At 44.1% G+C, this 140513-nt stretch overlaps 10 protein-coding genes across 13 annotated transcripts in view; all 10 read right to left on the reverse strand.

Annotated features, from left to right (window-relative positions):
- Positions 1 to 2223: 2223 nt before the first annotated feature.
- Positions 2224 to 6673, reverse strand: LOC138238312 (zona pellucida sperm-binding protein 4-like). Of its 2 annotated transcripts, XM_069188553.1 has the most exons (15): positions 6277 to 6673; positions 5759 to 5878; positions 5393 to 5511; positions 5106 to 5307; positions 4837 to 4955; positions 4308 to 4407; positions 4111 to 4233; positions 3856 to 4028; positions 3621 to 3718; positions 3400 to 3527; positions 3092 to 3272; positions 2865 to 3006; positions 2690 to 2765; positions 2492 to 2580; positions 2224 to 2307 (listed from the first exon to the last, which is right to left on the reverse strand). In XM_069188553.1, the coding sequence occupies exons 1-14, from the start codon at positions 6638 to 6640 to the stop codon at positions 2495 to 2497; spliced, it is 2031 nt and encodes a 676-aa protein (XP_069044654.1). In that variant the 5' UTR covers positions 6641 to 6673; the 3' UTR covers positions 2224 to 2307; positions 2492 to 2494. The 2 variants fall into 2 exon arrangements, with proteins under 2 accessions (XP_069044654.1, XP_069044653.1); XM_069188552.1 differs by having other exon boundaries at positions 2224 to 2580.
- Positions 6674 to 10454: 3781 nt separating this feature from the next.
- LOC138238310 (zona pellucida sperm-binding protein 4-like) lies at positions 10455 to 28703 on the reverse strand. 3 transcript variants are annotated; one of them, XM_069188549.1, is made up of 15 exons: positions 28307 to 28703; positions 27756 to 27875; positions 26923 to 27041; positions 26613 to 26814; positions 26213 to 26331; positions 25506 to 25605; positions 25310 to 25432; positions 25055 to 25227; positions 24855 to 24952; positions 24655 to 24782; positions 24307 to 24487; positions 24080 to 24221; positions 23895 to 23970; positions 10747 to 10835; positions 10455 to 10553 (listed from the first exon to the last, which is right to left on the reverse strand). In XM_069188549.1, the coding sequence occupies exons 1-14, from the start codon at positions 28668 to 28670 to the stop codon at positions 10750 to 10752; spliced, it is 2031 nt and encodes a 676-aa protein (XP_069044650.1). In that variant the 5' UTR covers positions 28671 to 28703; the 3' UTR covers positions 10455 to 10553; positions 10747 to 10749. The 3 variants fall into 3 exon arrangements, with proteins under 3 accessions (XP_069044650.1, XP_069044648.1, XP_069044649.1); XM_069188547.1 differs by lacking the exons at positions 23895 to 23970; positions 24080 to 24221; positions 24307 to 24487; ... (8 more) ...; positions 27756 to 27875; positions 28307 to 28703 and adding exons at positions 10959 to 11034; positions 11133 to 11274; positions 11362 to 11542; ... (8 more) ...; positions 14102 to 14221; positions 14357 to 14790; XM_069188548.1 differs by lacking the exons at positions 23895 to 23970; positions 24080 to 24221; positions 24307 to 24487; ... (8 more) ...; positions 27756 to 27875; positions 28307 to 28703 and adding exons at positions 10959 to 11034; positions 11133 to 11274; positions 11362 to 11542; ... (8 more) ...; positions 14102 to 14221; positions 14357 to 14790 and having other exon boundaries at positions 10706 to 10835.
- LOC107077252 (zona pellucida sperm-binding protein 1-like) lies at positions 18406 to 21933 on the reverse strand. The gene is made up of 5 exons (XM_015346094.2): positions 21929 to 21933; positions 20649 to 20813; positions 18823 to 18964; positions 18618 to 18693; positions 18406 to 18491 (listed from the first exon to the last, which is right to left on the reverse strand). The coding sequence occupies exons 1-5, from the start codon at positions 21931 to 21933 to the stop codon at positions 18406 to 18408; spliced, it is 474 nt and encodes a 157-aa protein (XP_015201580.2).
- Positions 28704 to 33448: 4745 nt separating the features above from the next.
- LOC107077250 (zona pellucida sperm-binding protein 4-like) lies at positions 33449 to 37705 on the reverse strand. Its single transcript, XM_069188550.1, has 15 exons — positions 37263 to 37705; positions 37008 to 37127; positions 36640 to 36758; positions 36353 to 36554; positions 36085 to 36203; positions 35524 to 35623; positions 35327 to 35449; positions 35066 to 35238; positions 34834 to 34931; positions 34613 to 34740; positions 34266 to 34446; positions 34037 to 34178; positions 33884 to 33959; positions 33685 to 33773; positions 33449 to 33537 (listed from the first exon to the last, which is right to left on the reverse strand). Exons 1-14 carry the CDS (start codon positions 37663 to 37665, stop codon positions 33688 to 33690), a joined length of 2070 nt encoding a protein of 689 aa, XP_069044651.1. The 5' UTR covers positions 37666 to 37705; the 3' UTR covers positions 33449 to 33537; positions 33685 to 33687.
- A 6852-nt stretch (positions 37706 to 44557) lies between these two features.
- Positions 44558 to 48282, reverse strand: LOC138238208 (deleted in malignant brain tumors 1 protein-like). Its single transcript, XM_069188258.1, has 8 exons — positions 48075 to 48282; positions 47839 to 47910; positions 47208 to 47522; positions 46359 to 46673; positions 45619 to 45762; positions 45134 to 45238; positions 44918 to 44980; positions 44558 to 44661 (listed from the first exon to the last, which is right to left on the reverse strand). Exons 1-8 carry the CDS (start codon positions 48280 to 48282, stop codon positions 44558 to 44560), a joined length of 1326 nt encoding a protein of 441 aa, XP_069044359.1.
- A 10-nt stretch (positions 48283 to 48292) lies between these two features.
- On the reverse strand, positions 48293 to 51824 carry LOC138238316 (scavenger receptor cysteine-rich type 1 protein M130-like). The gene is made up of 5 exons (XM_069188576.1): positions 51525 to 51824; positions 50576 to 50890; positions 49752 to 50063; positions 49189 to 49503; positions 48293 to 48380 (listed from the first exon to the last, which is right to left on the reverse strand). The coding sequence occupies exons 2-5, from the start codon at positions 50832 to 50834 to the stop codon at positions 48304 to 48306; spliced, it is 963 nt and encodes a 320-aa protein (XP_069044677.1). The 5' UTR covers positions 50835 to 50890; positions 51525 to 51824; the 3' UTR covers positions 48293 to 48303.
- An 8010-nt stretch (positions 51825 to 59834) lies between these two features.
- LOC107077254 (deleted in malignant brain tumors 1 protein-like) lies at positions 59835 to 77848 on the reverse strand. The gene is made up of 19 exons (XM_069188259.1): positions 77812 to 77848; positions 77172 to 77477; positions 76235 to 76540; positions 74159 to 74464; positions 73118 to 73190; positions 71529 to 71734; positions 66684 to 66998; positions 65867 to 66178; positions 65303 to 65617; positions 64548 to 64853; positions 64312 to 64383; positions 63681 to 63995; positions 62832 to 63146; positions 62092 to 62235; positions 61607 to 61711; positions 61391 to 61453; positions 61071 to 61136; positions 60748 to 60813; positions 59835 to 60606 (listed from the first exon to the last, which is right to left on the reverse strand). Exons 1-19 carry the CDS (start codon positions 77846 to 77848, stop codon positions 60521 to 60523), a joined length of 3714 nt encoding a protein of 1237 aa, XP_069044360.1. The 3' UTR covers positions 59835 to 60520.
- Positions 77849 to 87321: 9473 nt separating this feature from the next.
- LOC107077251 (butyrophilin-like protein 2) lies at positions 87322 to 101067 on the reverse strand. Its single transcript, XM_069188561.1, has 8 exons — positions 100931 to 101067; positions 99549 to 99628; positions 97311 to 97649; positions 95331 to 95663; positions 93748 to 94086; positions 91211 to 91495; positions 89493 to 89612; positions 87322 to 88172 (listed from the first exon to the last, which is right to left on the reverse strand). The coding sequence occupies exons 1-8, from the start codon at positions 100981 to 100983 to the stop codon at positions 88132 to 88134; spliced, it is 1590 nt and encodes a 529-aa protein (XP_069044662.1). The 5' UTR covers positions 100984 to 101067; the 3' UTR covers positions 87322 to 88131.
- Positions 101068 to 101828: 761 nt separating this feature from the next.
- Positions 101829 to 131643, reverse strand: LOC102695848 (uncharacterized). Its single transcript, XM_015346114.2, has 19 exons — positions 131619 to 131643; positions 129034 to 129611; positions 128255 to 128350; positions 126795 to 127028; positions 126245 to 126392; positions 124631 to 125070; positions 120499 to 120577; positions 119044 to 119627; positions 118314 to 118409; positions 117364 to 117597; positions 116958 to 117193; positions 116450 to 116525; positions 110573 to 110783; positions 109142 to 109752; positions 105896 to 105991; positions 105561 to 105794; positions 105298 to 105445; positions 103908 to 103934; positions 101829 to 103821 (listed from the first exon to the last, which is right to left on the reverse strand). Exons 2-19 carry the CDS (start codon positions 129607 to 129609, stop codon positions 103274 to 103276), a joined length of 4674 nt encoding a protein of 1557 aa, XP_015201600.2. The 5' UTR covers positions 129610 to 129611; positions 131619 to 131643; the 3' UTR covers positions 101829 to 103273.
- An 836-nt stretch (positions 131644 to 132479) lies between these two features.
- Positions 132480 to 140513, reverse strand: part of LOC102696250 (E3 ubiquitin-protein ligase TRIM39-like) — an 8132-nt gene continuing 98 nt past the window's right edge. The window contains exons 1-7 of the mRNA XM_015346118.2: positions 140316 to 140513; positions 138071 to 138648; positions 136985 to 137080; positions 135066 to 135299; positions 134659 to 134806; positions 134417 to 134443; positions 132480 to 133720 (exon numbers count right to left, since the gene is read on the reverse strand). The exon at positions 140316 to 140513 is cut by the window's right edge and continues 98 nt beyond it. Of these exons, the coding sequence (XP_015201604.2) occupies positions 133185 to 133720; positions 134417 to 134443; positions 134659 to 134806; positions 135066 to 135299; positions 136985 to 137080; positions 138071 to 138648; positions 140316 to 140322 (1626 nt within the window). The 5' untranslated portion in view covers positions 140323 to 140513 and the 3' untranslated portion in view covers positions 132480 to 133184. The remainder of the gene's footprint in view (positions 133721 to 134416; positions 134444 to 134658; positions 134807 to 135065; positions 135300 to 136984; positions 137081 to 138070; positions 138649 to 140315) is intronic.

Consider the following 140513-nt stretch of genomic DNA (forward strand, 5'->3'; position numbering starts at 1 on the left):
CTGGAGCCCATTATATCCACAGGGCACCCAACTGATCTTTAATGGCACAAGCCAGCTGCTTAATGAATTAACATTTAGATCACCGGATCTTTAAAAGTAAGTTTTCCCGATGACATAAACAGAAAATAAAAATATTTGATAAACATAAGAATCGTGATCCTCAGTCACAGTTCAAGCACCTGTGTCTTTATGTTTTCATACCAACACGATCTCCTATTGACATAATGGATCCTTAACTGGCTTCATTCACCTCAATTGTCACTGTATCCAAGTTTTTAGTCATCAATGAGATCACTGCAGGACTCGCAGGCTCTGATTGTAGCTCGGGGACGAACAGGCAGAAGTTTTTCCCTTCGAGGTGTTGGTTGTATCTGAGGCACATGCCACGTGTGTCAGTGATTTTGTTTTTATAAAGGCAGCAGCAACATTAGCAGAAAATCTGTTTAATGTAGGTCTGGAGCTCATAGACCATCATGGTTAAAAACACCTGTCAGATCGCAAAGATACTGGCAGAATCATTCTGTCTCCTGCAGCTCTCTCTCTCTAGTGCGGCTTCTACAGGAAACAGGCTCCTGAAGACAGGGGAAGCTGTTTCTGTGTGTCTGCTTGTGTGAAGAGAGTGTTTTCAAAGTGAATCCTACAAACAGTGATATTGTTGGACACTTACATCACAATGGCTCACAGTTGATAGTTCTCTAACAATTTCCAGTTATTGCACAACACAATGTGGCACAATGCAGTAAGAAATAGGGGATGATACTGTGTTGTTTAGTGTGATGTACAGGTGTCACAGAGTGACAAACGTGTGAGGAGGGCAGCAGGTTTTGGAGGCTATATTGATGTTAAGAATGTTTATAGTGGCCAGTGTCATTGTTAGTTTTGGTATGTTTTTGTTTCTCCTTGTGTCCACTTCCTCCCTCTAATCAAGGACTCTGAGCCTTCCTAGTGACGATGTCACAGAGTAAGGAGAATGGATGTGGGGGCACCAGGTGTCAGGAGCTGTGAGACTTAAGTTGCATTGAAGAGCCAGTGAAAGTCGAGTGTTGATGCAGTTTAATGCCTTGTCCCCTGTGTTCCCTGCCCTGATCAAAGACCATTTTAGCACAGACACTGAGCAAAAATCAGAGAAAAACTGGGTAGTGGGGAGAAAAACCAATACATTTTTCAGCAGTTCCTGTAGTTAGAAGTCACCCACTCCATGACAGCCCTCTTCTTTTGGGGGGGGAAGATTCTCCCACAAACACCAGATGCAGTCATGGGACAGCCAGGGGGTTTAGAAGAGGGACAGGAGAGTTAGAGGAGGTTCCATGGCCCCTGTGGCTATGCTTTCCATGGTCACATGGGACTTAATGTTAGAAGGGAGCAATATGGAATGAATGATGAACCCAAAGATAAGACGTTGAATTGTGGGACAGTTTCAGTAGATTAGCTGATGGGAAGATTTTTAGTGTTATTTTGTAAAACACATTTTAGAGAAAAACTGATGGCCCTGAAGAGTTTTGAGGTTGGTGAGTGGACTAGTTACCAAGATATACAATGAAAACCAGCTCAAGGAATTACTCAGAGCTCAGGCTTTTGTTTTAGTTTCATTGGGTCCACCATACTGTAAAAACAAATTTCTCAGGAAAGTCACAGATGCTGCAAGGGAGGGGTGGTGGCAAAACAGTTTGTAGGCCCTTTGATACTGCCTGGAGAAGCCCTGTATGCTGCAGGATAGAGTGATTGGGGATTATGGGATCCATGAGCATATGCCTTCATGACAGTGAAGGTTTACCACTCATGTGCTGTCAAGAACGTGTAGTGTTGAAAATGGTTTGTAGGTTCTGTGTTACCTCCTGGCATGCAGCATGGGAAACTTCCTACATTACAAGGGATGCTTATGGCAATCAGAGATTATGAATCCACATTACTGTAGAGAAAGACAGACCTGGGAAACAGAGGCAGATGGGTTATTTGGAGAACCATAGTAACTAAACAGATGGATCGTGGAGGTCTGAGTTCTGTTCCTTCATTCTACTGTTCCAGTAAATGGAGGGTGATGGGGACAGTGAACCTACATTGACCAAGGAATGACAGGGTAACACTATAGCAACTAATATAACAGAAGGTACTATTAGAACCTTACAATTAGTAAGCCCATGACATATCATGGATAATTGCATCCATTTTATTTACTCAGAAACCCAGCTACCCCACCATCTCCAAACACACATCACACAGTCATCACTTGCAATATCTTTATTAGGATTGACTTCCACCAACAAAACCATCTCACAGAGGCTGGCCCCTGGAACACAAGGCAAGAACCTGAAAGAGGATAAAACCCTCTTTGAGTGCAGGAATAGAGATTTCCTTAAGAAGCAAGACTATAGATGGGAATTACAGTAGGCCTTCGATACGAGAAGTAGACCCATGCCCGAAGGGGAACTTCAATTGTAGTTTTACATTACACAGCATTAAAAAGTGCACTCCTTGATCAGCTATTATGTACCCTTCAGTCCCTGGGACCCTCATCCTTTCCTGGACAGGGGGTCCTGACACAGCGCCTGTCAGCATCAGGGTTCTCCAGCACTGGGATTTCTGCAGAAGAAACAGGAAGATACTGTTGAGCAGCTCAAAGCAAGGCATCAGATGAGCACAGGCAGAAGGAACCCATGCTGGGGAAGAATACGAAACTGCAGACACTCACTGCGGCCATCAAAGCAGCCCTCCACACACTGCCGCTCGGATGGTAGACACAGCTCTGTGGAGCACATGAAGTAGATCTGGAGGAGAGGGGAATGGCAAGAGGGATTTTAAAGTGAGGGCAACCATGACAACTCAGCACACGGCTCTAAAGAGCCTGCATCCTCAAAAAGCCTCACCTCCTCATTGATGTAGGAGTAGGAGGTGCTGTCCAGGAACTGGAAGGTCTGGATGTGGAAGCGGCGGTGGTGCTTGGGCAGAGGCAGCTTGGAGTGGATGTGGAGGGTGGAAGTGTGGCCGTAGTCCAGAGGATTGGGGCAGCTGCAGAGAAGCACCAAGATCAGGACCCTGCCTGAAACCCACTGACCAGCCCAGGGAGAGAGCCGCACAAGCGGTAGCCCCTCACCCATCATAGAGCAGCACCCAGACAGCCTGGCCAGACCGGGGATAGGCAACACAGTAATGCACCAGCAGCACCAGGCTGGGGTCTGGAGCGTTCAGCAGTCGCACCTCCAGGTAGACCGGCTTCCCCAGCAGGAGCCGGAGGGGCCGGTGGTACTGAGGGTAGAACCTGGAGTAGCTCTCATCTAGAAGATAGTACAGCAGTATGAAATGCTAGAGAACCCTTCTCCATGTTAGGAATTTTACAGAAAGCAGGTTGTTCAACCCAAACCAGAGATTTTTAGCAATTGTCCCTCTGCTAAGTTGCATCACCTGTAGCAATCCGGAGCTGCACCCCAAACACTCCTTGGGACAGGACAGCAGAGGGCAGGTAGGGGCTCTTCACCAGGTAGCCTGTGCTGGCCAGGTTCCCCTTAGCATAGCGACACTCCACCAGCAGTCTGGAGAGCAGTGGAGGATTACACAAGTGCTACCATCTAAACAGACCCGAGATCATGAAATGGAGCTCAGAACTACATGGTATCCCTGCTCACCTGAAGGGGCTGTCCCTGGTAATGACTCCATAGCTCTGGATGTTCCGTCTGGCCAGAGTCTCCACCTCAGCCAGGTAGATGGTGGTCTCTCCCACCACCTGAGCAGAGAAGGTAGAAGCAGGGTCAGTCCAGGCTTAATGACCACCCACAGGAGGGTAGTCCACCTGTTCAGAGGAACCCTAATTCAGTTGATATTTAAGGGCTTCTTAACTGGTCCCTTTCCCACTGTACTCACAAAAGCATGGGTCCCACAGCCAGTGACAGGGAATTTGAAGATGGCAAATTCCGAGGTACAGATGACAGGGGTGCAGGACGTGTTACCAGCAATCACCAGGCTGGCAGGATCCACAGGGGGTACAGAGATGGTCCGAGGGACAGCAAAGACAAAGTGCCTGTCGGCAGTGCATTCTGGGGAGAGAAGGGCAAGTCAGGATTTGTCCATTTCCATTTAGGGTGGGAAGTTGCCTGGGACAGTACAGAAGAGGCCTACCCTCCAGGGGATAATAGCAAGAGGACGTTTCTGGGTCCACACAGCATCCCTTGGCCAAGCAATGGGCTGTGGAGAGCCTCCCTGGACCACAGGAAACCTGATGGCTCCTGGGTATCTTGCAGCCTACTTTGAACGGATTAGACACGTCAGCACAACCAGGGAAGGAATGGCTAAGCCAAAGAGACCTATTCACTCACCCTCCGTTGGTTTGTAGGGGCGATAGGGACAGGACACCACAATCTCTCCTCTTGGTCCATCTTTCGATACATACACTACCTTGACAGTGTAGCGGTGATCCTACAACAATAAAGGCTATTAATCCACTGCTGGGAAGAAGTTGAAGATGCCAGCTAATGCAATTCCTTTTGCTAAGGGACCAGCTGTGGTCTTATTTGGAGTGCCTGCAGGAAGTCTTAGCAAGTAGCTAGCTACACGAGTATGCATAAGCTGCTAAGGAGCAAGTAAAGGGTTATTCCATGCCGGCAAGAGATGGATAAAACTTCAGTTGTGAAACTCTTTGGGTGTGAGAACGCTTTACTGGTTTAAAGACTCCAAATACATGCCAAATGTACAGCCAAAAGGTATTGGTCTTTAAGAGGTAAGTGAAGATGCTAGAAGCTCAGTCACCTTACTGAAACACCCACAATTGTCTGCTAGGATGACAAAGTTATTAGTTGATGATCCAACCAAGTTCTGTTCATGAAACCATGAAGTAAAGCTCCTCACCACAAGCCGGACATGGCAGCCAGTGTACAGGATAGAGAGGGTGTTCAGGTGCTGCCCTGCAGTCACTGAGTATCCACAGGATGGAGTGTCCAGGACAGACACCAGACTGCCAGAGGAACCTGCACAGGGACCACAAGATTTATGGTCAGATTTCATGGCCTATGACAAGTTGCTAAATGTATTCACATCTCTCCAGCGATGCAGTGCATGTTACCAGGGAAATGCACCAACACCCTGCTGAAGTGGCGCTCTCACTGCCAATCACTCACTCTGAACCTTGATCTCCTCCAGGGGGCCAGCAGGCAGGGTCACAGTCATGCACACCTCACTGCATGAGATGGTCAGGCCTCTAGGGGGTGGGGGAGGAGGGGCAACTGGAACATGGCAGGACACAGTGCCAGTCACCCATCTCCTCCGCTCTTTGTCATAATATCTCACTGTCAGGGCATAGTGTTGCCTTTGGTTCCTCCTCTGCAGTGGAGAAGAGCATCACAGGATCAATTCCTCACTGACAAACCTCACCCAGGCATGTTTGAGCACCAGACTGGCTCCTTACCCAGGTCCTGACGTAACACCCTTTGTAGGAAGCCACCAGCACCAGCCAGCTCCTGGTGGTCCACACCTTGTGCCCACATCTCTTGGGGAGGCTACTGACCAAGAGAGGAGCCATTTTACCTGGGAGAAGTAGGAAAGAGGGGGGTTAAATTCATACAGCTAAGCTCTCCCTTTAGCTCTAAGGGACACATCAATGACATCTCTTGCATTAACAGGACACGAGAGGAACCATCTGCATTTGTTCTCTGCCTCCTCCTTTGGGAACTTACAGCAAGTCCCCCTATCCAGCCTGTCACAGCTGCTTGCTCGTGTTGTACCACTACAGTCAGCTTATGCTGCAGGTACAGTGGACAGGGCAGAACCTCACCCTTCAGCAGGTAGACTCGGCTGAACCTCCTCACAGAGAACTTGAGCATCATGCTGCTCTTGCCACAGGACAGCAGGGGGCGGCTGTGGGATTGCTGCTGCTCAGGGTCTCCCTGAGAGTCTGGGAGGGAAGAGAGGACAGCATGAAGAAGTGTTACTGGGCGCAAGACATTCACATTGGTAGCTGCATCACCAAAGGTTTATTCCATGCTGAAAAGAAACAGTTCCAGCTGTGGAATCCTCTCCGGGTAAAGGCTCCACAGCCAGATTGGTTCCCTTTTCAGCATGTAATAAACATCTACAAGAACGCACTTCACTCTGGATGAAGATTCCTTCAGAAGGAATTCCTGCTGTAACCTACTTGAAGGAAAGGAGCAGCCATATGCCAAGGAGTCATGCAGATATTCCATTGGTCATTACCATTCCTATGCATCCAGACTTCCTCTTGGAGGAAAGACAGCAGAATACTTTACTACCATGCAGTTGTATTCACTCCACAGATTTGAAGAAACTCCCTACCAGGATCAGATGAGGGAGGATCTGCTTCAGAGGGACCAGTTGTCACTGCTGCCACATCTCCCTGCACATCAGCAGCAGAGTCCTTATCCAGTTCTTCCCCCTTAGCATCAGAGCTCGTTTCCATCAAGTCCTGCTCTTCCCCATTTACCACCCCTCTCATCTCTCCAGCAGAATAACTATCATATCCATCTTGTGGGGTCTCCCGGAATACAGGACTACCCACATGGGGCTCAAAACCATCGTAATCTTCCTCTTCACCAAAAACAGCATCTGGACCCTTGAGCTGGGCTTGGGCCACTGCAACACAGAGCCATGCTAACAATCCAGGTAAAAGGAAATCCATCACACCCACTCCTCTCCCCATTTTTCACACAAAAAACACTTCAAGAGAAAGAATAACTATCGGCCCTGCTGCTGGGGCTTATATACACGCACTGAGCCGCACGGTGTCCTGTGGGCAAATCAGGAGCAGGTAAGGAAGTCCAGAACATTCTCACACGCTGAGGTTTCGGACGCGGTGGTGCGAGTGAAATCACGTGACACGGCTTGCCTGCTCAGATACGCTCCGTGATCAACTTGTTCTTGTATCATCAGTCTAAACTGAAACAATATAAAATATAACCTTGACAACTTGTAAACAACCTAATTAAATCGTGATGAAATGCCGTTGATCGAATTGAACTGTTATGTGTTTGCATTTCACAATGATTGTTCATAATATTAACATCATAGCTGTAATGCAGATCGCGGTAACTTTCACTGTGTTCGAAGATCTCGCTGTGTTGACGACCTGAGCAAATTGAAACGCCAGCAAACACCTCCGTATGACAATACATCTCACGAGCTGATATTAGGCTTGAAGGTTGAAAGCGAAGGCAGATGACAACAAGTTGATTACAGGAGAGTCTTCTTCAAGGTGAGAAGTGTGTTCATAACGGGAATATTTAACTAGTTAATTTCCGTTCAGTTGTATTACTAATACGGACAGAGTGAGTCGGCATAACTTTTTAAAAACGCATCTTCTTGAGGTTGACCCTCCCTACAGACAGCACAAACGATGAAACCCATCTCATTCGTTAGTGCTACGTTGTGCCGGTTTGTGCTGTTGAAAGTAGCGATTTGCTGCCGTCGGTTCCGAGATATAGCGCCTTGTTTTTTCTGGTAATCACGTGACTGTACAAGCCAGTTTAAAGGTACCTACACACTCGGTACTTTTAACTACTCGATGTGATGAAAACAACGGGTGCAATTTGTTTCGGTGAAAACTTCTTCTCGCGAATTGCAATTGTAATCTATAGTCACAACTGTAACAATATTTTTCAAGTTTAACTAGCGTGTGTAACGATCATTATAACGTTCTCGACAAATGAAGCTTTCAAAGAGGTCTTCTCTGGAGATGCAGACAATCAATCAGAAATCATTTCAGCTCTCTGCCACTGGGGTCAGCTTATCAAAGATCACAATTGAAAGATCTGATGGTCGTGATCTTTCTGTATTTGCGTCATACTTCGAAAAGGGAGGCGCTATTTTCAAATGCAAAACTTCCACCCCACCGAACTCAAATTGCACAAAATGCAAACCCGTTGATTTAATCACATCGAGTAATTAAAAGTACCGAGTGTGTTGGTTCGGTTGTTTTATCTGAAAATAAAAATCCTTTCCAAGATTCCCCTGGTCTGCATGTGAGACGGTAGAGTTTCCAATGTTGTTTTGCAGTCGAATTATGAACTACCTGGGTTATCTTGGTGCATCGTGCCCCCTTTAAAAGATCCTGATCATTTTTCACATTTAAGATTTTTTCTTTTTCCTTAATCATCAATCAGTCAAAGTTAATTTATCAAATCCACAACAATACAGCGTGCAGCAGTAGTAGCTGGCAATGAAATGTCTTTTCTGCGAGCTCACCGGGGCTAAAAATCACAAAATTCAAGTTACAAAATAAGGTTACATGATAGATAATAGTGCAAATGAAATGGAATAAAATAAACTCAGACAGAGCTCAATATAAATAGAGCTGCGATGTGTCCAGGGTGTATGCACTACATTACAGTATGTCCAAGTAGTGCCGTATGCCGAATACAATGAAATGTATGAAAACAATGGTCTTGTGATACAGAAAGTTACAGTACTAATCCTAACTTTTTTAAAAATACGTGGCTCGAAACACAAATCTTTAAACGGCCCTTGATTTGCGTACCGATTTAGAAAGGACCCGATGTGAAGCCGATGACTTCGGTGTTTTCAGTGGAGATCGGGTTCATGGGTATTGCATAGGTGACGAGGCTCATAAGGGGGAAAATACAAATAGCCGAGCAAGACCTGAGACCAGAAAGTGGCACAACATGGTTACCGAACATCTGTATACAGTATAGTATGAATATTAGGACAAGACACTGATAAAACCATATTGATTTATTGATTGTTTAACTGGTGTCTATGGATATTTTAGCATTGTATGATAGCATAATAATCTAGACATTTGTAGAATAATAGCACCAGAGAGCTGACAATACATAATTACACTTTTCTACTTGAAAGCAAGTGTTAAGTACAACAATGTCCTTTTAACTGCAACAGGACTTTAGTCTTGCTTCTGGGCTCCTCCCATTAACTCTGTAAAGCCAGTGCAGTATCCCTGTCTGTGGAGGACACTGCACCTGCTGCTCATATTAGATCCAGGCACCTAGATGTGCAAATATTGTAAAATCCTTCTTCCTCCTCAAATATCAGACTACCTCCTATGTTTACCTCTAACAGTAGCTAAAAAAAAAAAGTGAGTCACCCTTTTCATCCTCTTTGAAATTGTTTACTACAACTCCTCGCTCACCAGGGTGCCTACATGCACAGTGAACAAAACTGGGTACGTGCAGACCTCAGCAGCCAGTATCAGGACCAGGGCTTGTAGAAGCGATCCAAACATTCTTTTGAAGGTTTTTAGGGGACTGGTTCTGTGCCTGCTATTTTATTGTCCTACTGTATTGCAAACCCCTTTTTTCCCCCATTTCTGTAATTCTGCTGCCTCCTAGGTTTGGTTTTTACTGCTGTAAAGTGGTTTGAGAAGCCACTTTTAAAGGTTCCAGCTGAAGTTCATTAGAACATAGTCCTGCACTGAAGTGAAACTGCCATCAGGAGGAGTACAGTTAATGCTGGTCTAAATCTCCAGAAAGTCCTACACCCCTCCCCCTGGAGGGTTTCAAAAATGAAAATACCAACAAGAGTGCTGCTGTCATTATTGCATGGTAGCAAAGCCCTTTAATATCTTAAACATTAGGACTTGGAGTATCTGTCAGTCATCAGAGAGTGAGTCTTTAGACCAGAAATATTTCATTGCCATTTGGAATTGAACATGTACTATTAGTACACATGAAAAGCTTCCAACTGCACCCATGTACAGTATACAGCAGCATATTTTATATGCCCTAGATAGAACTGCTCCAGTCCCCATGAGTACTTCTGGCCAAACCATTGCATTTAGGTACAGGAATGAGAGCCAGATGGAGAGATGCAGTACTATTTGGAATGGTTACACTGCCTAAAACCCACTCACTCAATGGAGAAGACCTTCACAAACATTCTCTAATGCAATTTGTCTGAAGCCTCAGGCGATGTCAAGCTTGAGAAAGTAACACTATTGCAGAGATGAGACACCTGGGAAGTGAGATTATATCTTATCCTGTTCCAATATTCCTGCAAACTATGCAGTCTAGTGGCTTGAAGTTGGCTTTGTGCCCACTACATAGGATTTAACTTGCAGAGGGTGGAGCACAGAAACACACAAGATGACACCCACTGGTTTATACCATAGCATGCCCTGCTCATTTTTAACAGCTGTATTTGTACTCAGTATCCCTGGTCACCTAAAGGGACTGCCCCTGGTAATGACACCATAGCTCTGGATGTTTCATCTCGGCAGAGTCTCCACCTCAGCCAGGTGGATGGTGGTCTCTTGCACCACCTTAACAAAGACAAGGTAGAAGCAGGGTCAGTCCAGACACTGGAAGTAACCTACATTGACCAAGAAATGACAGGCTCTCAGTGTAATAACCAACAAATACCAGAAGGCACTATTAGGCCCTTATAGTTGGTAAGCCCATGACACACCCTGGATAATTGCATCCATTTTACTTGCTCAAGAGCCCCCCCCCCCCCCCCATCTCCAATTACACAGCACACAGTCACCACTTGGAACATCTTTATTATGATTGACTTCCTCCAACAAAACCATCCTGCCACACAGAGGCTGCTGGTCCCTGGAACACAAGGCAGTAGGCAGGAACCTGAAAAAGAGGATAAAACCCTCTTTGAGCATAGGAAGAGACATTTCCTTAAGAAGCTTGCAAGAGGAACAGCATTACAGTACACCTTCGATACAAGACATACACCCATGCCCTAGAGGGCAATCTTCAATTGTATTTTGTTGACATTATACTCAGCATTAAAAGGCTGATCAAGGAGTGCACTATTCTGTACCCTTCAGTCCCTGGGGCCCTCATCCTTTCCTGGACAGGGGGTCCTGACACAGCGCCTGTCAGCATCAGGGTTCTCCAGCACCGGGATTACTGCAGGAGAAACAGGAAGTCCCCAAGGGGAAGATACTGTTGAGCAGCTCAAAGCAAGGCATCAGATGAGCACAGGCAGAAGGAACCCACGCTGGGGAAGAATATGAAACTGCAGACACTCACCGCGGCCATCAAAGCAGCCCTCCACACACTGCCGCTCGGATGGTAGACACAGCTCTGTGGAGCACATGAAGTAGATCTGGAGGAGAGGGGAATGGCAAGAGGGATTTAAAGCGAGGGCAACCATGACAACTCAGCATGTGGCTCTACAGAGCCTGCATCCTCAAAAAGCCTCACCTCCTCATTGATGTAGGAGTAGGAGGTGCTGTCCAGGAACTGGAAGGTCTGGATGTGGAAGCGGCGGTGGTGCTTGGGCAGAGGCAGCTTGGAGTGGATGTGGAGGGTGGACATGTGGCCATAGTCCAGAGGATTGGGGCAGCTGGAGAGAGAGGCACCAAGATCAGTGGCTTACAGGTAGTGCCCTGACCAGCCCAGGGAGAGAGCTGCACATGTAGGAGCCCCTCACCCATCATAGAGCAGCACCCAGACAGCCTGGCCAGACCGGGGATAGGCAACACAGTAGTGCACCAGCAGCACCAGGTTGGGGTCTGGAGCGTTCAGCAGTCGCACCTCCAGGTAGACTGGGTTCCCCAGCAGGAGCCGGAGGGGACGGTGGTACTGAGGGTAGAACCTGGAGTAGCTCTCATCTAGAAGATGGTACAGCAGTATGAAATGCTAGAGAACCCTTCTCCATGTTGGGAATTTTACAGAAAGCAGGTTGTCCAAACAAAACCTTAGGTTTTTAGCTACTGTCCTTCTGCCAAGATGCGTCACCTGTAGCAATCCGGAGCTGCACCCCAAACACTCCCTGGGACAGGACAGCAGAGGGCAGGTAGGGGCTCTTCACCAGGTAGCCTGTGCTGGCCAGGTTCCCCTTAGCATAGCGACACTCCACCAGCAGTCTGGAGAGCAGTAGAGGATTACACAAGTGCTACCATCTAAACAGACCCAAGACCATGAAATGGAGGTCAGAACTACATGGTATCCCTGCTTACCTGAAGGGGCTGTCCCTGGTAATGACTCCATAGCTCTGGATGTTCCGTCTGGCCAGAGTCTCCACCTCAGCCAGGTAGATGGTGGTCTCTCCCACCACCTGAGCAGAGAAGGTAGAAGCAGGGTCAGTCCATGCTTGATGACCACCCACAGGAGGGTACAGTAGTTCTCCTGTTCAGAGGAACCCTATCCAGTCAATTTAGGGCTTCTTAACTGGTCCCTTTCCCACTGTACTCACAAAAGCATGGGTCCCACAGCCAGTGACAGGGAATTTGAAGATGGCAAATTCTGAGGTACAGATGACAGGGGTGCAGGACGCATTGCCAGCAATCACCAGGCTGGCAGGATCAACAGGGGGTACAGAGATGGTCCGAGGGACAGCAAAGACAAAGTGCTTGTCAACAGTGCATTCTGGGGATAGAAGGGCAAGTCAGGATTTGTCCATTCCCATTTAGGGTGGGAAGTTGCCTGGGACTAGGATGGTATGGGAAAGGCCTACCCTCCAGTGGATAATAGCAAGAGAACGTTTCTGGGTCCACACAGCATCCCTTGGCCAAGCAATGGGCTGTGGAGAGCCTCTCTGGACCACAGGCCACCTGATGGCTCCTGGGTATCTTGCAGCCTACAGTGATCGGATTAGACACGTCAGCACAACCAGGGAAGGAATGGCTAAGCCAAAGAGACCTATTCACTCACCCTCCCTTGGTCTGTAGGGGCGATAGGGACAGGACACCACAATCTCTCCTCTTGGTCCATCTTTCGATACATACACTACCTTGACAGTGTAGCGGTGATCCTACAACAATAAAGGCCATAAATCCACTGCTGGGAAGAAGTTGAAGATGCCAGCTAATGCAATTCCTTTTGCTAAGGGACCAGCTGTGGTCTTATTTGGAGTGCCTGCTGGAAGTCTTAGCAAGTAGCTAGCTACATGAGTATGCATAGGCTGCTAAGGAGCAAGTAAAGGGTTATTTCATGCTGGAAAGAGATGGATAAAACATTTCAGCTGTGAAGCTCTTTGGGTGTGAGTACCCTCCACCTGAAGAAAGAAGGCTCCACAGCCCAAACATATCCCACCCCCCAAAAAATAGCCTTACTTGTTTAAAGTGCCAAATATGCCAAACATACAGCCAACAGGCATTGCTATTATCTTAAAGAGGTATGTGAAGATGCTAGAAGCTCAGTCATCTTACTGCAACAATTGCCTGCTAGGATGACTGGGTTATTTGTCAAGGGTCCAACCAAGTTCTGTTCATGAAACCATGAAGTGAAGCTCCTCACCACAAGCCGGACATGGCAGCCAGTGTACAGGATAGAGAGGGTGTTCAGGTGCTGCCCTGCAGTCACGGAGTATCCACAGGATGGAGTGTCCAGGACAGACACCAGACTGCCAGAGGAACCTGCACAGGGACCACAAGGTTTATGGTCAGATTTCACAGCCCATACTATGAACAAAGTGCTAAGAAGTATTCACATCTATTCAGCAATGCAGTGCATGTTACCAGGGAAATGCACCAACACCCTGTTGAAGTGGCGCTCTCACTGCCAATCACTCACTCTGAACCTTGATCTCCTCCAGGGGGCCAGCAGGCAGGGTCACAGTCATGCACACCTCACTGCAGGAGATGGTCAGGCCTCTAGGGGGTGGGGGTGGAGGGGCAACTGGAACATGGCAGGACACAGTGCCAGTCACCCATCTCCTCCGCTCTTTGTCATAATATCTCACTGTCAGGGCATAGTGTTGCCTTTGGTTCCTCCTCTGCAGTGGAGAAGAGGATCACAGGTTCAATTCCACACTGACAAACCTCACCCAGGCATGTTTGAGCACCAGACGGGCTCCTTACCCAGGTCCTGACGTAACACCCTTTGTAGGAAGCCACCAGCACCAGCCAGCTCCTGGTGGTCCACACCTTGTGCCCACATCTCTTGGGGAGGCTACTGACCAAGAGAGGAGGCATTTTACCTGGGAGAAGTAGGAAAGAGGGGGGGTTAAATTCATACAGCTAAGCTCACTCTAGCTCCAAGTAACACAATGACATCCCTTGCAGATGGTTCCTCTCAAGTCCTGTTAATGCATTTGTTCTCTGCCTCTTCCTGTGGGAACTTACAGCAAGTCCCCCACTCCAGCCTGTCACAGCTGCTTGCTCATGTTATACCACTATGGTCAGCTTATGCTGCAGGATGCAGGTACAGTGGACAGGGCAGGACCTCACCCTTCAGCAGGTAGACTCGGCTGAACCTCCTCACAGAGAACTTGAGCATCATGCTGCTCTTGCCACAGGACAGCAGGGGGCGGCTGTGGGATTGCTGCTGCTCGGGGTCTCCCTGAGAGCCTGGGAAAGCAACAGGACAAGGAATGAGATGCATTATAGATGATAGGCTGAGTGGGGTGTCAGGGGGAAAGAAACAGCTGATCTATATAGAAGTGTCCATCCCCTTACTTCAGCTGAGAGTGAACAATACCTTACCACTTTCAGGTGAAGGGTCCTCAACTCCAGAGGGGCCAGATGTCACAGCTACTACATCTCTCTGCATGCCTGTGATGCTCTCAGAAGCCACATCAGCACTCAAGTCCGTGTCCATCTCCTCCTCTCCCTCAGAGTCAGAGCTCATTGCCATCAAGTCCTGCTCCTTCCTACTCTGTATTACTGACTCCCCTCTTCCACCAACTCCACTTCCCACAGAATGACCTTCATATCCATCTTCTGGAAACTCCTGGAACAGAGGACTACCCAAACCTGCCTCAAAACTATCATAACCCTCCTCTTCATCAAAAAGACCACCCTTGAGCTGGGCTTGTACCACTCCAACACAGAGCCATGCTAAAACTGAAGGCAAGAATAAAGCCCCAACAGTACCACCAGTACCCATTTCCAATGAAATCAAATACAAACTCTAGAGAAAGCATAACTTTCTGCTCTGCGGCTGGGGGTTTATATTCAGGCACTTTGAAGCGCGCGCGGTCCTGTAAGCCAATCAGCGTCCGGTAAGCAGGCCACAACATTCTCACGCGCTGAAGTTTGTATTGGGGTTGAGGATGAGATCTCGTGACACAAGATGACGGCGCAGATATGTACGGGACAGCGTTTAGCTACATTGTTCTGAATCAGCCTAATAAACTAAACCAATTAAAGTCTAACTTTCACTAAGAAATAGAGTTACAGTATTGACTGCAATAAACGGGAGTGTTAATACAAACTGTCAACAATCCCATTATTAAAGATTGATGAAATGCTGTTCATAAACTTCAGCGTAAAATGGAAGCGTAAGTTCCGCATTGATCTTATACAGCATGACTGTTGCTGTGATCATCGCGGTATTATTTACCGAGTTCGAAGATCTTGCTACTGTATGAGCTCAGTGAAAAGCTGGAAAACACGCTGTATTATTTATCGATTGTATGAACCTAATCAAAACCTAAGAAATACATTCGTATAGCGAAAAATATTTCCATAGAAAAAAACGTGCTTCCTTGGTGTTCTCTTAAACATGCGATAAAAAGCTTTAACGGGAGAAGCGAAACTAATGTCATTAACGCTGTGTAAAACTCTTTATCCAGGGGAACGGGCGTAGCAAAGAGAAATGCTCTTAATGAGAACATATTTTCATGCGAACACATTGCTGTAGCTTGTGGGAAATGCAGCTCATTTTACACGTGTTAAAACACAAACAGCGATGATCATCTCTCCTACCACCACTCCCCATAGCCCGTTTTAATTAATCTGGTCGTGTCTGTACCCAGCTCCGCAATAAGCCGAGACCTATTCTTGGCACCGGCTGCAACAAGCGACACTATTTGTCTGTTTATATGAAAAAACATTATGTGGATCGAATACGTCCGCATAAGATGGCGACAAAAAAGGATTCAACAGAACTTCTGTCTTATCCTATAATATTAAATACGTTTTAACTTGTCCTTTACATAGTAAGCACTTTTACCATTAACGCTGTCCTGCAACAGTTTAGCGTAAATGTAATCGTACTTTCTTGTATATTGTGTTAATAAAGCAAGGATATCCCACCCGGATAAACTGGTGTTTTTTTCCCTCAACATTTTGCTTGTATTGGTGTAAATCCACCTTCTATAGGGGTATATGGGTCTCTTTTACGTGTCTCTGAAGAGGACTGTGAAGAAGCTTGACCTCACAGGCTGTTTACATCTCTGATTACATGAGATGGGTTTTATGTTTCGGGGCAACTAGTTCTCAAACAGTGTCCTTCTGCCCCTCCTCACACACACCTGCTGGTTTTCATCCCATTCCACCATCGCTAGATGATTGAAGTGTTAATTGATCTAAGAAGTTGCTTCCGTTGAATATGGCTTTTTTTTCCCCTCTTCCAGAAAAGTTTGGGATTTTCTTTCACTTCCGAAATACTTAAAGCCCCAACATGTTAAAGGTGGGAACAAACACTTCAAATTAACATGATGTCATGGAAGGGGGAGTAGGAGTGTGCAACTGCTGGAACAAAACCCAGCACGTTTGTGGGGGCACCAGGAGCCCCAGTCGTCAGGTACTACCAGCATATGCAGGTACCTCACCAGTTGTGGAAGCTTTGACAGCAACAAGTCTGACCAGATGTAGTGACTCCAGAATAGAAGTCAACTACTGTACAGCTAGAGCCTGGCTTACAATTGCAAACCCCCCCCCCCTTCAGAATCCAATGTTGAAGGCTAGTATTTCACTATTTAGACTAGTAATGGTCTTCCAACGCAGTTACTCTTGTAACTGAGTAGACAGCTGGCTGTTTACATGGAGCAATTTGGGTGAATTTCCTCTTGAGGATCTTCAGGAAATTTCAAGCTCCAGCTTTGGGTCCAGACACCATAAGCAGCAGAGGTCAAGAGCAACCGATTTATTACACAGCTGGTGCCCCCTTCTCTTACTAGCAGGTGTTTTTGTACTGGGGAACTGATTGTTTCTGTGAACAGAAAAGCCAACCTCCTGCTGAGTGGGTTTATACAGCAGTGGCTGTAAATGGAATCAATAGCTGCCTGGAGTACCTCGTCACTACTGAGGAGTTCATGCTGTACACTCCTTGATATTACGATCGCTACTCCTGCTCTTAAGGGCGCTCCAGCCCTTCCTCGTTCTACCTCATTCCCCACACCTGTCCCTTATTCCAGCCCCTCTTTATTTCCACCTTAAAAGCCAGGGGTAGACGTCACCTGGGGTTCTTCATTGAATTCCGCTTTGTAAGAGCCCAGGGTCCTGCTGTGTCTGGCTCCATTATGCTTTTAACTTTCTGTTCCTGATTCCCTTCGCCGGTTCCAACCCGGTTCCTGTTCTCCCCCAGGTTCACCTGGCCATGGACTTCTGCCTTTGTTTCTGATTACCCATTTGGATTTCCTATATGGATTGTTTGCCCCGGACTCACTTCCCCTGGACACCTGCACTCCTTGGACACACCCCCTTGTCTCCATCCCTTCTCCTGCATGATTTTATTCCTACTGTGTCTTCACCAACCGGATCGTATTGTCTGCATAGGGCCTGGAAAGAACTGCTTCATGAAGCTCAATTCTTGACATGCAGATATGCACTCATTTCAGCAAATACAGGCCTTCCCCTGTGCTGTGGGAAATAACTGTATACAAAATCAGTGGTTTACACCATCTAAACATTTAAATCCTTCAAAATAGAGCAATTCCAGTAAACAAGTATAGCCCAGAGACATTGGGATATTACTATATTCATTGGAGAGATTTTAATTAACTCGGCTCCCACATCCACTAGACAGTAGAAGACATCCAGTTCAACATTTTTATTAGGATTCACTTTCTCCAACATCTTGGACCCAGTGCCAGTTCCTAGGACCCTGAAAAACAAAGATAAACAGTGAGTGGGCACCAAACTGATCAAGGAGAAATTCCATTGAATTCACAAAAGAAATTCATACATCAAGCATCCGTTACTACAGTACATACACAACTTCAAGAAATCCATAGTCTACAGACCACTCACACTAAAATCTGACAGATATGCATCATGGAAATTATGCAGCCATTAGTGGAAGCAACTGCTAGGATATAATGAAGTAGAACATAAAACAATTATATATATATATTATTGATGGAAAATATATAATTTATCTCTATTCAACACTACAGTATTAATTCAAGCACATTGTGTAATGTCGGCTGTCTTAATATATCTTAAGCAGCTCCAACAATTGCAGCTACAGATCAAAGGACAAGACTTGGGACAGGACTTAGCAGGTCAACTCATGTTACATATCAAAGGACAGCTACACATCAAAGGACAGGACTCGAGACAGGACCAACCGGTCAACTCATGCTACATATCAAAGGGCAAGACGAATACACATGAAGCTGTGAAACAAACCATCTTCCTGAGATCATACTGTATATAAGAGCTGGGAAACCCTTGCGGTTTGTCTGTTCTGCGGGGAAGACCCAACGCGCGTTGATGTCATTATTGAGCTCAATAAAACAACTTATTCCACGAAAGACTGTGTCCTGCTCCTTGGATGAAGGATTTCCCACAACAATAATTACCCTTCAGTCCCTGGGGCCCTCATCCTTTCCTGGGCAGGGGGTCCTGACACGGTGCCTGTCGGCATCTGGGTTCTCCAGCACTGGAATTTCTTCAAGAGAGGAGCAGTCAGCATGTTCCCAAGGCAAAGATACTATGGAGAAGCTCACAGCAAGGGATCACAGGGCTCACAGAAGGAACCCATAATAGAGAAGAGCTTAAATATGGACAAACTCACTGTGGCCATCAAAGCAGCCCTCCACACACTGCCGCTCGTATGGTAGACACACCTCTGTGGAGCACATGAAGTAGATCTGGAGGAGAGGGGAATGGCAAGAGGGATTCTAAAGTGGAAATACCAGACTGAAGAAGCAACATGACCTACTTTCCGAGATGTTACTACATGAATCCTCTGTTCAGCATACGGTTCCCAAAAGCCTCACCTCCTCATTGATGTAGGAGTAAGAGGTGCTGTCCAGGAACTGGAAGGTCTGGATGTGGAAGTGGCGGTGGTGCTTGGGCAGAGGCAGCTTGGAGTGGACGTGCAGGGTGGACGTGTGGCCGTAGTCCAGAGGATTGGGACAGCTGGAGAGAGATGCACCAAAGATCAGGACCCTGCCTGCAACCCACTGCCCCTGCCCAGGGTTAGAGCTGCACAAGCAGGAGCTCTGGATACAAGTTGTCCGGCAGCCAACAGAGTGAGGGAGGCCTGGAGAGGGCCAATGAGCTGAATCTTTTCTTTAACAGGTTTGATACAGGGTCCACTGTCCATTCACCTCACAGGCCTTCACCCCAGACACCCTCTTCATGTCCTCAGTCACCCCATCATGAGATCCCTCCTACTGCTACTCCATCTTCCCCTGCCCTCCTTGGCCTATCCATCACAGCTGACCAGGTCAGAAGGGAGTTGAGGAGACTCCATGCAGGGAAGGCAGCGGGTCCTGACGGTGTCAGCTCCAGGGTGCTAAAGATCTGCGCAGACCAACTGGGTTCAGTGCTGCAGTACATCTTCAACCTGAGCCTGAGATTAGAAAGGGTTCTGGTGCTCTGGAAGACATCTTGACTGGTGCCAGTACCCAAAAAGGGACACCCCTAAAGTCTTGAATGACTACAGACCAGTGGCACTGACATCACACCTAATGAAAACTCTGGAAAGGCTTGTACTGGACCACCTCAGAACCCTGGTGAGTAGAGTACTGGACCCCCTGCAGTTCGCCTACCGGTCACACTTGGGAGTGGAGGATGCAGTCATCTATCTGCTACACAGAGCTAACTCTCACCTGGAGAAGAAGGGGAGCATTGTGAGAGTCATGTTCTTTGACTTCTCCAGTGCCTTTAACACCATCCATCCACCTTTACTGAGAGATAAGCTAAGGTGGACACTCCCCTGGTGTACTGGATTATAGACTATCTGAAATGGTACTGGACTTTCGAAGGAATAAGTCTCCGCTGAACCCTGTTTCCATCCAGGGTGAGGACATTCCTACAAGTACTTAGGGGTACACCTGGATGATAAGCTGGAGTGGTCTGGTGACACTGACGCCGTGTACAAGAAAGGTCAGAGCCAACTCTATTTTCTTAGGAGACTCAGGTCCTTTGGTGTGTGTGGAACACTGCTACACATTTTTCATGAATCAGTGGTGGTGGCGGCCATCTTCTACGCTGTTGTGTGCTGGGGCAGCAGCATCATGGCAAGAGATGTAAATGGGCTCAATAAACTGATCAAGAAGCCTGGCTCTGAGCCTTGACCCCCTGGAGGTGGTGGCTGAGAGGAGAATGCTGACCAAGCTCACAGCCATCATGAACAACACCTCTCATTTGCTTCATGGGACTGTTATTGGGCAGCGGAGCACTTTTAGCAACAGACTGCTCCAGCTACGGTGCTCAAGGGAATATTTTCACAGGTCCTTCCTCCCGGCAGCTGTCAGTGTGTACAGTATAACGCTGCCCTAGGCTAGGACTGTTAGCCCTTCATTTGCTCGTCTATGGACAGTATGTTGCTCCATTGTACTTTTTGGACACTCAATCTGTATATACCTATGCACATTTTGCACATAGTTTATTGTTTTTACAGTGACTATGATCATATTTTGCACACACCTATGTATTTATTTTTATTTATTTAATTTTATATTTATTTTGTATTACTGTACATATTCTAATTTTTCATGTATCCTGATGTCTGTTGTTTTGTTTGTTTTTTTGCTTGTCTTGGGCTGCTGTAACACATCAATTTCCCTTCGGGATCAATAAAGTCTTATCTCCTCACCCATCATAGAGCAGCACCCAGACAGCCTGGCCAGACCGGGGGTAGGCAACACAGTAGTGCACCAGCAGCACCAGGTTGGGGTCTGGAGAGTTCAGCAGTCGCACCTCCAGGTAGACCGGCTTCCCCAGAAGGAGCCGGAGGGGCCGGTGGTACTGAGGGTAGAACCTCCACTCACACGCGGGTCAGCAGTGCGTGATCTACAGTACTTCTTCCTGAATGAGAGGGCTAAAGTAAAACGACAAAAGTCTAACTTTGACAACGATAGAGTTACAGTACTGACTGCAATGAAGAGTAGTATAATTCAATAAAACAAGTTAAACATTTCCATTATTATAGCCTGTTAAAAGACCGTTTACGTTCTTACGGTCTTATTGAAGCGTTTATCAAAGCGGGGTTTTACACCCCATTACTCAAAATGCCTCTTACAGTGCAGATACTGACCCACAATGCTCCAAGATCACGCTCGGAAATCGCCTGAGCTCTGTGTAAAGCCAGCAAACAAATTCGTCTTATTTCTTGATCGCCTGGACACCAAAGAAACCTGACCAAGGCTTTCAGACAGCTTGAGAAATATTTCACACACAGCAAAACTGCTGCGCATTCAGGTTCTGTGTAATCATAGATACCGTTTCACAGAACGATGAAGACGCTTTATTAGAACGAAAACAAGATCCTTCGTAACTCCTTAAGACGTGCTTTACCGTTTACGAAAGGCAATGTTGGGGGAGAGCTTGAAACACGGTGTGACCCCGAGTAGACATAATGACGAAAACCACAACTGCCAGGAAACGCAACTACGCGTTAAATCACTTTCCTAAACACTACTAATCATAGTCAGTTGTATGCAATAGAGAAATTGTATGTACTGTATCACCACAAGGAGACCATTTTTTCCCTCAAATATCAATGACCCGGACAGCAGCAGGCGACACTGTCCGTTACTTTACCGGACTAATAAAAAAAGGTTTTGCTGAAAAAAAAGACGTCCTCCTCACGAAGAATTTAATGCTGCAAATGTCTGCTAATTCCAGTTGAGTCCTACAATGCTCTCTCGCTGGACCATTTGATAACGAAGCGTACAATGAGCAGCCGCCCCTTTCGGTATTTTAATGTCAAGATACCAAAGAGCACTATAAAAGCCGGTTAACATCTCGCTTTAAAACAAAAAAATTGAAAGACCTCCTCAGAACTAATGAGTTGCCAGCGAAACAAGAGAGCCCATCTTGGAACAGCAGCGTGAAGCTGGCCCTTCCATAAACAGCACAAACGCTGAAACTCACCTCATTCTTTAGTGCTGCGCTTGTGCCGGGGCGTGCGTTTCTGCTGCTTTCGTTCTCGAGATATACAGTAGCACCTTTTTTACGGGTGATCAAGTGACCATCCAAGGCGACCTTGACAGGCAGTAACCCCGTCTGCCGAGCGCAAGCACTCCATTACCGGTGTGAGGACAACTCTGTAATTTTCTGTTGGACGGGTGGGGGCCGGCGGTTAATGTTGCATTGTTAGTATCTTCTGTGCTTTTGTGTGAACGGGGAAAAAAATGCGCGCCCTATCATACCCTAATCAGAAGAGCCGCGGATGTAGCATTAAAAACTGAACATTCGCAAACAATTGCATATTCGTACAAAGAGGCTTGATCTAGCACTTCATACTTCGTCGCGGTGTGATTGATTAAAATCGGAAGAAGTAATCCGCTTCTCGTTCTCTTAGACATGTGCACCAAGGGACGTGCAGAGAGTCAACCCGTCTATCGAGACGTATTTCGAAAGGCATGGAGTGGCCACTTTCCGAAGAAAATCGTTGTTGCGTCTTCTACGCAAAGCACATTCGTCACCTGGGGGGGGGTTGGAAAAACAGGATTTTTTTTTTTTAAGGCGTACTACTTTACGTAAAGTGCACACGGGTAGTGGATAACATATCCGCAAAACATCGGAAAGTCTACCATCCCACAGATGCAGAATAAGTGATTTTCACAAAACAGAAGTAAACCTATATCCAAGTTCTTTCATAAACTGTCATCATCCATATTTAAATAAACCCACTTCTACAGCTAGATGCTTAAAAGGGAGTGATTTAGGGTACTCCTCTTGCTCACAAACCATTCCAGATGACCTTGTCACTGGTGCAGAGAGCATCATGGAACAAAAAGTTGAGATACCCTGTACACCAATGGTCTCGCAGGTAATTGCAGCAGTGAGGTCTGTACGGACAACTGAGAGACATTCTTGTTAACACTGCCTGAATCACATCACTCATGCAAGCAGGATTTTACACACCTTTCATTAAGGATATAGGTCCACAAGCTCATTGTGGAAGCTAGAGGTTACTCCCACACCTTCAAGGTAGAGCAGACGGTGAAGATGTATAAATTTCCTCTTAGATTATGCTGCATACTTTGCAAAAACCTTAAGTTCCTTTTGTGAAAACACTCTGCTTTAGCAAAAGCTCACACTGCCCTGACTCAAAGTGTCCAGAACAGAAAGAAGCCCATGACACAGGGTTATCAGAATCTAGGAGTTAGGTTAACACTTGAGAGTTGAAGCCAAGTTTACCCAAGACACTGGAAGTAACCTACATTGACCAAGGAATGACAGGCTCTCAGTGTAGCAACTAATGTAAATACCAGAAGGCACTATTAGACCCTTACAGTTGGTAAGCCCATGACACACCACGGATAACTGCATCTATTTTACTTGCTCAAGAGCCCAGCCACCCACCCCAACTCCAATTACACAGCACACAGTCACCACTTGCAACATCTTTATTAGGATTGACTTCCTGCAACAAAACCATCTTGAGACACAGAGGCTGCTGGTCCCTGGAACACAAGGCAGTAGGTAGGAACCTGAAAGAGGATAGAACCCTCTTTGAGCACAGGAAGAGATTTCCTTAAGAAGCTTGCAACAGGAGCAGCATTACAGTAGGCATTAGATATCATGAGACATGCATCCATGCCCTAGAGTGCAATCTTCAATTGTATTTTGTTGACATTATACTCGGCATTAAAAAGCTGATCAAGGAGTGCACTATGTACCCCTCAGTCCCTGGGGCCGTGCTCCTTCCCTGGACAGGGGGTCCTGACACAGCGCCTGTCAGCATCAGGGTTCTCCAGCACTGGAATTACTGCAGGAGAAACAGGAAGTCCCCAAGGGGAAGATACTGTTGAGCAGCTCAAAGCAAGGCATCAGATGAGCACAGGCAGAAGTAACCCATGCTGGGGAAGAATATGAAACGGCAGACACTCACTGCGGCCATCAAAGCAGCCCTCCACACACTGCCGCTCGGATGGTAGACACAGCTCTGTGGAGCACATGAAGTAGATCTGGAGGAGAGGGGAATGGCAAGAGGGATTTTAGAGTGAGGGCAACCATGACAACTCAGCATGTGGCTCTACAGGGATCAACAGAGCCTGCATCCTCAAAAAGCCTCACCTCCTCATTGATGTAGGAGTAGGAGGTGCTGTCCAGGAACTGGAAGGTCTGGATGTGGAAGCGGCGGTGGTGCTTGGGCAGAGGCAGCTTGGAGTGGATGTGGAGGGTGGAAGTGTGGCCGTAGTCCAGAGGGTTGGGGCAGCTGCAGAGAGGTACCAAGATCAGTGGCTTACAGGCAGTGCCCTGACCAGCCCAGGGAGAGAGCTGCACATGTAGGAGCCCCTCACCCATCATAGAGCAGCACCCAGACAGCCTGGCCAGAGCGGGGGTAGGCAACACAGTAGTGCACCAGCAGCACCAGGTTGGGGTCTGGAGAGTTCAGCAGTCGCACCTCCAGGTAGACTGGGTTCCCCAGCAGGAGCCGGAGAGGCCGGTGGTACTGAGGGTAGAACCTGGAGTAGCTCTCGTCTAGAGGAAGATGGAGAAGGGATGGGTGGAGCTGTATGCTGTGGCCAGAGCATAAAGCCATGGCAGAGTGGAGTCTAGTATAGCCAGTCATTTCTTACCCCCTCAAGCCATGTTGCATTGTACACGCCCCTCTACAGAGGAGAGCAGTCGAGAATCCAGCAGCTCACCTGTAGCAATCCGGAGCTGGACCCCAAACACTCCCTGGGACAGGACAGCAGAGGGCAGGTAGGGGCTCTTCACCAGGTAGCCTGTGCTGGCCAGGTTCCCCTCAGCATAGCGACACTCCACCAGCAGCCTGGAGAGCAGGAGGAGGGGAGGAATATGGCTTGCCAGCACAATAAATCTCCATGATCAAAACCCTGCTCACCTGAAGGGGCTGTCCCTGGTAATGACCCCATAGCTCTGTATATTCCGTCTTGCCAGTGTCTCCACCTCAGCCAAGTAGATGGTGGTCTGTCCTACCACCTGAGCAGAGAGCAAGGTCAGTAACCATCAACTGCCTCTTGAGCAGGTTCCTCCTACATAGACTATTGGGAGAAGCAATTTTAAAGGGATCAGTATACTCACAAAAGCATGGGTCCCACAGCCAGTGACAGGGAATTTGAAGATGGCAAATTCTGGGGTACAGATGACAGGGGTGCAGGATGTGTTGCCAGCAATCACCAGGCTGGCAGGATCCACAGGGGGTACAGAGATGGTCCGAGGGACAGCAAAGACAAAGTGCTTGTCAGCAGTGCACTCTGGGGAGAGAGGAACATGTCAGGATCTTCATTATTCTGGTCAGGAAGGTGCCTGGGACTGGGTCAGTAAGGAGAGCCCTACCCTCCAGTGGATAGTAGCAAGAGGATGTTTCTGGGTCCACACAGCATCCCTTGGCCAGGCAGTGGGCTGGAGAAATCCTCCCTGGACCACAGGGCACCCGATGGCTCCTGGGTAGTTTACATCCTGGGAAGACCAAATAGGATCCATCAGCACAGCTATGTGGCCCCATTACCAACTCTCAAACCTATTCACTCACCCTCCCTTGGTTTGTAGGGGCGATATGGGCAGGACACCACAATCTCTCCTCTTGGGCCATCATTGGGATGGTACACTACCTTCACAGTGTAGTGTTGGTCCTGAAAGAAAAAAAAAAGGGATAAGACATGCAGTTGCAGATAGCCAACCCCATTTCCAGATCTGAAAGTACCCAGAACTACCAGAAGAGCTATTCTGTAGAACAGCAGAAGTCATGTCTACAGCCCACAACCTGAAGGTGAATGATGTGCAGTGTTAATTCCCCCCTCCCCATCCTATTTTAAGGACTAAATGCTCACAAATATATTCCACGTTGAGCATCCTGGAGTGAACCCACACTCATCCGACAGGTCATACCATCTAAAACTCCTACTGAAGTGCATTGGCACATCAAGTTCACCGTTCACACATTTACTTCATGTCCGACAGATAACAGACTGGCTGGAAGGAATCTATTCCACACCTCATGTCAAGAATTTTTATGTTTCTTAATTGATCAGTCACTTTCTAGTCGCCCTCTAATTTAGTCCGACTCACCAGGCTAAATTAACACTGGTCATCTGAACCAGCTTCTAGACCAATACCCATTTGTTCAGACAGGGTCTTACTTTCAGGCATATTGTAGAATTGGAAATGGAAGGCATGTTCATTGCTCATAGTACAGGGTATATAATACTCAGGAAATGCAAAGCCTAAGCTCAGCCTCACCACAAGCCGAACGTGGCAGCCAGTGTACAGGACGGTCAGGGTGTTCAGGTGCCGCCCTGCAGTCACGGAGTATCCACAGGATGGAGTGTCCAGTACAGACACCAGGCTGCCAGAAGAAGCTGCACAGGGTACACAAGAACCCAATTCCATATATTGCAGGTACAAAAAGCTAAATCAGTAACAGGTGCCATGTATGCATTCAGGCACACTGGATAGAGGCAACTATCATTTTAAGGTGCATCTGGCATATAAGGAAGCTCCAAACAGCAATCAGCACAATGTCAAGGCACACTTAGGGAGCACTGGAACCGTTCAAAATGCCATTTCAAGCCCCCTGGTCCATGAGTGGCCAACAAGCAGCAGTCTTGCTAGGTAACAGCCTCCTTCCCCAGTCACTCACCCTGAACCTTGATCTCCTCCAGAGGGCCAGCAGGCAGGGTCACAGTCATGCACACCTCACCGCAGGAGATGGTCAGGCCTCTAGGGGGTGGGGGTGGAGGGGCAACTGGAACATGGCAGGACACAGTGCCAGTCACCCATCTCTTCCCCTCTTTGTCATAGTATCTCACTGTCAGAGCATAGTGTTGCTGCTGGTTCTTCCTCTGTGGTGGGGAAAAGAGGTTGCAGGTTAAAAGCACTGATGTAGAGCAACTAAGGAACCATTGCTCTCACAAGCTCCCAGGGAGTCCAAACCCAGAACTTGCCCTTACCCAGGTCCTGATGTAACACCCTTTGTAGGAAGCCACCAGCACCAGCCAGCTCCTGGTGGTCCGCACCTTGTGCCCACAGTGCTTTGGGAGACTGTTGACCGAGAGAGGAGCCATCTTGCCTGGGAGAAGGTGGAGTGTTAGAGGCTTACAGGTAAGTGGCCTTTCACAGCAGCTCTGTACAGCACCAGAAAGCAAGAAAACAGAGCTTGCCTTTTCTAGGGACATCTACTGCATCATGCCCCTAGTTCTGGTCCTCTACACTTGCCTGCTCCTCTCTCAATTTAATTGCTCAAAAGGTACTGGACTGGAATGCATGCAGGTTCTTTGGTTAGATTGGAAACAGGAGAATATGCACAATGGCACACACTCTGTGTCTTCATAAAAATCAGACACACAAGCATTAGTATTTTTCTTACCTAGCAGAGCACATCCCCCCCTGCTAAATGTGGTTTCAAGCATCTTGTGCAAAGACATACCCAATGAGCAAAAAAGCACATTCATTTGGAGCCACTGTAGACTTCCAGATTTAGGAGAGATAGTCACAGAAGTCTTCACCCCATACGTTGTATGGAACAAGATTTCTCAATCCATTCCCATGAAAGGGTGTTCAAAGACAAGCAGAATATTCTGGGGGTGCATTTACCCACTGAGGGACATGGATAGGGACAGTTGTCTAGAGAGGCTGTCCAGCTGCTTTTGGGGATACCATTTCAGCACAACCCTTTGTTTTACAGCTCAGATGGCACATGAACAGGTTTTGAGCTCCAAAACAGAGGATGGAGAACCTGTCCATGTATAGGGACAATGCAAGTACAAGCAGGGTAGAACCTCACCCTTCAGCAGGTAGACTCGGCTGAACCGCCTCACAGAGAACTTGAGCATCATGCTGCTCTTGCCACAGGACAGCAGGGGGCGGCTGTGGGATTGCTGCTGCTCAGGGTCACCCTGAGAGTCTGGGAGGGAAGAGAGGACAGCATGAAGAAATGTTACTGGGCGCAAGACATTCACATTGGTAGCTTCATCAGCAAAGGAACAAGTGAAGGTTTATTCCATGCTGAAAAGAAACCGTTACAGCTGTTGAATCCTCTCCAGGTAAAGGCTCCACAGCCAGATTGGTTCCCTTTTCAGCATGTAATAAACATCTACTTGCTCCTGTGAAGAGCTAAAAGTACACACTTCACTCTGGATGAAGATTCCTTCAGAAGGAATTCCTGCTGTAACCTACTTGAAGGAAAGGAGCAGCCATATACCAAGGAGTCATGCAGATATTCCACTGGTCATGAACACTCCTATGCATCCAGACTTCCTCTTAGAGGAAATACAGAGGGACTACTTTACTACCATGCAGTTGTATTCACTCCACAGATTTGAAGAAACTCCCTACCAGGATCAGATGAGGGAGGATCTGCTTCAGAGGGACCAGTTGTCACTGCTGCCACATCTCTCTGCACATCAGCACCAGAGTCCTTATCCAGTTCTTCCCCCTCAGCATCAGAGCTCATTTCCATCAAGTCCTGCTCTTCCCCATTTAGCACCCCTCTTGTTTCTCCAGCAGAATAACCATCGTATCTATCTGGTGGGGTCTCCTGGAATACAGGACTACCCACATTTGGCTCAAAACCATCATAACCTTCCTCATCACCAAAAACAGCACCTGGACCCTTGAGCTGGGCTTGGGCCACTGCAACACAGAGCCATGCTAACAATCCAGGCAAAAGGAAATCCATCACACCCACTCCTCTCCCCATTTTTCACACAAAAACACTTCAAGAGAAAGAATAACTATCGGCCCTGCTGCTGGGGCTTATATACACGCACTGAGATGCGCGCTGTCCTGTGGGCCAATCAGGAGCAGGTAAGGAAGTCCAGGACATTCTCACGCGCTGAAAACAGAAGGACGTTTCGAAAATGCCGCGGCCCTCAGCAGGGCAGGTGCACTCTGCAGCAGGTGTGAGCGGCGGAGCCGGGGCGCCCCCCGAGGCCGAGCACTCGTACGCCCTCGACAGCGAGAGGAGCCCCGGAGAGCCGCAGCTGGAACAGCTGCTCGACTCCGACTGCGACATTGAGCCCGACACTCCGGAAAAGCCCCTCATGAAGAGGATGAAAAACGAGCCGTCTCTGCTGGAAATGTAGAATAACATCGTGGTGCTTCTCTCCAGGAAGATTAACGAGAGAGCAGATCATCTGGAGGCATTGATTCGAAAGAACACGATGACAATTGATGCCTTACAAAAGTCAGTGGACTTCGCGTTGGAGGAGGTGAGAGACTTAAGATCAGATATGAAAGCAGTGAAGGAAGTGGTTAAAACAAATGCACACAAAATAACTGAGCTGGAGCAGAAGCTGAACGAGGCGGAGAGGTATCGCCGGAGATGGAACCTGAGGTTACACAGCATTCCCGAGAAGTCAGAGGAGGACATTAAAGACACAGTGATCAATATCTGTGGGGCTGTGGTTCCTGAGCTCAAGGAGCGATTTAAGACAGAGGCAGACATTGTCCACAGGTTGGGGCGGAAGGAGCAGGGCAAAAACCCGAGAACCACGATTATTCAGTTCATCAGCAGATCTACAGTACGCGCGATGTGCTGTGGAGGCGAGCGAAGACCTGCGAGTTTCTCTGGTCGGAGCGGCTGCGGGTCGCGGAGGACCTGAGCGCGCTGGACGCGGCGGCGCGCAGACAGCTGTGGCCCCGGGTGAGAGACGCCAGGGAGAGAGGGCGCAGAGCCTACTTCGTGGGTGGAAAGGCTTTCATTGATGGTGTGGAAGTGAAGCCAGAATAAAACGGGAATAAAGAAATGACTGTTTACACGGGACTTACTCTGACGTTCTAACGATCTTTTATAAATAGTTGAAATTTTACTTATATGATTGTTGAATTATAACAACTGTATATATGTGTGTGTTATTATCGGCATAGTTCTTACAAGTATTCTTGTTTTTTTTGTATTTTATAGGGAATAAGGACCCCTCGAGTTACATATATCTCAGTTTTTCATTCAAAAAGCTTTTTCTTGTTAAAGGTTATATATGTCGTTATCGCTGTGTTCTATTAATGTCAGGGGTCTTCGTGATTTGACAAAACGCTATTGTTTTGTACTGCAAGAAGTTTAATGCAGATTTTTATTTTTTACAAGAGACGCACGCTTGTTCTCCGGATTTGAATTTTTGGAAGAGTCAATGGGGGAGTGATGTCTGGTAATCATTTGGTAGTAATCATTCTGCGGGGGTTGCAATATTAAAGGGTAAATTTAAAGGTAAAATTATTAGTAGTAGAGTTCATCATTTGGGCAGATGGATAATTTTTGTAGTTGCTCTTAATGGGAAAATGTTTTTGCTGGGGAATATATATGCTTTTAATAATAAACAATATAGCAGAGACTTGTTTCTTGAAGTTGAAGAAGAAGTGAATAAGGTGAAGGACAAGTTCCAGGATATTGAAATTATTTTAGGGGGTGATTTTAACACAGTCTTTGATGTTAAGTTGGATAGATACCCTGTACCTGCTAGATCTCCCCCTCCTGATATGGAGTTGCACAGGTTATGTCAAGGCTTAGGAATTAGTGATATATAGAGATGTAAACATCCAGGACTAAAGGAGTTCACGTGGTGTAACAAGGACAGATCTAAACAATCAAGAATAGATTTTTGGTTAAGTTCAAATGCATTAGAAGGACAGATTAACAAGGTTTCTATTGAACCATCAGTACTATCTCACCATAAAGCAATTTATCTTTCTGTTAACTTGAGTAACAGTGAGGATTCTAAAGTCCCTAAGACTTATTGGAAACTCAATAATAGGATTTTGGAAAATGACAGCTTTAAAATGGAAATTAAGGAAATTATACAAACATATTGGAGGCGAGCTCAATTAACAAATTCATATAGCCAAAACTGGGAATTTATTAAGTATAAGTTAAGATTAATGGCTATAAAAAGAAGTAAAGAAGCTGCACGCTCTAATAAAATAAAGGAAGAGGAAGTTATTAAGGCAATTTGTGATCTTACTGATGACAGCAATACTAATCAAACAGATGTTTGTAAATTAATTGGACTGCAAGCTGAACTGGACAAACTATACATAGAAAAAGCAAAAGGAGCTTTTGTTAGATCCAGAAGACGATGGTTGGAGGAAATGATCTTTATCTGCAACCACCTGCAACTATTAGGAAAATTGACTCCAAACTTTTCAAATTTATCTGGAGGAATAAACCCCATTATCTTAAAAGAGAAATGATTTGTCGTCCACAGGCAGAACAGGCTTAAATGCTTTAGACTTTAGGACATCTAATGCTATTTTTAAGATTAAATGGATACAAAACTATTTAAAAAATAAGCAAAGTGTAAGGCATATAATCCCCAATCTGATATTTCAAGAAGTAGGGAGTCTAGAGTTTTTACTAAAGTGTAACTTTGACATTGGAAAAATCCCCTCGAAACTTGCCAGTTTTCATAAACAAGTACTTCTGACGTGGTCACTTATGTATAAACAACTTTTCCCCACATAGATTTACTATCTGGAACAACAAATATATCAAAATTAGAAATAAAACCTTTTTTGAAAACTGGGTCAAGAATGATATAATTTGGATTAAACAATTAATCAAGGCTGATGGTAAAATATATAGTTACACCAAGTTTGTTAATAGATACAATATTTCTATTACTTTGGATCAGTATTTTACTGTAATTAATGCAATTTCTGGGGAAATATTAACTCTTTTAAGGAGTTGTAATAGTAGTCCTTTAGAAACATTGGAAGAATTTACAGCTCATATTAGACTACAAGGAAAGGATATTGTGAGTTGTGGATGTAATAACCAATTTTTGAGATCCCTGTTAAAAAATGATAATTTACTTGCAACTACAGTATATTGGAATTCCGCATTTGGAAAGCGCATTGATTGGAGAAAAATTTGGATGATGCCCACTAAATATTGTATAACCAATAAAATTAAGGTTTCATACAAAATAATTCATCACATTTACCCAGTTAAAACTCGTTACCCAATGATTTAAAATTAATATAGATGACAAATGTGTTTTTGTGACAATAGCCCTGAAACTATTCAGCATCTGTTTTGGTTACGTCCCAGGGCAAAAATGTTCTGGACCAAGTTGCAGAATATTAAAAAAAGAGACCAATATTGATATTTTTGTTGAAAAAGATTAAGTTTCAACTGCAGTGAAAACAAATTTCATTTGTAAAAAATTTAATTATACTGGCACATTCTTATACATAAAATGAAGTGGTCTGGTAGGAACCCTGTGTTTGAGTATTTTAAAATGGAAGTAAAGGGGTATTTGCAGACTATTTTGAAATGCAAAAATATGAAAGCAGTGCAGACAATTTGTTTAATCTTTTTTCATAACTTGAATTGATGTAGTATGTACCCCTGACAATATTTGTTTTGTAATGTTTGTTTAAAAAACAAGAAACTCATGCACTGAGGTTTCAGATGCAGTGTTGCCTAGATGTGCAAATATGGTAAAATCATCTTTCTTCCTCCTCAAATATCTCCATTGTTTACCCCTAACAGTAGCTAAAAAAAAAAGTCACCATTTTCATCCTCTTTGAAATTGATGACTGCTTCTGTGCCTGCTATTTTATTGTCCTACTGTATTGCAAACCCCTTTTCCTCCCCTCATTTCTGTAATTCTGTTGCCTCCTTCGTTTGGTTTTTACTGCTGTAAAGTGGTTTGAGAAGCCACTTTTAAAGGTTCCAGCTGAAGTTCATTATAGGCATTTTGTCCTGCACTGAAGTGAGACTGCCACCATGAGGAGTACAGATCATGCAGGTCTCCTTCCCAGGAAGTCCTACAACCCACCCTCTGGATATCAAAAATGAGGATACCAACAAGACTTCCACCATCACTATTGTTTTAGCAATGCCCATTAATATACTCTCAAACATAAGGGCTTTGAGTATCTTTCACTCACCCAAGAGTGAATCTTTAACTAGACCAGAAATATTCCATTGCCATTTGGAAGTGAAAATGTATTGGGCATGAAAAGCTTCCAACTGCACCCCTGTACACAGCAGCATTTTTAACTGCCCTAGGTAAAAAACACTGCTCCAAGCCCCTTGAGTACTTCTGGCCAAACCCTCACATTTAGGTGCAGGAATGAGATCTGGATGGAGAGATGCAGCACCATTTGAAATGGTTACACTGCCTAAAACCCACTCAAAGGAGTAGAGCTTCACAAACATTCTCTAATGCAATTGGTCTAAAACCACACCCGATGTGAAGCTGGAGGAAGTAATGCTATATACAGTTTAGAAGGTCTTGCAATTTTTCTGTTACTCAAGTGAATTATACCCCCCCCACACACACAACATCCAAATCAGATTGACACTTCATGATGGAAGCAGACTGCCAGAGACCACCAGTGAGTCCCACACCTGCAGGAACTACAAGTCAGTGGCGGGACACCATTAGATCCTCACTGGTGGGTAACATAACCATGGATAATTGGACCAATTTTACTTTCTCAAGAGCCAATGTACAATAATACAGTACACAGTCACCACTTGCAACATCTTTATTAGGACTGACTTCCAACAGAACCATCACTTCAGACACAGGTTGCTGGTCCCTGAAGCAGCAGGCAAGAACCTGAAAAAGTGGTTGAAGCCACATTAAGTGCAAGAAAAAAAGAGAAATTACAAAAAGGAATCAGGCCTTGGAAGTCCTGAAAACATACCTCCATGCAAAAGGGTGCCATAGGAATTTAGTGACCAGTACCCCCACCCCCCAACCTACCCCTCAGTCCCTGGGGCCCTCATCCTTTCCTGGGCAGGGGGTCCTGACACAGCGCCTGTCAGCATCAGGGTTCTCTAGCACTGGGATTCCTGCAAGAAAAGGTCAGATAGCAGGTTCCTGAGGTAGAAATACTATTACAAAGCATCAGATGTGCATGGACAGAAGGAACACATGGAGAAGAGCTTAAATAGAGACTCACTGCGGCCATCAAAGCAGCCCTCCACACACTGCCGCTCGGATGGTAGACACAGCTCTGTGGAGCACATGAAGTAGATCTGGAAGAGGGATTACATGCCAAGTTGTCATGGTTGTTTTACATGGATCTAGAGTCTACAACTGCAAAAAGCCTCACCTCCTCATTGATGTAGGAGTAGGAGGTGCTGTCCAGGAACTGGAAGGTCTGGATGTGGAAGCGGCGGTGGTGCTTGGGCAGAGGCAGCTTGGAGTGGATGTGCAGGGTGGAAGTGTGGCCGTAGTCCAGAGGGTTGGGGCAGCTGCAGGGAGAGGCACCAAGATCAGGGGACTGCCTGCAACCCACTGACCAGCCCAGGGAGAGAGCTGCACACGTAGGAGCCCCTTACCCATCGTAGAGCAGCACCCAGACAGCCTGGCCAGAGCGGGGGTAGGCAACACAGTAGTGCACTAACAGCACCAGGCTGGGGTCTGGAGCGTTCAGCAGTCGCACCTCCAGGTAGACTGGGTTCCCCAGCAGGAGCCGGAGGGGCCGGTGGTACTGAGGATAGAACCTGGAGTAGCTCTCGTCTAGAGGATTAGGAGAAGGGATGGTTGGAGCTGTATGCTGTGGCTGGAGCATAAAGCCATGGCAGAGTGGAGTCTAGTATAGCCAGTCATTTCTAACCCCCTCAAGCCATGTTGCATTGTACACTCCCCTCTTGAGAGGAGAGGGGTTGAGAATCCAGCAGCTCACCTGTAGCAATCCGGAGCTGCACCCCAAACACTCCCTGGGACAGGACAGCAGAGGGCAGGTAGGGGCTCTTCACCAGGTAGCCTGTGCTGGCCAGGTTCCCCTTAGCATAGCGACACTCCACCAGCAGTCTGGAGAGCAGTGGAGGATTACACAAGTGCTACCACCTAAACAGACCCAAGATCATGAAATGGAGCTCAGAACTACATGGTATCCCTGCTTACCTGAAGGGGCTGTCCCTGGTAATGACTCCATAGCTCTGGATGTTCCGCCTGACCCGAGTCTCCACCTCAGCCAGGTAGATGGTGGTCTCTCCCACCACCTGAGCAGAGAAGGTAGAAGCAGGGTCAGTCCATGCTTAATGACCACCCACAGGAGGGTAACCTCCTGTTTAGAGGAACCCTATCCAGTCAATTTTAGGGCTTCTTAACTGGTCCTTTTCCCCACTGTACTCACAAAAGCATGGGTCCCACAGCCAGTGACAGGGAATTTGAAGATGGCAAATTCTGAGGTACAGATGACAGGGGTGCAGGATGCATTACCAGCAATCACTAGGCTGGCAGGATCCACAGGGGGTACAGAGATGGTCCGAGGGACAGCAAAGACAAAGTGCCTGTCAGCAGTGCATTCTGGGGAGAGAAGGGCAAGTCAGGATTTGTCCATTTCCATTTAGGGTGGGAAGTTGCCCAAGACTGGGATAGTACAGAAGAGGCCTACCCTCCAGTGGATAATAGCAAGAGGACGTTTCTGGGTCCACACAGCATCCCTTGGCCAAGCAATGGGCTGTGGAGAGCCTCTCTGGACCACAGGCCACCTGATGGCTCCTGGGTATCTTGCAGCCTACAGTGATCGGATTAGACACGTCAGCACAACCAGGGAAGGAATGGCTAAGCAAAAGAGACCTACTCACTCACCCTCCCTTGGTCTGTAGGGGCGATAGGGACAGGACACCACAATCTCTCCTCTTGGCCCATCTTTCGATACATACACTACCTTGACAGTGTAGCGGTGATCCTACAACAATAAAGGCCATTAATCCACTGCTGGGAAGAAGTTGAAGATGCTATCAAATGCAATTCCTTCTGCTCGGGGACCAGCTGTGGTCTTAACAAGTAGCTAGTTACATTAGTATGCATAAGCTGCTAAGGAGCAAGTAAAGGGTTATTCCATGCTGGAAAGAGATGGATAAAACACTTCAGCTGTGAAGCTCTTTGGGTGTGAGCACCCTTCACCTGAAGAAAGAAGGCTCCACAACCCAAACATATCCCACCCCCCAAAAAATAGCCTTACTTGTTTAAAGACTCCAAATATGCCAAACATACAGCCAACAGGCATTGCTATTATCTTAAAGAGGTATGTGAAGATGCTAGAAGCTCAGTCATCTTACTGCAACAATTGCCTGCTAGGATGACTGGGTTATTTGTCAAGGGTCCAACCAAGTTCTGTTCATGAAACCATGAAGTGAAGCTCCTCACCACAAGCCGGACATGGCAGCCAGTGTACAGGATAGAGAGGGTGTTCAGGTGCTGCCCTGCAGTCACGGAGTATCCACAGGATGGAGTGTCCAGGACAGACACCAGACTGCCAGAGGAACCTGCACAGGGACCACAAGATTTATGGTCAGATTTCACGGCCCATACTATGAACAAGAAGCATTCACATCTATTCAGCAATGCAGTGCATATTACCAGGGAAATGCACCAACACCCTGTTGAAGTGGCACTCTCACTGCCAATCACTCACTCTGAACCTTGATCTCCTCCAGGGGGCCAGCAGGCAGGGTCACAGTCATGCACACCTCACTGCAGGAGATGGTCAGGCCTCTAGGGGGTGGGGGAGGAGGGGCAACTGGAACATGGCAGGACACAGTGCCAGTCACCCATTTCCTCTGCTCTTTGTCATAGTATCTCACAGTCAGGGCATAGTATTGCCTTTGGTTCCTCCTCTGCAGTGGAGAAGAGCATCACAGGTTCAATTCCTCACTAACAAACCTCACCCAGGTATATTTGAGCACTAGACTGGCTCCTTACCCAGGTCCTGACGTAACACCCTTTGTAGGAAGCCACCAGCACCAGCCAGCTCCTGGTGGTCCACACCTTGTGCCCACATCTCTTGGGGAGGCTTCTGACCAAGAGAGGAGGCATTTTACCTGGGAGAAGTAGGAAAGAGGGGGGTTAAACTCATACAGCTAAGCTCACTCTAGCTCTAAGTAACACAATGACATCCCTTGCAGATGGTTCCTCTCAAGTCCTGTTAATGCATTTGTTCTCTGCCTCTTCCTGTGGGAACTTACAGCAAGTCCCCCACTCCAGCCTGTCACAGCTGCTTGCTCATGTTATACCACTACAGTCAGCTTATGCTGCAGGATGCAGGTACAGTGGACAGGGCAGGACCTCACCCTTCAGCAGGTAGACTCGGCTGAACCTCCTCACAGAGAACTTGAGCATCATGCTGCTCTTGCCACAGGACAGCAGGGGGCGGCTGTGGGATTGCTGCTGCTCGGGGTCTCCCTGAGAGTCTGGGAAAGCAACAGGACAAGGAATGAGATGCATTATAGATGATAGGCTGAGTGGGGTGTCAGGGGGAAAGTAACAGCTGATCTATATAGAAGTGTCCATCCCCTTACTTCAGCTGAGAGTGAACAATACCTTACCACTTTCAGGTGAAGGGTCCTCAACTCCAGAGGGGCCAGATGTCACAGCTACTACATCTCTCTGCATGCCTGTGATGCTCTCAGAAGCCACATCAGCACTCAAGTCCTTGTCCATCTCCTCCTCTCCCTCAGAGTCAGAGCTCATTGCCATCAAGTCCTGCTCCTTCCTACTCTGTATTACTGACTCCCCTCTTCCACCAACTCCACTTCCCACAGAATGACCTTCATATCCATCTTCTGGAAACTCCTGGAACAGAGGACTACCCAAACTTGCCTCAAAACCATCATAACCCTCCTCTTCATCAAAAAGACCACCCTTGAGCTGGGCTTGTACCACTCCAACACAGAGCCATGCTAAAACTGAAGGCAAGAATAAAGCCCCAACAGTACCACCAGCACCCATTTCCAATGAAATCAAAGACAAACTCTAGAGAAAGCATAACTTTCTGCTCTGCGGCTGGGGTTTATATTCAGGCACTTTGAAGCGCGCGCGGTCGTGTAAGCCAATCAGCGTCCGGTAAGCAGGCCACAACATTCTCACGCGCCGAAGTTTGTATTGGGGTTGAGGATGAGATCTCGTGACACAAGATGACGGCGCAGACATATACGGGACAGCGTTTAGCTACATTGTTCTGAATCAGCCTACTAAACTAAACCAATTAAAGTCTAACTTTCACTAAGAAATAGAGTTACAGTATTGACTGCAATAAACGGGAGTGTTAATACAAACTGTCAACAATCCCATTATTAAAGATTGATGAAATGCTGTTCATAAACTTCAGCGTAAAATGGAAGCGTAAGTTCCGCATTGATCTTATACAACATGACTGTTGCTGTGATCATCGAGGTATTATTTACCGAGTTCGAAGATCTTGCTACTGTATGAGCTCAGTGAAAAGCTGGAAAACACGCTGTATTATTTATCGATTGTATGAACCTAATCAAAACCTAAGAAATACATTCGTATAGCGAAAAATATTTCCATAGAAAAAAACGTGCTTCCTTGGTGTTCTCTTAAACATGCGATAAAAAGCTTTAACGGGTGAAGCGAAACTAATGTCATTAACGCTGTGTAAAACTCTTTATCCAGGGGAACGGGCGTAGCAAAGAGAAATGCTCTTAATGAGAACATATTTTCATGCGAACACATTGCTGTAGCTTGTGGGTAATGCAGCTCATTTTACACGTGTTAAAACACAAACAGCGATGATCATCTCTCCTACCACCACTCCCCATAGCCCGTCTTAATTAATCTGGTCGTGTCTGTACCCAGCTCCGCAATAAGCCGAGACCTATTCTTGGCACCGGCTGCAACAAGCGACACTATTTGTCTGTTTATATGAAAAAACATTATGTGGATCAAATACGTCCGCATAAGATGGATTCAACAGAACTTCTGTCTTATCCCATAATATTAAATACGTTTTAACTTGTCCTTTACATAGTAAGCACTTTTACCATTAACGCTGTCCTGCAACAGTTTAGCGTAAATGTAATCTTACTTTCTTGTATATTGTGTTAATAAAGCAAGGTGTTTTTTCCCTCAACATATTGCTTGTATTGGTGTAAATCCACCTTCTATAGGGGTATATGGGTCTCTTTTAATTGTCTCTGAAGAGGACTGTGAAGAAGCTTGACCTCACAGGCTGTTTACATCTCTGATTACATGAGATGGGTTTTATGTTTCGGGGCAACTAGTTCTCAGACAGTGTCCTTCTGCCCCTCCTCACACACACCTGCTGGTTTTCATCCCATTCCACCATCGCTAGATGATTGAAGTGTTAATTGATCTAAGAAGTTGCCGCCGTTGAATATTGGTATTTTTTCCCCTCTTCCAGAAAAGTTTGGGATTTTCTTTCACTTCCGAAATACTTAAAGCCCCAACATGTTAAAGGTGGGAACAAACACTTCAAATTAACATGATGTCATGGGAGGGGGAGTAGGAGTGTGCAACTGCTGGAACAAAACCCAGCACATTTGTGGGGGCACCAGGAGCCCCAGTCGTCAGGTACTACCAGCATATGCAGGTACCTCATCAGTTCTGGAAGCTTTGACAGCAGCAAGTCTGACCAGATGTAGTGACTCCAGAATAGAAGTCAACTACTGTACAGCTAGAGCCTGGCTTACAATTGCAAACCCACCCCTTCAGAATACAATGTTGAAGGCTAGTATTTCACTATTAAGACTAGTAATGGTCTTCCCACGCAGTTACTCTTGTAACTGAGTAGACAGCTGGCTGTTTACATGGCGCAATTTGGGTGAATTTCCTCTTGAGGATCTTCAGGAAATTTCAAGCTCCAGCTTCGGGTCCAGACACCATATGGCCAGCAGCCATATCACTCTGCAACTCACAACTGGCAGCCCCAATGGAGCTCAGCAGATGTGAGCCTGGTCAGTACCTGGATGGGAAACCTCCTAGGAAAAACTAAGGTTTCTGCTGGAAGAGGTGTTAGTGGAGCCAGCAGGGGGTGCTCAACCTGCAGTTATACTTTAAATGGGCGCCGTCCTTTGGATGAGACGTGGTCATTGACTCTCTGTGGTCATTAAAAATCCCAGGGCGTTTCTCGAAAAGAGTAGGGGTGTAACCCCGGCGTCCTGGCCAAATTTCCCATTGGCCCTTACCAGTCATGGCCTCCTAATAATCCCCCTCTATGAATTGGCTTCATCACTCTGCTCTCCTCCCCACTGATAGCTGATGTGTGGGGAGTGTTCTGGTGCACTATGGCTGCCGTCGCATCATCCAGGTGGGGCTGCACACTGGTGGTGGTGGAGGGGAGTCCCCATTACCTGTAAAGCGCTTTGAGTGGAGTGTCCAGAAAAAGCGCTATATAGGTGTAAGCAATTATTATTATTATTATATGCAGCAGTCAAGAGCAACCGATTTATTACACAGCCGGTGCCCCCTTCTCTTACTAGCAGGTGTTTTTGCACTGGGGAACTTCTTGTTTCTGTGAACACAGAAGTTTAACCACAAACACAGCCCATGTCTACAGACCATTGTGCTTGTTACAAACACAAAAGCCAACCTCCTGCTGAGTGGGTTTATACAGCAGTGGCTGTAAATGGAGTCAATAGCTACCTTGAGTACCTCTTCACTACTGAGGAGTTCATGCTGAACACTCCTTGAGAAGCTCAATTCTTGACTCCTAGAATGACATGCAGATATGCTCTCATTTCAGCAACTACAGGCCTTCCCCTGTGCCTTGGGAAAGAACTGTAGACAAAATCAGTGGGTTACACCATCTAGACATTTGGCAAGCTGTGGCTTGATCCTTCAAAATAGAGCAATTCCAACAATTATTGCCCAGAGAAATTGGGATATTACTATATTCATTGGAGAGATTTTAACAAACTCAGCTCCCACATCCACTAGACAAGACATCCAGTTCAACATTTTTATTAGGATTCACTTTCTCCAACAACATCTTGGACCCAGTGCCAGTTCCTAGGACCCTGAAAAACAAAAAGAAACAGTGTTTGGGCACCAAACTGATCAAGGAGAAATTCCATTGAATTCACAAAAGTAATGTTTACAGTATATAAAGTTATAGAGATTGCATACTCTGTGGAGTGGTTTGTGCAATAGGCAAACTGGAGAGGATCAAGTGTTTTTGGAATGCTGGACTTAATGTGTGGAATAAGTAGTTTTTCAAAGCACTTCATTAAGATGGTGGTGAGTACTATACTGCGGTTGTCATTCAGGCATGTGGGTGCTGTTTTTCTTGGTAATGGCACGATGGTGGTTGTCTTGAAGCAGCTAGGTACAGTAGCCTGGGCCAAGGACATGTTAAAGATGTCGGTACAGACATCAGCTATCTGCCAGGCACATGTTCTGAGTACCAGGCCAGGGAGACCGTCAGGCTAGTCAGGACACACACACTGACAGAAACACAGACACGCACACACTCACACCAGGGGCAGTTTTCCCAGAAGCCAAGTAACCTACCGGTATGTTTTCTTGGACTGTGGGAGGAAACCTGAGCACCGGGAGGAAATTCATGTGAAAATGGGGAGAACATGCAAACTCCACACAGATAGCCCCCCAGGAATTGAACCCAAGGTTAAACTTTTTTTATGTTCTTCTGCTCCATTTGATTCACACCGCTGTTGTTATACTGTCTTAGTTCTTAGCAAGCATAAGTCAATTTTAAATATGCTATTGTATGATTCTGTGATTGAATACTGATCAACAATTTTAAGCCTCACCCATACAATAGAGTCTGTTAAGTTCCATCACAGAGCTGGACCAGGGCAGCACCTCTATTTCAATTCATAACATTTTCGAATAACAGAATCATGACCCCTCCAATCGTAATGAGTAGCTTCCGAATATCTACAGTATGTGGGGAACATTTCACAAATCATCAAATCACCAGATCTTTAAAAAACAGGTTCTCCTATTGACACAAAAAAGAAAAATATATGATAAACATAAGAACTTTGATCCTCTGTCACTGTTTGAAGCCCCATTCCAACATGACCTCCTAATCACTTAATGGATCATTTATTAGCTGACTTCACCTTATCACTGCATCACTATTTGGTTTCCCTACAGAACCTGCAGGCCTGTGGATCTCCTGGAGCAAGAGAGAGGATCACAGCTGCACAGTTAAACACAGTAAAGAGATCACCGCAGGACTCACAGTCTTTGTAGCACAGGGATGAACGTGCAGAATTCACTCCCTTTGAAGTACGGGTCATATCTGATATATTGTATGCCACATGTGCTAGCATTTTTTTTAAAGAAGCAGCAGGAATGACTCCCTCTGTATAATGTAGGTCTGGAGCTCATAGACCATCATGGTTAAAAACACCTGTCAGATCGCAAAGATACTGGCAGAATCATTCTGTCTCCTGCAGCTCTCTCTAATGTGGCTTCTACAAGAAACAGGCTCCTGAAGACAGAGGAAGCTGTTTCTGCGTGTTTGCTTGTGTGAAGAGAGTGTCTTCAAAGCAGCTCCTACAGATTGCGATATTGTTGCATGCTTGAAGTACAATGGCTAAGGGCCGCTGTCAATTCTGATTATGTCGTGACTCAATGTGGTAAAATTCTGTAAGAAATAAGGATTGATACTGCAGTGAATGGCCCTACACTCCAGTTCAGCAGCTTCATGGTGGCAGTGAACAGCCTGGAGACAGGAGTCTTAGTTTCACCAGCAGGGGGTTTATTACCCTTTAGTTTATAGTGGGAGTGCTGGTCACTAGGGGAGAGGGAGAAAGGGGGATAGCATAGACATAGCAGGTCATTTGGTGAAGAGAAGGGGAAGATGGGGGACCCCCCTTATATAAGGCAGTGCAGAGGGAAGAGGGACAGTCCAGCACTGCTGCAGTACTGTGAGCTGTTCAGTGGAAGATACAGCACATTCCTCACTTTGTATCAGCAGTATTGATTGAACTGACCCTTCATATACTAAATATATTTAATATGAAGTTTTTGAAAACAACATTTTTTGGAAAGAGACACTTTTCTTCTGCGGCGAGGACTGACGATGTGTTTGTTTCTGGGAAAACAGCTGCAGATGTCATCACTGCACTGCAACAAACTCACAGTCTTTCTGCTTGAAAAGATGGGGGGAGGACTTGGACAGGACAGGGGAGAATTTGCACCAACTAGAGGCAGGAAAGGACTTGAAGAGCAGAGGAAAATCAGAGCATCAGAGGAAAGTTCAGGCACCGCCTTCCTCCTCCTACCCTGTACGTGTTGCAGAGAGACAGGGTAGGGGGAGCATAATGGGACATGTTGTTTAAGATGGGTGGGACTGAAGGACAATATCTTTTCCTTCGGTGTGGTGGAAAGGAGAACACATCAGAATACTGGACTGTGGCCGTCTGGAGAATGCTGCTGGATTTTCCTGCATATCGGGGTCACTATACATTTGTGACACCCCCATATCTGTGACACAGGTTGTAGTTTTGAAAATATAAAATAGGTGAAACTACACTACAGAAATCAATCTGATAAAAACTGTGGGTTTGCACCCAGCGTTTGTGAAGCTACAGTAAAAAATATGTGGGCACTACAATACCCAAATAGAAAATGGTACAACTGGGGACTGAAACTGACGGAATACCTTTGTGATCAAATCAATAATCTAACCATACTTGTCTTTTCTAATAGAGCAAAGTCCAGAATCCAGAATAATTTTTAAATCATTTTATTTATTATATCAAAAACAGCAATCAAAATTTTTAAACAGAAAAATATCCCATTACCCCCCTACCCCCCATTACTACTCCTCCACCCTGCTGTCAACCTAACTGCACTAGTTCCTTGGACAGTTCAGTCCAGTTCAGATAAGTTTTAAACCAGTACAGTTATAAGTTACTACTGTAAATGACATATAAGGAGTGAATTTATTCAATGCAACAGAAATTACTTGAAATGAGAGTCAGAAACAAAAGAGTAGTTTAAAAATCCTTCACCACAGAGAACGATAACTTTCTGTTATTCCTGCTGTAGTAGAAGTTCCAGTTCCAGAATCTGAACCCAGCAGACAGTGTCGACTCAGCCTCAGCCTTGTCTCTCCTGACTGTGGAACTGAAGTGAACAGCCCTGTGGGGCTGAACAGCCCCGTCTCTTTAACCACACCTCACTGGGGGCTCTCGTGATTCACATCATGGTAAAACGAACAGTTTAACAAGTGCAGAGCCGAATATAAAATGCCTAACAGTGTAATACACAAAACTGGAGGTTATGAACTGCCTGTTTAAAAGGAATGGAAGCTGAATGAAACATGATGCTGCAGATCTGCTGTGCCTGGAGTGCTGCTGTGGCTCAGGGGGTCACTTGCTCTGCTCATAGGGCTCATCGTATTAATTGTCACCCAGGAGTGAAGGTTCTGGGGAGACTCTTCCAGACAGGACTTTCTCTGCAAGAGACAGAAACACCCAGGTTCACAACTGCAGTATAAGGCTGAATCAATTTTCAGCTCAAATTACACAATTCTGGCTAAAGTAGAGTGATTCTCACTATCAGTTCTGCAGATCCTAGGAAACAGCTGTGGTTCTACCTGGTATTGAGATCCCGTTGTTCTCTTGGACATCATCATAGTCCAGATCACCCTCAGTCAGACCTCCTGGAGAGAAGAGAGTCACCAAGAAAGGTACTGAGAAACAAACCATAATGATATCACTGATCTGTAGAAAAGAGGGTTACTGAGAAGCTATCATAATTATACTACTGTATATAATTAGTATTATTATTATATATTATAGTATATAGTATTATTATATATTATACTATATATAATAGTTTTATGTATTTATAGTCCTATAGAGGACAAACAGCCTAAGTATCAGCTCTGCAAAAATTCACAAAGAGCTGTGACTGTACCTGGAACTGAGGTCTCTCCACCCTCCTTCACATCATCATAGTCCAGATCATCCCCAGACAGACTCCCTGGAGAAAAGAGACTCAGTCAATTATATCCGCAAGCAGAGAACAAAGCCTGCACTATATACATATTAATTTATAGAGTTTCATACGCAGCTGTGACAATTAACCACTATTGTTTGATATATAGCTATGCAATAGCTCCCAAGGCTTGAAGCTTTGAAATAACCACTACTCAGCTGTGGTGCCCTTGAATTTTCATCTTCACAATCCTTTATTCATTCTCACAATCAAAACCACTTCAGACCCCAGCCTGTCTTACCTGGAGGTTTACTGTCCTCATCTGCCACATCATCATAGTCCAGCCCTCCAGAGAGATCACTCCCTGCAGCACAGAGATCAGACAGGACAGTCACTCCAGCTGCTGAGAGACCCCTCTCCTCACTAGACTCCTTCTACTCCTCTAATAGGAATAATGTTTGTACAACTGACACCAGCTTCAGGAAGAAGACAGTGATGAAGCAGATCGGCAGCAAACCTTTTCTGTGCAGGCTGTATGTTCCCTGCTGGTACAGCTTGTAGTTAATTTCTTCATACAGAGCGTCCTGGTAGGGCAAGGAGGTCATTTCCGTTTGAGCAATCTCTGATTGGAGATGAAAAAGAGGCCTGTTAATATCAGACATCCCACAGACACGATGGTTATTGTCAGAATGTAGAGAACAGTTTCTCATTCTCACTAACCAGAAACAAATCACAAACTGAGTCAGAAAGTTTAAAAAATTAGTTTTTTGAACTGTGTCAAAGTACAGAACCTATTTCAGCTTAAAAGAACTGTGATTCCCCAGTGTATCTTTGTAAATGAGGCATCATTCAACATTTCTTCACTTCATAGTCAGATCAGAGCCAGACCAGTACTGTGGAGGTGAGATCAGACACCACTGACCTGCTCCTGATCAGCACTGCTGTGCTGTCGAACACAATACAGAGTCTGACTGGTAGAGACAGTGGGGAGACCAAGCTCACCTTTCTGAAGGGCTCTATTCCTCTGTCTCTGCCCACAGGCCAGGGCAGCAGCCACGAACAGCAGGGCTCCCAGGACGATGCAGACTGTCCACAGAGAGGACTGGCCTCCTGGAGCCTGAGGGGCTGGTCTGGGCTTTGGGGGATCTGAGACAGAGGAGGAAACAGGCTGATGTTTTTTTTTTTCTGAGCATTTTCCAAGTTGTCTACGGTAAGGATGATCTGATGCAAAGGAGATGTTGTTCCAAGTGCAGCTGGCCCTAATTAACTCCCATTACCCAATTACCACACCACACCCCTTCCCTCACTACTTAAACCCTCTGCTCACCTTGTTCACTGCTCGGTATTAGGAATCTTCCCCCCTCCTGAGCTCTCGTTACTGACAACCTTTGACATCTTGCGCTCTCGGACCACGCCTATCAGACCCCTTTCCAGCTTCTACCTTTCGACCATTCTTTTGTCTCCTCTCTGGACTCGACTACGCCTGGACCTATCGACTTCCCTCCTGCCTCGCCCTTCTCAGACTCCTTGGCCCGGATTCCATCAGAGACCTGCACGGGGTTCGTAATACTCGCCATAACAGATGTCAGTCGCACAAAGAATCACTGAGTCAAGCTTGAAACCATATGAAGCTAAATATATTTTTCCCTGATATATTGTACTTGTTAACTGCAGAAAACAGGGATCAGAAATGTTTGAAAATGATGTATTCAAGATGCCACTAGCTCTCTCTCTGCACTCACCAGCACAGCGAACCCCTGCTCTCCTCCTGTGCTGGCAGTCGCTCTGCCCCAGTGCGGCGTGCTCACAGTCCCACAGGTGGAGTTCGCTGCCCCTGCAGGTCACCTCGTCCAGCCACACCGTCCCGTTCCCCTCCCCCCAGGAGGCCTCTGTCCCAGCGCTCACTGCCTCCCCACAGCCCAGCTGCCTGCACACCACCTGGGCGTCCCGCAGGTCCCAGGAGTCATCGCACACCGTCCCCCAGGAGCCCCCGTACAGCACCTCCACCCGGCCAGAGCAGGCGCTGGGACCCCCGGACAGTTTTATCCTCTCTGGCTCTGGGTGCGACAGAAGCAAAAAAGAGATTAGACAGATAATACTGATGATTTTGAGCACAAAATGTGTTGCAAATTAAAACCAATGAAAAAATCAGAAGTCAAGAGTGGGTCCCTGGATCAGGACTGGGAACCTCTGAACTATAATATATAAAGCTGGTGCTGGCCTGAAGATGAGAAGTGAACGGGATATTGTTCCAGCTGTTGTAAGACACAACATGATCAGGTGTCATGAGTGGGGGTGCTGTGTGCAGTACAGGGAGGTACAGATGGGATAGAAGACATCTTGAGCTGTGCAGGTGTAACAGGCTATGATCTGGGGTAAAGCTTGCTGTTAAAGTCCTTAAACTAATGAAGAAGGCAGACATATACCCTACACTTACTTTCTAAGTGTAGATTTTTTAATACTTAAGTAGCTGCACTGATAAGTGTCTTGCTATGCAGTGTTGTACTACTGGATGTGATCAGAAAAGAGCCTGTAGTTTCTCTAGTCCTGATGTATCCTAGTTACAGCACTCGCTGTGCAATCAGACTCACTGGCACAGGACACTCCTGCATCCTCTTTGTGGCGGCAGTCGCTCTGCCCCAGTGCGGCGTGCTCACAGTCCCACAGGTGGAGTTCGCTGCCCCTGCAGGTCACCTCGTCCAGCCACACCGTCCCGTTCCCCTCCCCCCAGGAGGCCTCTGTCCCAGCGCTCACTGCCTCCCCACAGCCCAGCTGCCTGCACACCACCTGGGCGTCCCGCAGGTCCCAGGAGTCATCGCACACCGTCCCCCAGGAGCCCCCGTACAGCACCTCCACCCGGCCAGAGCAGTTACTGACCCCTCCCATGAGCCGCAGCCTGTCTGTCTCTGCAGGGAGAAGGGGACAAGAGAGTCAGGTCTGGGCAATCATTCAAAGCTCTCTGGTAAAATGTGGTCAATTAATTTGCACCCAGGAAGGCAATAATCAAGGAAAACTTAGAGTGGAGAACACACACTCCATTCCCTCTGATAATCGAAACCTATAAGGAGAATCCTCAACTGTAAAGCAAAATTCTATGTCAGGGGCCCCCTCAGGTCCCATCCATAAGGAAAAAGCTGTGGTTCCTACTTCACATGAGACAAGACTAACATCCAGCACACTGAACAGCAGGGAAACAGAAGTCTCCCATCACCATGATGTTACCTGGACAGTGGTGCTGATCTGGGTCTTCAGTACAAGGTCTTGGGGTGGTGGGGGCTGGTTTAGCTGTTTTACCTGTAAAGAATTGAATTAGAGATCCTTAAGGTACAAAGCATTACACAAGGGGAAGGAAATTGGAGTGGAATTTAAAAGCAATTTCAGTCACTGTGGAAAGGTACATAATGCTTCGAAAATCATGGAAGCAGTAAAAGAAAATTTATATCTGTAAAACACTCTACCTGTGCAAATTAAACCTGCTACGTCTCTGTCATCACAGCTGTTCTCTCCCCAAGGGGAATGGGAGCACTGCCACAGTGACACGTCATTCTTTTTACACTGAACATCATCAAGCCATTTGAGACCTGACCCATCGTCAGGGGTATAAAATTCACTGAAACCCCCACAGTTCAGCTGGCGACATATCAGTGAAGCTGTGTGAGAGTCCATGCGGTTTTGACAGATGTTTCCTCAGGTGCCGTTGTAGAAGACCTCAGCTCTCCCAGCGCACTCAAACTGCTCGCTCACCAGCCTCAGCTGCTTGAACTCTGGGGAGAGAAATGGTTAATAAGGATTAATAATTAACTACACTGCAATCTTTCTATTGAAAAATATTTGCTCCTATTTATACAGCTGGGTATTTTAACACAGCAATACCAGAGCAGTATGTTGCTCAGGAGTCACCCAGGATTTGGAGCCACAGCTTTCCAGTGACAAGTCCACAATCCTACCCACTGTGCCACAGTGCTGCCCAGGGGAGAGGGACAGACAGCAGGCACTGGACCTGGGGGATCACAGCTCACAGTAAAGAGGTGCTGCAGTAGCTGGTGATAAAAACCTGTTACACTGAGCAAGCTATAGTGAACAGGCAGTAAAGCTTTATTATCATGTGCTTTAATTAGCATGAACTAAAAATAAGCTTTTTTGCTGAAACTTTACGTTTGACCTGGAAATAAAAGGAGCAGGAAAATGATCTTCTATGAGACAGAGAACCTGCATAGTCAAGCAGTACGACTGAAGACTGAAGACTTTTGCCTCATTTTTATGTTAAATCATTAATGTGAGCTGCCACACAATAGTCAGCGTCTCCAGGGCTGTTAGTGTTTTTGACCAGCCTGTAACAGCTTCATTCAAACAGAAATGATGATTCAATTGACAGTTTTGTAGTTGGTTTACTATATTTGAGTTGAACAAGTTAAAATTTTGACTGAAATTAAATTTCTTACAAATTCAAAAAAAGGATTCTACTTCCACATTCGGTGCCATAGTGGCCCTCGTGATCACTGAGTGTCCTTCCTTCACAAGTGACTAATATTGACTAAATATCTTTGCTGATGAGGAATGTGGCTGTCACACCTGAGCACACTATGGTCACGTCCTCCTTGTGTCCGCAGTCGTGCTGACCCCAGGGTCTGGAGGGACACTCCCACAGAGACGACTCGTTCCCCAGACAGCCCACCTCGTCCAGCCAGATGGGTCCGGCGCCCTGGCTGAAGGACACTGGCGCCGGGGCGCGGACGGCCGTCCCACACTGGAGCTGCCTGCACACCACCTGAGAGTCCACCGGGTCCCAGGAGTCATCGCACACCGTCCCCCAGGAGCCCCGGTGATACACCTCCAGCCGCCCAGCACAGGGGCTCTCCGCCCCGGACAGCCGGAGGAGCCCGTGTTCTGTGGGAGAGGAAAACAGCAGGAACTCTGCTCACTCTTGTGTGTTTGAACTCTTTCACTGAGACACAGAGAGGAGACGACAGGATCTCTCTTGGGAAGGAAGAACAGCGTGAGACCTCTTTCACTTTCTATCAAGGAAAGAAGTGTTTTCTACAACAATCCACAACACTAAAATTGTTAATGATTTCTTCTTTATAAAGCTGCAGTGTGTGTTTCGGGCAGGAGTGTTGTCCTGCAGACGGACTCACTCTCACAGAGCACTCCCACGTCACTCCCGGAGCTACAGCTGACCGGCTGTGGGCGGCTGCAGTTCCCCAGGTGAGTCTCGTTCCCGGAGCACGAGACGCCCGAGAAGCACACGTCACTGCGGCCCGGCCCGTAGCGAGAGGAGCTGGAGGTCTCTAGAGCCGAACCGCAGCCCAGCTGTCTGCAGAGCACCGAGGCGGCAGAGTCTGTCCAGGACGAGTTCAGCAGTCGCCCCCACTTGCCGCTGGAGAAGACTTCCACCCGCCCGTCACAGCGCCCGGCTCCTCCCACCAGCCTGACCCCTCCCGCCGCTCCTGGCAGAGTCAGGCAACACAGGAGACAGACAGGAGTTTCACAGTGAAAGAGAGCCGTATCTAAATACTGTGGGAGGTTTCATCACTTCACCAGAATCACAGCATTTACAATGTTTACACAAACACTCGTATTTCAGAACTGCGTATTATGTCATAACCTTATTTTTCAAATACATCTATAACATATGCGTTAGTAATCTAAAAATCCTAATTTTAGAAAACAATGCACAGAATCACAAATAGCTGTAACAACTGAATATAAAATGAGCACAGATATACAAAAGTCTGTTTGTGATAATAATTGATCACACATGTGTTATATAGTTTCAATGCCCAAAATGCACAATATAATACCTTATCCTAATAATAGTAATTTGAATAAATTAAAAATGCCCTTTTTTATTAATAAAAACACTTGATCTAATAAATAGCTCTTACCTCACTGTGGAAGTTCTTCCTCATGAACCTTAAATACAAATGGCCGTTACAGTCCGGTAGAGAGCAGGACTCACCAGAGCAGACGACTCCCACATCCCTGCTGTGACTGCAGGAGCTGTGAGCCCATGGAGAGATGGGACAGTTTCTTAGCTCAGTCTCGGTGCCCTCACAGTCGAACACATCGGTCCACGTGGAGCCACTGCCCTGTCCGAATCTGGCCGGGCCCAGGACTGCTTCAGCATAGCCGCAGCTCAGCTGCTGACAGAGGACTGTGGCGTCCCGGAGGTCCCAGCCCTGATCGCAGACTGTCCCCCACTGACCCCCCAACTTCATCTCCACTCTGCCAGAGCACCGGTCAGGACCGCTGGCCAGCCTGAAGTCAGTGTAGCCTGGACACAGGACACAAGACAGGACAGTGAGTGTGTCCCCATGGTTAGCATTGGAATAAGTGACATTTTGCAGGTCTTTTTATTAATGTGAAAAAAAATATTATATTTTAATAAGACTTCTTAATTTGCAGGACTTCATATTCATGCCATCAAGGTCTCATTTAAATAATTACCAAAAATTGGGAATTAGCAAACAAAATTGTTTTTTTAATAGTAAGGTTTTTCTATCCTTTTCTCTTTCATCAGAGGGATACAGAGACCAGAAGACGTAGACAATAACTCTACAACTTTTAGATAATACTGCGATAATTGATAGTTAGCAAATTTTCATATTCATGTAAGAAAGCTCAGATCATATTGTACTTAAAATTTGATCAAGTAGAAGGACATCATATTGACATGAGATAAAAGATAAATTACTCTTTTATTCAAATTAGCAAACAACATGGTGATAGGTATTTTCTTAACATTTGTGTCAATGATAAAGATAAATCAAGGTAAATCAAGATAGATACGAAAAAAATATCAAATTGACATTGCAACAGATTGTCCCTTAAATACTCTAACCTTTTTATTTTTTAAGATTGCAAATTTGATGAGGCTTTTAAGGCAGAAATTATAAGGTTTTTTTTACCAGAACAGACGATGGAGACGTCATCTGCATGTGTACAGTTGTGCTGCTCTCTCTTCAGGACTGGACAGTGGGCCAGTTTCTCCTCATCACCCCGACACTGGATCTCATCTGCCCAGACGGGCCCAGTCTCCTGTCCTGAAGAGACTCCTCCCAGCACAGCCCTGGAGACTCCACAGCCCAGTTCTCTACAGACCACGTCCGCGTCTCTGGAGTCCACAGACTGAGAGCACACTGACCTCCAGCTGCCTCCTTGATTCACCTCTAATCTTCCATAGCACACCCCTCCAGAGAGCCGGGCTGTGTCTCCTAATATAGAGACAATACACTTATCTGAATAGTTGTATATTTGGAATACATGTAATCTTCCAAAGCTATATTTATAAACTGTGATTGCAGAAATATGAAACTGAACACAAGGCCTGATTAAACCTTCAGCACTCAGAGTACACAGAATCCCACATTAAGGAGAGGAACTGTCAGAATAGGATCTCCATGATTTTAGCCACTGCTTTGTGTCATCCACTACATCAAATATGTTCCTACAACAACTCCTTAGGTTATTAGGATTTTTTTGAGGTTCAAAATAACAGGTAGAAAAAAAAGATACAGGAGAGAAAGAAAATCATAAGTAACTCATATCATATATGAAATGCACTATAATTCTGTATTACTGTGAAGATAGAACCTATAATCACAGGTTTACCAATATTTACCAATAAATACTTGTGTAACAGAGTTAAGTTAAGAGAGCAAATAGAGTAGGTGTTTTTCCGAAACCTCTCTGTTCTGGATTTGATATATCTTATCTTCTTCTGGAGAAGACAGAGGGAAAAGCTGGTTAAAACTGGGCATTGATAATCTTCAGAGTTTTCCAATTTAAATGTGTTGTGTACAAGGAAGAGACAGACAGAAGCAGTGTGCACCTTTCTCTGCAGCTGTTTCCTCTCCTGAGTGGCTAAGTTCCTGAACCAGACAGTCACAGAAAAAGTTAACGTGATCTTGCCCAGTAAAAATGGACATTGCTTCCTGATACACAGCAAACATTCTGAGCTGCCTGATTCACTCATGGGCTTTCTTCACTATCTGGTACATTGGTCCCTCATTTCAAGGTGGAAGAGTTGTTTTGCCAAGAAACTTAATGGTGTTTACCCTCTCCACTATGTGATCATCAATCACATTAAGTTGTAGTTCATTCTCGTCAGATCTGAATGTAATTGTGAATGTAATCTTGTAAAGGTGATGTAATTAGAGGAGACCCAGAAGGATCAACAAACTAGTCAGGTTTGCACATGATATCAAAATAAAAGGATTAGCAAACATCATAGAGGCACAGAACAAATTTATAATATAATTTGGATGACCACATTATCGAAAAAGATAATGGGATCAGTCCAGAGAACAGCAACCAGATACAGTGGTTTAAAGAAATTTCCTATACTTTTAGACTGAAGGAACAGAATCTTTTAAGTTAAACCTTAACTGGACAGACTGAATGATATTTATGATGTTTTTACAGTAAATTTAGCAGAAAACGTTTTTAAAACAATACCCTAAATTAGTAATGAAGTATCCTTACCTGAACATTTAATTCTGACATCATTGCCATGAGTGCAGGACTGTGAAATCTGTGGATCTGACTGACAGTCCAGCAGACTTGACTCTGTCCCACTGCACTGAACCCCACTTAGCAAGATGGGCCCAGATGATCCTGGGGCATAATAAGCTGTTTCATAATCCCCACAGTTCAGCTGATCACACACAACTTTACCATTTTCATTATACCAGGACAAAACACAAAATGTCCCCCACTGTCCATTCTTAAAAGCCTCTACTCTTCCATCACAGCGATTTCCAAATCCAACCAGCCTCAGATCCTCACATCCTGAAAAGAGCAAAATTGTACAGGTCAGAAATCTGATCACGAAGTGAAAGGAATTTCAGTACTGCTGGATTTTATGTTATTTCATAGAACTGGAGACGTGTAATAGACAAGATATACTGTATTTGTGCTTAAACATTTACATTTTTACATATTACAATGAAGAAAATAATATTGGTATTGAATAGTTCTAGGTTTTAATATATACTGTATATGTTTTTCTATACTTGTTACAGGTTTTTGTAGTTGCAAGCTACAAAACGCTTTTAAGGCAGAAATTCAGTACAGTTTGAATTTTGAAGTTAACATAAAACCACAAAGAAAACAAATTGTCTAGAATAGTTTTGTTGTAGATTACAGATTGTCCACATTACTGTTTTGTCTCTAGAATTAATCTAGGTACAGTATGAAAGCAACAGAGCTCAGGAGCTAAAGGCTTTGAAGGATTTAAGTCTTGTAATATAAAGCAACACTGTTTCCAAAAGAACAACAAACCCATTGTCACTGTTCTTGAATTCTATGTTAAAGTCCTCAGTATAAGAAGAAATTAAATTCAGAACTTGTGCCATTGCTAGTAGATTCCGAGCTGGTTTCGTTCCTGAGACGAGCGTGTTATTTTTCAGGTGATCACGTGACTATGGAACGCGAACTTGCTCGGTAGTAGCACAGTCTGGGGAAGTGCAGGCACTGAATTACTGTACTGAATGTGAGGACAACAATGTTTGCAATTTTGCTTCTCTTTTTGACTCTGGCAGCAGGTGGGGTGGAGATTTTGCATTTAATACGCTTGATTCGTGTACGTTTGTGTGAAATTCAATTTGTCTCCAATATCATACTGTAGTCACGAGAGTTGCCGTTTCAACCTTAAAAAACCAACATCAGCAAACAGCTGCATTTTCTTTAGAAAGACTTTAGCTTCCATTTCATAACACTTCATAGCTGTGCCAATATTTTTTGAAGAAGTAGTAGAAGACAGTTTATTGGTGTCCATATGTGCTGTAAATATGAAATTCAGAGAACATTTAAATTTTCAACCCATCTTTCAAGCAGCATATTTAAAAGCTGAGAATGTGCAACCTTCTGTATTGAAAACCATTGCTATAAAATTTATTTATGCAAAGGAAATACACAAATATGGAAATATACCCGGGAATTGGATTGTATGTTTTGTTACAATCACTATGTACTAAATGGACATACAGTACTATAAGTAGTTTATACCAAATCTGCAAAACAGCACTGGACATGCTACTGTATCAAACATACAGTACAGACTTCACTAATAGTTGAAAATATTTTTAAATTTCAAACAACATATGAATAGACTGTCTTGTGTGTTGTATTTGAATTGGAATGTTTTCACAATTACACATTCACCAACCTCTCCATTTTCTGACCACTTTATCCAGCACAGGGTCGCAGGGGGGCCGGGGCCTAATCGAGCAAGCAACGAGCACAAGGCGGGGTACACCCTGGACAGGACACCAGTCCATCACAGGACACACACACTGACAGAAACACAGACACGCACACACTCACACCAGGGGCAGTTTTCCCAGAAGACAAGTAACCTACCGGTATGTTTTTTTGGACTGTGGGAGGAAACCAGAGCACCTGTAGGAAATTCAAGTGTACACAGGGAGAACATGCAGACTCCACACAGACAGCACCCCAGGAATTGAACCCAAGGGTAAACTTTCTTATGTTCTTCGGCTCCATTTGGTTCACACCACTGTTGCTATACTGTTTTTAGTTTTTAGGGGGAGACGAAAATTTGAAAAATAAACATATATTTAAATATCAATATAATATATCAAGAATTGTCTAATTTCTTTTTTTTCATGGCTTTTTAATTTAAAAAATGTATATTGGATAGAAAAACTCAAGTATTTTTATGCACATTAATCAAAATCTGATACTCAGAAAACAGCAAAACAAAAGCAGATTCATTAAATTGAAAATAAAAGGCTACCTGAAAATAATAAGACAAAAAAATGTAAAGCACCTGCCACTAGATTCTAAATATTTTTTTCCAAAGACAATTCAAAGCTTTTTCTCACATTTTCAGCTTTGCTGTGAAACACTACAATCACACAGGATAGTATACTACCCTATTATGTACAGTAATACTACGAATTCCATTATATTACTACTGTATAAATCCTATCCCATTTCATTTGGGTGGTGAACTGAATGAAACATAAAGGACAATGTCAGCATCAGCCTACAGCAGATGGGCACTTCAACAACTGGATGGTTATACTGGGAATTGGCAAAATTTCAATAATCATTCCATTACATACTGTATCTTCTTCTATATGTTAAAGAATACATTAATAATATAATTGTACATAAAATTCAGCTTAATCTGTGGCATAGTAAAAAAGCTATAAATAAAGAAAAATAATCTGATTATTGTAATGTATTTTTGCTGTTTACTTCTGCTGAAAAATCATATTAAATCATCGGAGTAAATGAAGAGCTGAAGAGAGTCCCTAGTCTGTGAAACCGAACCTATAATGTTGTGTCCTGCAAGAAAAGGCTGGTTCATTGCTATATGTAACAGTAAAAATAAAATAATAGAAACCCAGTATAAAAAAAAACTTCACAGCTGAGGGTCATCACTGGAGAAAGAGAAGACCTGACAGTACCATGATTTATCGTTAAAGTGGGTATAAGGTAGGTCTCATGCTCAAGATATCAGATATCAGACGAACTCAAGTCCCAAATTTTCTATCACAGAAGAAAATATTTAGACCAAAAAAAGTGAAATTTTCAAGTTTGTGGTCTTTCCTCTAGATACTTTCTTAAAAAAATATTTGAAATTATTTCATGAATAAAGATGCCTTCAAATTCTTTTATTTTAAGAAGGAAATTTTTCTCCTAAAATAGTAGCCTTCTCACACTGACTGAAGATTATTACCAGTAGTATTACCAGCAGTATAAGAGGTGAAGCAGAATTTTAAATATTAGAATCACTCAAAATATATTTTTCTACTGGTACAGTAGTACCTTCAAAATTGAATAAAAGCATGTTGTACTCCTAAATAAGAAAATGCTTTAATTGTCGTAAGTAAAAATATTTAGACATTATACTGTATATTTAAAATAATACATTCAATTTCCATTAAATATTTGAAACATACAAGGATTACCTAAAAGATCGATCAATTCTAATCATATTAATTTGTTACTGTCAGCTCTGGCCGGCTTAATAACCGAAGAGTCCCTGTCTTCACACACTGATCCAGTACCACAACGACAATTAAATAACAAAAGGATTAAATTAACCAGAACTCACCTGCTAAGTGAAACATGATCAGGTCCAATAGGAAAAGAAGTTTAATCTGAAGGATTTTTTCCATCCTTGACGTCGTGTGAAATCGACAGTGTGTACCGATCTCGCCCCGGGCTCTAACATAGATGAACACCCAACATCACTCCTGCTACTATGTGACATCCTCGCACCTGAGCCCACCAATCACAGACACAAGCACCTTCTATAGGCAGAGAGGTGGAGCCACACAGTTAGGGAGATGACCAATAAGAGCCCCTGATTTCAGTTCGATCCATTTATAGCAGAGAAATTGCACTTTATTCGTAAAAACGTTTGCTGCAGAAGCTACACTCTTGCAAAGTCTTTGAAGTCTTTTGCCAAAGTAAGATTAAATCCTTTTAAAAATTAATCAAGATATCAAAAAGCAGCATCCTGTCAAAGCAGCTTTTTAACAGAACCAAAATTATAAATTCCATCTCAAGTCTTGGTGCACCTCAGTTAGGCCAAAATTCATTCTATCCCATATTATGTCATCTGCTGACCATAGCGATCTGCTTCAGAGTGATATACAGTAAATGTGACTCATTCATGATCAGCAGTCTTAGGACTCATATATAAATACATATGAGAAAGCCTGTTTTGTTCAATCGCTGTGCTGGGCCTAAGCGGCACCCTATTCCAGTACATATCAGCTACAAATGATTGGATCATAACCTATTCAATCTTAAATAATTGATTCTACTCTATGTGATCTGCCAACTGTAGTGATCTGCTACTGTGTGACGAACAGTAACTGTGACTGAATACTGATCAGCAATTTTCAGCCTCATACTATCAATATAGTGCTGGGCCTGGGCAGCAGCTCAATTTCCATTCATAACATTTTCGAATAACAGAATCATGACCCATCCAATCCTGAAGAGCAGCTTCAAAAGTTCTATGTGTGATGCTTTCACAAAATCATTAAATCGCCAGATCTTTAAAAGGTTTTTCCTAACAACATGAATAAAAATGAAAAACACTTGATAAACATAAACCCCAAAGTCTTTATGTTTTCATTCTATGAATTCATTCATGATTCCATGATCTCCTAATCACTTAAAGGGTCATTTGTTGGTTTCCAATACCTTAGACTTGTTTCCAAGTCTTTAATCGTCGAGGGGTTTGGTTTCAATACAGAACCTGCAGGCCTGTGGCTCTCCGGGAGCAGGACAGAAGATCACAGCTGCACAGTTAAACACAGTAAAGAGATCAGCGCAGGACTCCCAGTCTTTGATTGTGGCACAGGGATGAATGTGCAGAATCTACTCCCTTTGAAGAACGGGTTGTATCTGATATATGCCATGTGTGTTACCGATTTCTTTTAAAAAAGCAGCAGGAATGACTCCCTCTGTATAATGCAGGTCTGGAGCTCATAGACCATCATGGTGAAAACACCTGTCAGATCGCAAAGATACTGGCAGAATCATTCTGTCTCCTGCAGCTCTCTCTCTAGTGCGGCTTCTACAGGAAACAGGCTCCTGAAGACAGGGGAAGCTGTTTCTGCATGTTTGCTTGTGTAAAGAGAGTGTTTTCAAAGCGACTCCTACATATTGCGATATTGTTGTATGCTTGAAGTATAATGGCACAGAGCCGTTGTCAATTCTGATTATGTCGTGACTCAATGTGGTAAAATACTGTAAGAAATAAGGATTGATACTGCAGTGAATGGCCCTAAACTCCAGTTCAGCAGTTTCATGCTGGCAGTGAACAAACAGCCTGGAGACAGGAGTCTACAGTAAGTTTCACCAGCAGGGGGTTCCAGTACAGCACTGCTGCGATACTGTGAGCTGTTCAGTGGAAGATACAGCACATTCCTCACTTTGTATCAGCAGTACTGACTGAACTGACCCTTCATATACTAAATATATTTAATGTGAAGTTGTTGAAAAAAACATTTTTTGGAAAGAGACACTTTTCCTCTGCAGTGAGGACTGACGATGTGTTTGGTTTCTGGGAAAACAGCTGCAAATGTCATCACTGCACTGTGACAAGCTCACAGTCTTTGTGCCTGAAGGAATGTACAGGTGAACAGAGTGACAAAAGTGTGTGGAGGGCAGCAGGTTCTGGGGGTATATTGACTTTCAGTTTGTATGTAATGGCCAGTGTCTTTGAGTTTGAGTTGTGTTAGGAGTTGTTTTGTTTCTTCTAGTGTTGGCTTCTTCACTCTAATCAAGGTCTTCAAACCTTCCTGGTTTAACCCATGGAGCAGGTGCTCAACAAAGACTGAGCATCACACTGTTTGCCTAGATGCCCATTAGTTACATCACAGTTTAGTGGTGACGTGGGACTGGGAACAGGCTGGACCAGCCATGGAACATCCAGCCATTGAGAAAAACACAAAGAACAACGTAGGTAGAAACTATATACTGTTATACATGGGCACATACATACAGTGAGCCCATTAAGCTCTGGCCAGGAGGAGGATATATAAGCCTCAGGCAGGGGTTCTCAGTTAGAATGGTGTGGGATACAGGTTACAACACCAGACACAGGACAGGGCTAAGGATGGGGGGAGGATTTGGACAGGACAGGGGAGAATGTGCACCACTGGATGCAGGAAAGGACTCAAAGAGCAGAGGGGGACTCTACAGAGAGCATCAGAGGAAGGTTGAGGCATCGTCTTCCTCCTCCTACCCTGTACGTGTTGCAGAGAGACTGGGTAGGGAGATCTTATTGGGACATGTTATTTAAGACAGGTGGGACTGAAGAACAATGTCTTTTCCTGCAATTTGGCGGAGGGGAGCACACCAGGATACTGGATTGTGGCCGTCTGGAGAATGTTGCTGGCTTTTCCTGCATATCGGGGTCACTATACATTTGTGACACCCCCATATCTGTGACACAGCTTGTAGTTTTCAAAATCTAAAATAGGTGAAACTACACTACAGAAATCAAACTGATAAAAACTGTTTGTGAAGATACAGTAAAAAACATGTGGGCACTACAATACCCAAATAGAAAACAGCACAATTGGATGCTGAAGCTGACAGAATGCCTTTGCAGTCAAATCAATAATCTAACACAACTTGTTTTTTTCTAATAGAGCAAAGTCCAGAATCCAGAATAATTTTTAAATCATTAAAAAAAAAATTTTATTAAATCAAAAACAGCAATCAAAAATTTGAAACAAAGCAAAATATCCCATTAACCACCACCCCCCAGCAATACTCCAGAACACAACCTCAGAGCCCAGACAAGGATTTGAACCTACTGTACAACCTTCACAGGAGGACTGAGCCACTGACCCAGAACTACTCCTCCACCCTGCTGCCTGTAGTCAATCTAACTGCACTAGTTCCTTGGACAAGAGCTCAGATCAGTTTTAAACCTGGACAGTTATACGTTACTAAACGGCATATAAGGAGTGAATTTATTCAATGCAACAGAAATTACTTGAAATGAGAGGCAGAAACAAAAGAGTAGTTTAAAAGTCCTTCACCACAGAGAATGATAAACTTTCTGTTATTCCTGCTGTAGTAGAAGTTCCAGTTCCAGAATCTGAACCCAGCAGACAGTGTCGACTCAGCCTCAGCCTTGTCTCTCCTGACTGTGGAACTGAAGTGAACAGCCCTGTGGAGCTGAACAGCCCCGTCTCTTTAACCACACCTCACTGGGGGCTCTCGTGATCCACATCATGGTAAAACGAACAGTTTAACAAGTGCAGAGCTGAATATAAAATGCCTAAAATTGTAATACACAAAACTGGAGGTTATGAACTGCCTGTTTAAAGGGAATTGAAACTGAATGAAACACGATGCTGCAGGTCTGCTGTCTGGAGAGTTGCTGTGGCTCAGGGGGTCACTTGCTCTGCTCGCAGGGCTCATCGTATTCATTGTCACCCAGGAGTGAAGGTTCTGGGGAGACTCTTCCAGACAGGACTTTCTCTGCAAGAGACAGAAACACACAGGTTCACAACTGCAGTATTAGGGTGAATCAATTTTCAGCTCAAGTTACACAGTTCTGGCTAAAGTAGAGTGATTCTCACTATCAGTTCTGCAGATCCTAGGAAACAGCTGTGGTTCTACCTGGTATTGAGATCCCGTTTTCCTCTTGGACATCATCATAGTCCAGATCACCCTCAGTCACACCCCCTGGAGAGAAGAGAGTCACCAAGAAAGGTACTGAGAAACAAACCATAATGATATCACTGATCTGTAGAAAAGAGGGTTACTGAGAAGCTATCATAATTATACTACTGTATATAATTAGTATTATTATTATATATTATAGTATATAGTATTATTATATATTATACTATATATAATAGTTTTATGTATTTATAGTCCTATAGAGGACAAACAGCCTAAGTATCAGCTCTGCAAACATTCACAAAGAGCTGTGACTGTACCTGGAACTGAGGTCTCTCCACCCTCCTTCACATCGTCATAGTCCAGATCATCCTCAGACAGACTCCCTGGAGAAAAGAGACTCAGTCAATTGTGTCCGCAAGCAGAGAACAAAGCCTGCACTACATACATATTAATTTAGAGTTTCATACGCAGCTGTGACAATTAACCACTATTGTTTGATATATAGCTATGCAATAGCTCCCAAGGCTTGAAACTTTGAAATAACCACTACTCAGCTGTGGTGCCCTTGAATTTTCATCTTCACAATCCTTTATTCATTCTCACAATCACAACCACTTCAGACCCCAGCCTGTCTTACCTGGAGGTTTACTGTCCTCATCTGCCACATCATCATAGTCCAGCCCTCCAGAGAGATCACTCCCTACAGCACAGAGATCAGACAGGACAGTCACTCCAGCTGCTGAGAGACCCCTCTCCTAAATAGACCCCTTCTACTGCTCTAATAGGAATAATGTTTGTACAACTGACACCAGCTTCAGGAAGAAGACAGTAGTGAAGCAGACAGGCACCAAACCTTTTCTGTGCTGTTTGTACTGTCCCTGCTGGTAGAGCTTGTAGTCGATTTCCTCATACAGAGCATCCTGGTAGGGTAAGGAGGTCATTTCCCTTTGAGCAATCTCTGATTGGAGATGAAAAAGAGGCCTGTTAATATCAGACATCCCACAGACACGATGGTTATTGTCAGAATGTAGAGAACAGTTTCTCATTCTCACTAACCAGAAACAAATCACAAACTGAGTCAGAAAGTTTAAAAAATTAGTTTTTTGAACTGTGTCAAAGTACAGAACCTATTTCAGCTTAAAAGAACTGTGATTCCCCAGTGTATCTTTGTAAATGAGGCATCATTCAACATTTCTTCACTTCATAGTCAGATCAGAGCCAGACCAGTACTGTGGAGGTGAGATCAGACACCACTGACCTGCTCCTGATCAGCACTGCTGTGCTGTCGAACACAATACAGAGTCTGACTGGTAGAGACAGTGGGGAGACCAAGCTCACCTTTCTGAAGGGCTCTATTCCTCTGTCTCTGCCCACAGGCCAGGGCAGCAGCCACGAACAGCAGGGCTCCCAGGACGATGCAGACTGTCCACAGAGAGGACTGGCCTCCTGGAGCCTGAGGGGCTGGTCTGGGCTTTGGGGGATCTGAGACAGAGGAGGAAACAGGCTGATGTTTTTTTTTTTCTGAGCATTTTCCAAGTTGTCTACGGTAAGGATGATCTGATGCAAAGGAGATGTTGTTCCAAGTGCAGCTGGCCCTAATTAACTCCCATTACCCAATTACCACACCACACCCCTTCCCTCACTACTTAAACCCTCTGCTCACCTTGTTCACTGCTCGGTATTAGGAATCTTCCCCCCTCCTGAGCTCTCGTTACTGACAACCTTTGACATCTTGCGCTCTCGGACCACGCCTATCAGACCCCTTTCCAGCTTCTACCTTTCGACCATTCTTTTGTCTCCTCTCTGGACTCGACTACGCCTGGACCTATCGACTTCCCTCCTGCCTCGCCCTTCTCAGACTCCTTGGCCCGGATTCCATCAGAGACCTGCACGGGGTTCGTAATACTCGCCATAACAGATGTCAGTCGCACAAAGAATCACTGAGTCAAGCTTGAAACCATATGAAGCTAAATATATTTTTCCCTGATATATTGTACTTGTTAACTGCAGAAAACAGGGATCAGAAATGTTTGAAAATGATGTATTCAAGATGCCACTAGCTCTCTCTCTGCACTCACCAGCACAGCGAACCCCTGCTCTCCTCCTGTGCTGGCAGTCGCTCTGCCCCAGTGCGGCGTGCTCACAGTCCCACAGGTGGAGTTCGCTGCCCCTGCAGGTCACCTCGTCCAGCCACACCGTCCCGTTCCCCTCCCCCCAGGAGGCCTCTGTCCCAGCGCTCACTGCCTCCCCACAGCCCAGCTGCCTGCACACCACCTGGGCGTCCCGCAGGTCCCAGGAGTCATCGCACACCGTCCCCCAGGAGCCCCCGTACAGCACCTCCACCCGGCCAGAGCAGGCGCTGGGACCCCCGGACAGTTTTATCCTCTCTGGCTCTGGGTGCGACAGAAGCAAAAAAGAGATTAGACAGATAATACTGATGATTTTGAGCACAAAATGTGTTGCAAATTAAAACCAATGAAAAAATCAGAAGTCAAGAGTGGGTCCCTGGATCAGGACTGGGAACCTCTGAACTATAATATATAAAGCTGGTGCTGGCCTGAAGATGAGAAGTGAACGGGATATTGTTCCAGCTGTTGTAAGACACAACATGATCAGGTGTCATGAGTGGGGGTGCTGTGTGCAGTACAGGGAGGTACAGATGGGATAGAAGACATCTTGAGCTGTGCAGGTGTAACAGGCTATGATCTGGGGTAAAGCTTGCTGTTAAAGTCCTTAAACTAATGAAGAAGGCAGACATATACCCTACACTTACTTTCTAAGTGTAGATTTTTTAATACTTAAGTAGCTGCACTGATAAGTGTCTTGCTATGCAGTGTTGTACTACTGGATGTGATCAGAAAAGAGCCTGTAGTTTCTCTAGTCCTGATGTATCCTAGTTACAGCACTCGGTGTGCAATCAGACTCACTGGCACAGGACACTCCTGCATCCTCTTTGTGGCGGCAGTCGCTCTGCCCCAGTGCGGTGTGCTCACAGTCCCACAGGTGGAGTTCGCTGCCCCTGCAGGTCACCTCGTCCAGCCACACCGTCCCGTTCCCCTCCCCCCAGGAGGCCTCTGTCCCAGCGCTCACTGCCTCCCCACAGCCCAGCTGCCTGCACACCACCTGGGCGTCCCGCAGGTCCCAGGAGTCATCGCACACCGTCCCCCAGGAGCCCCCGTACAGCACCTCCACCCGGCCAGAGCAGTTACTGACCCCTCCCACGAGCCGCAGCCTCTCTGTCTCTGCAGGGAGAAGGGGACAAGAGAGTCAGGTCTGGGCAATCATTCAAAGCTCTCTGGTGAAATTTGGTAAATTAATTTGCACCCAGGAAGGCAATAATCAAGGAAAACTGAGAGTGGAGAACACACACTCCATTCCCTTTGATAATCGAAACCTATAAGGAGAATCCTCAACTGTAAAGCAAAATTCTATGTCAGGGGCCCCCTCAGGTCCCATCCATAAGGAAAAAGCTGTGGCTCCTACTTCACATGAGACAAGACTAACATCCAGCACACTGAAGAGCAGGGAAACAGAAGTCTCCCATCACCATGATGTTACCTGGACAGTGGGGCTGATCTGGGTCTTCAGTACAAGGTCTTGGGGTGGTGACAGCTGGTTTAGCTGTTTTACCTGTAAAGAATTGAATTAGAGATCCTTAAGGTACAAAGTATTACACAAGGGGAAGGAAATTGGAGTGGAATTTAAAAGCAATTTCAGTCACTGTGGAAAGGTATATAATGCTTCGAAAATCATGGAAGCAGTAAAAGAAAATTTATATCTGTAAAACACTCTACCTGTGCAAATTAAACCTGCTACGTCTCTGTCAGTACAGTTGTTCTCTCCCCAAGGGGAATGGGAGCACTGCCACAGTGACACGTCATGCTTTTTACACTGAACGTCATCAAGCCATTTGAGACCTGACCCATCGTCAGGGGTATAAAAGTCAATGAAACCCCCACAGTTCAGCTGGTGACATATCAGTGAAGCTGTGTGAGAGTCCATGCGGTTTTGACAGATGTTTCCCCAGGTGCCGTTGTAGAAGACCTCAGCTCTCCCAGCGCACTCAAACTGCTCGCTCACCAGCCTCAGCTGCTTGAACTCTGGGGAGAGAGATGGTTAATAAGGATTGATAATTAACTACACTGCAATCTTTCTATTGAAAAATATTTGCTCCTATTTATACAACTGGGTATTTTAATACAGCAATACCAGAGCAGTATGTTGCTCAGGAGTCACCCAGGATTTGGAGCCACAGCTTTCCAGTGACAAGTCCACAATCCTACCCACTGTGCCACAGTGCTGCCCAGGGGAGAGAGACAGACAGCAGGCACTGGACCTGGGGGATCACAGCTCACAGTAGTTGGTTTACTATATTTGAGTTGAACAAGTTAAAAGTTTGACTGAAATTAAATTTCTTACAAATTCAAAAAAAGGATTCTACTTCCACATTCTGTGCCATAGTGGCCCTCGTGATCACTGAGTGTCCTTCCTTCACAAGTGACTAATATTGACTAAATATCTTTGGTGATGAGGAATGTTGTTGTCACACCTGAGCACACTATGGTCACGTCCTCCTTGTGTCCACAGTCGTGCTGACCCCAGGGTCTGGAGGGACACTCCCACAGAGACGACTCGTTCCCCAGACAGCCCACCTCGTCCAGCCAGATGGGTCCGGCGCCCTGGCTGAAGGACACTGGCGCTGGGGCGCGGACGGCCGTCCCACACCGGAGCTGCCTGCACACCACCTGAGAGTCCGCCAGGTCCCAGGAGTCATCGCACACCGTCCCCCAGGAGCCCCGGTGATACACCTCCAGCCGCCCAGCACAGGGGCTCTCCGCCCCGGACAGCCGGAGGAGCCCGTGTTCTGTGGGAGAGGAAAACAGCAGGAACTCTGCTCACTCTTGTGTGTTTGAACTCTTTCACTGAGACACAGAGAGGAAACGACAGGATCTCTCTTGGGAAGGAAGTACAGTGAGAGACCTCTTTCACTTTCTATCAAGGAAAGAAGTGTTTTCTACAACAATCCACAACACTAAAAATTCTTAATGATTTCTTCTTTATAAATCTGCAGTGTGTGTTTCGGGCAGGAGTGTTGTCCTGCAGACGGACTCACTCTCACAGAGCACTCCCACGTCACTCCCGGAGCTACAGCTGACCGGCTGTGGGCGGCTGCAGTTCCCCAGGTGAGTCTCGTTCCCGGAGCACGAGACGCCCGAGAAGCACACGTCACTGCGGCCCGGCCCGTAGCGAGAGGAGCTGGAGGTCTCTAGAGCCGAACCGCAGCCCAGCTGTCTGCAGAGCACCGAGGCGGCAGAGTCTGTCCAGGACGAGTCCAGCAGTCGCCCCCACTTGCCGCTGGAGAAGACTTCCACCCGCCCGTCACAGCGCCCGGCTCCTCCCACCAGCCTGACCCCTCCCGCCGCTCCTGGCAGAGTCAGACAGTACAGGAGACAGACAGGAGTTTAACAGTGAAAAAGAGCCGTATCTAAATACTGTGGGAGCTTTCATCACTTCACCAGAATCGCAGCATTTACAATGTTTACACAAACACTCGTATTTCAGTAACTGCGTATTATGTCATAACCTTATTTTTGCAAATATATCTATAACATATGCGTTAGTAATCTAAAAATCCTAATTTTAAAAAACAATGCACAGATTCACAAATAGCTGTAACAACTGAATATAAAATGAGCACAGATATACAAAAGCTTGTGATAGTTTATCACGTATGTATTATATAGTTTAACTGCCCAAAATGCCACAATATAATACCAATAATATAATCCTAATAATAGTAATTTGAATAAATTAAATAATGCCCTTTTTTATTAGTAAAAACACTTGATCTAATGAGTAGCTCTTACAGTACCTCAATGTGGAAGGTCTTTCCTGAGACTTTTTATAGTCCGGTAGAGAGCAGGACTCACCAGAGCAGACGACTCCCACATCTCTGCTGTGACTGCAGGAGCTGTGAGCCCATGGAGAGATGGGACAGTGTCTTAGCTCAGTCTCGGTGCCCTCACAGTCGAACACATCGGTCCACGTGGAGCCATTGCCCTGTCCGAATCTGGCCGGGCCCAGGACTGCTTCAGCATAGCCGCAGTTCAGCTGCTGACAGAGGACTGTGGCGTCCCGGAGGTCCCAGCCCTGATCGCAGACTGTCCCCCACTGACCCCCCAACTTCATCTCCACTCTGCCAGAGCACCGGTCAGGACCGCTGGCCAGCCTGAAGTCAGTGTAGCCTGGACACAGGACATGGGACACGGGACACAGGACATGGCAGATAGGACAGGACAGTGAGTGGTGTCACGGAGAGCAGAAGAGTTACCACCATAAGATAATGTTGGAATAACTAACATATTTTATAGGTCTTTGTATTCATGAGAAAAAATTACATAATATAATAATTAGGTTATTTTTAATTTTCAGGAATTAATACTCATGTAATCAATATTTCAGTCATATTATTACCATAAACTAAGAATTAGCAAATATGGACTTTTTTATTCACATGGGTTCTTTCTTGAAATTTGCAATGGTAACAAGGTCATTTAAATATGAAGATCATGTAAATAAACATGATAACAATTTGAAACCTTTACTTCTCTAACCTTTAAGATTTCTCTATAACGTTTAAGATTGCAATTTATTTCAATTTTTGTGAGGAAGAAACTGTAAGTTTCTTACCATAACAGACAATGGAGACGTCATCCGCATGTGTACAGTTGTGCTGCTCTCTCTTCAGGACTGGACAATAAGCCAGTTTCTCCTCATCACCCCGACACTGGATCTCATCTGCCCAGACGGGCCCAGTCCTCTGTCCTGAAGAGGCTCCTCCCAGCACAGCCCTGGAGACTCCACAGCCCAGTTCTCTACAGACCACGTCCGCGTCTCTGGAGTCCACAGACTGAGAGCACACTGACCCCCAGGTGCCCCTGTGATTCACCTCTAATCTTCCATAGCACATCCCTCCAGAGAGCCGGGCTGTGTCTCCTAACATAAAGACAGCTCATTTTATTGAACTTTAAAGCATATTAATAGTCAAGAAAATGAAATGGAGACCTTCTTAACCAAAGAGTTAAATGACTTTCCTGAATGTTAACACAAAACAAATTGTAATTTCTATCCTGGATTAAACAATTACTACAAACAAAATGGGAATGATAAAAATAATACACTCTTCATAATTCGCTTTTTCCCTGAAATTTTTTAAATTTGAGTTTTTAGAGGCTGTTCTACAAGAGTCTCCAACACCAATCCCTTCTGAGATGTCGGGTACATTTGCTTGGTTGTATAACAGGTTTCATGCTTTGATTGCACTCCTTGTAATTCCTTCTTAATAGTTTACAGCGTCATTTTAATTATACTAGAAAATAAATGTCAGCTCTATTTTGTAATTCTAACTACTATTACTTTTACAATATCATTGATTTATCATTAGTCCTTATTTATACACAGTTGGGCAATTGTATCAATAATAAATACATCGGTGAAGGATTCATAAAAATATAACAGATTTAAGGTCACTGATAATAACAGGTCACAGTGTGTTTTAGATTTTATACTTTTTAAGTTAGTAGCACCTATTATGGCCAGCAGCCATATCACCCTGCAACACATAACTGGTAACACACTGATGCTCAGCAGGTGTAAGTACCTGGATGGGAGACCTCCTGGGGAAAACTAAGGTTGCTGCTGGAAGAGGTGTTAGTGGGGCCAGCAGGGGGTGCTCACCCTGCGGTCCATGCGGTCCATGACGGGGACACTATACTGTAAAAAGGTGCTGTCCTTTGGATGAGATGGAAAATTGAGGTCCTGATTCTGTGGTCATTAAATATCCCAGGGCTTTTCTGGAAAGAGTAGTGGTATAACCCCAGTGTCCTGGCCAAATTTCCCATTGGCCCTTACCAATCATGGCCTCCTAATAATCCCCCTCTATGAATTGGCTTCATTACTCTGTTCTCCTCCCCACTGATAGCTAATCTTTGGTGATCATTCTGGTGCACTATGGCTGCTGTTGCATCATCCAGGTTGATGCTGCACATTGATAGAGGAGAGTTCCCATTACCTGTAAAGCACTTTGAGTGGAGTGTCCAGAAACGTGCTATATAAGTGTAAGCAATTATTAGTTATTCTTATGGACAAACACAACACATACTGTACATACAGGCCTACACAAACACAAATCTCACCTGATTCCAAAATGTTAAGGTTGAAACAAACCAAATGTGTGAAGGAAGGAAAAAGGACACATCAGTATACATTGCCTTTCCTGACACCCACAGACCCTCAGTTATATGAAGTTCACACTTGTAACTAATGTATCAGTGTTGTGTGTAATTGTTTGTGTCTCACTGGCCTGTACAATGTGATCTCTGTTTGAATCACCTCAGCATCCACATCACAGAGTCTCCACCACCAAGGCTCTGTGCATCATCTTGTCTGATGTCACTGGTCTTGGGTTAATTGAATGACTGGATCACAGGATTTAAAGTGTGAGCACTTATGGGAATGGAGGTACATGTAGATTGAAGGATGTTTGGAAGAAGCTACAGTGTGTAGAATCTTGTATATTCTGTAGTAGGTATTCTCTCTGCTACAGTTACAAGCATGTACACTGATGTCCACATAGTTAAATTCAAAATAAACATATCCTATTCTTATCTTCATGGAAAAGAGTCCATTAATTATTCTTACCTGAACATTTCACTCTAATGTCTTTGTCATGAGTGCAAGACTTTGAATCTGATGGACAGTCTAGCAGAGATGACTCTGTTCCACTGCAGCTAACTCCATGCAGAGAGATGGGCTTTGACTTACCAGCGGAATAATAAGCACTGATAAAAGTTCCACAGTTCAGCTGATCACACACAACTTCACCATTTTTGTAATAATAGTCTGAGTCACAATATGTCCCCCACTGTCCATTCTTAAAAATCTCCACCCTTCCATCACAGCGATTTCCAAATCCAACCAGCCTCAGATCCTCACATCCTGAGAAGGGAAACACAAGAGTTACTGAAGGAAACAGAAGAAATATACAGGTGAAGAAGTACTGGATTGTTATAATTGATTTGGTGGAACCTGGTAAACCTTCTCTCTTTTAAAGGTGTTCTCAGTCAGAGGGAATCAAACCCTCGCTCTCCTGTCTGTTTCCTTGGCCCTGGTCTGGTCTCTACTGTCATGCGGCAGTACCACTCCTGGGAAAACCACTCCTTGGAATTTTCCACCTATGGAATTGCTGCTCTTGTTGACACTCATATTGCTCTTCTCTCAACCATTCACTCTCCCAGCCATATTCTGCTGCCATTACATTATTATTCTCCATTATTTTCTCAGCACCGTTACTGTTCTTAATTCATTGCAAAAAGAAAAAAAATCATAAAAATAAATATGAGACGTGTAATTACTGATATTTCTCATAACATTTAATACACACATTTATGTTGTGATATAAAACAAATGTTCCTGGACTCAATTAAATAACTTGTGTGTATCCCGAAAATATAGGGAATGAATAGCAAACAAATTAGGTATTCAAATTAGACAAAGATTTTGTAAAATAAAAAAAACAATTAAGCTGTCATATAAGTTCCTATAGATTCTAAATCCATGTTTTTCCACAGAAAATTCTATTTTATATCACACCCTTGACTGCACTGTGAGAGTCTATAATCAGTTTGGATGTGTGTCACATATAAAGCAGCAGCTCAGCTGCTAATGGGTTTACACAGCCTGGGTATCCTAACCCCTGTCGATCATCTATAACTTCCCTGTGAGTTAGACAACAGAGTGATCTTCTCCCCTTGTCCTGGGGCTTTGGGGATATAGAGTACTGCCCAGGCACTTGACTGAATTAAAAATACTGACAGACAATGTCAGTATCAGACTGCCGAAACTGAGCATTTCAACACCTGCACAATTACTTTAGGAACTACCAAATTTCAATAATCTTTCCATAACATAGACAATACTACTGTATCAGTGTAATATAGATTGAGCAGGTACAGTAGTTTAACTTCAGGCTGATGTTCAGAATACAGGCCACATCTCCTGACTTGACACTCAGAGTAATGCTGTCAAATGACATGGAAATTAGCAGGAACTGTGGCATTGCTTGGCCAAATTGTTTAGTCCTGTATCTGCTAAATAGAGTGGGGGAATTGAAGTTGAATCCAATTTCTTTTACATTTGTAGCATTCATAAACATTACTCGAATCAGGTTTGAGTATGTAAATAACATAAAAGCCGAAAAAAAAATCCAAAACAAATGACCTTGTAGGTATGCAGTATTTTTTCCAATTAAAACCTTTTTCATGCACTGCAAAGATGAAAAACCACAGGTAAGAAAGGCAGCAGTTTATCAGTGACAAGCTCCTGAAGTCTGATGTGGACTTATTTAAAAATTAATCTGTTTATCAGAATTCAAATTTAATTCTGTTAAAATTAGTAAAGATTAATTTTCTTTTAAAAATTCTTTTTAGAAGGTGTGCTTAATATCTAAGAAAACCTTCAATAATTTAAACGTTCAGAGGGATGTAGATGGCTTTACAAAAGAACATCATAAACAGAAGTGACTCACAGAGTTCACAGTTCAAGAAAATTGTGTTCAAGTTTTTAAATGCCAAGGCCTTAATGAAAGGAAATTTCAAATCTCTAAATAATGTAATAAAATACAATAAATGGGATTTCATCTACTCCCAGGACACCCCCAGATCATGTGATTTTTTAAAACTAATGACACTAATGGATAATAACAGAACAATACTCACCAGAACAGATGATGGAGACGTCATCTGCATGTGTACAGTTGTGCTGCTCTCTCTTCAGGACTGGACAATAAGCCAGTTTCTCCTCATCACCCCGACACTGGATCTCATCTGCCCAGACGGGCCCAGTCCCCTGTCCTGAAGAGGCTCCTCCCAGCACAGCCCTGGAGACTCCACAGCGCAGTTCTCTACAGACCACGTCCGCGTCTCTGGAGTCCACAGACTGAGAGCACACTGACCCCCAGGTGCCTCCTCGATTCACCTCTAATCTTCCCTGGGTTCTGTTCCCTATGAGCTGTATGGTGTACCCTATTGGAAGATATTTCACACCGTTAATAATAAGTCAACAGACTGAGAGCACACTGAAAGGTGACTGAGAGATTCCCCAGACAACTGCAATGTGTTCCCTTATATAAAAATATACTTTTCTGAACAGTTGTATATTATTCTTCCAAGCCAATATTATGTATAAAAAATGTCAGTGGCAGAATAACTCTTTTATAAAAAAATCTATAGAAAAACAGCAGTCCTCTCTGATTTGTCATGTTGAACATTGGGATTTCTATCTCCGGTAGAGCTCAGAGGGAATGTCGTTTTACTTCTGCTACAAAACAGATGTCGCCTTTGTTTAAGAATTGTACTTACAGATACAGCCATCAAGAATGTGCATCAAAACTTGCATTACCGAGTAAATATACTGAGGTATACCGCATATACGAAGGGAAATAAACTGAACTATACTGCTTTCTCTTATGTCATAAAGAATTTACCTCTTCACTGCTCGAAAAAGATTGAGACTGTAGGTGGCACTTGTGTTGCATTAGATGTTAGACTTTTTTTAAACAATTACATACAGTATACTTATTTATTATACGATTAAGCCATTCATATCACTACTCAAATCTTTTTTTTTTTTTAAATGTATCTTTGTTTTTAAAATACATTTTTAAATCCACTATGTATAATATATTTTTAAATTAGAATAGTTTTCTAATTAATATTGATACATAATTACTAAGAATACTGTACTGTAATTAAATAAAACATTATTTTGTAAGTGTTCTACAGTAGTAGTCTTGTCTGATGTCACTGGTCTTGGATTAATTGGATGGGTGGAGCTCAAAGCTTAAAATGTTTGTGTACTTTTGGGTTGAGAGTTGTTTGGAAGGAGCTTAATGGTGCAAGTCTTGTGCATACTCTGCAGTTCTGATGTATAACACTATTTGATTCATAGTTCTACAGTTAAGAGGAAGAAGACTGAAGCCCTTACAGTTTAGTTGGTGAGTTGGTTCATACCATATTCTTTCAAATTAACATTTACTATTTTATCTTCATGTAAAACACTTGTTACATGTAGATTGTTCTTACCTGAGCATTTCACTCTAGTGTCTGTCTCATGAGTGCAAGACTGTGAATCTGATGGACAGTCTAGTAGAGATGACTCTGTTCCATTGCAGCGAACCCCATGTAGGGAGATGGGCTTTGACTTATCAGGGGAGTTGTAAGCATCACTATAATCCCCACAGTTCAGCTGATCACACACAACTTTACCATTTGCATTAAACCACTTTGAGTCACAATATGTCCCCCACTGTCCATTCTTAAAAATCTCCACTCTTCCATCACAGCGATTTCCAAATCCAACCAGCCTCAGATCCTCACATCCTAAGAAGGGAAACATGAGTTACTGAAGGAAGAAACATAATTAAACAGGTGAAGATGCAGGATGGTTTATTAATAATAAAACAAATGGATTAAATTCAATAAAATCTATTAAAATATAGAGACAGAACAGAACATATACTGTAGCATATTCCCATAAATTGTAAATTGATGTTTTTTCAACAGAATATTCATGGATATTATTTCACATCCTCAGCTGCTCTCTGAATCACTACAATCAGTTTGTGTTTGGATGTGTGCTGCTCATGGATTTACACAGCCTGGGTATCCTAACCCCTGCCGATCACCATAACGTCTATGTGTGACAACAGAGTGATCTTCTCCACTTATCCAGGGGCATTTAGATACTTTTTAAGAATTAATTTGAAAGTGTTTCATGAATAAAGATGCTTTCAATGTTTTTCTGTTCAATAAGGACTGCCTGAAGATTATTATTAGCAGCAACTCTTTAACTTTTATAAAATGTTCAACAAATCACGTCCCTTAGCCCACTTGCCATATCAGTGCTGTTTAGCATTGATTGTTGTCCTTTAGGTTCAAAACACAATTTACTCAAATACGCCAGAAGAATCAAAGGAAGAATCAACAGATCTGAAACCTATGACCCTGCAGCTACTGTATTCGGTATTCTTTCTGTTAAAACCTTTTATATACAGTTTGATCCTCTCTGGCATAGTGAAAACGCACAGATAGGCAAGGCTGCAGTTTGTCAGTGACAAGCTCCTGAAGTCTGATGTGGTCTCCTGTGATAAAAGGCTTAGATTGCAAACAACAAATATCTATATTTGCACTGGGTACATGACTCACTTCTTGTTTAAGACATAGTAAATCAAAAGACTTTAGAAATGAGCCTGAGAAAGAGTGTTTTTTATCTGTTCTCAGCACATCCACAGATCATCTGGTTTGTGAAAACTAATGACACTAATGGATAATAACAGAACAATACTCACCAGAACAGTCAATGGAGACGTCATCCGCATGTGTACAGTTATGCTGCTCTCTCTTCAGGACTGGACAGTGGGCCAGTTTCTCCTCATCACCCCGACACTGGATCTCATCTGCCCAGACGGGCCCAGTCCCCTGTCCTGAAGAGGCTCCTCCCAGCACAGCCCTGGAGACTCCACAGCCCAGTTCTCTACAGACCACGTCCGCGTCTCTGGAGTCCACAGACTGAGAGCACACTGACCTCCAGCTGCCTCCTCGATTCACCTCTAATCTGCCCTGGTTTCTGTTCCCTATGAGCCGTGTACTGTGCCCTATTAGGAGAGAGTGCACTTCTTAAATGAGAATGAGAATGAAAACAAGAATAATAATAATAAGAGGAATAAGAATTCACTAGGAACGACAACACCCAAGATTAAAGCGTGATGAAAGTATTATGGAGTAACTATTTGGCTTATCCCTCTTGGCTGAGAGGCTGACCTCCTGGCCAGGACCCCCCCAGAGGGTGACCAAGGGGTAGCTGCAGAGGTGGAGATGGGGTGGAGGTGGGATGCAAAAGATGTACGTGAGGGAGAGATGGGTATCATGTAGATATTTATAGAATTTGGGAGAGGAAGGATGTCAGGAGTGATTGCTAATTACTGACAGGTGAGTCCAATTTAGCTTGGCTGTTGTCGTCCCTCCCGAACTTTTGTTATGAACTCCATTAGTGGTGGTACTGTAATAATAATGTACTGTAGATGTAAACTGAATACACTCTATTCAAAAAACACTCAGACTTTGACTATGTGGGAAATACTGCAAAGAAACATCTTAGAACCAAAACTCCAGATTACAGTTTCATGTGAGAAGTTTTGTTAATTGAGAATAAAATTGGTTTGTTTTTCTGCATTTTGGCTTTGTCTCATCATGGTGGTCAGGTGTCTGACAGCAGTGTTTGAATGCTGAGTGTAGCTGTAGCTCACATGGTGTGTTACAGATGCCTTAGTGACCAGCGCCTGCAGTGTCACAGTTATTCCTGGCAGCCATGCCATCAGTTAATGAGAGTGGCAAATGTTTTGCATGCGCAATATTAGTAAGGCATCAGCCTTATCAGCTGGTGTCATCTAGTGGTGTTTGTATGTACAAGGTCTTCACTCAGCCTCCTGTGATTTCTCTTGAATACACACGTTCAGTCAAGCTGCAGTTTTAGTGGAAATTTTCACACACTAACAGTTGTTGCGCAGCCCAGTAACATTAAGTCATGGCTGTCCCATTACACTGGTAAAGAAAATGCGTAATAGAAACAAGGGTAATCTGGACAAAAAGAAGAGAGAAAAAACAGAATGTTTCGGCCATGGAGCCTTCTTCAGGTGTGAGCTCACACCTGAAGAAGGCTCCATGGCCAAAACGTTGTGTTTTTTCTCTCTTCTTTTTTTCAGCATGGAATAAACCTGTACTTGTTCCTTTGCAGCCTGCGCATGCTGACGCAGCTACCCACCTGAACTAATGTGGACAATTAAACAATGAATTTGTCTACAGGTTTTGAAGAATTGTTGCAGTTTATTTCTGCTTCATTTTTATTTTTTGCTTTTTTATCTGTTCTACTTTTTCAAAAACATTATTTTTACATTCCTGGGCAGTTGCTATCATTACTTCCATAGCTGCTGCTGGTTCTAAACTTACTTTTACTGCAACTAATGTGACTACAATAATACATAAATCCATGTAGCAATTGATTTAGAAAAATCTTTAAGAAACAGATTTTCCTACAAAGCCTTGAAGGTTTTTTCTTTGATGTATCATTGTGTCACAAGACACAAATTGATACCGAAGAGCTATTCACTTGTCTAGGTACTGTATATACAGTACTTTATCTATCATGGATCCTGATGGAGATAGAGCATTAATACTGTTTACTTTTTAATCATAAATACCTTAACATGTCATGTTAACGACAAAGATAGGTGTATTTTATGGGAATATGTTCATAATATACTGGAGAAGAAACAATTTTGTTAGTTTATTTTTTGGAACAGCAAGTGAAAATAAAGAGCTGTTTTGGTTTTAGATCATTTCAATATATATATGTCAAATATTCCTACCTGAACACTCCACTCGAATGTCTTGGTCATGAGTGCAGGACTGTGAAACCTGTGGATCTGACTCACAGTCTAGTAGACTGGACTCTGTTCCGTTGCACTGAACCCCATTCAGCACGATGGGTCCAGACTTACCAGGGGAATGATAAGAACTTAAAAAATCCCCACAGCTCAGCTGATCGCACACAACTTTACCAGCTGCAGGACTCCACTCAGAAGCACAAACTGTCCCCCACTGTCCGTTCTTAAAAACCTCCACTCTTCCATCGCAGTCACTTCCATGATCCACCAGCCTCACATCCTGACACCCTTGATGGAAAAAAATAGGAAAGCATATTGAATTCTGAAAACAATATTGAAAATGGCACTAATTAGAGGTTTGGAAGAGCTATTCAACAATATTTGCACCATATCAATCATACAGAATATGAAAGCCTGTCTAGGATTAAGAATAGCATTTTATGTTGAGGAAAAAGCTAGAATTCTGCCTTTTACAACAACAAAAAATGACACAGTTAAAAACAACACATGCATTTACATGTAGCAAGAGCACTAAATTAGAAACTATTACACTTTAGAAGTATACATTCTAATTACACTTTCTTTCACAGATGTATGCCATGTATCGTACAGTACGTAAGAATGTTTGGGAGCTCCCAATGTACATTTTAGATATTGATACTCGAGTCCCCAAACCTGTGGGAAATATTTTAAAATACAATCTAATTTTGTTTAAGGAGAGTCTCAGGTGATATTGGAACATAACAGAGCTGTTTCAGAGAGCATTGTAGGTCTAAAAAGATGTTAAAATGTTTCCAATGTCAAAATGTAAAGATTCAAGATACTTTTTAATAAAAATGAAACATTTGCATGAAAGGTTCATTGAAGAAGACATTTTCTGTCATTAAAGAGATTTCAACAATAAGACAGCAATACTCACCAGAACAGACAATGGTGACGTCATCCGCATGTGTGCAGTTGTGCTGCTCTCTCTTCAGGACTGGACAGTGGGCCAGTTTCTCCTCATCACCCCGACACTGGATCTCATCTGCCCAGACGGGCCCAGTCCCCTGTCCTGAAGAGGCTCCTCCCAGCACAGCCCTGGAGACTCCACAGCCCAGTTCTCTACAGACCACGTCCGCGTCTCTGGAGTCCACAGACTGAGAGCACACTGACCCCCAGGTGCCTCCTCGATTCACCTCTAATCTTCCCTGGGTTCTGTTCCCTATGAGCTGTATGGTGCGCCCTATTAGAAGATATTTTACACCGTTAATAATAAGTCGACAGACTGAGAGCACACTGAAAGGTGACTGAGAGATTCCCCAGACAACTGCAATGTGTTCCCTTATATAAAAATATACTTTACTGAACATTTGTGTATTATTCTTCCAAGCCAATATTATGTATAAAAATGTCAGTGGCAGAATAACTCTTTTATAAAAAATCTATAGAAAAACAGCAGTCCTCTCTGATTTGTCATGTTGAACATTAGGATTTCTATCTCCGGTAGAGCTCAGAGGCAATGTCATTTTACTTCTGCTACAAAACAGATGTCGCCTTTGTTTAAGAATTGTACTTACAGATACAGCCATCAAGAATGTGCATCAAAACTTGCATCACCGAGTAAATATACTGAGGTATACCGCATATACTAAGGGAAATAAACTGAACTATACTGCTTTCTCTTCCGTCATAAAGAATTTACCTCTTCACTGCTCGAAAAAGATTGAGACTGTAGGTGGCACTTGTGTTGCATTAGATGTCAGACTTTTTTAAACAATTACATACAGTATACTTATTTATTATACGATTAAGCCATTCATATCACTACTCAAATCTTTTTTTTTTTAAACGTATCTTTGTTTTTAAAATACATTTTTAAATCCACTATGTATAATATATTTTTAAATTAGAATAGTTTTCTAATTAATATTGGTACATAATTACTAAGAATACTGTACTGTAATTAAATAAAACATTATTTTGTAAGTGTTCTACAGTAGTAGTCTTGTCTGATGTCACTGGTCTTGGATTAATTGGATGGGTGGAGCTCAAAGCTTAAAATGTTTGTGTACTTTTGGGTTGAGAGTTGTTTGGAAGGAGCTTAATGGTGCAAATCTTGTGCATACTCTGCAGTTCTGATGTATAACACTATTTGATTCATAGTTCTACAGTTAAGAGGAAGAAGACTGAAGCCCTTACAGTTTAGTTGGTGAGTTGGTTCATACCATATTCTTTCAAATTAACATTTACTATTTTATCTTCAAGTAAAACACTTGTTAAGTGTAGATTGTTCTTACCTGAGCATTTCACTCTAGTGTCCGTCTCATGTGTACAAGACTGTGAATCTGATGGACAGTCTAGTAGAGATGACTCTGTTCCATTGCAGCGAACCCCATGCAGGGAGATGGGCTTTGACTCATCAGGGGAGTCGTAAGCACCACTATAATCCCCACAGTTCAGCTGATCACACACAACTTTACCATTTTCACCATACCAGTCTGAGTCACAATATGTCCCCCACTGTCCATTCTTAAAAATCTCCACTCTTCCATCACAGCGATTTCCAAATCCAACCAGCCTCAGATCTTCACCTCCTGAGAAGGGAGACATGAGAGTTACTGAAGGAAGAAAAATAATTAAACAGGTGAAGAAGGGCAGGATGGTTTATTAATAATAAAAAAATGGATTAAATAAAAAAATCTATTAAAATATAAAGACAGAAGAAAACATATACTGTAGCAAATTCCCATAACTTCTAAAGTGATGTTTTTCCCCAGAATATTCATGGATATTATTTCACATCCTCAGCTGCTCTCTGAATCACTACACTCAGTTTGTGTTTGGATGTGTGTTGTTTATTAAGCAGCAGCTCAGCTGCTAATGGGTTTACACAGCCTGGGTATCCTAAACCCTGCTGATCACATAACGTCCCTGTGTGTGTGACAACAGAGTGATCTTCTCCACTTAGAATTAATAATAAATGAATAATAAAAAACATACATTCTTTACTCTAGATACTTTTTAAAAAATATTTTAAAATGGTTCAAATTCTTTTATTTCAAAAAGGAAAAAAAATATATACAGTAAAGCAGATTTCTAAAACTGAACATTCTTACAAGTAGTTTTTAAATATTATAATCACTATATTATAATATTATAATCACTGAAAACATATTGTTTTAGTAGTTTACCAGTAACCTAAAGAAGTTGATTAAAACCATGCTGAATTGCAGAAAAAGTAAGAAAAAGTAAGTAGTGACCGTTTTCATACCTTGCTATGACAATGTATTAAATTTGTATTTGATACTTCAGACATACAGGGATTATCTCACAGATCCATCATTTCTAATCATATTAAAACTTTGTCAGCTCTGGCTCCGGTACTACTGAAATATAGGGATCACCAAAAATGTATTTTTCTACTAGTTCAGTAATATCCTAAAAAAGTTGATTGAAGATATAAAATGTTGAATAAAGAAATAATTAAGAAAATTGTTTTTCATCAATTACCATGTTATTTAAAATATTTATACTGAGCTATGATATTTAAGTTGTATTTGATACTTCAAAGATACATCTATCTTTGATTATCTAGGAGATCCTTCGATTTTAATCATATTAACACTGAATTTGTCACTGTCAGCTCCGTCCACCCTCATAAGCAAAGAGCGACTGTCTTCACACACTGATCCAGTAGCACTCTGAAGGACCGCAACAACATTTAAATAACAATAAGGATTAAATTAACCAGGACTCACCTGCTATAAGAATCATGATCAGGTCAAAGAGGAAAATAAGTGGAATCTTAAGGATTTTTTCCATCCTTGTCTGGGTCCTTGTGTGAAATCGACAATGTGCACTGATCTCACCCGGGCTCTTGCATAGACAAACATCCTACATCACTCCTGCTACAATGTCACATCCTCGCACCTGTGTCCACCAATCACAGACACACGCACCTTCTATAGGCAGAGAGGTGGAGCCCCACAGTTAGGGAGATGACCAATAGGACCCTCTGATTTCAGTTCGATCCATATACAGCGACGACATTTCATTTTATTAGCAAAAACTTCTCCTACCACAACCTTCTGCAACATCTTTAAAGTCTTTTTTTCCACAGCAAAGATTATGTTCTTTTAAAAATTAATCAAGATATAAAAAATCAACATCCTGTTGAAGTACTTGATTTGCAAAGCCCAAAGTTTAGATTGCAGCTCAAGTCTAGTTACCTGTAGGATAGGCTAAATTCCATTCTATTTTATACTGTATGATTTACTGACCATAGTGATCTGCTACAGAGTGATATAACTGTGTCCGAATCCTGATCAGCAGTATTAATACTCATTTACACAAAACAGAATGTTTAGTTAAATCACAGTGCTGGAGCACCAACATTTTAGTGCATAACATTTCTAAATTAGAGAATCTTGAGAATTAATCTGCTGACACTTGGATCGATTTGTGGAAAGTCAGTGTGAAAGCATTATCCTTCACCACTATATCTTTTTTTTAAGCAAAAGCTCTAAATATAAGCACCAAGGTGCTGTAAAACAAGTCCACACACCTGAAGAGGCTCCACGGCCGAAATGTTGTGTTTTCTTTCTTTTTTTTTCAGCATGGAAAAAACCTATTACTTGTTTTTTTTTAAATATAAAGCAAATAAAATGTTGCAGTTCCATAAGCTTTGGAAACATTTAAGGTGTTTCTTGTTCTCAAAACAGTGAACCTCCTGTTTCTTGTCTTACTGAGGGAAAATAATGAAATTATTGCTTTGTGATGTGTAGCCTTTTTCCTTGGAAGGGTGAAACCTGGTGCCTCCAAGAGCAGAAGAGAGTTAAACAAAGTAAAGAGATCACCGCAAGACTCACAGTCTTTGATTGTAGCACAGGGATGAATGTGCACAATTTATTCCCTTCAAGTACGGGTTGTGTCAGAGCCACACGTCATTTGTGTTCGTGATTTTTAAAAAGGCAGATGTACAAACTCTCTCTGTTTGTTATTGGTTTGGAGCTCGTAGACCATCCTGGTTAAAAACACCTGCCAGATCGCAAAGATACTGGCAGAATAATTCTGTCTCCTGCAGCTCTCTCTCTAGTGCGACTTCTACAGGAAATGGGCTCCTAAAGACAGAGGAAGCTGCCTGTGTGTTTGCTTGTGTGAATAAAGTGTTATTTTCAAAGTGAGTCCTACAGATGGCGATATTGTCTCATAATGTCTCCCAGCCGCTGTCGATAGTTCTCTAACAACGTCTCGACACAATGTGGCAAAAAACTGTAAGGAATGATGTTGTGTGCTGTTTAGTAGAATACAGTACATTTCCTCACTTTGTATAAGCAGTATTGACTGAACTGACTATTCACATATTAAATGAATTTAATATCAAGTTTTTCAAAACACACTTTTTCAGAAAGAAACATTCTTCCTCTGTGACATTACCACTGCACTGCGACGTGTTTACAGTCTTCTTTCAGAGTCTTTCTGCTTGAAGGAATGTACCGATATCACACAGTCACAAAAGTGTGTGGAGGGCAGCAGGTTTGATGTGCTATATTGACTTTTAGTACGGTATGTATATAATGGCCAGTGTCTTTGTCAGGGTTGGTGTGTTGTTGTTTCTCCTTGTGTTGGCTTCTCTAATCAAGAAGAAGGGCATAAACAGTGGAGCAGGTACAGTACCAATCAATAAAGATTGGACAGCAGTGTTTTGGCTAGACACCCATTAAATGCCCCACTGTTCATTGGAGATGTGGGACCGGGAACAGGCTGGACCAGCCCTGAAACAGAGAGTCAGAAAGGAAGCTGTACTGACTGAATTGACCCTTCACATACTAAATAAATTTAATGCAAAGATTTCTTTAAAAAAACTTTTTTGAAAAAAAAAAACTTTTTCAGGCAGAAAAACTGTCCCTTTGCGGTGAGGACAATGTTTTTGATTTCAGGGAATACAGCTGAAGTATGCACCACCCAAAACATTTTTTAAAGATCTCTTGCAAAACAGTGATGTAAATGATACACTTGAATGGTGATTAAACTGCAGTTGAATTACAATACGGCTATTCGGTATGGATATTCACATAATTCTGTGTTCTTGTGTGGAAAGTCAGAAAGCATAGTTTTTAGTGTCCATGTACAGTAGTTCAGGTGGGGAGCTGCGTCAGCATGCGTAGGCTGCAAAGGAACAAGTAATAGGTTTATTCCATGCTGAAAAAAAGAAGAAAGAAAACAGAACGTTTCGGCCGTGGAGCCTTCTTCAGGTGTGTCATTACCTGTTCCTTTTAGTGTCCATGTCCACATGCTGAACTACAGTACATGGTTTTCTTGGTACTTGGTACTTCCAGTTCAGTTTTAAATAGACCCTTAAAAACTATTATTTTAGAAAAGTTAAATTAATAAGTACCACTCACAAATTTAAAAATATTGAAAATTTTTGTCCTAAGTCTTTGGTTCCTAATATTGGAGCTGGTATTCAAAATACTGTATAGCTTTTGATTTACCTAAATACATCTGTTTATGTTCGATTCCCAGCCAATGCACAAGTTATTTTTAAAAAAAATTGCTACTTGGGGTAGTAAAAACATCTTTCCTGTAATAATAAAATATGATAAATATTGTGTGTGATATATTGATATTTTATTGATTATATAAATCGCTTATATCACGGTATGTTAAATATTCAATTAATATTAATAACTAAAATAGCAATAACATGGTTGAACCTGCATAGTGTAGAGCTAAAGTACTGTGGAGAAAGTGTGCTCTCTATCAAGGGGCTGTCTCTCAAACTGAGATTACTCAGTTAGCCTGATATATAAAAAAATAGCTTAATGTATAGCCTGTTGTGAACTCTATTTGTTTTTTCAGGTGTACGTACACATTACAATAATTTATATTTTGTCTTAAAACAATGCAATGTAAATGATAGAAAGAAACCAAAGTAAATCAAAGACCAAAAAGTATTTTCATTAAGTAATTTATATGTAATGGGCATCTTCTAAGTAATGGGAAGCTATGTTGGCTTTATTGGGCTCAACTCATTTACTCCTCGGTATGAGTGTGTGCGTGGTCTGCCCTAAATCAGAACATTCTCAGGATTTTTAAACCTGTATCATTCCACACACTGCTTTGTAGATATCTGTTGTAATATCTTCTTGTAATGTTATATATAACAAATACAGTATGTTCTTGTAATATCATGATTTATTGTACGATATCATAATTTGATTTATTATAAAATCAAGAGCAATAATTTAATCTTATCAATTCCAAGTGGGTGGCATGTTAAGATTACCGAGGGTGCTGTTTCACAAAGTGAGATTACTCAGTTACCAGACAACTTTAGTTAATTTGTTGACAAATTGTATCTAGTTAATTGTCCTTACCTCTGTGACATGTTCCCAGACGGGAGAACATGAAGAGGAGGAGTATTCTGCAGTCTCTATCAGAGTTTAGTGCACCTGGGAGGATACATAAAGTCCTGCTCCTTTCAAGTTATCATTCACAGTGCACTTCAACCATGGTCTTGGAGTAACCAAGCAAATATTGACCCTGGCTGGATAGTAACGTTTGTTAAATTGCAACGAACTGTCTGTTCTAGTACAGAGCTGTGTACTGAGTAATTTCTAGTAGGATAATATCTCAGGATCTTCCCCACCTGCATGCTCAATTGCAGCAAAAAAACCTGCAGAAAAAAGCTGGAGACCATCTGGTCCCTGTCACGGACGTCCAAAGGGACTAACCGTGGGGAGCAGGAGAGCGGAAAAAGACCCATATGCGTAGCGGCGAGACAGGAAAAAGGCCCGGGCTCATTAGTGCAAAGAGTTCAGGAATGCCGTGTAGAAACCTATGCCCTCAGGGAGCGGACGTGGGGCGCCCTGGTGCTAGGCAGGTCTCAGGACATCCGAACGTCAATGCTGAGCGAGGACAGAGTGCAAGACCCGGAAATATATAGCCCAAGGGAAAGAGGGACAGGAAGGACAGCAGACCGGAAACTAGGGACAGGACAGAGAAGGAGCGCCCCCAGGCTGCAGAGGGCGTGACAGTCCCATTCTTAGTACAGTACTATGAACTAGACTGTTGTTCTACTAGGCATGAATATCTGAATTATTCATACTGATAATCTAATATATGGGCAGACAATTAATATCTTTAGTTTCTCATATACACACCTGAATAATCATGCTAATTTGTTTGTTTTTGTTAATACATAAATGTATGAACGCTAAAATGAATGTATGCTACAGATGAAGACATTTAACAAGATTAATAATATTCTATACATTTCTTTTACTTGTGCTGCAAACTATGTTGTAATGAATTAACATTAAAATCTTCTCGAAGCAAGCACATTGCTCTCCAAAAGGGTATACCAGTCGGGCGCTGAGAAAATGAGACAGTAACAAAGAGCAGGATAAGCGATCTCATAACAGAGGTACGCCAAAATCAAGTCACTGTAAGAATGCATTTGTATTTCATTTAATTCTGAGTCTGTCAGATCCATGCAACAAGCGAAGAGCAGACGTGCCGCAAGCTAGACACGTACAGTAGCCTACTGGAGGTGTTTTACTAAAGGTTTACAGATTCACGGTTCACTTCATTACTTACAGTGTTAAAATATGTCCTGATCGTAAAATGTGTGCTTCGTGATTGTAAGTTATTTCATATGCGTTCTTCAAAGCTGGTTAATCAACGTTTTCTAGTTGTTTAATTCATTTAATTGTTCTAAACAGTAAAATAAGGCGGTGTTGGGAGCTGATGATAGTACTGTATGCCGTAATCATGTTCCAAGATCTTGCCTAGAGCCCCCAGAAAGTTAGAGTTGACCCCGTACTCAAGTGACATACAGATGTGACTGAGCACGCTTATTAAGAGTCACGTCCATTTTAGTTCTGTTTTTTACCTAGATTTCAGAAAAATCTCAAAAAAATTATCTCACTATTTACCTACGTGCATTACCTTCCTTTACTATTAGAACAAGAGATGTACAGTAAAGTACTGTAGGTCTTTTGCACTGTGACTGGAATACAAAGTTAGCTGAACATTACAACAAATTTCTGAGCAGCAGTTGCTTAAAATCATTACAGTTAACAATATTTCAGTCGTAAGGTGCAACTGCATTTGGACCTTTACCTGGTGATCCAGTCTTCTGTTTTGAACGGCTTTAGTCTTCTGTATGGCCGGGGTTATACTAACATACTGTATTGTCCTCTAGAGGGCAGCAGCTGCTATTCTGGGGTCAACGCAATTGACAACAGGTTAAGTACGGAGCCGAGGACTAATTTCAGCAGCAACGTTCGTTGCGGTGTGTATTAATCTAAAGGATTTGTGCACTAATCACTGGGTCATCCCCAGTCGGTCCGCTGCTTTCCTTACCTTGCAATTGACCCTCTGTGTCGGCTGGCTGTCAACACAGCGGAGCTCTTGGAGATGTAATTGAGATGTAATTGAAAACTAAATAATTAAACCAGTTAAATTCAGATGTTAACGAAGTGGTGGCAAAAAAATTGTAATTGAGACCGATTTCACTTTGCTCTGTTAACTGTAACAATAAGCTGCAATAAGCTATAGGCGTTTACTGAGAGCTGTATTATCAACTTTACACCGTACCGCAACTAAAACAAAATATTTATCTACGTTTCAAAAAAATATGTTTCTTAAAAAAATATGATCAGTTAATTAATACAATTCATCGTAGCTTGATGTTTATTTTCGAACAAGCACATTTAATTACTGTGACAGATGTAAAATAGAAGCGATTAAAATGATGAAGTAAAAGTACACTCTAAAAATACATGAAGTGGTTTCCAATTGTTAATTTACAGAAGAAAATCTTTAATTGGTGACATTTGTACAGTATACATACACAATCTACGGTACAATATCCACGTGTTCAACTATCGAAAACACCACTAATATAACGATCTATAATAATTATCCAATCTAAATGATTTTATACTAATTCAGTAATATACAATTATATAATAACGTCAAGATATTATTTAAATGCAAATAACACTCATATTTTATATTCATTTGATAATAATATCATTAACGTTAACAACAATGCTAGGACAATACTGTATAACAATTATTCACTAAAATAACCATGAATCATTAACTGTTATTTGCAATTATTAATAGTTACTTTTAGAACAGTTAATAGAATCTAATTGCATAATGATTTTAATTAATCGTTATTCTATTTATAATAAAATAGTGATGGCGACGTCTGATTTTCCATCATAATTATTGCATATTGTCATTAGCCTAGTTTAATTATTTTATTCTATTTTAGTTAGGTCAAATTTGTCCTTTTGGGGGGCAGTAGAGTCCAATTGTCGTAGCTGACCGGTATATACGTTTTCTCCACTTTTTATAATAAATATTTTAATAATAACCTTTACGGCGTTCAATAATTATTAACTACCCTGAATGCGTGTCTGGTCTCTAGGAGTCGTGCATAAGTCTCTAGTGATAGCCCAGGCGTGATAGTTTAAAAAAACACAATTAGTGCGTGGGTATAAAATGACAAAACAACAAATTTGGCTGTTTTTATTGTAAGTGTTAGAGAACGGTACCCAAGAAATAAATCCATCGGACAAGTTTTAATTTTAATTGAAATAGTGAGTCTGAATAAGTAGTCCCCGTTTATCCCATTTCCCGCAACTGCTACTGTACTGCATGTCTCGGTTTCGGAAACCGAAATAAGGAGTCTACCCTCTTTTCCACTGACACCTGCTTCTGAAATGCTGACACGTCTCGTCAGTAAGTGACGTTGTTCTACAGAATGCCCAGTAGAGGGAGCACGGCGACTAACGAAAAGGAACTGAAACGCCTGCTCACTGTAGGAGTCGAGTAACAGTGTTTCAGGCGCAATTATTATTCAAGTGAAAACCAAGACGGTACGGTACGGAAAAAAAAAACAAACAAAACAAAACTACCCAGAAAAGTAAGTGTACAGTATGGAAGTGTGTTCGGAGTCATGACCACAGAAGGATCATAAATAAGAGAGACTTGTGTTGTACTGTAACTCAATTCATGACGGTGATAACTAAATGTGGTAAACTTACTGCCAGAAAACAAAACATAGCTCATATTCCAGTGGCGTTTATTTCTGGGATGTTTGTAACCATTCCCGTTCCATCAGAAGGCGAAGCATACTGAAAAACAAAACTCCTCCCCACCCAAAACACCCCTAGAATACTTGTATATTTTCTTGGCCTGATTTTTGACAGTTACTGCATACTTGTCCTGTTTGACTGGGGTTTTAGTGTCAGTCCACTGTCCAGTCACTGTGCCCTGTTCAGTGGTGGTTTTGTTCTCTCATGTGAAGTCACAAGCGGTGTGTTTTCATCGGTGCTTCAGGCATTGAGGCAGGTTCCTCGTCTTCTCCTGCTTGTTCATCAAAACTCTTTCCTGCTGCAGGTTCGCCACCTCCTTACTAGTCCTGGATTCTAAGATGTAGGAGCCTCATGTTTACTTCTTGACTAAGTCAGCTTATGGAATCTCCATGCTGAATTCTGTACAGTTTTAGGGTGGGGGTAGGAATGTGTTGTACAGTAGAGGAGTTTGCCTTGTTATCACCTTGTTAATGAGCTTATCGCCCATGGTTTCAGTTCAGATCCTCTCTAACCAGACCACAGAATGTTTGTAGAAAACACCTTTATACTTTTACACACTTCTTTAACAAATCGTGAATCAGGGGAAACACCAATTCAACGGAAAGGAGTTCCTGGTCCAACACTCACAAATAAAGACCTCGATTACAGATCGTCATGCACTCTCCTTTATCTCCAGTAAACCACGCTATGGATTTTCCAGTATATACAATGTAAGCTGACGGGCAGAAGCTTTTGTAAGAGGTGTGTTTGTGTGCCTCAGTGTCACGCCGTGAGACACAGTTATCTCCAACCACTAGACGACAGTCGGCAGCCTTGAACTCCTGTGAGAGACAAGGAAGGGACGTGTTAGAGTCCAACTCCTGAAGAGTTTGCCTGGCAGCTACTGCACTACATACTGTACACTTCATCCAGTACAGATCACCCACAGAGGCGTCGAGAGATGCTGGAATTAAGAAGAACAGTTTGAGGTGAAACTAGGCTCGCCTATAATTAATCATTATAACAGTAGGCTACACATATAGCACTTTTCTGGACACTCCACTCAGAGCACTTTACAGGTATTGGGGAATCCCACTACCACCACCAGTGTGCAGCCCCACCTGGATGATGCTCCAGTACTCTCACCACACACCAGCTCTCAGGAGAGCAGAGTGATGAAGCCAGTTCAGAGATGGGGATTATTAGTACCAGGGGGAAATTTGGTCAGGACACTGGGGTAACACCTCTACTCTTTTCAAGAAACAACCTGGGCTTTGTAATGACTACAGAGAGTCAGGAGACTCCAAAGGATGACTCCTATTTGCAGTATAGTGTTCCTGTCACTATACTGGGGCATTAGGACCCCCACAGACCACAGGGTGAGCGCCCCCTACTGGCCCCACTAACACCTCTTCCAGCAGCAACCTTAGTTTTTCCCAGGAGTCTCCCATCCAGGTACTGACCACACTCACACCTGCTGAACTCCAGGGGTTGTCAGTTGTGAGTTGCAGGGTGATATGGCTGCTGGCTATAACTCCTACTTCTAAGAAGTACAGTTATACTTCTGACAGCAGCCTTGTGTGTCTTTCTGAAGTGGACTATTTTCTATTCACTGACATGGGCATAAAATCAACTTTCAAACAGTCCTACAGAAACTACTGACATCAAGCATTTAGATATTCACAATCATTTACTTAATTAAGAATTATTTTTTAACAGCCGAAGGTGGAGTTTTGTCTGAAATGTCTTGTTTTTACACATTTAAACGATCAACCTGAAAACCTTCTTTTATAATTTGGTTTACTATTTTTCTACTGCAGATCATTCTACTCTAAAAACATGATATATCATTCAGCATGGTCCATAACATTGTGAACTTGTCTTATTAAAATTGCATTGTGACTTGTACCTGCTCTTAAAAACACTGCAAGACAGAGAGATTTTTCCATTGGGAACCATACTGGATCTTTGTTGGACCATGTACATCTGTGCCATAAAAATTTAACCTAATAAGGGCAAACAGCAATCTGGGAATGGTTTCTTTGACCTACTACACGCAAAGCAAGATCTATACATCTGCAAAGTAATAGCCAATGTAAAGAAATGGTTAGAGCTAATTAATCATATACATTACAGCGGATGGATGTCTGGCAATGAGGTACCTTCTTTGTTTCTTTTAACAAAGATCCCAACAGCCACCAAGCACACCAGGACCAGCGTAGCCGGTAATAGAAAAGCAGAAAGATGGTATCTCTCTGGATGGATATTTTCAAAGAACGTGTCTGAAATAAAGAAGGAAGTTTATGTTAAAACTGATGGGCAAAACAGCAAGAAAAACTTTTGTTCAATTATCCCATTTTGGAATGGCTTCAAGAAGCATCTATCTGTATAATTGTCTCCTGTATCCACTCAAGACAGAAGGAGGCTGGTGACCATGCTCCTGTGACACAACCACATAAGCTATTCGTCATTTGACATGTAATCTCCATCGCGCCTGACAGGAGAGTTAATCCCGATTGGGGGGAACATGGACAGGATTCACTGCAATTCACAGGGTTTGATGTTTATCGGAAAGAGACAGATTGATCCCTGCACTTGGACAACTGCACACTGCTGTATGGGGAATCTCATGTCGCTGTCTGGTAGTGACTTGACCCAGACTTCAACTAGCGATTTTCAGATCGCAGTGTTCATCCTACACTCCCAGAATGTGCCTTTATTGGGTTAAGTAACTTAGAGCAGAGTACCAAGTGGCTCATTCAGTAAGGATCACGGTGTCACAGAGGGATGGACAGATAATGTGGATGGAGGAAAAACAAAACAAATGCCCAACTCTGAAACTGAATGTAAAATTTAATTATTTGTCCTGTAGAAACGGGGGAGAAATGGACTGTGTGCTCAAGGCCAAACATATATCCCACTGAAAAAAATAGTACCTGTGTTCCTTTGTAATCCACATTCCGATCTCATTCACATTTAACCAGTCATTTTAAGATTACATACCCCAAGTTTCTTCTCTTCATTAAACTCTCTACACAAATGTTCCAATTATGTTTCCTTCCAAAACTTTCTTTCTCTCCACGCCTCTGTTTGTCCTCCATACGTCCACCTCAGTGCCTTTAGCATCATCGATGTGTCTGTGCTCGATTTATATAGCCTGTCTGAAAACACACCTGTTCTGTGTTTTGCTGATGACCAGGAGAGCTTTTCCTGGGCAGCCATCTTGGGAATCTGATCAGACATCTTGAGGAGGTCAAGTTGGATATCGAGGACACAGAGTAATTTGTTTTTGGAAAATACCTTCCTTCTAAGACTCGTCCCCTGCTAACCTTACAGGGAGTTCATCCAAAAGCATCTGGAGCAATATGACACAGATGATGCAGGTTTGAATGTGGACTCTGATTACTGTTACAGGACTGTGTTCACACATAAACCCAAACCTTACGTGGATTGCAGGAGTCTGCCTAGACTTTCTCCTTCTCCTTTCTCCAGATTTGTACCCATGAAATAAGATGTGAAAAACCCACAACTGGTTGTTCCAAGTAGGGCAATTCTCAATTAAAAAACTCTCTGATAATCCAAGAACTACATAGAACAGAACATGGCTTTATGTGTTTGCTTCATTTTGCAAAGGGACAACCATTCTTTGACTCGAAGTAGATCTGACTGTAAGATACCAAGGGACCACGAGGCGGAGGTAGAGAGAATGAGTGCTATATCCTGAGGACATCTGAGAAGGCAGTATGAATGACCTGTATTTGTACACTGGCGGGGACATCTGCTCAAGGGAAGGAACTAGAAGCTTGGTTCATATCCTCAAAATTTATGACTAAGGATATAAGGATTAAGAACTGGGTACTCTTCAGGCAAGTTGACTTACCGCTGATTCTGAGTCGTGACCCAAATTCTATCTTCTGCTCCTGCTGGGCCACCATGCAGACCACAACCTCGTTGTCGGTCTTTTTCATGTACAAGTGACTGGTGATGGAGTAGGGACTGTCCTTGCCGGGCTGACTGGCTGGCTTCACATCCGAAGAGAGTTTTCTCCCACCCTTGTCTGTCCAGAACATCTGGGGTTCGGGAAACCAGCCCTCGGAGTGACAAGTCAGCTTCAGAGAGTCTTTCTTTATTTCTCCAATTTCTATCTCGGGCCTGTTGCCCTGGCCTGTGGAAGGATCAAAAGTTAACAGCAGTAATCTCTGTATACAGTATAATACCTAATCCTCTATGGACAAAAACCTTCAGTGTCATCAAATGGGTGGAGGCAGGACACCTAAAGGGCGCTGCTCTTCTGTCCTGTTCCTAGTTCCCTGTGATTATTCATGTCTTTCCGGTGGGTCTTGTTATGTAGCCTATTTACTTCCTGTATCTGCTCTGCTCCTGGGTCAGCATTGAGGGTGTGGATGTCCTGAGACCCGCCTAATACCAGGTCACCCCATGTCCGTGGCCTGAGGGCATAGGTTTCTAGACCGACATCGTCCGCCCCCCTGAGCCTGGGCTAACCCCCGTGTTGCCCCCTTTTACCGCTACGCATAGGGTCTCTTCTGCTCTCCTTGTCCTTCCACGGCATACCCTTCCGACATCCCTGACAGCATGATGGGAGAAATCTGTAGTGTGCCATTCTATTGGCAAAAATATGGCAAAAATCAAGCCTATATTTGTCCTTTTAGTGAAATAGCAAATTGTCAATAGTAAATAAGTGATCACAACAGATACATGTGGAGCTGGGTTGGAGGATTGGTGCGGAAGTTGAATGGGATGGAGAAAAGGTTTACGGATGATATTGTTACAAATAGGGGATTAAGAAACTAGAGAAATATCAGGAATCCGTGAGAGGATTAATCAATATGTAAATTAAATAATCAAAACCCCCAACTTCTAAATTAATTTGCCCAAAATATACCTGTGTGGTTGGTATATGAGTGCCTCTCAGTGTTTTTTCTCTGACACAACAATGGTGAAAAGATTAAGAATTCATATATTTATTAAAAATGACAATACACTCACTACATAAACATCCAACACACAGGTTACGCTCATTGCAAATTTACAAATAAGGAGTCCCAGAGGCCTAACGTCTTAACCACCTAGCAAAACCCTGGACTGCTACCAAGTGTTCGACTTTTAAATAACGCCCACAAAGGCGAAAAGAAGAGATAAGCTGCCTCCTAAACTAACTAGAATACAACCTGTTGTTAAATCTCTCTCTGTCAATCCGGATGACACAAAATATAATGAGAACTAATCAGCCTCTTCTAGAAATCTACCCACTATCCATTTTAGCCAAGGCTATTTTTAATCAAGGGATTCTTACTGCTTCTTACTTTCTGATTCACAGAAAATCAGTGTTCCCTCAAATCACACAAGAGCAAGCTCATTAAATATTTCGCTCGAATCTGATCTTTCCCAGGTCATCTAGACAAGAGGCTCGCACCTTTCCCTTCTCTTGTCTCTTGTTTTTTCTTCTATCCTCAATTTCTTCTGTATCTCACACCTGAAGAAGGCTCCACAGCCGAAACGTTGTGTTTTCTCTCTTCTCTTTTCAGCATGGAATAAACCTATTACTTGTTCCTTTGCAGCCTACGCACGCTGACGCAGCTCCCCACCTGATCTTCTTCTGTACCTGCCTGTTTCATGCTCTGTCCCCCCCTGAGTGTTGATTTGTCACTTAATCATCCATCTAGGACTTCATTATCTAAGGTAAACCAGGGTAACCTTGCTTTGATGGCTTTGATCTTTGAATCTGGGAAACATCCCCTTGCTGGGAAGGAGGAAATGTTGACGCAGGCCAGGTGTTACCCATTGTATCTAGCTTCTTAAACACACTTCATAACAATATTAAATTGCTTTTTTTTTTGGGGGGGGGGTGGGGGGTGGAAACAGAAATGATGATGAGTTACGTGATGAAGCAGAAGTGAGCTTGATGTCACCCCTCCTGAATGTTTGTTGTAAATTCCATTAAATAAGACTCTGAGATTGTCTAATGTGGTAGCCCAGGAACTGGAGGAAGGCAATGGATCTAAAAAATCTTTGGCCTTCCACATATTTTTCTACTTTGAAAAAGGTACCAAAACCTTTCTTGAAAAAAATTTTAAAAACACAGAAGGGGCAGTGCAGTGGCTCTGTGGCTCAGGATCTGCACCTGTGGCTGGAAGGTTGCTGGTTCAAATCCAGCAGCCAGCAGAGGAATCCTACTCCGTGGGGCCCCTGAGCAAGGCCCTTAACCCCAACTGCTCCAGGGGTGCTGTACAATGGCTGACCCTGTGCTCTGACTCCAAGCTTCTCTCCCTGCCTGTGTGTCTCATGGAGAGCAAGCTGGGGTCTGTGAAAAGACAAATTCGTAATACAAGAAATTGTATAGGGCCAATAAAGTGATCTTAAAGAGGACATCCAAGAAAAGCGTAGATCTGTACTCACGTCTAACACGTAACCCCAACTTGGGCTCCTCGTACCATTCCGCACTGCTGACGTGACACGTGTAGGAGCCTTGATCTGAGATCCTGACGTTCTGGAGCAGCAGGGACACGTTTCCTGTCTCCATCTCCTGTTTGAACAGCCTCACTCTGCCCCTGTAGGCTGACCCCTCTGTCTCCTTCCCCTCCTTGTAGAGGAAGACCAGGTTCTCAAAGTTCTCTCTGTACCACCTCACGTCCATGGCTGTGGCACTCATTTCAGGGGACAGCTGACAGGGGAGGACAACGTCGCTGTCCACACTGGCCACCACAGGCTCTGACGGCACAATGAGCTTAAATGTGCCTGTGGGAAAGCAACAGAGAGGGGGCGCTAGAGAGATCCAATCTTGCTGCAGACACGCAGCCATAAACACACTAAGGAATGTTTAATGAACCCTGGAAAACAAAAAAACCTGGCAAGTTATGTGCACTGTTTATAGGGGACTATCTGCTTCTGTAGCAAAAAGAACAAAAATCAGTGTGTTGGTGTTCACTCTCTTTCAGGTTTTAAAGAATGGGCAGCAAAGTGGTGCAGTAGTTAGCTTTGCTGTCTCGAAGAGACCCTGGGTTCAATTCCTGGACGATTACTTATGTGGAGTTGGTATGTTCTCCACATGAATGCGTATTCTTGTCTGTGTGTGCCCTGTGATGGACTGGCGTCTCCTCCCTCATTGCTCCCACTTGTTGCTGGTTTAGGCTCTGTCTCCCTCATGATCCTCTTCTGGTTAAGAGGGTTAGAAAATGGTTGGATGGATTAATTCCCAAATTAACTGAATCCATGTTTTACTGCTTCAAGAACAGCTCTTGCGTAGAGCGTGCAATTAAGAATGCTCCTAGCTTGCCAGCAGCCATATCACCCTGCAGCTCACAGCTCACAGGTGGCAACCCCACTGGAGCTCAGCAGGTGTGAGCCTGGCCAGTACCTGGATGGGAGACCTCCTGGGAAAAACTAAGGTTCCTGCTGGAAGAGGTGTTAGTGGGGCCAGCAGGGGGCGCTCACCCTGCAATCTATGTGGGTCCTAATGCCCCAGTATAGTGAAAGGGACACTATACTGTAAAAAGTCACCATCCTTCGGATGAGATGTATAAGCGAGGTCCTTAAAACCTGTGGTCATTAAAAACCCTGGGGTGTTTCTCGAAAAGAGTAGGGGTGTTACCCTGGCGTCCTGGCCAAATTTCCCATTGGCCCTTACCAATAATGGCCTCCTAATAATCCCCATCTATGAATTGGCTTCATTACTCTGCTCTCCTCCTCACTGATAGCTGGTGTGTGGTGAGCGTTCTGGCGCACTATGACTGCCGTTGCATCATCCAGGTGGGGCTGCATAGTGGTGGTGGTAGTGGGATTCCCCATTACCTGTAAAGAGCTTTGAGTGGAGTGTCCAGAAAAGCACTATATAAGTATAAGGAATTATTATTAACTTGCTTCCTTAAGCTTTGTGTTTCTCTTAGCACTCATACAGAGTAGCCTCGGCCATGCAATTAATAGCAGTTAGCAACAGTAGAAAAGGTTCTACTCACTTGTTATAAGTAACTGGTTCTACTCACTTGTTACAAGTAGCTGCATGGAGAGCTCATCGTACCAGTCCCCAGAGCTGACGTGGCAAGTGTAGATGCCTTTATCCGAGGTCGTGACCCTTTCAAGCAGCAGGGACACGTCCCCCTTCCTCATCTTCAGCAGCCTCACTCTGCCCCTGTAGTCTGGCCCCTGCATCTCCCTCCCGGCTTTGTACAGATGGACCAGGTCGCTGAACGTCTGCCGGAACCACCTGACCTCCAGGGCCCCGATGTCCATTTCGGGGACAATGTGACAGGCCAGGACAGTGCTGCTGCCCAGGTCGGCGACCTTAGTTTGCGACGAGATGCTGACTTTGAACTGATCTGAGGGAGACCCAAGGAATGGACACTGTCAGGCTTGCCGGGCAGGATCGTCAACCTCATCTTTCTGTGGAAAACAGCAGTTCACGAAACCCACACCAACAGAGCTGCAGCTGTCCTTCTCTTGTATGTGTATAATATAATAATAATAATAATAATTATTATTATTATTATAATTATAATAATAATAATTAACTTTATTTTATATAGCGCCTTTAAAGGTGGCTTCTCAAAGCACTTTACAGGATGACAACAACAATAAATAAGAAGACTACACAAGATAACACACAATTGTGTCCTTTACAGGATGACAACAACAATAAATAAGGAGAATACACAAGATAAAACACAATTACAATATATAGAGGAGACCGTGGATGGTGGTACTAAGAAAAGCAGAGGGGTGAAGAATGGAACCAGTTCAGTAAAGGCTTTTCTGAAGAAGAGGGTTTTGAGTCTGGATTTGAAGGAGTTTAGAGAAGGTGACTCTCTGATATCCTTGGGGAGAGAGTTCCAGAGCTTGGGTATCTTTGTACAGCTTGCTGCCATGTGCTGAAATATCCCAGGGATGCTACAGTGGTACAGCATGTTTACTGTAGCATACACTTGGTTACTGGAATTCCAATTTTCGGAAGCATAGTTAATCCATGTCCAGAGCCAGACTAGGTGATCTACTTTCCCACTTGGGAAAGTAAAATAGCCACAGCAGACAACAACTTGAACTTGAACTTAGAAATTAGAGGGCTGTAGCGAAGTTCACATTTGACCCTCAGCGTATCAACATACAAATACTGATGGAAAAATGAAATGCAACATTTTCTGGAATGGGAATACTATAGTTATAGCTTATGTACTTTCGCCAAACGTTGTCAGTTTGTTTTAAGCCCTCTGACCAGCGATACATCTTGTGCAGTGAGGCTATGCAACTTGCCAATCACACAAAAGCTCGTTAGGTGCGCTTTTACCCAGTGAGGTTCATGTGGAATAATCACCTTTAAAAAAGCCTTAATTCAAAGCTTAGGTCGCTGCAAGAAAAAGGCCACACTTAGTCAGTTTTCTGTGATTTCCATAATGCCTCCAATGTCACCAGAAGCAAGGGAGAGGGCCATTGGCATGCTGCAGGCAGGCATGTCATGTGCCAGCGTTGCCAGACACTATGGAGTAAGCCGCTCCACTGTGTCCCGACTGCAGAGAAGGTTTCAGCAGACCGGCAGGACAGATGACTGTCCAAGATCCGGTCGCCCTCGAGTGACCACACCAGAGCAGGACCAACGCATCAGACTGGTGTCCATCTGAGAGATTTTTTCAGATCTGCCACCCGTACTGCTGCTGAAACTCCCGGCAGACACAATGCCTGCATCAGTGACGGGACAGTGAGGCTCCATGCTGCTGGCCTCAGAGCAAGGCGACCTGTCAGAGGCCCTCTGCTCACACCTCCTAGACATCACACCCAACTGGCTTGGGCCAGACAGAGGCTGCGATGGACTCGTCAGCAGTGGCATCAGGTCCTCTTCACGGATGGGTCACTCTTCAGCCTGTTCCACACAGACGGGGGGGCCAGAGTGTGGAGGAGGAGCTGTTGCGTTTCTTTTTTCCCATCAGTATATATGACGTACCGACAGAAGACGACAAGGCTACGCTTGTACTCACGTGTAACACGTAGCTGCAGCTGGGGCTCCTCATACCAGTCCACACTGCTGACATGACACTTGTAGAGGCCTTGATCCGAGATCCTGACGTTCTGGAGCAGCAGGGACACGTTTCCTCTCTCCATCTCCTGTCTGAACAGCCTCACTCTGCTCCTGTAGTCCGACCCCTCTGTCTCCTTCCCCTCCTTGTAGAGGAACACCAGGTTGTCAAAGTTCTCTTTGAACCACCTCACCTCCATGGCTGCGGCACTCATTTCAGGGGAAAGCCGACAGGGGAGAACGATGCTGCTGCCCACAGTGGTGTCCACTGGTTCCGCTGGGACAATAACTTTAAACTGGCCTATGGGAGACCGGAGGAAAGGGGTGTGTTATACTGTAGGTCTACATAGAGGCTATTTCCTAGTGTCTCTACACACAGAGATCGGAAGATTCTGAATGATCACACGTCATAATTCGTAGCCCTTATTAAAACTGCATGCCTTTTGAGATATGAGTTGGAAATAACTCCAAGTTGTGAGCCTCAGTCACAGATTACAGAGATTAAAATCACGTTTCTTTTAGGTTTTAGCCTTTTGCCTAATAATAGAGCAAGTTGAGCATAAGACAGAAGTATTATCGCAGGTAGAATTGTATTAATTAGCCTTGCAGTAAATGGACAGAATGATTCAGGATAAATGTGTGCTGCTGCAGACAAATTTCACATAAAATGTAACATGCTGACCACAACTGTATACAGTATTGTAATGAGATGTTTATAGTGCATTGCACAATTTGAGGATAACATTACTAGATATAAATTCTACATTTTCAACTATAATATAAATATATATATATATCCTAATTGACACCTGAAGAAGGCTTCACAGGTAAAATGTTGTTTCTTTTCAACATGGAATAAAGATCACTTTTATTGGCCATATACAGTACAATTTCTTGTGTTAGGAATTTGTCTTTTCACATACCCCAGCTTGCTGTCCATGAGACACACAAAGAGGGAGAGAGAGAAGCTTGGGGTCAGAGCACTGGGTCAGCCATTGTACAGCACCCCTGGAGCAGTTGGGGTTAAGGGCCTTATCAGGGGCCCCAATGGAGTAGGATTCCTCTGCCAGCTGCAGGATTTGAACCAGAAACCTTCCAGCCACAGGGGCAGATCCTGAGCCACAGAGCCACCACTCCACCATTTACTTGTTCCTCTGCAGCCTACATATGCTGGCGCAGCTCCCTACGTGAACTCATATATATCCTTTTTTATTTCTTGTGCACATTGCCTGGAGGAGAAAAATTAAACTGCCATCAGCACCTAAGTCTTTTTCATAGGTTGTATCTTCAAGACCAGTCTTAGAGAGAGCCTGCCCTCTAATTTTGTCTGAAGATGTTGTTTTACTTCCTTCTTGCAAACATTTTGCACGTCTGGAACACTGGGATTATAACACAACCAACTCTCCAGCCTACAGGGGTCAACCAACTCTATAGTCTACTGGGGTCACCCAACACCACTCTACAGCCTTCAGGGCTGAAACAGTGCTACTTTCCCAACTTATAACAATAATAATAATGATGAATCCTTACACTTTTACAGTGTTCTCAGAGTCCTTTACAGGTAATGGGGACTCCCCTCCACCACCACCAGTGTGCAGCCCCACCTGGATGATGCTCCAGTACTCTCACCACACACCAGCTCTCAGTGGGGAGGAGAGCAGAGTGATGAAGCCAGTTCAGAGAGGGGGGTTATTAGGAGGCCATGATTGGTAAAGACCAGGGAGAAATTTGGCCAGGAGAGTCAGGACCTCGGTTTTACATCTCATCCAAGGGACGGCGCCTTTTTACAGTACAGTGTCCCCATCACTGTACTGGGGCATTAGGACCCACACAGACCGCAAGGTGAGCGCCCCCTGCTGGCCCCACTAACACCTCTTCCAGCAGCAGCCCTAGCTTTCCCAGGAGTCTCCCATCCAGGTACTGACCAGACTCACACCTGCTGAGCTTCAGTGTGCTACCTAAGAAAGTGCAACTCCAAAAGAACGAGGTGCCAGGAGAATTCGACACTACTCAGGGTCCAAGACAATGATGCCTTTTACTGTAAAAGGTTCAGTGCCACATGAGCCCTGTTGCTGTAGTCTGCTGTAGTTCTGCGTGCAGCTGGGCTCATTCTAAAATACTTTGACAGCAATATTAATCAAATGTGACCTACAAGTCTCCTACAAATTTGACAAATCACCCCCCCCCCCCACTCTCTTACCTGCATCACACGTTCCCAAACAGGAGAACACTAAGAGGAAGAGTATTCTGCAGTCTCTTTTGGAGTTTCCCATAGTGCACCTGGGAAGATACAGCACACAGAGTTCTGATCCTTTCAAGTTATCAATAACAGTGCACTTCAGCAGTGGTCTCGGAGTAACCAAGCACATACAGGCCCCGTGGGGCTTGATCGCACCTCTGTGTCTGCTGGTTATCGTGACAGCTAAGCTCTTGGTGATGTCACCGAAAACTAAGCTAAGAGCACTTCACAAACCAGTGCTTATGGAACGAACCCGACTTCATCCTGGCTGTGTTATATAATAACAGATTATAACCGATCTGATTTTTTTAAATAGGAGTCAAGAGAATTTGTAGAGGAGGGCGGAGAATGTCTGACAATCGCCCAAATGCAGTCTCAGCAAATTATGAAGGTGGGCTTAAGACAGAGACATGCTGAATAAACCTAAAATAATTTGATCTCTAGGTAACAGACAGAGAGAACAACTAGGGACTCTTTCAAAACAAACAAAAAAATCAGACTGCTTGAATACATGGAGCTCTAAAACAGAGAAACACCTTCAGCCACAAACATCATAGGGAAGGCCTAATTGCAGACTTTATTAGGCTTAATATTTAGCTAGAGAAGTCACATGATAGACCATAAAACTGTAATACTAATGGGCCTTCCCATGTTACCTGCAGGACCCTGTCAAGGAAAGGTTGTAGTTCAAACATTTTAATAAACAAAATATGGTCAATGGTACTTTTTCAGAATAAAACAAACAAAAACTTGAGATGTTTTTGTATTCAGTCTTTTTTTAATTGTTTGAGCCAAAGAGAGAGAACGTTGGCTTTTATTCCTAGGATCAGGAAAGCCCCTATATCCTTTCTGGGTTTTCACTAGCTTGTCTTTGTATTTCTTGTGTTCCAATATTATTTCATTTTGTACTGCTTTAACTCATTTTTAATTTAGCGCAAACTTTGTTTTCCCTTTGCTCAGCATCTAAGTTAAATTATGTTCTGTTTCTATTGAGGATTACTACTGATACCGTGTGTTTGTGTGTGGAAGGAAGTTTTAATGCTTCCCAGTACAATTTTTGACATTCTGCTGGTAATTGAAAAGCAACAATAACCTTGTAGCTGAAACGAAAGCAAAACCAATTTCATTAGGAACAGTTTTAAAACGGTATCTGCAGAATCCGTAAGAGACCCGAATTGCTGAGGAAAGGCACCAAAATGTTACAGTTTCAGTTTTAGCTTTGCATCTGGTGTGAACAGAGTCAAAGTGAACAAAGTGAACAACTTTAGTCATTTCTTCTCTAAATATCAGACAGAAAGAGTAACAACTGACTCATTCAAGGAATAGAGAAATCAAAAACTTACCCGCATGAAGTCGTCTTTAAAGAAAAATGAAAGAAAATTTCATATCTACACATGATAACAAAGTCCTAAGGGGAAGATGTAAAAGTTTTTAATTGGGTTTAATGTTTAGCCTCATAAGACAGTTCCGTAACAGATAAGAACTGAAACAGAAACGCCCAGAGGGAGGGGAAATCTTTAAGGGTGGAACTTGTATGTTTCTAAAGGTGGGGCATTTGATACCAAGTAACTCGGGAACAAATGGTCAGAGGAGAGGGACTAATTGATGGGAAAATACATGCCAACAAATTTACAGTGTGGAGACCCAAGGGGAGAAGGGAGTATATATCCCCTTTTAAATATAATTATATTAGTATGTTTTAATTTTATGTGTTTTAAAAAAATAAAAAAGGTGCTGTCCTTTGGATGAGATGTTAAACCGAGGTCCTGATTCTCTGTGATCATAAAAAATCCCAGGGGGTTTCTTGAAAAGAGTTGGGGTGTTACCCTGGTGTCCTGGCCTAATTTCCCCCCTGGCCTTTACCAATCATGGCCTCCTAATAACCCCCCTCTCTGAACTGGCTTCATCACTCTGCTGTCCTCCCCACTGAGAGCTGGTGTGTGGTGAGAGTACTGGAGCATCATCCAGGTGGGGCTGCACACTGGTGGTGTTGGAGGAGCTCTCCATTACCTGTAAAGCTTAAGGATTATTATTATTATTATCATTATTATTAGTAGTAGTACTAACAATCAACAACAGACGTGAAAATACAGCTGACCAAAATCAGAGTATGTTGTTCTAATGAAATTTGATTAGTAATGAAGTATTCAATCAATGCTTTGATTCAGAAGAGTAAATAGGCACCAACTTATTTCCTAGGCTTTGTTAAGCCTCTGTAGGTAAGAAATGACAAACGACAAAGCAGTTTACGCTGGATTTATTTGAACACTGAAGTAAATTTACAAAGTAAAGGCAGAAACGAGAGTTGGAGGGTTGTAACAGCACACCGGACAAGGAAATGATATTTGCGTCTTGCTTGTAACAAGAGGAAGATAGATCTCTAACACCCGAGAGAACTGAAATTTCTGCTACCATTACAGTTATATTCCGTATCATCTTAAAGTTTGCCTTGAGCACATTACCATATGCATTTAAAGCCATTTATTTCCATCTTTCCAAATGGAGTTTATTTAACTAAAGTTTGGGAGGGATGACAACAACCACGCTCAATCATCCCCAGCCATCAGTGATTAGCAATCACTCCCTTCGTTCTTCCTCCACCAAATGCTACTGTATAAATGCCAAATGCGATATCTCCCTCTCCCTCGCGTGTGACTTTTGCATCCCAACTCCACCTCTGCAGCTGCCCCTTGGTTACCTTGAGTACATCATGAGTCCAGATATCTGTTTCTCTTAGTTCGCCATGTTGTGGCAAAGCAGACTATACTCAGCTCAGGGCACCAACTCTGGAAAAGAGGTCCAATTCCTTGAACTGATGTCCCAGTTGTGACACGTCTGTTATACCCCTGACCAAAGTGCTCAGATTGCTCCCGATTGCTCCAGATTGCCCTGCTGTGTAACTGGATCTCTAGGGATCTGTCATTGCAAAGTAGTTCTCATTTATCCAGTAAAACAAAAGAATAATGTGTGCCTTGCACAGTACTGTACCTTACTTTCAGATACAAAGTGGAACAGTATATTTTACCACGCTGATTATAGTAGAGGTGCTCGAGGCCAAATCCAGCTACCTGTTTCTGGAATCGTTCAATTCCTTCTGCACACATATACTGTATATCTATTATTATTTTTGAGTAATATATTTATTTTTTAATGTTATATAAATACCAGATGCACATATATGTATGATTAACACAGTGACAGCAATAAACTGTTGATGTCTTCCTTAGTTGAAATATTCTTCATAAATCTAGATGACTTTTTCCCATGAAGTTACAATATGAAGCTTATAGCAGCTTTTTTTACTAAGGAGCTTTATGTTTTAACTTCATTCCTATTGTTCTTCCAGGTTTTGGGAGCTTTTTTTTTTACAGAGAGACTGTATTCATTACGGAATGAACTGCACAGTTATTGTTAATATAATGTACAATCATATTGAACATGTTGATGGTCATTGGGTAGGGAAACAATTGTCACGATGAATTAAAACTATTTCAAGGTATTATGCATATGGTATTTATCTAACATTAAATTAAATGGTATGGAGGGGGACTGTATCATGTGATTGTTCTGATTGCTGTAGTCGTAGTTACTTGGATTTTCCATTCTAGTGTTTAGTATTATTATGTTTCAGAAGGTACTACAGGCAATAGCATTATCATGCCCTGTAGAAAAGGAACCCATTGCCTCTATTTCTTGTGGATTTTGACATGAGAGATAACCAGTGGGGCTGTGTTTTGGCCGTTCTGTTGAAGGTGGGGGCTGAAGTAGGGGTAGAGTTTCTCAGTGAAGGTGTCGGTGAAAGTGTAGATGTGAGAATTTGCCTCTACGTTGTAAAAGGAGACCTGCCCCTCCTCGTAATCCACATACACCCCCACCTTCTGGGGCTTTGGGGTCACAGACAGCAGAGTCAGGGGGTCGGTCAGTGCACAGTACTGGTTTCCGTTCCACAGGATAACAGCCCAGTAACCACTCTCTGGGTTCAGGGTGATGTTCCCCTTCCTGTTGACAGACTCTCTGGCAACCCCTAAATCCCAGCCAGACTTCTCCTCCACCTCCACCTCCCAGTAGTGTCTCCCCGCGGAGAAGCCTTGGGCGCCCAGCACGCTGCCAAACAGGTCGTATCTCTGTGGACTGTCGGGGAGGTCCTGGCGCTTGTCCCCGTCTTGCACCTCTCGCCCGTCCTCGGACAAGACGAGATTGGGGTGGGCCGTGCTGGAGTCCAGCGTCACATCATCTGCGGAGAAACAGACATTGCTCTGCGGTTCCACAGGTAAGGCATCGAAAGATCTGACGACTGCGGAGTCCGACGGCCAACTGTACCTGAGTACTTCCGAATCCTCTTCAGTTCTGAAAAAATAACAAATGCGTAGTCAGGGTTATTATCGTGTAGAGGGCAGAAAACATGGAACGTTGGAAAATGCAGCTTCCTGTTCTGTCAGAGTCTTTAAAAGTCATGAGCCATGCAAACAGCACCTAAGACACAGAGGATGGAGATATGTACGTCCAGCCATTTTTCCAACTGCTCTTTCCCATTTTGGGCTGTGGGGGGAACCGGACCCTAACCCAGCAAGCAACAGACGCAAGGCAGGATCTGCCCCAGACAGGATCAAGTTCAAGTTCAAGTTTATTGTCATTGTACTCATAAACAGGTATATGGTATAACGAAATGCTATATAGCTAGCTCTCAGACGATACGTAGTACAAAAAAAAACAACAATACAATTGTGTAGTAAAAGAAAGACAGAGACAACAGGCAGTGTGCAAAAAACAACAACAGGCAATGTGCAAAAACAACTAAAAGGTAACAGGTAATGTGCAAAAACAACATCAGATGTGCAAAAACATGCATCAACAGAATGAAATAAAAGGATAGAAATTATAGGGAGTGAGCTTTTTGACATGTAATGTAGAAGTAGATTTCAATGTGTGAGTTTTTGGTAAGAAAGAAAGAAGCACAGTGGGAACTAAGTCCAGTTCCCCAGTGCCACAAGGCGGCAAAACGAACCGCTGCAACACTGTGCTGCCCAACATATGTACATGAGTCTTCTAATGCCTACAAGCAGCAGGCATGAGTAACAGTGGTTCCCATTAATCACACGTCTGCCTCTGTCAGAACTTCCTGAGACTCAGTTGTACAATAAGCTGCTTTTCTATCTTTATGAGCTCCATATATGTTGGTTGAAGTAACCCAATGAAAGAACTTGTACATTACAGATATATTTCCCAAGTTAGAAATTCATATTATCCTGCTGAATTGCACCTGTGAAGCTTGTGAAGAAAGATCTGAGCCCCCCACTATGCTTCACTCTTGTTCTGCACGAATCCTTGTGGACTAAGTGGGCACGTGCTCATTTGCTGTTGCATGTGTTGTTTTCTGTAGCAGGAAAGTTTAAATAATAAGAAGAATAACATCACTTTATTAACCCTGTACAATTTCTTGCATTAGGAATTTGTCTTTTCACATACCCCAGCTTGCTCTCCATGAGACACACAGACATGGAGAGAGAAACTTGGGGTCAGAGCACAGCACCCCTAGAGCAGTTGGGGTTAAGGGCCTTGCTCAGGGGCCCAACAGAGTAGGATTCCTCTGCCGGCTGCAGGATTTGAACCAGCAATTTTCCAGCCACAGGCACAGATCCTTAGCCACAGAGCCACCACTCCACCCCAAAATGTCACTTTGAAAGCGATTTACAACGGTACATCTACCTACCAATGGCAGACAGTTTCTCAAGTTCCTCGTTGATGCTTTCCAGCAATTCGGACACTGGGGTCCTCACAGTCCCCAGACATAGGTCAGTATCGACAGTGATGTCAGACCAGTCCTTGGATTTTGGAGGGGGCTGCAAAGAGGGGATGTTCTGTGGCAGGAAAGAAAGGAGAATGTGGTGTCTCTTTGGAGGACTCTAAATGGAAATATTGTTTTTTTTGGTAACATTTGTGCCATGCATGTCTCTTCTCTTTCTCTAGTATCACCTGAAGGAAGTGGATGTGGTCCTCATTTGAAGAGAGCTCCTCCAGCCCAGAGATTCTCTTCCTGAGCTCCGTAATTTCCTCCTCCAGCTCTTTAATGAGCCCTTCTGCCTCTCTCTCTACCTCTTTCTGCTTCTCTTCCATGGGCTTGATTATATCGTCCTGGGCTTTCTGCACAGCACAGATCACTGCTTGAAAGAGTTCCTTGATGTCCTCCATTTCTTTATTGGTGGATGTCTTGTGTGTTAAAGAAAGAAATATTACAATATAGAAACTATCAGATTGCTATTCTGCCTCTGCAATCGATAGCCCTTGCTAAAGAACTGGACAGGACTCACTTTGCTGAGGTCTATCAGCTCCTTGATTTCGTCCACCTTCTCCTGTCTGTCCTTGATCGTCTGTTCCATCTTTCCTTGTGTAACGCCCAGCTCAGCCTGTGGAGAACCAGTGTGCACAAGAACATTTGCTTCGACTCCTTTTAGGAATGAAACAAGTCAAAATGGATTGTTTATAGAGGCTATCACCTATCGCTCACTGAGTTAACTTTGGAGTTTTGAGGGAGTGCGGACAGCTGGAGTGTAACTTAGCTTATAGTATAACATGAGGCTGTTCTGGTGACATCACTGCCTAGGTTTACAAGAGCGTTCAATCTCCCACACAATCTTCCCCACCCTTTTTATGGCTACAGGTTTTGAAAGTGCACATCGGGCACTTGAAAGTGCACCTCTTCCAGGAGTCTAAACGCGTACACTTTCATAAATCGAGCGTAATGCTGGTAGATTTGCCCCGCCCCTGCTGAGATTCGATCCCAGTTTCTCATGGGCTCTGAGGACACACAGTGCTACTCCCTAGACAGCAGATTACTTCACCACACTCTTGCCACAGCAGAGTTGTATGCTGATATTGCTTCTTTAACTATTTCAGTGCTTGAACTCCATTACATGAGAAAATAACTCGTTCCTTTCACAAGATTACATCTCTCAGTTCGCTTCTGTCATAAGAACCTGTAGACTTTCGGGTAATGGAACTCAGCCAGAGGGGGCTTGAGCATTCCCTGTAAAATCAAATAAATGGATCAGCAGGAATACAGTTAAAGGAATTATGTTTTAAATTCACATAACAATGGCTGAAACACAGAGCCATCACTGTAGCATCCCTTGCCCAGATCTAGCTGGATGATTGTGCTCTATTAAATATTTCAGTGGTTGGTTAGATCCTAATAAGAGGGTAATGAGAGAGATGAGATATGCAGAGTATACTTGGCATAGCTGTATTGCCAGCGTTGAGCTTGGCGGTTGTTGCAGGGGTGCAGATGGGGTCGCAGAAGGGATACAAGAGAGATGCGCTACAGGAAGTCCAGAGTGCAACACTTACTGTATATATGAAAGAACAGGTGAAGGTTTATTTCACGCTGAAAAGAAAAGACACACAACGTTTCGGTTGTGGAGCCTTCTTCAGGTGTGAGGGAGAGAAGATAACCGGCAGCAGATAAAGCAGGGGAGAACAGAAGCCGGGAGTGGAGAGGAGGCGGGAGCAGGAGAGGAGCAGAATCAACACTCAGGTGGCGCGAAGTCGAGAGAGGGGTGAAGAGAGGTGTGAAGTCTAAACCTGCAGATGAATAGAGAGGATTAGAAGGAAACGAGTCTGTCGTTGGGAGAACGGGGAAGGTATCGTCCTAGTTTCACTTTCAGGATCATTTTGGTTTAGGATGTCTTTCTGCTATAGGAGTTCCAAAACCCCTGTGTGAGAACAGAGACAGAGAGATCAGTATGATTATGGCCATTAGAACTGAAATGAGAAACTATGGGTTTAGAGAGATCTTTGAACCTCACAGCCATGACGTGTTCCTTGAAATGGTCTCCCAGTCTCTTTCTTGTCTCACCACTGTAAATAGCTTAGACCAGTGGTTCTCAAACTGTGGTACGCGTACCGGCAGTGGTACGTCGCGTGCCGCCAAGTGGTACCCCAAATGACCCTGGAACTGTGTCGTGTGCGCTGAGAAATCGGGACGGGTTTTCATATTTTGTATTTTAATACGTGTCGAATACGCAGCCTACGTACTGTACTACGATACAGTGCGCGCTAATACTTCAGTGGACACAAGAGATACTCTGTAATTCTATACCACTCTATAGGGAATGCGTGCTACGGACGCAAGTGACCAATTGTATTTAAAAAAAGCTACTGTATATCCAGCAAATAGGGAGAACTTTTGGAACTATGCCAAGGTTCTAAACCCAGGAATGCATAGAAATACGTGCTACGAACGCAGGTAATGTTGTGAGCACACGAAAGCGTGATAACAGAAAAATATTTAAGAACTGTTCTAATTTGAGAAAAATACACCGAGCGTCTCTGTGTTTCGCTCCCATGCGCATTAAATAAAAACGTTAAATAAATACGGAAATAAAAACGGAAACGCGGAAATGCAAGCTTGCGTATTGCTAAAGCAGGTAAGCTATACTATTTTTGAAGAACCTTATTTACCGTTGGCAAAAGAGCTGACACGTATTATGTGTAGAGAAAAAGCTGCTAAACAGCTCGACCTGCTGCCCCCCTCCCACTGAAAGACACAGTCATTCATAGAATTATTGAGATGAAGGATTATATCAAAAGTACACTGATAGAGCGCGTTAAGATGAGCAGATGTTTTTCACTGCAATTAGATGAGTCTGCAGTCGATTTGGCCAATTTGCTCGTTTACATGTACGTTAGATACGAGTTTGAGGGCATGTCCCATGAAGACTTTCTGTTCTGTAAGCCGCTACCAACAGGAACTACAGGAGAGCACATATTTCAGCTTCTGAATGAATTTATCGAAGAGAATGGCCTCGACTGGATAAAATGCGTCTTGAGTTTGTACAGACGGTGCTAGAGCAATGACAAGCCGACATAACAGTGTAGTTGCACGAATTAGAGAGGTTGCTCCAGAAATTAATGTACGCATTACAACATCCACCGCGAGACCTTTGCCGTCAAGAAAATGCCTGACGATTTAATATCTGTTAGACTCTGTTGTGAATTGTATCAAGGCTCGAAAAATTAATTCACATCTGCTTTGCTCAACTAAACAGGCTCACCACTCTCACTGAAATGGTGCTTTATTAGTTGTTGTTAATGTTTTTTTTTTCTGTAAAACACTTTGAGAAGCCACCTTTAAAGGCGCTATATCAAATAAAGTTTATTCTTATAATATTTATTATATGTATGTGTGAGTGTGTGTGCACGCGCGCTCATTTTGGTCATTGAGAATTTCTGGGGTTCCTATGAGACCATGACTTGTAGGTGGTACTTGGATGCTTTGGTTGGATTAGGGGTGGTACTTGGTCCAAAAAGTTTGAGAACCACTGGCTTAGACAATTATACTGTATCAGCAGGTGGAAGTGTGGGAGATTAGGATCCAGCCCTCCTCCCAAATTTTTATTATAACTTCTGTTATAATACTATTTCTTATTATTTTCAAATGCTTCATGGGATTTTGTTGGACACATTGTAAAATGTGGCTGCCTATAATGCATTGCAAACAGTACAGGATACAGGGTACAGGGTACAGGAATGCTTTTGGCTGTTGTGTAAGGCTGTACCTTTCTTTTTCTGCACTCCGTCTCAGCAGAGATGCACTCGTGCGTCTTGTGGGACACATCGATGCACCTCACGCAGATGCAGACCTGCTCGTCTCTGCAGAAGAGGTCGAGGGGGCGATCGTGGTCCACACACATCCTGTCCTCCAGGTCTCTGACCGGGACCACCAGCTTGTGCTTGGTCAGCCTCTTCACCGTAGAGTGAGGCCGGAGGTGGGCCCGGCAGTAGGAGGTCAGACACACCAGACAGGACTTGGCCGCCTTCTGCTTCCTCCCCCGGCAGACGTCACAGGCCACGTCTTCGGGCCGCGCGAAGCCGTCCTCCGGGATCCTGTTCGCTGACTTCCGGAACCGCTCGGCGATCTCGGACAAGGTCGTGTTGATGGGGAGGCCAGGCCTCGTGAGAAGGAGCGTCTTGCACAAGGGGCACTCTTCTCTGTAGAAGAGGTGCTGCTGAAGGCATTTCTGGCAGAAGTTGTGGCCGCAAAGCGTGGAGACGGGCTTCTCGAATACGTCCAGGCAAATGGAGCACTTCAGGTGGCTTTCGTCTACAACCTGCGGCATCCCGGTCCCAGAGGGGAAATCCCTTTCCTCGTCACTCGGGGAGTCCATTCCTACAGGACAAGGAGAAATATCACTGTGTCTTGTGAATTCAAAGGTCTGCTCTGAGCATGACGTTAAATGGTGACCGTTATTGAATACATTCCATTAACGTCTTTATCATTCTTCTTTCTTTATCGTTTCTCTCTTTTTTCTGTGTAATATTAACTGTTTTGCTTCATTATTAATTAATTACTAACTAGTTACGTAGGTACATACAGTACAGGTGTTGGATACTCTGCTTTGTTAGCACGGCCCTTCAGAAAGGCAAGGTTGGTCGAAAAATAATTTATTTTGTTGATCTTGAGCAGTAGTGCGCACAAAGTGAGTCGCATTTCCAAAAGAAATAAATATTATGTAAGCATCCTGATGCAAGACTAGTTTTTAGTCATTATCTTTTCCCAAAAGCATTTTGTGTGTGTGTGGGATATTTTCTTTCATTGGGATGAAGGAAAAAATCCTAAACTAATGCAAAATGATAAAAATAAAACCCAATGACCTCAGTTTGGAAGCAAATCGATGGTGAGCATGTACAGTATTTGGATAAATATACTGTGGTACAAAATCCTTCTAGTGTTGTTAATAAAGAGATATACATTTCATAGACAAGTCAGCCCCTACTTTTCTTTACTACTGTATGTCAGGAAAAGACTGACCTGACGCCACCTGAATCAATGGATGGCAGTATTTCCTGCTGAGCCACAGCTCGGAAGCTAACGGATTACACTCAGATTGCCAGAAAGTTAAGCATTAGCATGAACAGCAGAAGTGATCAAGTGCCTCTGGGTAAGATCTCAACAAGCACATCAATCGTCTCCTCGCGGCGGGTCTCACCTGTGGAGAAGCAGGAAGTGGGGAGGCTCTGAGATCTGAGCAGACATCGAGCCCCAGCCAGCCACAGGGGGCAACCTGGGATCATGTGACACCAGGGAGGGCTCACAAGAGTTCCCCAAACAATGAAGGGATGGACAGGAATTAAGGAACCCCTTTCATGCAATCGCACAGCACAATGCCCTTTTGCATGCAAGAAATGGAGTTTATTTAACTAAAGTTCAGGAGGGATGACAACAACCACGCTCAATCATTCCCAGCCATCAGTGATTAGCAACCACTCCCTTCGTCCTTCCTCCACAGAACACTATAATTACCAACGTGATATCTCTCTCCCTCGCGTGTGACTTTTGCATCCCACCTCCGCCCCAACTCCACCTCTGCAGCTGCCCCTTGGTCACCCTGCTTGGGGGTCCTGGCCTCCTTGTCCTATGGCCAGGAGGTCGGCCCTCAGCCAAGCGGGTTAAGCCAAATATCCACTCCACAATAGTTCGTTACGCTCTGATTTTGGGGCGTTGTCATTAATCGTGAATGAGTATGTAGGTTGGTTGTGCTGGTTTCTCAGTCCATTCCTGGTGCGCTCTGAAGCTGCCCAGGAGACCCGGTCTGTCAACAGCAGTTGGGTCAGGGTGGCCACCAAAGTGTTAAATCAATATTGTATCAGGGAGAGCAAACAAAGCATAGCCACACAACTACAGCAGCACAGGAATGGCCCAGCCTCTCCCAGCATGCTGCTGGCCAACTGGTGCTGCAGGTTTCCCAAGGTTCAGTGCTGGAAGTTGCCTTAAATATGTTAGGACTAGTCTAGTTTTTTAGCACCAAAATCTTGCATTGCAACACACAAAAAAGACCAAAATCACGAAGACTAATGATTTCCCTTAAAATATGCCTTTAAAATGATCCGATTTGCACTGCTGTGATTTTGGCAGCACAAATATTTCTTTAGTTGTTACGCTTGAAATGCACATTATAGGAGAGGAAGCTATCTGTTCTGTAATTGGTTTATTAAATAAATCCGGATTGGATTTGGATTTTAGCAAATGTGTGCCAAAAATCTGTCATTTAAACAGATGAAATGATTCATTTAAAACGATCGTTTCTGCTTCAGCTGTTAGACGTTCAATGTTAGGAAAAGGCTACAAAGATCCTTTTCTCTGTTGTAGGGCTACACTCGGCTCTCACTGACTGTGATGTGCACGTTAAGCCACATCTCAAAGTTGCTCCTCAAAAATTCATTTCAGGGAAGGAAATATTGCAGCACTGCACAAACAGGGCAAAGACATTCCGTTCATTGACCCACACATTCACAAAAGAGAAACAGTGTCTTTGACATACAGTATTCATGATTGGAATGTTAATAATTTTAAGATTTTGAGGTCACAAATACTCTTTTATACTATCTCCTGTAACTTCATACAACCCTCGCCTTTCCTCTTCCTCTTCTGAACGCATCCCTAATGCTGTAATGTTTATTCAATGTCATAGGTTTCAGGAAAAGCAAAATACTGATTCGAGAGCATTGCCACACACTCCTGTAAGGCACCAAGATCCATCTTGGGAAAGGAGTTATTTACATGCTGTGTTTATTCAGTTTAAGGGAATACATAAACCTCTGTCCTCTCTCAAAGTTTCCCAGCAATTATTAGAGTGATGTGGTTATCCTGATCTACGACACAACACGCATTAGCACTCAGAACAAAGATACTAACTCTTTGCAAGGAATAAATCTTCAATTCAGTGAAACTGTACATGACTCAGATCAGAGAGCATCTTCTTTCCGACAGATTGCCTGGAGAATTAAAAACTGGAATTTCTACTGGAGTTTTTAAATGTCATCTGATTATTTCCCTGTCCTTGATGGTGGCTGGTCACCCACACTCTTCCACGATTTGACCAGCAAATCTTGACCACCAACCTGACATGCCTCAGTTATTCCTCCCCGGCAAGACCGTGCTCTGCGTAACTTCTTTCCTTTCCCAAAGTCATTTTGCCCGATTCGGAGTCTTAAGAAACCAGCAACCTGAAAACCCCTCCCTTTCTTTCCTGGGTTCAGAATAGAAACTGAAGGAAATCAAGAGTCCAATGCCAAGGAACACAGGGGAAAGAGCAGGAAAGACATCAGCACGACCGATCTTGCTCCGTTTGCCAGTCACTAATCTCAGGATTGCAGCCTACACGACTTAACCTTCATTGTTTTTTCCGAAAACTACCAGAGATTCCCGTTTGCAGGTTACCTACCAGGCAGCAGGCAGAGACACGGTGAGGCAGGCAGCTTTCGTTTCTGCAGAACGACAGGGGCCGAGCCAGTCCTGCTGGAACTCAGCCCGAGAGTGAGGTCCCGCCCCCCTGCTATTTCCAGACATATTTAGCGTTTGTTCCTGAGAGGAACTAAGCAACAGCCACCGTTCACTTTCATGTCCACGAACTGCAACACTTGCTTAACTCCTCCAGAATTTCTTTAACTCTTTGAGTCCTATCAGTGCCCTGATGTGGAAACCACTACTATACGTTAATAATAATAATAATAATAATAATAATAATAATAATAATAATAATAATAATTGCTTACACTTATATAGTGCTTTTCTGGACACTCCACTCAAAGCGCTTTACAGGTAATGGGGATCCCCTCCACCACCACCTATACCACCACCAATGTGCAGCCCCACCTGGATGATGCGACGGCAGCCATAGTGCTCCAGTACTCTCACCACACATCAGCTCTCAGTGGGGAGGAGAGCAGAGTAATGAAGCCAATTCATAGAGGGGGATTATTAGGAGGCCATGATTGGTAAGGGCCAATTGGAAATTTGGCCAGGACACCGGGGCGATTGCACAAAGGCTCTGAGCCCTCTCCTTGGGTGCCCTATTTTGAGGTCACTGCACCTACATCAGAGGTAGGCGATCCAGGTGTGGGAGGGCCACTGTGTCCGCAGGATTTGTTTTTCGAATTCAGCTCTTTATGAGCTAAAGCAGCTTGTGAACTGGACCGATTGACCGTCTTCTCCACAAGTACAAAAATTGGCTTGTGGATCAGCCATAACTAGTTATTCTGCAAGAGTAATGAAGCCAGGTACAGTGAATTGGAATTTGAATATGGCTCTTTGAATGAGTGAATATTTTCTGAGCACCTACTGAACCAAAAAGAGAGATAAAAACATAATATTTGCGAATGAGAGGAAGTCGTTTGCTCCATGTAGCTTGTTTAGCTGTTAGTAGCTAATTGATCTCCAAAAGAGATCTCATCCATCTATATCTGGGAAGGCGTCAGGGTATCATCTTCAACAACATGGCTGTGTAGCATGTTCCAGACCTCTCAAAGTAGTGAGTTAAGACGTGCCTTCAGTTTTAATTTTTTAGTATTGTTTATAATATATAATTACAAACATTAAATATCAGCTTTTTACTTCCTGTGGGTGTGAAATACTGACTTCACACACTGCAATTAAATAAAGTAATGCATTATTCCTGCCTATCTAAAACCTAAAATTTTACTTTTGTCTTGCTGTGAATTCTCAGCTGTGAAACAGAAATTGATTTTGGTTGTGCTTCGTCTCTCCTAAATATGTGTTGCTGATCAATTTTGCATCAGAAAATCTGCAAGGAATTGCTGTATAATCCCAGTCTAGCTGGCAGGACACAAATACAACATCTTTGCTTAGAGGCAAGACAGAATGATACTCTCATGAACTGAAAAAGGAGGAACCGAAATGCCTCTTATAAAACACCATGTGTTCCTTTTTGAAAGAAGATACAAGCTCCACCCTCTCAGTGGTTGATAGCAGCACTTTTATTACATAGGACTTCACAATGCTATATCCAGGAATCAGGAAATAACCACCCATGACTGAGTTTCACAGAAGCCACAGAACCGTATTAGTGTTATGTACACATGGGCTGCATTCAGCTATTTCAAAGGAGAGTTGGTTGTGAGCAGGCAATTATTGTGTGATTTGGTGTACACTTGTATTATAGCACTGGTCCTGTAGAGCCCCAGAACAGTCAGTCCAAGTGGTCCCAAAACATGGTCCTGGAGAGTCTCAGTGCATCTCGCCCTGAGGTCCCCAAACCAGGTCCCGGAGAGCTCCAATATAGTTAGTCATATAGGTCACCTGCTTCTAGAAATTGGTAACACCTGCATGACATTGTTCACTTAGGCAACCAGCCTGTTTGCATTAAGAGCTCACTCATTCAAGGGATAAAGGACACTGTTTGACTGCACATGATCTTCCTACATCCACATCACCTGCTTAATTGCCCACAGTGGCATTTAAAATCTGAAAAAGAAAAAAATGGCTGTCTGAGGTCTCGTCTCATGCTGGGTTTTACTGGAGTATCGAACGATAGGGATAGAATCAGAGTCAGTGAGAAGTCAACACCAATACAGGAATACAATCACGTATGTAGGAAGAGAATGAACAGGCACACATTTGTGTAGCACATGAGGAATATAAGTGCAACATATTCCTAAATTATACTAATTATAACTTGCATTTAAATAGAGATACTCATTGCAAAGCATTCTAACAATCTTCACAAATAGATGCCCATCTTCTCTGCCACAAAAGTGCAGCCCCGAACTGGGAAGTGTGCAGCAGAAGAGTGAGAAACATCTTCATCCAACATGAATTAAAGGTGACCGTAGCCCAGAGTGAGATTTAGCCTGATAGGACTGACTGTGATTTCTGTGTGATGTCATCTGGCCCTGCAAGAGGCACCCAAACCCTGTGTTTTCAGATACTGATTCTGTTTCTGTCTTCTTCGGTTTTATGGTTGGTGGTGCTGTTTTGTATATCTTAGATCTCCATAAGAAAGAGAAGATATCCATAGGAGAGAGGATCATATTAAATAGGAAAGCTGTCTCAGTAAATGTACATCTTTAAAAGCCAAATGCAAGGAAATCGAATTTGAAACATTATAACCTGACTGCCCTGTGATGGACTAACGTCCCATCCAGAGTGTATATTGCATTCTGCCCGTTGGTTGCCAGGATGGGCTCTGGCTCCCCTGTGACCCTGGATTGGAAGAAGTAGTTAGAAAACGGATGGGTAGACTAACTGACGTTGTCTGGCCACTCAGAGCCCAAACGGGCCCAAGTTAAGTTTTATACTCTGCCAGACGCCCTGTCTAATCACTGCCCCCTGTGACTGAGCAGATGATCACTGAATGTGAATCCTCCTCAGCAGGTTTGTCCTAATTAATGTGGTGATCATCCTCACGAGGATGAAGAACATTCAGGGAGAAGAAGGGGTCGGGTTTCTCGGTGAAGGTGTTTGTGAAAGTGTCGATGCGAGTTCTGATCTCCACGTACAAAGGAGACCTGCCCTTCCTTGTAACCCACCTACACCCCCACCTTCTGTGGCTCAGAAATAATGGCAGTCGGGGTCTGGGTGTAATTGTAGGCCATGTGCCCACTAACGCTGCTCATCCCTACAGCCCAGATTCTAATGCTACAAGTCTTCCTTCTTCTCATTCGGCTGAGTGGAACCACCCACAGCTCAAGACATGCAGCTGGGCACCTTAACCTCCCAGTAGTGCCTCCCAGAGCTGAGTCCACCCCTGTCCCAAATGCAGCAACGTTTGACACATCCTGCAGAACTGTCAAGGGGGTCGTTCTCATCTTCTTCACTTTCAGCTGTGTGTTGCAGTTTTTTCCCCATCTTTAGACAGGATGAGTTGGCAGTGAGCTGTACTGGGGGTCCATAGTCACCACATCTGTGTATTACAAAACATGCAAGAAAAAAAACATGACATAGTTGTCATCGTCATCATCATCATCATCCCTCATCTCATTTTACTTTCCTTGACATAATTCACTAGGAACAACAACACCCAAGATCAAAGCGTGATGAACTGTTCTGGAGCGGATATCGGCTTAACCCGCTTGGCTAAGGGCTGACCTCCTGGCCAGAGGACAAGGAGGCCAGGACCCCCACGCAGGGTGACCAAGGGGCAGCTTGGGCGGCAAAAGTCTCACGCGAGGGAGAGTAGGAAATCCCGTTGGTATTTATAGCTTGTGGTGGAGGAAGAATGACGGGGGCGATTGCTACACTAATTACCGAAAGCTGAGTATGATTGAGCGCGGTTGTTGTCATCCCTCCCAAACTTTCGTCATGAGCTCCATTTAAAAAACAAGCATTTCCTAACCCGCTCAGACCTGTCTGTCCCATTTCACTTAGTGCTACTAACCCTGCAAGGTTCTACCTAAAGATCCCTGAATATAGCCAAACAGCCAAATTTATTCTTCAGCCTTCTTTTATGAAGAATAAATTTGTGCTATTTTCAGCTCTGAAATTAAACAAATATTAACTTTATTGGAATACAAGTTGTAGCAAATGATTTTTGGTGTTATACGCTATCTTTCAGAAAGAGCATTTTCCCACTGCACTATAATAAATGGAAATCCATTGACTTTTGCACTCCTGGCATTTCAGATTCCCAGAAAAGGTAAGCAAAAGTGAACCTGCAGTACCAACCAGTCAAAGCAAGCTTCTTCACTTCCTCCTGAAGCCTTTCCCCCAGTTGAGAGACAGCTCTCCTCACAGTCCCCAGACTGAGGGCAGGGTGAACAGAGATGTCAGACCAGTCCTTGGTGTGTGGAAGGGAACACAGGGAGGGGAAACTCTGCAGTAGCAGAGAAGGAAAATTCACAACACTGACGTGCTTCACAGTCTTCATAATTAGTGGAACAACCGGCAGTCTGCCTCATCTTTTGGGTTTGTCTTAAGATGGCCAGCTCTCTAGTTTGCCAAACCAAGATGGAAAATCAATCTATTAAGAGAGTGACTGCCAACCTGTAGGAAGTGGATGGGGTCTTCAGTGTGAGAGAGCTGCTCCAGTTCAGTGCTTCTCTTCTGCAGCTCAGCGATCTCCTGCTCCAGCTCTGTAATGAGCCCCTCAGCCCTCTTCTCTTCTGCTCTCTGCTTCTCCTCAATCAGCTCAGTGATCTCAGCCTGGCTCCTCTCCACGGAGCGCAGCAGAGAGGCGAAGACCTGAACACTGTCCTCGATCTCTCTCTCTGTGTGGCTCTATGGGGACAACAGGTAGGCCACGCACGCCTGAATAATCACTACGAAAATCTCAGAGTTGGGTTGCAGGCCACGTCTAACATGGGGAGAGTGCAGTTTTCTCACGAGCGAACACATTACTGCTGAGGATCAGGTTTAATTGGGCTGCCTTATAGCTCGGTCTTCCCCCTGCCAAGCCTGGCACCCTGTTTACTTTATTCTGGATTCCCTAATAATCCCCGAAATGCCACAATAAAGGTGCTCTGCCATTGAGTTACTCAGCTATGCTCAGTTTTGACTTTAAGTTGCACGTGCTGTAGGAGAACGTGAATAACAAGAAACCCCAGACCCTGTGACCAGAAACTTGAGATCTTGAAACACAAAACCTTACTGGATCCTGTCCTCCCAGCATCATTCTTATGGTTTCTTCCCTGCCTGTTCCTGCCCTGTTTTCCAAATCCTGTCTGTCTTCTCCTGATCAGGTATTCTTTGTTTCTGTTTTTGAAAGTGTTTATACTTTCAATTCAATTTTCCACTCAATATTTTTACACTCTCTGAAGCTGGTTGAGGTTAATAGTAATAAAATATTTCTGTACATGCAACTGCTGTATACTGTATCATTACATATCTAGCTGACTAGTGCTCCAGACTAGTCACTATCACATGAAGAAGGCAGTGGCCCCCAATACTGAGCCCTGCAGTACTCCCAGATCAGTGAGATTTTGATAAGGACTCACTTTGCTAAGCTTCACCAGCTGATTGAGCTCCTCCACCTTCTGCAGTCTCTCTTTAGTCATCTGTTCTACTTTGTTTGCAGTTTTCTCCAGCTGAACCTGTGGACAAACAGAGAAGTCAGGAATTCCTAGCTACTCCAGGAAGGAAATTCAAGTAATGCTCATGATTATTATTATTACAGTGCATGAGAGATGGACCTCCTCTTTTATTCTGGCAACATTTGTGATTCTAATTATAGTTACAGTTGGGCGGCAGTGGACATTGCTTTGTAGCACTGGGGCCCTGGGTTCAAATCCTGAGGTGCTAACCTGCATGGGGTTTGTGTGTTCTCCCTGTGTTTGAGTGTGTGTCCTCCAGGTGCCCTGGTTTCCTCCCACAGTCCAAAGGCACGCTGGTAGGTTAATTGGCTTCTGGCAAAACTAGCCCTGGTGTGAGCCTGTGTGTGTTTGAGTGTGTGACCTCTGAAATGGACTAGCGTCCTGTCCAGAGTGTATCCTGCTTGCTTGGATAGACGTCGGCTCCTCCATGACTCTGTGTTGGATAAACAGGTCAGAAATGCATGGATGGATATAATTCTAGATGTAGACATTGCTTTTGTGTACAAAAGAACTAAATTCCACTCATGTTGGTATAATATTGTTTTATAGTGGCATCTAGTGCTTTCAGGAGATGCTCCAAAATTTCACCACTACGTACTTTGTCTCACGTTAATGAGTATTAATATTGTACTACCTTCTTCCTTCTCCACTCCTTGTGTGCAGAGAGAGTACTGTGTGTCCTGTGATCTGTCTCGGTGCACTTCACGCAGATACAGGTCTGGTCACTCCTGCAGAACCTCTCCAGCGGTCGCCCGTGCTGTTTGCACATCTTGTCTTCCAGGTTTTTGGAGACGGCGATCAGCGTGTGCTTCTTGAAAGCAGCCTCTTGATAGTGGGGAAGAGTGTGCGTTTCACAGTAGGAGGCCAGACACACCAGGCAGGATTTCACAGCCTGGAGCTTCCTGCCAGTGCAAGAGTCACAGGGCACTTCTCCTGGCTTGGCAAAGCGCTCTTCATCCCCACTCACCTCCTTCGTTTCATCACAGCGACCAGCACATTCTCCCAGGCTTCTGTTAGCAAGGAGATCGGGTTTCGTGGGATAGGATGTTTTACAAAGTGGGCACAGACACTCATCGGTGTGATTCCAGTACTCTCCAATACACGCCGTGCAGAAGCTGTGCCCACAGGGGATGGTGACTGGGGTGGTAAAGTTGGTATCCAGACATATTGGGCAACGGATCTGCTGTTCGGACATGAGTCTGATGGGTGCCAATTGTCCTGCGAGCATGGAAGTAAATATTTGTGAGCGACATGTGGAAGAGAAATTAATCGCAGAACCAGATAAGTTGGCATGGAGCGACCGGCATGGGGTTTAATGAGGCAAATCCCAAAGCTAGTCACGCATATCTCAGACACGATTAAATAAGATCCCCAAAAGAACAGACGTGTGGTAGCTTTTCACAGCAGCAAATCATTCACTGCAAAACCCTGCCCTCTTCTTCCTCTCCAGATTAACCCCACCATCTCCTGGTAAAACCTATATTCCAGCATTCCTGTATCGCTGATCAAATTTAAGACATCCTCATTGTCTCTCTCATGGATTAAATTTTTTTATGCTCAGAACCAAACGAAACCTAGAGATGCAGGGGAATAGGATCGTATATTTAAACTATTCACATGTTTGAAATCCAGATTGGAGACCTGGACCGACCCTGTGTTCAGTCACAGTGGGAGAGTGAAGTGCTTCTGTTACTGTTCAGTTCGTTCAGAAGGAAGATGGCTGTGGAATGGGGCACATGCATTTTCTGAACATGTCCCATTATACAGTTTGCAAGATTCCTAAACAGCTGCTGAATCAACCTTTTACAAATAAAACAAACCACATTTTCCCCTGGATGCATTGGAGACCGGTCCGATATTAACAAACAACTCAAACAAATCAATTTAGATTAAAAGGTTGACGTTCTGTTTTGTGTTTTTCAGGGTTTTTTAAAACCCGTGTCTTGCAAAAAAGAGGGTTGTGCTTAACTGTGGGTTGTGGTGTATAACCTAACGCGGACAAATGAAACGATCTTTCCAGGTAGGAGTTAAGCCACTCCTGCCTTGGCCATCTGCCAAAGCCAAACGCAGTGACGTTGAGCTGACTCACGTGTGAATTTCTTGGCAACAATCATCACCACCATCAGCAGAGAGTGTGTGCGCACAGCCCCCCAGGCAGTTACACCTCTCTCTCACACACAGAGGTGCACACCCACCTACCAGCAGTAACGAACTTGGAATAAAGATGTTGCAATCTAAGAAAATGCACCAGCAGTGACTCAGAAAACAACACCGGATGAGATTTCGGCAGTGAAAGAATTGAATTCAAATCAAAATTAAAATGGTGTATATACCTACATACATATGTTTGCATGCTGATATATAAGTTTGAATGTAGATACCACACAAATTGAGGAGATTACCTCACACTTATGTGACACTGTGGTTTGTCAACATGCAATACTGTACGTCCCTTCTCCTTCATTCAATTACAATTGCCTGTCATCTTAGTGCGACGAGTACCTTCAGATTATCCGTCTGAAATCGCACTTGAATTTTAATTCTTCGCAGTTAATCCTACTTCCTATCCCCTGTGTCAGAATTAATTGTTTCTTTACAATCCTTGACAACGTACTGTTTTAGTAATGTGACAAGTAGCCTCAGATTATCTGTCTGAAATCCTATTTTAATTCTTACTTGAAACAAAGGTAAAGAAGAGTAACTAGCCCTAGTTCCTAGCCTCCATGTATAAACGCTGCTGCCTATATCAAGTCAGGCTGTGTTTGTGTTCAGCACTAGAGCTATGGAGAGAGAGATTTCCTTTAACTAACCCTAACACCTTTATTCAAACTGTCTGCTCGCTCCATCAAGGTTCAGCCTAACCACGGCGCAGGGCTCACTTGCATAGTGAGGCCGGGAGTCTATACAGACCATTGTTTTTGGATTCCCAGTGAAAAGTAAAGAAATTCCCACAGCAGGACTCACCAGTTGTAGTTCCCAGCTCTCAGGCTGAACTGACAGTTCAGTCAAGTGACATGCCTGAGCTCCGCCCCCTTTATGAAATTGGAGCCGTGAGGTCACGCCCACCACTGGAACAGGGACAAGATGAACAGGTTTCAAACCTTATATAGCTGCTGACGCCAGCATTGAGTGCCTGTTTCTGAAACAAGAGCATTCCCTAACAGCACGCAACCTCAACTTGACCTATTGGTCAATCTCCTTGTTTGTTACTTTTCTCATGATCATACCCTGCCATAAAGATTACAAGTCCAAAAGTAAACGGCCTCTTCAAAGCTTTTACAATCTTTGCTTATCTTTACTTCAGAGGGTGTAGCAGTCACTGTGCTTCAGGTATCCCCTTTCTAGCCTGATCTTGTCAGATTTCAGAAGCTAAACAATACTGGGCTGGACAGCAGTAGGATTTCCTGGGATACCCAGATTGCTGCTGTGGACTGGTAGGTGGTGCTCTTTCCTCTGGATCAGATTTCCCAAACTGATGCCCCAATAAGGCAAGAGAGAACATCGGGCTGCAGGAGTCGCTGATTTCTTGGATGAAACGTTCTGGTTCAATTCCACTCTGGATCTGGCGCTTTTCCTGCTAATCTAAAGCTCTCCCTCGTTTAAAGCGGAGACGCAGCTTCTCACGCCTGCATCTGACCTGCTGTGTGATGATGCTGCTGGCTCAGACTGCGCTACGTCATCCTATTGGGTGTAGCACTGACTGGGACTCCCCCCACCTACCATGTCATGGGTTTTTCCGCTGTTTGTTCCTTTGGGATGAGAAGTTTTATCTGAATGGTTTAACCATTATCGATCGTCATAGTGGTCTGTTGGCTCGAGAATAGCATTGGGTCTGTGAGAGTGGTTAGACAGCTGTGTTCCCTCTCTGTCAGCCGTGCTCAGTGTCTTGGCTGTTTTATCCCTCAGGCACTGGATGTAATCTTTAATCTTCTCTCTAGAAACTTTCGGTAAATTTACAAAATGAACAGCCTCCAGCATGCACTGGAATTTCCCTTCTACACTGTGCTGAGGAGATTTGGCAAAGGTTGTATGAAGTAACAATCACCCCCACACATCTCCTAGTAATAAGCCAGCAAACATCTGGTCATGAGTGAAGAACAAGACAGCTTTCACTGTTATACAGGTCATTGTCATGTGATAACCAGTCCTAATCAAATCAAATTTGGAAGGAGATCTGGACGTAACAATGGAGAATAGTGACGTGGCTTCTTTGCGTATGTTAATCCTACTATATCTATTAATTCTTGCAGAGGCACTGCAAATTACACTTTCAAGGCTACAGATGTTAGAAGTAGTGTTCTGCTTATTATGTTCATTATGTGTTCATTTTCAACAACCAACATACCTCCTTTTGAAAAGACAATAACCCAGGATCCCAGTTTATCAAAATGTCCTCAATGGGCCTCTTGCATGCATGGTGTTTTCTCGAATTGCTATTTCAACATACTTACTTTAGATATAGCGATCATGCTTATTCTCCAGTCTGAAGAAAATAACATCGCTGGGATTTTCATTCAACAGCTAGCGAAGGAAGGATTGCCCCCATATATGCAAAGCAGTTTCTAAACTGCAGGTCTGAAATGTGCCTTCAGCGAGGGCTGAGGACTGGTGCTCCTTGTCAGATCATCACTCAGTCAGGCGGACTTGTGAGGTGAGGGTCAGCCCGCCTTGTCTCGGTGTTAGCAGACTTGTGGGTTTTATTAGGGGGGAACAGAATTGGCTGATGGTAAGTTTTAAGAAATGCCATGTGACAAAAGAGTGAAAACAAAAGTAACAATTATAATATACATGCATGTACACACCTATTACATCAAAATGATTGATTGCTTCCCCAGAACATTAGAAGAAGTCTAGCATAAATTTAAGTGATTTCCAATTTTATAAATCTATGGTTGCAGCAGCATAACGCAGTTGTAGAAGAGCAATTAAAGAGAGATGAAGATACAGAAGATGCAGAAACAATGAAACCACCTGCTGTTTTTCTCACTCCATTAATAATTGCTGTAATTGCTTACACTTATATAGCACTTACTGGACACTCCACTCAAAGCACTTTACAGGTCATGGCGAATCCCACTACCACCACCAGTGTGCAGCCCCACCTGGATGATGTTCCAGTACTCTCCCCACACACCAGCTATCAAACAATAATAAAATACATTTTTTTTAAATATCAGTAGGGAGGTGAGCAGAGTGATGAAGCCAGTTCAGAGATGGATATTATTAGGAGGCCATGATTGGTTAAGACCAGGGGGGAAATTTGTCTAGGACACCAGGGTGACACCCCTACTCTTTTCAAGAAACACCCTGGGATTTAAGACCACAGAGAGTCAGGACCTCGGTTTTATGCCTCATTCCAAGACCAGCTCCTTTTTACAGTATAGTATCCCAGTCACTATACTGGGGCATTAGGACCCATACAGACCACAGGGTGAGTGCCTCCTACCTGCCCCTCTAAGACCGCTTCCAGAAGTAGCCTTAGCTTTTCCAGGAGTCTCCCATCCAGGTACTGACCAGACTCACACCTGCTGAGCTTCAGTGAGGCTGCCAGCTGTGAGTTGCAGGGGGATATGGCTGCTGGTGTTGATTGCAAGACTAAAAAGGAGCAGTTCAAATCCAAAATTCAACCACAAATACTACACAATTGGTGGGAGTCATTTTCTTTTATTATTGTTTGGAAGGGAACCATACAGAAGAGTTAACAGGCTTCATGTCAGGGGACCTTCAATCCTGGCACTGGAGGGGGCGCTATGCCTGATAGGGCTTACTTAAGCCTTGAGATGCTTTAAAACTGGTCTAAATCCACAATGACTGTGCTGATTCATTAGAAGGTTATTAGAAGCCCAGCTGAACTGAAAGCCTGTAGACATGGTGGTCCTTCAGAGCTGGGATATGAAACAATCCCTGATTCCAAAGATCAGATTTACACAATCTAATTCTTGTAGAATGATCAAATACAAAAAAAACCATCTTTCCATTTGCTGGCAGTCAAAATACGCGAGACGATTTGGCAGAAATCAAAACCAATACTGTATTTGTGTAAATGTATCATGTTTTTTTTGTTTGCTGTGCACCCACTGTGGCATGTACCGCATTCAAGAACAGAAAACCAGAGAAACAGATTTTGTGTTCAAATTGCTGAGATAATCTATTATAGTGGTGTATCTGGCTGGAGATCTGGAAGTACTGATTGCAGGCAAAACCGCTGTAGTCCTCTATGACCTGAGGTCCACATAATTGGAAGGGAACAGGCCATGAGCTCCTTTACACTGGCCCCACCACCAGCCCTCGCTGACCTTGACGATGTCGGTGACGATGTCGTTGACGTCAATGGAGATCTCGTCCCCGCTTTCAGCTTCGTAGTCGTACAAAGCCACAGCGGTGATCCCGCCGTCGTCGGACGCAAGCGGAACCTCATCCCCGCTGTACGAGCAGTCGTCGTACAAGCTCTCCTCCACGCCTGAGCCCCCGGGCTCTGAGCCGCTCCCTCCACTCGCGCTCCTCCTCCTCGCCTCGCCTCGCTCCGCGGGGCCGCCGGACGGCACTCGGTAGGTCTTTCTCTCCTTCGGTTTCATCATGCTTAACAGTTTGAACCGGGACCTCTTGCTCTTGGCGTCTCCCTGGTGCCGGGCGGCGTCCGGAGGCCTTGTTATCCATCTGGCTGGGGTGGGGGGGGACGGAAACAAGAAGACGAGATCATAAATAATGCTTCTGCTACCCTGGAGGGGCCTTCCTGTGTGAACTTCTCCAGGGCAGCAAACACCCAGCTGTCGGCCGTCAGAGAATTTCTGTTGGATCTCTTGTTGCACGCTGACATGTGCATGTTTTTATTAATAATAATTATTATAATAATGCGGACTGTCTTCCACGACCATTCTGCTATATGTGGAGAGGAGAACAGAGTGATGAAGCCAGTTCAGAGATGGGGATTATTAAGAGGCCATGATGGGTAAAGACCAGGGGGAAATTTGGCCAGGACACCAGGGTAAAACCCCTACTCTTTTCAAGAAACACCCTGGGATTTTTAACGACCACAGACAGTCAGGACCTCAACACCTTTTCTTACAGTATAGTGTCCCTGTCACTATACTGGGGCATAAGGACGCACATGGACCACAGGGTGAGCGCCTTCTGCTGGTCCCACTAACACCTCTTCCAGCTGCAATCTTAGTTTTCCCAGGAGGTCTCCCATCCAGGTACTGACCAGGCTCACACCTGCTGAGCTTCAGTGGGGCTGCCAGCTGTAAGCTGCAGGAAGTGACATCACATGAGACCATTCATAAAGTTAAAAAATGCACCTTCCTACAGTACCTTCCCAGTGCCCAAGCTATACAGTTCTAGTGAATGTGATACAGTACTTTAATAAGAGTAGAGTAGGTAATAACTTCAACTTCAGACTATAGTGCATTTTATTCTCATATCATTGTGCTCCCAACCTAATTCTAGCAGTACCTGCGAAGCTTTGTACTGATGATATGAAACATAAGAACACGACAAAATTACAGATGAGGGGGCTCAATCAGCTCCTCTGTCTTGTTCAGTTACTAGTAGGGGTGGGTTCAAAAATCTCACTTTAGGAGTATCAACTTCAACAGTGTGGATGGATTGGATCATTTTGCTCCCAACTCCCACAACACTTTGTCCCCAGATGTGCTTCCTGCCCCCAGTCTCTTGTCCATAGTTCCCACCTGTGGCCTCGGGTTTGTTGTTCACTAGGATGGAGCAATACTAAACTGTGCTCCCCTCGTGACATATGTGCACTTCATTGCTGTTGTGTTGTCTTCCGTTGAAGATTCTTCATCTTTTCTAATCACGCTCGATCCTGGAATGCCAACCTGTTTCAGAAAGCTTGTCCAGTTCTTTCTGGGACCTCTCCACCAGCTGAGACACCGATGTCCTCACAGCCCCCAAGGAGAGGTGGGTGGCGGGTGTGACGCAGGACCAGTTCTTGGTTTTCGGCAAGGTGGACAGAGAGGGGAAGCTCTACGTCACGACAGACAAGAGATTCATCAGCAAACGGGAGACAAGCAGTAGCCTAGCGGACTGCCACCGAAACTCTTACCCCTTAATCTTAGATGTGTCAAGCTCTGACACCATGCGGGTCAGAGGAGAAGAGATGTGGAATTTTCTACTAATAACTTTGCCTGGCCACTTGAGTGAATATTTGAGACAGATACAAATTCTCCACAGCTATGGCACGTTCACGTTCACTTCTGTTATCTGCAGCACTGGCTGTGAAAGCACACATGGGAAATAATCAAAATGACTTAAGCTATTTTCGTAGAACAGCCATGACACACTTAACATATACAGTAGGATATGGTGGTACTTAAACTAAAGACTACCTTTGCTAGCTCTACAGAAGAAACCCCAGTGCTTGCTGACCTGTAGAAAGTAGAAAGGGTCCTCAGTGTGGGACAGCTGCATCATCTCAGTGTTTCTCCTCTGCAGCTCAGCGATCTCCTGCTCCAGCTCTGTAATGAGCCCCTCAGCCCTCTTCTCTTCTGCTCTCTGCTTCTCCTCAATCAGTCCGATGAGCTCAGTCTGGCTCCTCTCAATCGAGCTGACCAGGGCAGCGAAGGCCTGGACACTCTCCTGAATCTCTCTCTGCGTGCTGCTCTGATTGAGAGAGAGACACCATGCAGAAGAATAGTGGGGCAACTGAACTCAACTCTGTTTACCAGCTTCTACTATACTGTACATGGGCCAAGATCTGCACAACGATCCTGCACAAGAAAGATTACAATGTAGCATTTTTCAAACTGTTGTTCCTGATCGGTTCTCACAGTTAATCCCCAGTAACACCGAACAAAACTGCTGCATAGAGTCAAGCGTAGTTAGAGATTAAAGATTCTTTCTGCAGACGACAAAGGCAGAGGGGAGTAGCACTGACAGCATCATGAATTTTATTCAATTACATTGTGCTTCCTTGCAAAAGATTCCCCAGGGCCAAGTTCTAACATTCCACACTCCCAATGCTGGAAATGGAAATGCAGCCCCTGCTGCTTTCGAATTCCTCAGCAGTTCTCAGTTGCAGTACAATAGAGTTACGGGTGCATTGTTTCCATAACCCCTCTCACAGTGTGCCCTCTCATTTATCTCTATTAATCCCTTCAAACTGAAAATCTACCTTTAATTTCTCTTAGACTAGCTTATATAAGTATATATAAGTATAAGTATATATATATAAGCTTATATTCACTGGAGTTCAGTATTGCTTTTCAGAGCTGTAAGATTAATTGTGTTTGAGCTTTCCTGTTTTTAGATCAGCGGCATGTTTCCAGCTTGATTTGCTACCATATCCTTGTACAGATAGCCTTACTATGTATTGTCTCCTCATCATGTTATAGAAAAGACATTCCTGCTCTAGATTCAGTCCGCATGATTGGTAATCATGCCCAGTAAAGAGCATCCAGATACACTCTGGGACTTAAAGTATTGTCCTACACTGACCAGCTGAAAGAAGTGAACATTTGCAATCTTAATCAGAGAAGAGTATGAAGGGAACCTGCCAAAAGCATTCAAAATCCTCAGAAACACTGATAGTCAACCCAGACGACTTCTTCAGCATGAACTGTGAAACACAGCACAATGCAAAGGAAAGTGTGAGGAACACTGCTGATCCATCTTGTTGAAGTCAATACCCTGGATCTTTACTGGAAATGGCTGGATGAGATCTTTGTATCAGGAAGCTACTATCTACCAAATGGTAGATGGGTCAGATGGCCGTTCATTTATAACCTTTCTTATGTTTCTCTAGCTGGAAGACAAAACAGTGGCCCAAGCACCGAGCCCTGAGGCACCCCCACCCAGTGGGATTTGATAAAACCCTTGACAGGACTCACTTTCATGAGCTCCACCGACTGCCTGATCTCAACCACCTTCTTCTGTCTGTCCTGGATCATCCGTAGTATGTCCACCTCTGCCATTTGTAAATAAGGCTGTGGGTAAATGATATGATACAATATCAGCATACAGTATGCATTTATTAATATATGCATTTTTTATAATGGATGATTTAATTTGACCCCATATTTCTGGGCTTTAATGCATTTTCTTGAAAATGCGTGGAGCATGCTTCTCAGCAAGAAACCCTCCTGAAAACATAGAAATGTAGCTAATCAGATGGTGGTAACTTTGTGCATTTACAATCAAGAACAGAACAAAGGCTCTTCTTAATCCAAAGGCTGGCTATCTAGCCATGTCACTGAAGCTGATACCCTTACTTCCATTAAGAAAGAGCTGTATGAGATCCTTAGATCAATTACCTACCAATGAGTCTGAATGACCTCCTCTTACATGTAGTCTTTTGCTACTGTATATATTTACGTCCAATAGGAACCATAAGGGACATTTTAAACATCACGTTTTTTGAATTTTGAATTTTCTTTAAATGTATTGATCTATCAATATTAGCACCCTCGCTCCACTATAAATGCAAAATAATCTCTTTTAACAAGCACTTTTTTAAATACAAAAGTTATACAATTGGATCTAAATCTGACTCAATGAGACACAGTGCATGTGTTTCATCTGATGTGGTGCAGAAAAGATCCCAACATTGCATTTCAACCCATTGTTGGGGCACATCGCCCAGCCTCCATCAGAAGCTATTTCTCTCTACCTTCTTCTTCTCCCACTCTGTCTGAATAGGGACAGCCTCGTGTGCTCTGTGGTCCGTCTCTCTGCAGAACTGGCAGATGCAGATCCTGTCTCTCCTACAGAAGAACTCCAGGAGTCTGTGGTGCTTCTTGCACACTTTGTCTGCGAGGTTGCCCACAGGGTCCACCAGGGTGTGGCTCCTGAAAGCATCTCCCAGGTGGTGAGGTAGGACGTGTGTCCCACAGTAGGAAGCCAGACACACCAAACACGATTTCTCCGCCTTGAGCTTTCTTCCAGTGCAGAAGTCACAGGGCACTTGGCCTGGTCTCACAAGACACTCCTCAGACGTGCTGATGTGGGTCACCTTGAACTGCTCAACGATTTCCTTCAAAGTGGTATTAATGTGAAGATCGGGTCTTCCAAAGAATGGCTTCTTACACATCGGACACAAGCACACGTCGGTGGTATCCCAGTACTCTCCAATACACTGCATGCAGAAGTTGTGCCCACATGGAGTGGACACTGGGTTGGTAAAAACATCCAGACAGATGGAGCACTTCAGCTGCTCCTCAGACAGGAGGTGGCTGGGTGAATCCATTCCTGAGAACGCAGAAGCAATGAAACAGGTGACCAGAGCTCAACACGCCTCAACACATCACAAACAGCAGAGAGCTGATCAAGGGACATAGTATCACGTGGAATACAGAAATCATAAACCACTAGTGGCTATTATTGAAATTGACCTAGTAATTGAAATTGACCTGATCGTTTGTGGAAATATAGAGCCACTTTCATAAAGTGTACACCTATCGTACTGCATAAGAACGTTTTGTGAAAGAGGTCTATATTGCTCCGGTCAGACTGAGAAGATAAGGATTTGTCCACATGTGTTTTTTTGCATTTCTGTTATTCTAAATACAACATGCAATATGACAGATACTGTACATCTACTTTCTAGCTAAAGAGGCTGTTTTTCCTTCCTTTATTGGTTCTTGTATTGTTATATTCATATTACCAAAACATCACTGGATGTTTGGTGTTTTCTGCTCAGTAAGCTGATGATGATTTCTCTTATCTCTGTGTCTGTTTTAGAACACACTTATTTTGGAATGTACGAGGTGTAGAGAACAGGTATTTAGAAGAAAAAAGAAAAGGAAAATAAGCTAAATGAACTAGACAGGCCTATTGATCTCTTGTTTGAATGTTACAGTTGTTAAGTCTGTTCATTTAGTTAAGGTCTAAGATTAGGAAAGTCCTATGCTGAGCTTAATAAATCCTCAGAGCAGAACTGATCTCTCCTCCTGCAAGTGAAGGGTGTTAGTACTTTGATTGATAGAGACCCCCACACTGAAGACTCAATCCATAACTGGGGTACAGCACTTTGATAGAGGTGACTCCCACTCAAACGCAAATCAATAAGCTTGAGTAACAAGCCCAGATCCCTAACCACACCGCAACCTCTAAAGACTTTGTGGGTGGCTACTTTTGGGTTATTTACTAAAACTTGTGCAAACAATTCGCTCTTGTTGTTTTTACAGTTTAATTTACCAGCCCTGAAAAGCCAACAACTTCCTTTTGGAAGAGGTCCACCGTACAGTGTGTGAGATAAGGAACAGAGCACTGGACTTTCTGCTCCTCGTAACTGTCAGGAAATGTTGTTTTATAGATAACACACCACTGACTTTGCTTTTTTCAATAGGTAACACCCCTGGATTAGACTGAGGGAGATAGATTATTTTGCCAAGCATGTCTGCTTTCTGGCCTTTGATGCCAAAGTCTAGCACAGCTGATTACAAAGAGATAGTTCACCTTCGTTAGAAAGCTCACAAATAAATAAACCAGGTCAGTTTATTTGACTTCCAAATAGTCACCTGATTACACAACAGTTCAAATGCCCCATACAGTTTATTTGCGCTTTTTGTGCAAACATAATCTTGTAATGTGAATTTAAAAAAAAATGTTTCTAGAGCAGATAGGCTGTTACAAAGTGTCCCCATACGAACGTGAATCATCTTCCTTCGAAAACTAAATCCCCGTAAGCAGTGTTTTCTGGTCTCACTGTGAAAGCTGCACCAATTCCTTATTTCTCGTGGAAAAATGATTTTTGCTCGTCTCCGGCAAAATGTCGGATTACTGTGTGAGATTCTTGGTAATTCATTTCTGCACAACTGTCAAGGCGATGACAGGAGAAGGGTCTCTCCCTACCAGAGATACAGAAAGAGAATTCAGAGTCTTAGAAGATGAAAGTGGACTGCAGGTGTTAGCAGCCATTGAACCTGTTATGCTCTAAGAATGAGCTCGGTTTGACTTTGATTTGATTACACACAGGTCTTTTAAATATCTCACAAAAGGCTCCCGGTGCCCAAATTCTATTATTTCCCTTCAAACACAAACTGAGCCGACCTGAACTTCTTCGTACTTAGGAAGCAGATGAAGCTTTTTTATCTTTTTATTTTAACCGTGCAGCATTTTATACTTAAAACTAAAAAGCCTGAACCTTTGTTTATCCCTGCTCCGCAAATAGAAACCTCAGTCCTCAGGCAGAATTGAACATGTTCTTTGGTCTCTATGCCATAATGTTTACACAACATATTCCAACCAGCTTACCTGTACAGATCCTCGGGTCTCTTAAGATTCTGATAAAACTTTCACTGTCTCCAAAGTTCTTAGCCATGTGGCCACACCTTCTGTTATCACACTCTTTCTCTGAGGAGGAGGGGCATGATCTCCACAGTGCACCGTGCTCTTAGAACCATGTACTTGCTGTGTTCTCTCTTCTCGTAAAACACGTTATTATTTACAATGTACATTTTACAATGTACAAAGAAACCTATGTGAACACAGGGAGACTGTGCAAACTCTACACAAACTCTCACAGTAGCTCACAGGCCTACTATGCCCTTTATACATCCATTTAAAAAAACACAGAACCACACTGTGGTTTTTACAAACGGGTAAACTCCAGGTCCACCAAGATGCAAAAGAACGACAAATCTCATTTCATTTTATATGAAACTAAAACGGTCTTGTGCATCCTTGTGTTGTGTGAAACAAAAATGTGGAGAAAACATTACTTAGATAAGTTCATTTTATTGGCCATATACAATTTCTTGCATTAGGAATCTGTCTTTTCACAGACCCCAGTTTGCTCTCCATGAGACACACAGACAGGGAGAGAAGCTGGGGGTCAGAGCACAGGGTCAACCATTCATACAGCACCCCTGGAGCAGCTGGGGTAAAGGGTCTTGCTCAGGGGCCCAACAGAGTAGGACTCCTCTGCCAGCTGTGGGATTTGAACTGACAACCTTCTAGCCACAGGTACAGAGCCTTAGCCACAGTGCCATTCCACATTATGCTAAATTTACAGTAAAGTGATTCAATAAACTGTGTTTTGATTAAGAGGTTACATACTGGCTTCATTCTCAGCACTACAAGCTCTCAATACTGCCAAAACAAAAAAGCAGAGAGTATTTTGCAAACTGTGTTTATTTCCCATGGTGCCACGTCATTTGAATATTAGCTTTTAAAAGAAGGAAAAAATAGTTCACATAGCAGAGAGGACAGATGGATTCTGTTTCCTTATACCAGAATGACCCCACCCTTTTTTAACACCAGGTTAAGAGCTTAAATCAGTCACACTGTAAAATAATAAACAGTTCATTAACTCCTCATGACTGCAGGGCTGTAAGTGAGAATAAAAGAATAAGTCATCTGTTCGACTTCATTTGTCACTGTAGCGCCTTCAGAAATCCAAAGTGGCTGAGGTATTCACAAGTTATTCTGTCAGAATTCATGACAATTATCTGCCACAGTTATTTTATGGGGTTAAGCATAAATCAGGCATAGCGCTTTGTCAACAGCATTCTGATTTTATAATCCCTTTTCCCTTCCAACACACAGACACAGAAGCAGGATAGATCTGACCACTCCCTGTCCATGTCCATATTTTCTGTTTTAGGAAAGGAGTCTGAATCTCCTCACACAGGAAGGAAAGCACCAGGACAACAGAATAAGTTTTTTTATGTTTTGCTTTTTAAGTATTTTTTAAGAAAAGAATTTAAAATGAATTACAAATTTCAAGACTGTCCTCCCATCAAAGAACAACAACAACTCAACAAGACTGAGCTGTAGCGGGTTACTTCCTGTGATTTACTTCCTGTGGAGCACTTCCTGTTAGTGGAGGGCCGGGATGGCCAGGGGGGCGGCGTTCCTGCCGTCCTGATTGATGCAGGGGCTGAAGAGCGGGAAGAGCTTCTCCGTGAAGGCGTCGGTGAAAGTGAAGAGGTGGGCCTCGGCTGTCACGTCGAAGAAGGAGACCTGCCCCTCCTCGTAGTCCACGTACACCCCCACGCGGTGGGGCTTGGAGAGCAGGCAGAGGGGGACGCGGGTGGACGACAGGGCCTTGTACCCGTCCCCGTTCTTCAGCCACATGCACCAGTACCCACTCTCGGGGCTCATTTTGATGTCCCCCTTCCTGTTGACAGACTCCTTCGCCACCCCGAGAGTCCAGGCCGTCTTCCTCCCCACCTCCACCTCCCAGTAGTGCCTCCCCGATGTGAAGCCCTCCCGGCCCAGGACGAAGAGGGCTTTGTGGAAGCGCTCCGGGTTGTCGGGCAACGGCTGTTTCTTGCCTTCGCACCGCACCTGCTTGCCATCCTCCGACAGGACCAGGTTGCACTGGGCCGTGTCAGGGTCAAGGGTCACATCCACTGTGGAGCGGAATTATGACAAAGACATCACAGAAGATCGGGCTGAATTTCGCACACTTCTGCTCACCTACGTACCCAGTGTGTTTCTCCCATGGCCCCTCCCACCACTCCAGCTACACCCCTGCAGCAGCTCCTTGGCTCAATCCTAGCAATACCAATCCTGGGTCAATCCTTACCACAAGGCTGCCAAATTCCCCTTCTGCCAGGTGAGCTACACTAAATCCACTCCATATATTTCATCCCGCTCTCATTTATTACCTAACCAAACTACCGAAAAAGACATTCGAAACTGAGAGCAAAATAAACTGCTCTATCCAATTCAGGGTTGCGGAGGAGCCAGAGCCTTACACCTGGTAAGCCACAGGCGCAAGGCAGGCTACATCCTGGAAAAGGATGCCAGTCCATCACAGGACACACACAGGCACAGATATACAGTGCACTCACAATTCCCAGAAGCCAGTTAACCCACCAGGGTGTCTTTGGAATGTGGGAGGAAACAGGAGCACCCAGAGGAAACCCATGCAAACATAAGGAATGCAAACTCCACACAGATAGCACCCCAAAAACTGAACCTAAGACTCCAGCACTGGGAGGCACCAATTCACGCCAATGTGCCGCCCCTAGGTCTTGAAAAGCGAGGTATTATACAGTACATTTCCCTCAACCCATGAAAAGCAGAGTAGATCAGAACCATACCTGCATAGTTCTGTATCCTTTTCAGCTCTGAAAAGATAATATGGTACATATTACATATTAACTATAAAAATGGAGGCATATAATAAACAAGTTATTTTAAAGCAAATAAAGGAAATAGTCAGCATCAAATGAAAAATCTGAATTTTTGAAGCTCTGTTAGCAGAAGAATTCCTGTTTTAGAGAAACATTTCTATAAATCTGCAGTAGGTGGATAACTATGCAGCACTGATCAATGTCGATACCTTTTCCATGGAGTCCCTTCAGTATCTCCTGGCACCTATCCACCAGCTGGGTCACAGACTTCCTCACTGTCCCTGTGTATAGGTCCGTCTGGACAGTAGTGTCAGACCAGTCCGTGTGCTCTGGGAGGACACCGAGGGTCGGGAATTTCTATCGTGGCAAAAAGGATAGATTAGTCATTTGGATGAACGTCTCCCATTTGAAACACTGGGGTGTAGATTGTTCTAAGAAGACGTTTAGGAAATGTAGGGGTTTAAGGGACCATTGGGGTGTAGACAGCTCTAAGAAGGGGTTAAGGAAACAGTGGGGTGTAGACAGGACTAATAAGAGGTTAAGGAAAGATCGGGGTATAGACTCGTATCTCATTTCTCAGTCAGATGTCATTTTCTAGTTAGGCCAGAAGGGTCACCTGGAGGAAGTGGACCTGGTCTTCGGTCTGCAAGAGCTGGTCCAGTTCAGTGTTCCTCCTCTTCAGCTGGGAGAGCTCCTGCTCCAGCTTCCTCATCAGCCCCTCGGTCTGCCTCTCGGCTGCCTTGTGCTTCTTCTCGATGGCCTCCACGACCTCGGCCTGGCTGCGCTCGAAGGCCTGCATCAGCTCCGAGTACACCTGCCAGCTCTCCTCCATCTCTTTCTGCGCCGAGCTCTGGGCAAGTGGAGAAGCAAGACTGAATGGAAAAGACCCGGGGGGGGACAGCTTTGTCAAGATGGCAGTGCCATTTCCCCCCCCTTGCAAGATATGAATCATCTGCAAAAGAACCAAAGGAGCAGAGCTTGTTCAGACAAGATGGCAGCTCTTGTCTGGACCACATTTCCCAGAATCCTCTGGGGAAACGATCTGCTGCTCTCTGTCACCTGTCTTGTTTGCTGAAAGGCAATTAGTCAGGTGACAGTTTGAAAAACAGGAAGTAATAATAATAATAATAATAATAATAATAATAATAATAATTCCTTACACTCATCTAACGCTTTTCTGGACAATCCACTCAAAGTGCTTTACAGGTAATGGGGATCCCCTCCACCACCAGTGTGCAGCCCCACCTGGATGATGCTCCAGTACTCTCACTACACACGAGCTCTCAATGGGGATGAGAACAGAGTGATGAAGTCAGTTCAGAGAGGGGGATTATTAGGAGGCCATGATTGTTAAAGACCAGGGAGAAATTTGGCCAGGACACCAGGATTAATACCTTTACTCTTTTTGTGTCTTTTAATCAAATGCCGAGTACTCTTTTAAACAAAATCTGAGTTCCTTTCTTGCCATAATCCCAGATAACGTGCTGGAAAATTACAAAGCCAGTCATTGTTGTTTGTTTTTTCTCAAGCAGAAGAATCCCAAGCTTGCTGCTCACGTCAGCTGCCAAACAGGAAAAACCTGCCTGGCCTTCCAAGGTAGGAAACTGGAGTTACTAAGCATTACGACAGACAGGAGAGGGGGAACTCCGAGAGAAGCTCAAGTGAGCGAGTGAAATTTCTTCTGTTATTATTTACCCTCAGCTCTTGAAACATCTGCTTCATCGATCCAATTTTCAAGATGGAGGTCCAACTACTTTAATAATAGTTCTTCCTATTCGGTTCCTGCCCCAGTTCCTTTACACAGCTGTTGTCTGTCGTAATATACTGGTACATCTGTTCTCCCTCTGGGTTTTCCATAGCCCACCATCCTTCACAACAAACACTGGGATATTATTGCTCTTGCAATTCAGTTCCCGATCACTTCCCCATTATGTCTGCTTGTAAGACATTCATTGGGGCCATTAATTACAACAGATGTTACAGTATTTGTTGAACTATATGGTAATGATTTTACTTCACTGTTGTCCCAGTACGTTAGCAGTCACTGCACTTTACTGTGTTTCTACTGGCACATACCAAAGTAAACGTTTGTAATGGTGGGTTTAGCCAGTGCAGAACCCTCTATGCTCTGCAGGATCTTTACAAGTGGGGAAGATTGCAGCTTATGCTCCAGTATGGATTTGCATCTTTAAGACCTCCCTGTATTCCAAGTCTCTAATTCCACACCAACAGCGTTAGAAGTCCACTAAACCAATCAGCATGCCGAAGAGTGATGTCAGTAAGTCTCTTGTATTCCCCAAAAGAGGACCTGTTACACCAAGACAGCTGTGCCCAGCTCCAGTCCACGGGGGCCACAGTATCTGTTGATTTTCATTCCAGCTTTGCTCGGAATGATCCAATCGAGCTGAGCAGTAGCCTAGCTTGACCATTGCATTACCTGTAGAAGGTCTTCAGCCATTGATCATTAGGACGGGATTCTGGTCCTTGAGGACTGGATTCGTGCATCTACAGTCCAAGGCCTTTGGCAAAACTCACTTTGATGATCTTCAGCGCCTGCTTGAGGTCCTCCATCTTCTTCACCCTCTCCTTGATCAGCTGCTGCACCTCCGCCTTCTTCTTCCCCAGCTGCGGCTACGAGGAAACAGCAGGGTGGCCATGAGAGGAGACTCCCCCCCTTAGCCAAGGACAGAAACAGCCTTGCAATACAGAATGTTTCCTCCTAAACACCCTATCTTGTTACCTCCTCACCCCACTATTCTACCCTACTGTTTTTTTTTTCCAGTAAGCCTACATTATCACAAATATATCTCTCCTCTTGTAACATTGTTTACCACAGTTATCAGGACAGGTGCATATTTAATAAGTATGCAAAACTGCCCCATACAGCATATGCCAATGTGCAAAGAAGCATGTGATATGAAACTGCACTTAGAGGGTGAATAATAAGGAATACGATTATTTTAATCCTATAAACGTTAAGGGAAAATGATCATATAACGGTAAACATTTAGAAGGACTCCCACATGATAAAGAAAACTGACTAGGAGAGACACTGAAAAATGATATAACGCTTCCTTCAAATTCTGGAGGCAAGGGGAAATGGGTTTTTCCAGCTTTCATTCCAGCTGAACTCTTAATCACAAGTGAAAACGACAGTGTGTAGGAGTCCACTTAAAACCAGCAACAAGAGGCAGAGGCTGGTGGGAGTCTAGAACAAGCTAGCCAGTCATGCTGTTGAAGCCTGATACCCTACTTTATTTGAAGAGACAGCTGGATCACATCAATTAAAGACTAAGTGTCAAATAGGCAATCTGGGCAAAATGGTCTCCTCTTTTCATAACCTTTGTAACCCTCCTCCCAGTTCAAGATTAATAGACACCTAAGAAACCTCTTGGATTGGGGCCTGCGAGGAATCACACTCCTGCCTTTCTGGTGTCCCAGAGCTCTCTGGTTTCCTTACCAGGCAGAAAATCAGGTGGGACTGCTGCTGCACCCTAAAAGCGAGTAACCTTACCCAGGTGGCCCAGAGATTTAAACTGGTACCACAGGTTGTGCGTCAAAACCAAACTCCCCGCCAGTGCCGGTGGACGGACGCCATTGCCCATCGACGGGGCTGCCTACCAGCTTCTTCCTCCACTCCCTCTCCACGGGGACGACGTTGTGCTTCTTGTGGCCGGACTCCACGCACAGCGCGCACACGCAGGCCTGGTCGGTGCGGCAGTACCCCTCCAGCAGCTTCTCGTGCCTCTTGCACAGCTTCTCCTCCAGCCGGTAGACGGGGCTCACCAGCCTGTGCTTGGAGAGCGTCTTGACCTTGCGGTGGTGCCGGAGGTGCGTCTCACAGTAGGAGGCCTGGCAGGTCAGGCACGACTTCGCCGCCTTGAGCTTCTTCCCGATGCAGGAGTCGCAGGACACCTCTCCCGGCCCCGCGTAGCTCCCATCCGGCCCGCCCTGGCCCCCCTTCTGGAACTGCTCGGCGATTTCGGCCAAGACCCGGTTGACGGAGAGCTCGGGGCGGACGGGGAAGGTTTTCTTGCACATGGGGCACTGGCACGCTTTGCTGTGGTTCCAGTAGCCTCTGATGCAGGCCATGCAGAAGCTGTGCCCGCATGGCGTGGACACCGGGTCGACAAAGATGTCCAAACAGATGGAGCACTGGAACTGCTCCTCGGAGAGAGTTCCCCTGGGAGAAGCCACGCCTGGGACGGGGGGAAACGAGAAACGAAGATGCATGTATGGGGTGTGGGGCTGAGCTCCAGATCAGATCTGGTTTGACATATCAGGCACACCCCTGAGTGTCCAAGCCACTCAGCCAGAATGAACATCAAACCCACCAGCACAGAGGACTCAAAGGCATTTGGGAGATGCATGGGCATGCATGTCACATACCTATTCTCTACAGTGTAGATCTAACATGAATCCTGTGACACTGTCCACAAATTAACCTGTGGTTCTAGATCTAAGAAGTCAAATGTATGCCTAATGGTATATTTTAGATATACATATATATAATAAGATATATATAACAAATCTATTCAAATAGCTCATAAATGTCAACATGGCTTGTTGCTTATTTGCGTGAGTGGTTCTTGCATCTCTCCCTCCTCCTCGTCATCTTCCCCCTTTAGAGCAGCTCCCTGGCTCATTCCTGCATTAAGGCAAGGGGGAGTTCTGACAGCCAGGTGAGGTGCTCCTGTTCCACCAGCTCTTAACTCCCCCCCCTTCATGTTTCGGGGGCAGGGGGAGTCATTTCCAGGTTTTGGCTCTTGTTTAAATGCAATGGGAAGGGGGCAGCATGTGGCACACCTCACTCAACTGCAGGAAGAAAATGGAACCTCAGGCTGAAATGTCTGCAAAGCTTTCTTCCGGAGGGAACTGAGTTGAAGACAGATACAGGTCTAATGTCAGCCCCTTTACTTACTATACTATAAAAAATGATGTTCAAAACTTAGCTCTTGGTGCACAGCTTAGATAATATGCCCTTATAATGCATTTACCTACTCCACAGGTATTGATTGATTAGCTGATATTAGATGTCTGATTAGTAGCTTTGGAAGTCTGATGGTTTATTCTGGTTTGTACTGTAAATGCCTTGAGGATGTATAGGCTGGACCTTTGCTCCATTGCTCAATTTTACTCTCTTTCAGGTAATGGCGACTGTAGCAGACACATTTGGCACACGTCTGCCCTTTATTGCACAGTTCACAGACTTGCCTCAAAGCTGACGTTCAGGAGGCCGCGTTAGAGACTCCTGGTGACTCACGGCCATTTTGAGGCAGTTCTGTGACATGTTTAATAAAAGGGCAGATGTGTGTCTATGTAACAGGTCACACCACAGCCCTGAGAAAGCTGCGCTCGACACTGTTACTGTATTTCACAAAGGAACGAGGAAGAATGTTTCAAAAAATGCACCTTTTTTCATGTTTAGCTGGACTCCAAGAATGGAATGCAGCAGTACAGGATACACCCAGAGTCTAGTGTAACAAATGTAACAGAGCTGGTCAGTCAGTCAATCAGACTGGTGCCAACTAGAATTTATAGTCCAGTTCACTTTATTGTAATTCTGCACTTATACAGACATACAAGAGAGAAATAAAATACTGCCTGCATTTTTAGGGCATTTCTAGCTGGGCTTAAACCTTTATATTTTAATTTATCTTTTTGTCGTTTCAACGGATACACCACCACCCTGCCACATGTTTACTTTATAGCGAGAAAGACTCAGTTAACAGAAACAAACCGCTGAAAAGACTCCCCCGTCTTTAAGAAAAAGAGAAACCAGCAGGAGTCGGGGTGCAGTCTGCCAACGTTAAAGGCTGAGAACCTTAAAAAAAGAAAGTTAAAGGAAGACTTTCAAAACACCCACTTTGCATTTGGAGTTCTGAGCCTGTAGCTTCCCACAGGTGAGAGCTCTCCCCCGTTGAGCTCCTGCGACGGCGCTGTCCGCTCAGAGCTCTTCACCTGATGCCTGACCAGTCACCTCTTCTCTCTCCGGCTCGGCTCCGCTCAGGGCGCTCCGAGGATGTCCAGCAGACACAGCAGGATCAGCAGAGCAGCTCCAGAG

The sequence above is a fragment of the Lepisosteus oculatus genome, chromosome 4 (assembly GCF_040954835.1).
Source record: "Lepisosteus oculatus isolate fLepOcu1 chromosome 4, fLepOcu1.hap2, whole genome shotgun sequence".
NCBI lineage: Eukaryota > Metazoa > Chordata > Actinopteri > Semionotiformes > Lepisosteidae > Lepisosteus > Lepisosteus oculatus.

Coding starts and splice junctions, on each gene's coding strand:
- LOC138238316 (XM_069188576.1), bottom strand. CDS start 50,834: ATGAAGTTGGGGGGTCAGTGGGGGACAGTCTGCGATCAGGGCTGGGAC. Junction 50,064..50,575: donor TGTGGGAGTCGTCTGCTCTG/GTGAGTCCTGCT, acceptor TGACTCTGCCAG/GAGCGGCGGGAGGGGTCAGG. Junction 49,504..49,751: donor CGTGGGAGTGCTCTGTGAGA/GTGAGTCCGTCT, acceptor CCTCTCCCACAG/AACACGGGCTCCTCCGGCTG.
- LOC107077254 (XM_069188259.1), bottom strand. CDS start 77,848: ATGCAAGTTTTGATGCACATTCTTGATGGCTGTATCT. Junction 66,179..66,683: donor TGTGGGAGTCGTCTGCTCTG/GTGAGTCCTGCT, acceptor TGACTCTGCCAG/GAGCGGCGGGAGGGGTCAGG. Junction 60,814..61,070: donor TGGAGAGACCTCAGTTCCAG/GTACAGTCACAG, acceptor TCTTCTCTCCAG/GGGGTGTGACTGAGGGTGAT.
- LOC138238312 (XM_069188553.1), bottom strand. CDS start 6,640: ATGGGGAGAGGAGTGGGTGTGATGGATTTCCTTTTACCTGGATTGTTA. Junction 4,956..5,105: donor GGAGGAGATCAAGGTTCAGA/GTGAGTGATTGG, acceptor GTCCCTGTGCAG/GTTCCTCTGGCAGTCTGGTG. Junction 4,408..4,836: donor GCTGCCATGTCCGGCTTGTG/GTGAGGAGCTTT, acceptor TTATTGTTGTAG/GATCACCGCTACACTGTCAA.
- LOC102695848 (XM_015346114.2), bottom strand. CDS start 129,609: ATGGATTCACCCAGCCACCTCCTGTCTGAGGAGCAGCTGAAGTGCTCC. Junction 126,393..126,794: donor ACCCTTTCTACTTTCTACAG/GTCAGCAAGCAC, acceptor GTCGTGACGTAG/AGCTTCCCCTCTCTGTCCAC. Junction 110,784..116,449: donor GTCAGCCCTTAGCCAAGCGG/GTTAAGCCGATA, acceptor CCTGAACTTTAG/TTAAATAAACTCCATTTCTT.
- LOC138238208 (XM_069188258.1), bottom strand. CDS start 48,282: ATGGACTCTCACACAGCTTCACTGATATGTCGCCAGCTGAACTGTGGG. Junction 47,523..47,838: donor AGATCAGCACCACTGTCCAG/GTAACATCATGG, acceptor TTCTCCCTGCAG/AGACAGACAGGCTGCGGCTC. Junction 45,763..46,358: donor AGCAGGGGTTCGCTGTGCTG/GTGAGTGCAGAG, acceptor CCTCTGTCTCAG/ATCCCCCAAAGCCCAGACCA.
- LOC107077250 (XM_069188550.1), bottom strand. CDS start 37,665: ATGGGTGCTGGTGGTACTGTTGGGGCTTTATTCTTGCCTTCAGTTTTA. Junction 37,128..37,262: donor GGACCCTTCACCTGAAAGTG/GTAAGGTATTGT, acceptor TTGCTTTCCCAG/ACTCTCAGGGAGACCCCGAG. Junction 33,774..33,883: donor GGGCTGCTTTGATGGCCGCA/GTGAGTCTCTAT, acceptor CTTTTCTTGCAG/GAATCCCAGTGCTAGAGAAC.
- LOC107077251 (XM_069188561.1), bottom strand. CDS start 100,983: ATGTGTAGATATGAAATTTTCTTTCATTTTTCTTTAAAGACGACTTCA. Junction 99,629..100,930: donor TTAAAGACGACTTCATGCGG/GTAAGTTTTTGA, acceptor GTATCTTCCCAG/GTGCACTATGGGAAACTCCA. Junction 91,496..93,747: donor GTTGGGGTTACGTGTTAGAC/GTGAGTACAGAT, acceptor ATCCTTCCACAG/GCCAGGGCAACAGGCCCGAG.
- LOC107077252 (XM_015346094.2), bottom strand. Junction 18,694..18,822: donor ACTCCTACATCAATGAGGAG/GTGAGGCTTTTG, acceptor CCTCTCCTCCAG/ATCTACTTCATGTGCTCCAC. Junction 18,492..18,617: donor GGGCTGCTTTGATGGCCACA/GTGAGTTTGTCC, acceptor CCTCTCTTGAAG/AAATTCCAGTGCTGGAGAAC.
- LOC138238310 (XM_069188547.1), bottom strand. CDS start 14,759: ATGGGTACTGGTGGTACTGTTGGGGCTTTATTCTTGCCTTCAGTTTTA. Junction 14,222..14,356: donor GGACCCTTCACCTGAAAGTG/GTAAGGTATTGT, acceptor TTGCTTTCCCAG/GCTCTCAGGGAGACCCCGAG. Junction 13,852..14,101: donor CCGAGTCTACCTGCTGAAGG/GTGAGGTCCTGC, acceptor TACTTCTCCCAG/GTAAAATGCCTCCTCTCTTG.